The following is a 144,179-nucleotide window of genomic DNA, read 5'->3' on the forward strand; positions in this document are numbered from 1 at the left end:
CTGCAACAGGATCAAGGGTTATTTATGGCAAAAACAAGGTACCGTATATGAAAATCCTTGATAGTCCAAATTATTCCAGTAAGGTATGGATAGCACAAGTCATTCATTTTAATAACAAGGTGGTAAAGTCTTTTCAACCTTCTTATAGGCCCTACTACCATACAGAAAGACATCATCATTATAAATAACATATCATATGTAGGGGGAATCCAGTTATAGATTGGGGGCCAGCCACTTCAAGCTACTACTTGCAACATTCAAATATTAATTTCGTATTTAAATTGCAGAATGAATAACAATACTAATAAGTGTACAATGCAAATAAAATAGATTCTATTTATATACATCTATATGATATGTTATGTAACTGGTATGAATCTATGAGCATTGTCTGACCTATTAATAAATCTGCATGCATTTGAATTTCATTATCAGTAATACATTTGGCTGGCGGCCAAAAAGCTATCAATTACTGACATTTCATTTCCTTAATACAGGTGTTGCAGGATCTGCATATTACTCCTTCTATGTGCACTATTATAACTCAATAAGAAAAGATTGCATTGTAGGTCCTCCTAAAGCGAATTGGGAAAGCCATTCTTTAACACCTTGCAATATCATGATAGAACTGCCCAATTCAGGGTTCAGGGGTGGGATTCGGCCAGTTCTCCCTGGTTCGATGGAACCGCTTGTTAAAAAAGCAGCCGAACCGGGGAGATTCAAAGCCGTGATCCAATACCACACCTCCCATCCGTCCTGTATCCTGCGGAACAGTCCCGATTTTAAGAGTGCTCCACGGTCCCACACTGCAGAGCATCATTTGTGGCCATTATACAGTATGGAGCATCATGTGTGGCCATTATACAGTACGGAGCATCATGTGTGGCCATTATACAGTATTGAGCATCATATGTAGCCATTATACAGCATTGAGCATCATGTGTGGCCATTATACAGTATGGAGCATCATGTGTGGCCATTATACAGTATTGAGCAACATGTGGGGCCATTATACAGTATTGAGCATCATGTGGGGCCATTATACAGTATGGAGCATCATGTGTGGCCATTATACAGTATGGAGCATCATGTGTGGCCATTATACAGTACAGAGCATCATGTGTGGCCATTATACAGTATGGAGCATCATGTGTGGCCATTATACAGTATTGAGCATCATGTGTGGCCATTATACAGTATGGAGCATCATGTGTGGCCATTTTGTTTATAATTATTGTTTACTAGATGGTGGCCCAATTCTAATGCATTGGGTATTCTAGAATGCACAGCCACGTAGTATATAACACAGGCCACGTAGTATATAGCACAGCCACGTAGTATATAACACAGCCCAAGTAGTATATTGCACAGCCCACGTAGTATATTGCACAGCCCACGTAGTATATAGCACAGCCCACACAGTATATAACACAGTCCACGCAGTATACAGTATAACACAGCCCACGCAGAATATAACACAGCCATGTAGTATATAACACAGCCCACAAAGTATATAACACAGCCCATGTAGTATATAACACAGCCCACATAGTATATAACACAGCCCATGTAGTATATAACACAGCCCATGTAGTATGTAACACAGCCTACGTAGTATATAACACAGCCCATGTAGTATTTAACACAGCCCACGTAGTATATAACACAGCCCATGTAGTATATAACACAGCCCATGCAGTAAATAACACAGCCCACATAGTATATAGCACAGCCACGTAGTATATAACACAGCCCATGTAGTATATAGCACAGCTACGTAGTATATAGCACAGCCAGCGCAGTATATAACACAGTCCAGGCAGTATACAGTATAACACAGCCCACACAGAATATAACACAGCCCATGTAGTATATAACACAGCCCATGTAGTATATAACACAGACCATGTAGTATATAACACAACCCACACAGAATATAACACAGCCATGTAGTATATAACACAGCCCACGTAGTATATAACACAGCCCATGTAGTATATAACACAGCACACGTAGTATATAACACAGCCCATGTAGTATATAACACAGCCCACGCAGTATATAACACAGCCCATGTAGTATATAGCACAGCCACGTAGTATATTGCACAGCCCACATATTATATTGCACAGCCACGTAGTATATTGCACAGCCACATAGTATATAGCACAGCCCACGCAGTATATAACACAGTCCATGCAGTATACAGTATAACACAGCCCACGCAGAATATAACACAGCCACGTAGTATATAGCACAGTTCACGTAGTATATAGCACAGGCACATAGTATATAGCACAGCCCATGCAGTATATAACACAGCCACGTAGTATATTGCACAGGCATGTAGTACATAGCACAGCCAACGTAGTATATAACACAGCCCACGCAGTATATAACACAGCCCACGTAGTATCTAACACAGCCCACGTAGTATATAGCAATGTGGGCACCATGTCCCTGTTAAAAAACAACGCTCCGTTCCCAGTAATGCTTTGCGGCAATAACCCGTGATCATGTAGCGGTATCGTAAGACCGCCACATGATCTCAGTTCACTGCCACAATGCATTCTTGGGACCAGAGTTAGAGGAGCAGGAAAGGCTGGCGTGGACGGTGGCAGACTTCTGAAGGTGAGAATGTAATGTTTTGGGTTTTTTTAAATTATTTTTAACATTCTATGTTTTTACTATTGATGCTGCATAGGCAGCATCAATAGTAAAAAGTGAAGCGGTGTTTAAATTCCACCCCAATCTCGCTAATTGGTCGAAGCTGGCCAGCTGCGACCAATCAGCGACCCAGGATTTCCGTTACAAACAGACGGAAGTACCCCTTAGGCAATTATATAATTAGATGAAACAGTGTGATCAGCAGTGCTAAATGGGTGTGGTTGGGACGTGGATATGGGTGTGACTAGTTGTAAAATGGGTGTGGTCAGAGGTGTGGCCTAAAATGTTGCTGCTGCGCGCGTAGCACACTTTATCCCTCTTTCCCTTCTTCAAAAGTTGGGAGGTATGGTTTGACTGTGCCCCTACTTGTATATGTTTGAAGAAAAGGTGTGTGTAAATGGGTGTGGCTTACAAATGGGTGTGGTTTTCCTACACACAAACACAGAACCTGTTGTTAAAAATTTGAATCCCATCCCTGGTCCAATTGCAAACTCAGCTCTTCTGCCCAGTTCGGCTACATCTGTTATGTACTTAGCTAAAACTATTCTATCAGCAGCGTGAGAAATCATTGAGATTGTAGAGAATTATATTTACAGATCAAGATTGTGTTCATATGAGAAACATCTCAAGCACTGAATATTATTAATTATGAAGAGATTTTTAATAACAAGAGCATTTTGGCATAAAAAATGATGTTATTATTACCAAATGTCATATATGTATAAAAGCCTGTTCACACTGACAGAAAGAACCTGGCATTGCCCAGTAGGCAGCTCCATATTTATTGTACCAAAAGACCAATTCCCTATGAAGGGATTTACTGTAGTAGCCGATGTAGCCGCCATCATGGTGTATTCGGCGCGCTCGAAAAATATGTTTGAGTCCCTGCACCTGCATGTCTCTCAGCTGTTAGACAACCACAACACATGCAGGGATTGCCTAACAAACAGCAATCCCTGCTGTCGAACAGCCACGACGAGACATGCAGCTGCGGGGACTTGAACATATGTTTTGGGCACTTGGTTAGCCCCCGAGCATGCTCAGATACCCCTTATCTGAGCATGGACGCTCATCACTACACATAACAATAGTAGCCATGCTACTGCTACACTATTGACATGGCACACCAACGTTGGTATATATGTACACTGCCTCCACAATTCTGACTGGCACACGTGTTACCTATATTTTTTACATCCTTGAAATATTTTTTATTGCAAACCTATTTTAGCTTTTAGCTGATTTACTTTGTAATTTTTTGATAAGTTGTTTACGAAAAATAAAAATCCAGTTGCCAACTCTGGCCAGTATCAGATGAGTTTAGGATCTTTTGTTATTTTATGGTGTTCCCTCGTTTTGGGAAGTTTTTCTCTGAATTCCGGAAAAAACATTCAAAAGACATAAGGAAGAAAATTTTGCATAAAATAACACAAAATGAAGATGATGTTAACATAATATCAATGACATTACGCTTTTGTGTTCACTGTTTCCAATATGAGATTGCCTTAGGCTACGTTCACATTAGCGTCGCGTCGCTGTTGCGTCGGCGACGCAGCGGCGACGCAGCGGCGACGCGCCCCTATGTTTAACATAGGGGACGCGTGCATCTTTTTGCACGCGTTTTCCGACACGTGCGTCGTTTTAGACGCTAGCGTCGGACGCAAGAAAACGCTACAAGTTGCATTTTTCTTGCGTCCGATTTCCGCAAAAAACGACGCACGCGTCGCAAAACGCGCGCGTTTTTGCGCGCGTTTTTCCGTGCGTCGCCGCTGCGACCATTTACTAGTTATGGATTAATAATGGATAGGTGTCATAATTGACGCCTCTCCATTATTAATTTGGCTTAATGTCACCTTACAATAGCAAGGTGGCATTAACCCTTCATTACACCATATCCCATCGCTACACGGGAATGGGAAGAGAGTGGCCAAGTTCCAGAATAGGCGCATCTTCCAGATGTGCCTTTTCTGGGGTGGCTGGGGGCAGGCGTTTTTAGCCAGGGGGGGAGGCAATAACCGTGGACCCTCTCCAGGCTATTAATATCTGCCCTCAGTCACTGGCTTTACTACTCTGGCGGAGAAAATTGCGCGGGAGCCCACGCCAATTTTTTCCGCCATTTAACCCTTTAATTTAATAGCTAGAACGGCCAAATTTTGCTTATACACACTACTAACATTAGTAGTGTGGAATATGCAAAAAAAATGGGGATATGGGATGGTTTACTGTATGTAAACCATGTCTCATATCATGTCGGGTTTAGGAAGGAGATAGCAAAAGCCGGCAATTGAATTACCGGCTTTAAAGCTATCTAGCGCTGTATGAAATAATAATATATATACATATATGTGTCTCACTGACATATATATATATATATATATATATATATATATATACCTATTCTATGTGTACACATTTATTCTACCCATTCTATTGTAAGCTGTCAGTGTGATTTTACTGTACACCGCACTGAATTGCCGGCTTTTCTCTCTAACACCGCTGCATATTTCTCGCAAGTCACACTGCTGGTCCGTGTGTAATCCGTATTTTTGGGGCTTCCATAGACTTTCATTGGCGTTTTTTTTTGCGCAATTCGGTGACAAACGCAGCATGCTGCGATTTTCTACAGCCGTAGAAAGCCGTATAATACTGATCAGTAAAATACGGCAGATAGGGCATAGCAGGGGCATAGAGAATAATTGGGACGTTTGTTAGGCGAGTTTTACGGACGTATTTTATGCGCTCATACGTCCGTAAAACTCACTAGTGTGACGCCGGCCTTATTCATAGATCAAACGATTCTGAATGCAGCGATACCAAATATGTGTCTGTTTGATTTTTGTTTTTATTGTATTATTTTGAATGGGACAAAAGGGGGTGATTTGAACTTTTATATTTTTAAGGACATTTATTTCATTTTTGGCATGCTTCAATATTCTCCACGGGATACTAGAAGCTGCCATAACCCGATTGGCTGTGCTACATTCAGGCGATGATCAGATCACCTGTATGTAGCAGAATAGCTCACTTGCTATGAGCGCCAACCACCGGGCGGTGCTCATAGCATTCCAGCAGTGACAACCATAGAGTTCTGTAGGAGACCTCTGGTTGTCATGCCAACCCATCGGTGACCTGCAATCACGCGACAGGGGTCACCGATGGGCGAATTTCCAGCGCAATTTGCCGGAAGTGCATGTGAAATGCCGCTATCAACGTTTGACAATGGCATTTAACTGGTTAATAGCCACGGGTGGATCACAGTTCCACCCGTATCTGTTCCGGGCTCATGTCAGCTGTTAAAAACATTACATTAAACTATGTCTCCCTTTGTGCGGTGATTCACTTCCTTCAATTCATATTCCCTTGATGTCATAAGCGTCATTTCACTGTCGCTTAATATATTTCTATTGCATATGCTCTTCTCTTTTTGCACACCAGAGTTTATCTCCTTGTATGTGTTTTGTATTGTTATATATGCTATTATTGCCTTTTGGTTATATTGGTGCTATATTTATTTATAAATGCATATTTTATACGTTTATTATAGTGTACATGTTTTTTCCATGTGTCTTGTTTCATGTTAATGCTGCACTATGGTTACCGTTTTACTGTTTTGCCATTGCCCTATTTATGGGTTGTTGTTTGTATTCTGCATATTGCACTTTATTCACTCAGCGTATATACACCTGCTGTGTTGTAAATTTGCATCCCAATATTTGTCACTAATGTTTTTTCTTTTCAGCTTATATTCCACATATTGTACTTCACCTAATATGCACGTTTTTGGGGCTGTAAATGTACTTCTCTTTTTGCATCATTGTTGCGCTCTCTTCTTCAGTCTTACCTTTCCTCACATACTTACCGACAGTGGCGCCATCTGTTGGTTCTTTACCTGCCGTGCATTAGGTATGCACGCGCCGGCGTTGCTAGGTTACTGCTACGCTGCGGCGCCGGTTCGGCAACTTGACCTTGTTTCACGGCACTTGTTCACTTTGCGGCCGGTCACCCGGAAGTGCTCTGTGGAGCGGCCGCTGCACTTATCACAATACGGCTTTTTCGGCTCTCTGTGTTACGGTTTATGTGACTTCTTATGGTGCGGTGTGCCGCACGATATTATATTGAGGCTTTCTTTTTGGTTTTTTGTGGATGCATCCCTCTGGGCGTTTTGTTATCGCCATGGCAACGACACCTTCCGGTTTCCTAGCGCTAGCGTTGCGCAGCTGTTTACACTTCTGTGGCCATCTATCACATATAAAAAGGTACCTGTCCAACGTCTATCTACCCCTGGACGAAGCATTTCCTTGCGAAACGCGCGTCGGGTGTGGTGGACTCCTGGCTCTTCTATACCATTTGGGTAAATATTTGTTTATTAGGCATCTCAGCGGTTTATTGTTAGGCCATGGCGGTTTTTATATTGCTCACAGACTGGTGTATATGGCTCATTTAGCCTTGTTATTTATAGTTTGGTACACACCAGTCCTGTGTGCAATATCCAGGCCACTTTCTATGTTTAGTTATGTGTGTCTTTGCTCTTTATATATTGCATATCTATTAGAGTACTGACTTCTAATCATTCTTGTTATATGCCATCCTATTTGCCTTGCCGCTTGTTTTAGTATACCTATATCCCATATCTGTATTACATTGTCACACTAAGTGCTTATACTGTACATGCTTTGTTGTTACTTCCAGGTTTCTCTGTCCACCATTGTTTTGTGTCTGTTGTGTCTCACCCTTGCCTCTTAGGCAATTTTATGACCACTTTGTGGTCTTTTTGCTATTAATAAAGGACTTTTTATACGTTCATGTTGTGTGTGGTGCCTTTTTCTGTAGGTGTTTATTTCATGCTTGGCTAACCACGATAGGATACATTATTGGTGTTGTGTTCTATTTAAGGAAGGTAAGAAAGTGGATCCAGGCAACTACTCTCTGTTATGTCTGAAATTGGTGGTGTGCAACATTTTTAACGGCATTATAAAAGATGATCTTGAAAAATATATTGCAAAAAATAATATAAAAACTGACAACCAGCATGATTTCATGAAAGAGAAGTCATGTCTAACCAACATACTGGGTTTCTATGAGTAGAGAAGTGCAAACCTGGATTTGGTATTGTGGCTCATGTGATATATTTAGACTTTGCAAAGGCATGTGATACTGAACCACATAACAGCTTTAGGGTTCTTTCACACTTCAGGATTTTTGGTATGTGGGGTGACAGTTTTCACATGTACCAGAGACTCTAACACACCTAGACCCATTCAAGTGAATGGGACTTTGCACATGTCAGTGCGTTTCCACAGATTGTGTGTCTGTGTGCAAAACACGCTGACATGTCTGTTTTTTTAACAGCAGCACAGGCCGCAAAACATACTGCACACATGCACACTGATGACATCAGTGTGACATGTACCAGCGCCTGGGAATCAGTCGTAATGTTTGTGTGGCGCTCCAGGGTCCTAATCTTCACAGTAGCATTGCTTTCCTCACGGGGAGAGTGATGTTACGCTTGAAGGCAAGATGGGATAACTGTAACCAGGTACACAAACATGCAACACATTCACACTCCAGGCCACCATGGGGAGCTTTTGATCCTATTTACTAGGTGACTCCATATATATATATATATATATCTGGTAGTCTGTAGGGAAAGTCAGTCATTTCTTGCCAGGAGACAGACTGGAACAGTCTGAGGCAGAAGAGGGTTTACGGAGCCGAGTAGCCGCAGTGCAGCAGTTCCCAGAAAGAGACATTCAGAAAGCCGAATACATTACAGTGAATGTGCAGGAGAGCAAAGCACAGGAGAGGATATCGGGGGGAGGCCAGCCCCGAGCAGGCTGCCTCCTTCTGAGGCGCAGGGACCGGTAGCCAGTACACCGAGGTTGTAAGGACCTCTATGACTTACATCAGAGACTGTAAATGTAAAGTATTGGTCTGCACTCATCTGAAAACAAATTGGGGGTGCTGGTGTAGTGGACAGAAGTCCCAACTATAGCAATTTAGAAAATACACCGCACTCACTAGTGGAATATGATGCAGAAATTTTTTTACAATTTATTGTGTATACACGCACAAGATTCAGTAACGAATACATAAGGTGAGAAGCATGTACTTATGAAACGCTTCTCACCTTATGTATTCGTTACTGATTCTTGTGCGTGTATACACAATAAATTGTAAAAAAATTTCTGCATCATATTCCACTAGTGAGTGCGGTGTATTTTCTAAATTGCAATTGTTACATCAGAGACTGGCAGGACAGCTGAACTCCAAATTACCTGTCCGACCTAATATCCAGGAGACACGGTGACACCCTTAGAGGCTGGGGCATGCTAGAGTCCCTATAAACCACCTCAAGTCATCAGTCATACGGGCTATGTCCTATCCTAACCGGGGGACAGAGAGAGAGAAACATCTGTGAGGACCTTATGTGAAGCCATAGGCAGTAAGGGACTACACCACCATGGCGCTAGAGGAAGGTTTTGATTCCCACCTGGATAAGGGGACTCCTAACTTGACTCCAAGCCGGCCAGACCATACGTGCCCTGTGATCTGGTGCCCTGGACTGTGGCTGCCTGAAATCTTCCGTAAACAAGGTAAAGAGACTGCAAACCTGTGTCCTTGTTCCTTACTGCGCCATACACCATCTTCCATCTACACACTGGGAGCCCTGGGGATATACTTCACCTGTGGGAATGTACACCATCTAGCTGCCATAACATTACCCCAGAGGACCCCTTAAAGCAGCGTCGGTCCCCACTGGCCGAATACCACAGGTGGCTTCACGAACATAAAATTTATTCCCTTTAAAGACCTTTCCTTTTAACGTTACTGCCCAGGGCCACGGACCGGGTCGCAGCCACCGTGACATCCCCCTGTAAACGCAGGACCCGGTACTGAGTACCCCACGGCCCTGTGGGCGCGTCATTTGCGCTGTTCCCTAAAGCCAGGTGCTGAAGACAGCTCACAACACCATCCCCTGCTCGTGCTGCGATGAGCGCTAGCAGGGGACAATGTTGAGAGTTGTATTTAACTGTTAACAGTGAGAGCAGGTGGCAGCTGATGGGAGTATTCATCAGCCACCGCCTGTGCTATAAATAAACAAATTTTTAAAAAATGACGTTGGATTCTCCTGTATGTTTGATAACCAGCCAGGCAAAAACTGACAGCTGCAGCCTGCAGAATAGAGGGATCCCCATGGATACAAGTATTAAACACACGTACACATGGACATGCAGCCACAGATATCTCTGGTACTGTTTTTTCCAGTACTGGAAATATCAGGACATGTGAAAGAGCCCTTATACTGAGGTTTCAGAAGCAGAGACTAGGGAAAACTATATGCAGATGGGTGAAAAAAATGGTTAAGGGACACATGGCCAGTTTTAAACAATTTGTAGCCCTGCTCAAGACTTAAAGTGAGGCCCCAGATTTTGAAATACTGCACTTACAACAGTATTACAGTTAATTCAGTGCACTGATATGAGTTCTGAGTTAGTAATATCTTTAAGTGCCAAAAAGCCACTCAAAGCAGAAAAAGGCAAAATTGCTGCCCAATGAGTAGCACATATCACAAGGTTGTGTTCTTTGTTGACTACAACTTGTTAAGCCACTAACAACACAGTTCCTCAGGTATCCTGTAGTTGTAGCCTAAAAAGAATATGTAACATGTTTTAATTCAGTACATGAAAATATATAATATGTGGAAAATATAAATCAAACAATAAAATTGCAATGTTGAAATTTACATTCAAGGTTTATTGGTCATTATGCATAGTGATATCATGCAATAAAATAAAGCATCCTGACAGCATGATGCTGCCCCCACCATGTATGATGGTGGGGATGATGTTTTCATTTTGATTTGCAGTGTTAGTTTTCCGTCAAACATAGCGTTTTGCAGTTAGCCCAAAACGTTGTAAAAACTCATCTGACCATAGCACCTTCTTCCTAAAGCTAGCTGTGTCCCCTACATGGCATTTGGAATAAGGTGCTTTGGTTAGATAAGACCAGAGAAGAGCTTTTTGGGCCAAATGCAAAATGTTATATTTGACTGAAAACTAACATTCCACAAAACCCTAAAAACACTATCCCCATGTCAGACATGGTGGTGGCAGGATTATGCTGAGGGAATGATTTTCTTTAGCAGGGCAAGGAAGCTGATGAGAGTTCTGGAACAAAAATGCATTACAGGCTGAAAAGGACTTGAGACTAGGGTTGAGCGAAACGGGTCGAACATTTTCAAAAGTCGCCGACTTTCATGAAACCCGATCCGACCCCTGTGCGTTGTCGGCCATGCGGTACGCGACTCAATTACGCGAAAAGCGCCATTTCTCAGCCAATGAAGGTGAACGCAGAGTGTGGGCAGCGTGATGACATAGGTCCTGGTCCCCACCATCTTAGAGAAGGGCATTGCAGTGATTGGCTTGCTGTCTGCGGCATCACAGGGGCTATAAAGAGGCGTTCCCGCCGACCGCCATCTTACTGCTGCTGATCTGAGCTTAGGGAGAGGTTGCTGCCGCTTTGTCAGAAGCAGGGAAAGCGTTAGGCTGGGTCCATTAACCACCAAACCGCTTGTGCTGTAGCGATTTCCACTGCCCAACACCACCTTCGGTGTGCAGGGACAGTGGAAGCTACATTTTTTTTTTTTTCCTCAGCGCTATAGCTCATTGGGCTGCCCTAGAAGGCTCCCTGATAGCTGCATTGCTGTGTGTACGCCGCTGTGCAAACCAACTGCTTTTTTCAAAGCACAAATCCTCTTGTTCCTTCCTTTCTGCACAGCTATCTTTTTTGTTTGTGCACACTTATTATTTAATTTGTGCATCAGTCCACTCCTTATTGCTGCCTGCCATACCTGGCTGAGATTACTGCAGGGAGATAGTAATTGTAGGACAGTCCCTGTTTTTTTTTTTTTTTTTGTGGGAGATTAAGATTGGCATTTCTGCTAGAGTGCCATCCCTGTGTGTGCCATCTCTCAGTCAGTGGGCCATAGAAAGCCTATTTATTTTTTTGCTTGATTTGGGTTCTAAAATCTACCTGAAAAAATCACTACATTAATCAGTGGGAGAAAAATATTGGCCTCAGGGCTTGTGTGCCACTCCTGACTCCTGCGTGAGTCATCTCTCAGTCAGTGGGCCATAGAAAGCCTATTTATTTTTTTTGCTTGATTTGGGTTCTAAAATCTACCTGAAAAAATCACTACATCAATCAGTGGGAGAAAAATATTGGCCTCAGGGCTTGTGTGCCACTCCTGACTCCTGTGTGTGCCATCTCTCAGTCAGTGGGCCATAGAAAGCCTATTTATTTTTTTGCTTGATTTGGGTTATAAAATCTACCTGAAAAAATCACTACATCAATCAGTGGGAGAAAAATATTGGCCTCAGGGCTTGTGTGTCACTCCTGACTCCTGTGTGTGCCATCTCTCAGTCAGTGGGCCATAGAAAGCCTATTAATTTTTTTGCTTGATTTGGGTTCTAAAATCTACCTGAAAAAATCACTACATCAATCAGTGGGAGAAAAATATTGGCCTCAGGGCTTGTGTGCCACTCCTGACTCCTGTGTGTGCCATCTGTCACTCAGTGGGGCATAGAAAGCCTTTTTTTTTTTTTATTTGGTTTCTAAATTGTCATTGAAAAAATCATTTTATTTTCTTTGGTTTCTAAATTATTCCTGAAAAAATCATTTTACTTTATTTTGTTTATAAAGTCTCCCTGAAAAAAAAAAAAATAGGTGGGAGATTAATATTGCCCTTTCTGCTTGTGTGCCAGTCTTGACTCCTGGGTGTGCCATCTCTCTCTCTCTCTCAAATTGTGGGCCATAGAAAGCCTATTAATTTTATTGCTTGAATTGGGTTCTAAAATCTACCTGAAAAAATCACTACATCAATCAGTGGGAGAAAAATATTGGCCTCCGGGCTTGTGGGCCACTCCTAACTCCTGTGTGTGCCATCTGTCACTCAGTGGGGCATAGAAAGCCTTTTTTTTTTTTTTTGGTTTCTAAATTGTCATTGAAAAAATCATATTATTTTATTTGGTTTCTAAATTATTCCTGAAAAAATCATTTTATTTTATTTTGTTTATAAAGTCTCCCTGAAATAAAAAAAATAGGTGGGAGATTAATATTGCCCTTTCTGCTTGTGTGCCAGTCTTGACTCCTGGGTGTGCCATCTCTCTCTCTCTCTCTCAAATTGTGGGCCATAGAAAGCCTATTAATTTTTTTGCTTGATTTGGGTTCTAAAATCTACCTGAAAAAATCACTAGATCAATCAGTGGGAGAAAAATATTGGCCTCAGGGCTTGTGTGCCACTCCTGACTCCTGTGTGTGCCATCTCTCAGTCAGTGGGCCATAAAAAGCCTATTTATTTTTTTGCTTGATTTGGGTTATAAAATCTACCTGAAAAAATCACTACATCAATCAGTGGGAGAAAAATATTGGCCTCAGGGCTTGTTTGCCACTCCTGACTCCTGTGTGTGCCATCTCTCAGTCAGTGGGCAATAGAAAGCCTATTTATTTTTTTGCTTGATTTGGGTTCTAAAATCTACCTGAAAAAATCACTACATCACTCAGTGGGAGAAAAATATTGGCCTCAGGGCTTGTGTGCCACTCCTGACTCCTGTGTTTGCCATCTCTCAGTCAGTGGGCCATAGAAAGCCTATTTTTTTATTTGCTTGATTTGGGTTATAAAATCTACCTGAAAAAATCACTACATCAATCAGTGGGAGAAAAATATTGGCCTCAGGGCTTGTGTGCCACTCCTGACTCCTGTGTGTGCCATCTCTCAGTCAGTGGGCCATAGAAAGCCTATTAATTTTTTTGCTTGATTTGGGTTCTAAAATCTACCTGAAAAAATCACTACATCAATCAGTGGGAGAAAAATATTGGCCTCAGGGCTTGTGTGCCACTCCTGACTCCTGTCTGTGCCATCTCTCAGTCAGTGGGCCATAGAAAGCCTATTTATTTTTTTGATTGATTTGGGTTATAAAATCTACCTGAAAAAATCACTACATCAATCAGTGGGAGAAAAATATTGGCCTCAGGGCTTGTGTGCCACTCCTGACTCCTGTGTGTGCCATCTGTCACTCAGTGGGGCATAGAAAGCCGTTTTTTTTTTTTTATTTGGTTTCTAAATTGTCATTGAAAAAATCATTTTACTTGATTTGGTTTCTAAATTATTCCTGAAAAAATCATTTTATTTTATTTTGTTTATAAAGTCTCCCTGAAAAAAAAAAATAGGTGGGAGATTAATATTGCCCTTTCTGCTTGTGTGCCAGTCTTGACTCCTGGGTGTGCCATCTCTCTCTCTCTCTCTCAAATTGTGGGCCATAGAAAGCCTATTAATTTTTTTGCTTGAATTGGGTTCTAAAATCTACCTGAAAAAATCACTACATCAATCAGTGGGAGAAAAATATTGGCCTCCGGGCTTGTGGGCCACTCCTGACTCCTGTGTGTGCCATCTGTCACTCAGTGGGGCATAGAAAGCCTTTTTTTTTTTTATTTGGTTTCTAAATTGTCATTGAAAAAATCATTTTATTTTATTTGGTTTCTAAATTATTCCTGAAAAAATCATTTTATTTTATTTTGTTTATAAAGTCTCCCTGAAAAAAAAAAATAGGTGGGAGATTAATATTGCCCTTTCTGCTTGTGTGCCAGTCTTGACTCCTGGGTGTGCCATCTCTCTCTCTCTCTCTCTCAAATTGTGGGCCATAGAAAGCCTATTAATTTTTTTGCTTGATTTGGGTTCTAAAATCTAACTGAAAAAATCACTACATCAATCAGTGGGAGAAAAATATTGGCCTCCGGGCTTGTGTGCCACTCCTGACTCCTGTGTGTGCCATCTCTCAGTCAGTGGGCCATAGAAAGCCTTTTTTTTTTTTTTTTATTTGGTTTCTAAATTGGTATTGAAAAAATCATTTTATTTTATTTGGTTTCTAAATTATTCCTGAAAAAATCATTTTATTTTATTTTGTTTATAAAGTCTCCCTGAAAAAAAAAATAGGTGGGAGATTAATATTGCCCTTTCTGCTTGTTTGCCAGTCTTGACTCCTGGGTGTGCCATCTCTCTCTCTCTCTCTCAAATTGTGGGCCATAGAAAGCCTATTAATTTTTTTGCTTGAATTGGGTTCTAAAATCTACCTGAAAAAATCACTACATCAATCAGTGGGAGAAAAATATTGGCCTCCGGGCTTGTGGGCCACTTCTGACTCCAGTGTGTGCCATTTCTCAGTCAGTGGGCCATAGAAAGCCTTTTTTTTTATTTTGTTTCTAAATTGTCATTGAAAAAATCATTTTATTTTATTTGGTTTCTAAATTATTCCTGAAAAAATCATTTTATTTTATTTTGTTTATAAAGTCTCCCTGAAAAAAATAAAATAGGTGGGAGATTAATATTGCCCTTTCTGCTTGTGTGCCAGTCTTGACTCCTGGGTGTGCCATCTCTCTCTCTCTCTCAAATTGTGGGCCATAGAAAGCCTATTAATTTTTTTGCTTGATTTGGGTTCTAAAATCTACCTGAAAAAATCACTACATCAATCAGTGGGAGAAAAATATTGGCCTCAGGGCTTGTGTGCCACTCCTGACTCCTGTGTGTGCCATCTCTCAGTCAGTGGGCCATAGAAAGCCTTTTTTTTATTTTTTTTATTTGGTTTCTAAATTGTCATTGAAAAAATCATTTTATTTTATTTGGTTTCTAAATTATTCCTGAAAAAATCATTTTATTTTATTTTGTTTATAAAGTCTCCCTGGAAAAAAAAAAAATAGGTGGGAGATTAATATTGCCCTTTCTGCTTGTGTGCCAGTCTTGACTCCTGGGTGTGCCATCTCTCTCTCTCTCTCTCTCTCAAATTGTGGGCCATAGAAAGCCTATTAATTTTTTTGCTTGATTTGGGTTCTAAAATCTACCTGAAAAAATCACTACATCAATCAGTGGGAGAAAAATATTGGCCTCAGGGCTTGTGTGCCACTCCTGACTCCTGTGTGTGCCATCTGTCACTCAGTGGGGCATAGAAAGCCTTTTTTTTTTTTTATTTGGTTTCTAAATTGTCATTGAAAAAATCATTTTATTTTATTTGGTTTCTAAATTATTCCTGAGAAAATCATTTTATTTTATTTTGTTTATAAAGTCTCCCTGAAAAAAAAAAAATAGGTGGGAGATTAATATTGCCCTTTCTGCTTGTGTGCCAGTCTTGACTCCTGGGTGTGCCATCTCTCTCTCTCAAATTGTGGGCCATAGAAAGCCTATTAATTTTTTTGCTTGATTTTGGTTCTAAAATCTACCTGAAAAAATCACTACATCAATCAGTGGGAGAAAAATATTGCCCTCTGGGCTTGTGGGCCACTCCTGACTCCTGTGTGTGCCATCTGTCACTCAGTGGGGCATAGAAAGCCTTTTTTATTATTATTTTGTTTCTAAATTGTCATTGAAAAAATAATTTTATTTTATTTGGTTTCTAAATTATTCCTGAAAAAATCATTTTATTTTATTTTGTTTATAAAGTCTCCCTGAAAAAAAAAAACAAATTGGGAGATTTATATTGACATTTGTGCTTGAGTGACAGTCCTGCGTGTGTGGCATCTCTGTGATTTGGTGCCACAGAAAACAGAGTGTGTAACATTGTGCCTGATTTTCCTTGTGGTATCACCAACCTGTAAAGGGATATTGAAATCAAACAGAAGTTATAGCTCACCGTGTAAGTTGTTTGACAGCAACAAATAAAGTTACTTTGGTTAAGTTTATAAAACAATAAGGAAGTCTGGTGCAAGAGGTCGTGGCCGTGGGCGTTCATTGTCAGCTGGTAATGATGGTAGTGGTAGTGGAGGATCAGGTGGTCGTGGGAAAAAAAATATTCCACCTAAGTCTGGAGCTGTGGAGCCAGGTTCTTCGTCTGGCTACACAAGGCCTCGAACGCTCTCTTTTCTGGGAGTAGGAAAACCGCTTTTAAAGCCGGAGCAGCAACAGCAAGTTTTGGCTTACCTTGCAGACTCAGCCTCTAGCTCTTTTGCCTCCTCTTCTGAAACTGGTAAATGTAAAAGCAGCGCGTCGTTTGTGGATGTTCACGGTCAGGGACAAGTCGCTTCCTTGTCCTCTTCAGCAAAAACAGCAACAAGAGAGAAGGATGCAGCAGGCGACACAACGGGTTACTCCATGGAGCTCTTTACACATACCGTCCCTGGCTTAGAAAGTGAAACAGTTAACAGGCCATGCCCATTACAAGTAGATTCTGACATGGAGTGCACTGATGCACAGCCACAGCCAGACTACTATGCTGGTCCTTTGACTCAGACCACAACATTGCCCTCTCAGGGTACTGATCCACAATCAGACCCTGATGAGACTATGTTGCCCCATCACGAACGCTATACCACCGACCGACACGGTGACACAGACGAAGTTGCACACGAGGTAGAAGAGGAGGTAATAGATGACCCTGTTGTTGACCCCGATTGGCAGCCATTGGGGGAACAGGGTGCAGGCGGCAGTAGTTCTGAAGCGGAGGAGGAGGGGCCGCAGCAGGCATCAACATCGCAACAGGTTCCATCTGCCGGGCCCGTATCTGGCCCAAAACGCGTGGCAAAGCAAAAAACTGTTGGAGGACAGCGTGTCCATCCGGTTAAAGCTCAGTCTGCAATTCCTGAAAAGGGATCCGATGCTAGGAAGAGTGCAGTCTGGCATTTTTTTAAACAACATCCAATTGATCAGCGCAAAGTCATCTGTCAAAAATGTTCAACTAGCTTAAGCAGAGGTCAGAATCTGAAAAGTCTCAATACAAGTTGCATGCATAGACATTTAACCACCATGCATTTGCAAGCCTGGACTAACTACCAAACATCCCTTAAGGTTGTAGCACCCTCGGCCAATGAAGCTAGTCAGCAACGCAACATCCCTTCCGTCACTGAAACCACCATTTTCCGCACCACCGGCAGTATCTGTGCAGGTTTCTTTGCCAGGCCAAAGCAGTCAGGGTCAGGGAATCACCAGTTTTGTAGGAGGAAATACTGCATCTAGGGCACCGGCGGAAACAATACCGTCTCCAACAGTCTCTCAGTCTGCCATGGCCACCGGCACACCCGCTAGTTCCACGATCTCCAGCTCTCCAGTCCAGCTCACCCTACATGAGACTCTGGTTAGAAAAAGGAAGTACTTATCCTCGCATCCACGTACACAGGGTTTGAACGCCCACATAGCTAGACTAATCTCGTTAGAGATGATGCCCTACCGGTTAGTTGAAAGCGAAGCTTTCAAAGCCCTGATGGAGTACGCTGAACCACGCTACGAGCTACCCAGTCGACACTTTTTTTCCAGAAAAGCCATCCCAGCCCTGCACCAGCATGTTAAACAGCGCATCGTCCATGCACTCAGGCAATCTGTGAGTACAAAGGTGCACCTGACTACAGATGCATGGACCAGTAGGCATGGCCAGGGACGTTACGTGTCCATCACGGCACACTGGGTGAATGTGGTGGATGCAGGGTCCACAGGGGACAGCAGTATCGGGATAGTTGTGCCTAGCCCACGGTGTAGGAAACAGTTGGCTGTAGGCGTTCGCACCCCCTCCTCCTCCTCCTTGTCCTCCTGCAGAAGCGAGAGCTCTTCCACAGACCGCAGTCGCCAAACCACTCCATCGTCAGCTGTCATTGTTGCACACCAGTTGTCCCATTATGGGGCAGCTACTGGCAAGCGTCAGCAGGCTGTATTGGCTATGAAGTGTTTGGGCGACAACAGACACACCGCGGAAGTTCTGTCCGAGTTCTTGCAGGAAGAAACGCAGTCGTGGCTGGGCACAGTAGATCTTGAGGCAGGCAAGGTAGTGAGTGATAATGGAAGGAATTTCATGGCTGCCATCTCCCTTTCCCAACTGAAACACATTCCTTGCCTGGCTCACACCTTAAACCTGGTGGTGCAGTGCTTATTGAAAACTTATCCTGGTTTCTCCGACCTGCTCCTCAAAGTGCGTGGACTTTGCTCACATATCCGCCGTTCGCCTGCACACTCCAGCCGTATGCAGACCTATCAGCGGTCTTTGAACCTTCCCCAGCATCGCCTAATCATAGACGTTGCAACAAGGTGGAATTCAACACTGCACATGCTTCAGAGACTGTGCGAACAGAGGCGGGCTGTTATGTTTTTGTGGGAGGATACACATACACGGGCAGGCAGTAGGATGGCAGACATGGAGTTGTCGGGTGTGCAGTGGTCGAAGATACAAGACATGTGTCAAGTCCTTCAGTGTTTTGAGGAATGCACACGGCTGGTTAGTGCAGACAACGCCATAATAAGCATGAGCATCCCCCTAATGCGTCTGCTGATGCAAAGTTTGACGCACATAAAGGATCAGGCGTCTGCACCAGAGGAAGAGGAAAGCCTTGATGACAGTCAGCCATTGTCTGGTCAGGGCAGTGTACAGGACGAGGTAGCGGGCGAAGAGGAGGTGGAGGATGAGGAGGATGCTGGGGATGAGTATATTTTTAATGAGGAAGCTTTCCCGGGGGCACTGGAAATTGGTGGTGTGGCAAGGCCGGGTTCTGGTTTTTTGAGGGACACAAGTGACGTAGATTTGCCTGCAACTGCACCTCAACCAAGCACAACCGCAGATTTGACAACTGGAACTTTGGCCCACATGGCGGATTATGCCTTGCGTATCCTCAAAAGGGACACACGCATTACTAAAATGATGAACGATGACGATTACTGGTTGGCCTGCCTCCTTGATCCTCGCTATAAAGGCAAATTGCAAAATATTATGCCACATGAGAACTTGGAACTAATATTAGCAACAAAACAATCAACTCTTGTTGACCGTTTGCTTCAGGCATTCCCAGCATACAGCGCCCGTGATCATTCTCACACGAGCTCCAGGGGGCAGCAGACCAGGAGTGTTAGGGGTGCACACATCAGAAGTGGCGTTGGACAGAGGGGTTTTCTGACCAGGTTGTGGAGTGATTTTGCTATGACCGCAGACAGAACAGGTACTGCTGCATCAATTGAAAGTGACAGGAGACAACATTTGTCCAGTATGGTAACAAACTATTTTTCATCCCTTATCGATGTTCTCCCTCAACCGTCATTCCCATTTGATTACTGGGCATCAAAATTAGACACCTGGCCAGAATTGGCTGAATATGCATAGCAGGAGCTTGCTTGCCCGGCAGCTAGTGTCCTATCAGAAAGAGTATTCAGTGCTGCAGGTTCAATATTAACCGAAAAAAGGACTCGTCTGGCTACACAAAATGTTGATGGTCTAACATTCATTAAAATGAACCACAACTGGATTTCGAATTCTTTTGCCCCACCTTGCCCGGGCGACACCTAGCTTTCCTATGAAAAGCTCTTGCCTGTGGACTACTGTGAATGACTTTTCAAATGTCTTAATTTGCAGCAGCTGATTGTCCAGCATACGACATGTTTACACCTCCCTAAATGGCCAAACTCCCCACACGGGGCCGTGGTATCGCGACTTGGCGCAAGCACCCGTGAGAGTGCTGTTTGTCTGAAGAGGTGGGTGTGCCCGCTTTTGGTCGACAGCACTGCCACTGGGTCCCTCATAGTACACTAAACTGTCTCTGGCGGTGGTGGTGCGCACCCAACGTCAGACACACTGTTGTAACATGAGGGGCCCTGGGCCTCTACCGCCGTCCACAAGAGAGTTCACCCACCCCCAGGTCAAACATTGCTCTGCCACTTCCACAATTATCTCTCACACTTCCACCAATGTTTAGACTATGCGCTGACATCCTTCCATTCCTGCCACTGACAATACCATTGTGTTGACATGTATAATGGTACTTAACATAGTCAGGGGCAGTGTCCTCTATTTACCAAAGTAAAAACTTTGCGCCAAATTAGTAGGTCAGAAACAACGCAGAGGATCCCACCCCTGTACCTAAAGATTGCACCCTTTAGTGTTTTCGCTGGATTTTAATGTGAGACATTCACATTTATGTATTGTTTTGGACTACTAACTGGCAGACACTCATTACAATCATCCTCCGCTGACCAGGCCACTGCTGGCCGTGTTCACCTGGAACTAATTTAAAATTGCCTACAGCCATATGTTATTATGTTTGGCCTTTGATGCCTGTCTGCGGTCACTCCTTCCACTAGGCCTCCACTGACCACACCACTGCTGCCTGTGTACCCCTGGAACCAATTTAACATTGCCTACAGCCAGCCCAATTTTTTTATGTTAGGCCTTCGAAGCCTGTCTGCGGTCCGTTCTTTCTACTACTACTACACTGACCAGGCCACTGCTGCCCGTGTTCCCCTGGAACCAATTTAAAATTGCCTACAGCCATCTGTTATTATGTTAGGCCTTCAATGCCTGTCTGCGGTCACTCCTTCCACTAGGCCTCCACTGACCACACCACTGCTGCCCGTGTACCCCTGGAACCAATTTAAAATTGCCTACAGCCAGCCCAATTTTTTTATGTTAGGCCTTCGAAGCCTGTCTGCGGTCCGTTCTTTCTACTACTACTACACTGACCAGGCCACTGCTGCCCGTGTTCCCCTGGAACCAATTTAAAATTGCCTACAGCCATCTGTTATTATGTTAGGCCTTCGATGCCTGTCTGCGGTCACTCCTTCCACTAGGCCTCCACTGACCACACCACTGCTGCCTGTGTACCCCTGGAACCAATTTAAAATTGCCTACAGCCAGCCCAATTTTTTTATGTTAGGCCTTCGAAGCCTGTCTGCGGTCCGTTCTTTCTACTACTACTACACTGACCAGGCCACTGCTGCCCGTGTTCCCCTGGAACCAATTTAAAATTGCCTGCAGCCATCTGTTATCATGTTAGGCCTTCGATGCCTGTCTGCGGTCACTCCTTCCACTAGGCCTCCACTGACCACACCACTGCTGCCCGTGTACCCCTGGAACCAATTTAAAATTGCCTACAGCCAGCCCAATTTTTTTATGTTAGGCCTTCGAAGCCTGTCTGCGGTCCGTTCTTTCTACTACTACTACACTGACCAGGCCACTGCTGCCCGTGTTCCCCTGGAACCAATTTAAAATTGCCTACAGCCATCTGTTATTATGTTAGGCCTTCGATGCCTGTCTGCGGTCACTCCTTCCACTAGGCCTCCACTGACCACACCACTGCTGCCCGTGTACCCCTGGAACCAATTTAAAATTGCCCACAGCCAGCCCAATTTTTTTATGTTAGGCCTTCGAAGCCTGTCTGCGGTCCGTTCTTTCTACTACTACTACACTGACCAGGCCACTGCTGCCCGTGTTCCCCTGGAACCAATTTAAAATTGCCTACAGCCATCTGTTATTATGTTAGGCCTTCGATGCCTGTCTGCGGTCACTCCTTGCACTAGGCCTCCACTGACCACACCACTGCTGCCCGTGTACCCCTGGAACCAATTTAAAATTGCCTACAGCCAGCCCAATTTTTTTATGTTAGGCCTTCGAAGCCTGTCTGCGGTCCGTTCTTTCTACTACTACTACACTGACCAGGCCACTGCTGCCCGCGTTCCCCTGGAACCAATTTAAAATTGCCTACAGCCATCTGTTATTATGTTAGGCCTTCGATGCCTGTCTGCGGTCACTCCTTCCACTAGGCCTCCACTGACCACACCACTGCTGCCCGTGTACCCCTGGAACCAATTTAAAATTGCCTACAGCCAGCCCAATTTTTTATATTAGGCCTTCGAAGCCTGTCTGCGGTCCGTTCTTTCTACTACTACTACACTGACCAGGCCACTGCTGCCCGTGTTCCCCTGGAACCAATTTAAAATTGCCTACAGCCATCTGTTATTATTTTAGGCCTTCGATGCCTGTTTGCGGTCACTCCTTCCACTAGGCCTCCACTGACCACACCACTGCTGCCCGTGTACCCCTGGAACCAATTTAAAATTGCCTACAGCCAGCCCAATTTTTTTATGTTAAGCCTTTGAAGCCTGTCTGCGGTCCGTTCTTTCTACTACTACTACACTGACCAGGCCACTGCTGCCCGTGTTCCCCTGGAACCAATTTAAAATTGCCTACAGCCATCTGTTATTATGTTAGGCCTTCGATGCCTGTCTGCGGTCACTCCTTCCACTAGGCCTCCACTGACCACACCACTGCTGCCCGTGTACCCCTGGAACCAATTTAAAATTGCCTACAGCCAGCCCAATTTTTTTATGTTAAGCCTTTGAAGCCTGTCTGCGGTCCGTTCTTTCTACTACTACTACACTGACCAGGCCACTGCTGCCCGTGTTCCCCTGGAACCAATTTAAAATTGCCTACAGCCATCTGTTATTATGTTAGGCCTTCGATGCCTGTCTGCGGTCACTCCTTCCACTAGGCCTCCACTGACCACACCACTGCTGCCCGTGTACCCCTGGAACCAATTTAAAATTGCCTACAGCCAGCCCAATTTTTTTATGTTAGGCCTTCGAAGCCTGTCTGCGGTCCGTTCTTTCTACTACTACTACTACACTGACAAGGCCACTGCTGCCCGTGTTCCCCTGGAACCAATTTAAAATTGCCTACAGCCATCTGTTATTATGTTAGGCCTTCGATGCCTGTCTGCGGTCACTCCTTCCACTAGGCCTCCACTGACCACACCACTGCTGCCCGTGTACCCCTGGAACCAATTTAAAATTGCCTACAGCCAGCCCAATTTTTTTATGTTAGGCCTTCGAAGCCTGTCTGCGGTCCGTTCTTTCTACTACTACTACACTGACCAGGCCATTGCTGCCCGTGTTCCCCTGGAACCAATTTAAAATTGCCTACAGCCATCTGTTATTATGTTAGGCCTTCGATGCCTGTCTGCGGTCACTCCTTCCACTAGGCCTCCACTGACCACACCACTGCTGCCCGTGTACCCCTGTAACCAATTTAAAATTGCCTACAGCCAGCCCAATTTTTTTATGTTAGGCCTTCGAAGCCTGTCTGCGGTCCGTTCTTTCTACTACTACTACACTGACCAGGCCACTGCTGCCCGTGTTCCCCTGGAACCAATTTAAAATTGCCTACAGCGATCTGTTATTATGTTAGGCCTTCGAAGCCTGTCTGCGGTCCTTCCTTCCAATAGTTCTCCACTGACCAGACCAATGCTGGCCGTGTACCCCTGGAACCCAGCTGAAAGTGCATGGAGCCTCCTTTTTTTCTTTGTTTTATATTTAGAAAGCCCAGATGAACTACGCTGTACCACGGTTCAAGCTACCCAGTCGACATTTCTTTTGCGAGAAAAGCCATCCCAGCCCTCCAGCGGCATGAAAAAGTCTGCATTGTCATAGCACTCAGGCAATCAAACAGTAGAAAGGTGCACCTGACAAGAGACGCATGGACCAGTAGGCATGTCCACAAAAAGTTACGTGTCCATTACGGCGCACTGGGTAAATGTGTTGGATGCATGGTCCACAGGGGACAGCCTACAAAGTCTGTCTGCAGTCCCTAATTCAAATTTTCCTCCGCTGACCACACCACTGCTGCCCGTGTTCCCCTGGAACCAATTTAAAATTGCCTACAGCCATCTGTTATTATGTTAGGCCTTCGATGCCTGTCTGCGGTCACTCCTTCCACTAGGCCTCCACTGACCACACCACTGCTGCCCGTGTACCCCTGGAACCAATTTAAAATTGCCTACAGCCAGCCCAATTTTTTTATGTTAGGCCTTCGAAGCCTGTCTGCGGTCCGTTCTTTCTACTACTACTACACTGACCAGGCCATTGCTGCCCGTGTTCCCCTGGAACCAATTTAAAATTGCCTACAGCCATCTGTTATTATGTTAGGCCTTCGATGCCTGTCTGCGGTCACTCCTTCCACTAGGCCTCCACTGACCACACCACTGCTGCCCGTGTACCCCTGTAACCAATTTAAAATTGCCTACAGCCAGCCCAATTTTTTTATGTTAGGCCTTCGAAGCCTGTCTGCGGTCCGTTCTTTCTACTACTACTACACTGACCAGGCCACTGCTGCCCGTGTTCCCCTGGAACCAATTTAAAATTGCCTACAGCCATCTGTTATTATGTTAGGCCTTCGAAGCCTGTCTGCGGTCCTTCCTTCCAATAGTTCTCCACTGACCAGACCAATGCTGGCCGTGTACCCCTGGAACCCAGCTGAAAGTGCATGGAGCCTCCTTTTTTTCTTTGTTTTATATTTAGAAAGCCCAGATGAACTACGCTGTACCACGGTTCAAGCTACCCAGTCGACATTTCTTTTGCGAGAAAAGCCATCCCAGCCCTCCAGCGGCATGAAAAAGTCTGCATTGTCATAGCACTCAGGCAATCAAACAGTAGAAAGGTGCACCTGACAAGAGACGCATGGACCAGTAGGCATGTCCACAAAAAGTTACGTGTCCATTACGGCGCACTGGGTTAATGTGTTGGATGCATGGTCCACAGGGGACAGCCTACAAAGTCTGTCTGCAGTCCCTAATTCAAATTTTCCTCCGCTGACCACACCACTGCTGCCCGTGTACCCCTGGAACCAATTTTACAGTGTCTACAGCCTAATTTTATGTTAGGCCTACTACGCCTGTCTGCGGTCCCTCCTTCCAATACTCGTCCACTGACCAGACCACTGCTGCCCGTGGACCCCTGGAACCTATTTTTAATTGCATAGAGCATCCTTTTTTTAATAGTAGGCGTACAAAGTCTGTCTGCGGTCCACTATTGAAATTGTCCTCCACTGCCCAGAGCAATGCTGCCTGTGTACCCCTGTAACTTTTTTAAGCTGCAGTGAGCCACATTTTTGGTTTAAGTCCTACTACCTGTGTCTGTCTGCGCCACTCAATTCAGCTGTGTTCCTTTGAAAAAAGCTGAGCGTCAATAGTCTTGTTTTCAGCCTCTAGGAATTTTAAAACTGCATTAGGGGTACAACTTTGGTAGGGCCGACTAACGGTGTCTGCCTCCCCAAGGTGTGCCCCAGGTTTCGTCCACATTGCTTCGGTCTTCCGACTCTCGTTTAGTAGTTGTAGAAAACTACACTGCATTAGGCCTACAAATTGGGTATGGGGTGTAGAGAGATGGTGTGTTACACTCCAAGGTGTTCTCCAGGTTTCCTCTCCATTGCTTCGATCTTCATGCTCTCGTTTAGTAGTTGTTGGAAACTACACTGCATTAGGCCTACAAATTGGGTCTGGGGTGTAGAGAGATGGTGTGTTACACTCCAAGGTGTTCCCCAGGTTTCCTCTCCATTGCTTCGATCTTCATGCTCTCGTTTAGTAGCTGTTGGAAACTACGCTGCATTAGGCCTACAAATTGGGTATGGGGTGTAGAGAGATGGTGTGTTCCACTCCAAGGTGTTCCCCAGGTTTCATCGCCAATGCTTCGATCTTCATGCTCTCGTTTAGTAGTTGTTGGAAACTACACTGCATTAGGCCTACAAATTGGGTATGGGGTGTAGAGAGATGGTGTGTTCCACTCCAAGGTGTTCCCCAGGTTTCCTCGCCAATGCTTCGATCTTCATGCTCTCATTTAGTAGTTGTTGGAAACTACACTGCATTAGGCCTACAAATTGGGTATGGGGTGTAGAGAGATGGTGTGTTCCACTCCAAGGTGTTCCCCAGGTTTCCTCGCCAATGCTTCGATCTTCATGCTCTCGTTTAGTAGTTGTAGGAAACTACACTGCATTAGGCCTACAAATTGGGTATGGGGTGTAGAGAGATGGTGTGTTCCACTCCAAGGTGTTCCCCAGGTTTCCTCGCCAATGCTTCGATCTTCATGCTCTCGTTTAGTAGTTGTTGGAAACTACACTGCATTAGGCCTACAAATTGGGTATGGGGTGTAGAGAGATGGTGTGTTCCACTCCAAGGTGTTCCCCAGGTTTCCTCGCCAATGCTTCGATCTTCATGCTCTCGTTTAGTAGTTGTTGGAAACTACACTGCATTAGGCCTACAAAATGGGTATGGGGTGTGGAGAGATGGTGTGTTCCACTCCAAGGTGTTCCCCAGGTTTCCTCGCCATTGCTTCTATCTTCATGCTCTCGTTTAGTACTTGTTGGAAACTACGCTGCATTAGGCCTACAAATTGGGTATGGGGTGTAGAGAGATGGTGTGTTCCACTCCAAGGTGTTCCCCAGGTTTCCTCGCCATTGCTTCGATCTTCATGCTCTCGTTTAGAGGTTGTTGGATACTACACTGCATTAGGCCTACAAATTGGGTATGGGGTGTAGAGAGATGGTGTGTTACACTCCAAGGTGTTCTACAGGTTGCCTTTCCTGAGCTTCTATCTTCAGGCTCTTGTTAAATAGTGGTTGAATGGAACAACTGCATTTGGCGTACTAGTTGGTTTGGGGCCTACTAACAGTGTCTGCCGCTCCTTGCTGTTCTCCTCCACTGAACAAAGCTGTGCCGCCTGTTTACTACGTTTGCCAATTTTGAACTGCATTTCGACTACTTATTGATTTGGGCCTACTCTCTGTGTCAGCCTCTCATTCCAGTTGTCCTCCACTGCAATGCCCCCTGGTTAGTCCTGTGTTACCAATTTTGAACTGCATTTAGCCCACTTTATTCTTTGGGCCTATATCTGTGTTTCCTCCTCATCCTACCCATTGCCCAGCCAGTGATAGATGAGTCTGCTGGTACATTGACCCATAACGCAAAATTCCCTGTGCACGCTACACAGCAAGATTGTGACCCTGCTGAAAGTCACGTTCCTCTTCCCGCATACCATACCACCTTACACGGGGACAAAGAGGAAGGTGCAGATGAAAGTGCAGGTTCCTTCATCAGGTGGGGGGAGGAATACTAGTTGGCGACGTCACTGGCACAGGGCCTCTCATAGTACGCAAAAGTGTTGCTGCCGGTGGGAGGCGCCCCCGCCGTGCAAACACACCGCTGTACTTTGAGGGGCCCTGTGCCAGTGCCAATATCAACTAGTGGGCCCCCCCTGCTTGCTCAGGATCACAGCACTTGCAAAGTTGAAATACTTACCTCTCCCTGCTCCACTGCCGTGACGTGTTCCAGATTTCCTGGGCCCACTAATTACTTGAACCAGCCCTACCCCCCACAACTTTAGCCAAATGACCCCCAATTTCAAATGCCTTCAAATTATTATAAGCTAAATTACGATTGACAAGCTTCAGTAACAAGAATGGATGTTTTTGCCATTAAAATGGGCAGTGTAGATGTTTTCCTGGCCTCCACTCACTGCCGACTATGCTCCCCCATTGACTTGCATTGGGTTTCGTGTTTCGGGCGATACCCGACTTTTCGCGATAATCGGCCGATTCCACTCGACTCGACTTCTAAGATAGTCGGGTTTCGCGAAACACGGCTCGACTCCAAAAAGGTCAAGGTCGCTCAACCCTACTTGAGACTACTGCATAGGTTCACCTTCCAGAAGGTCAATGCCCCTAAATATACTGGCAGGGCTTCAATGGATGGTTTAGATATCAGCAAACAGTGGCATGTAAAAGTTTTGGCAAGGGATATTTTTTAAACTTGAAAATGCCTCTTTGACAGTGTTGCCTAGGCTAAATGTAATATTACACAGAGGCATGGATTCACTAAAAATAATAAAATCATTGATACCTATTGTCACTCATCAGTATCTTGTACAGGTCGCCTTGTGGTGTGCACTGGCATCGGGAGTGATGATATCACTACGCTCTCCAGCCAGAGGACAATTACATTCTGTAACAAGCTGCAGGAGTCAAGTAACTTGAGCAGAATGCCATCAGAAAAATATACATTGGTATATGGTACAAGTCACTTGACTGCTGAAGCTTATTACATGACTAGAAATAGGCCAGATGTTATCGCATCAGGAGTGCTGTGAAATTAACATCTGTGTATGCTTAGTGGTGCTGAGAGGAGCAGCGGATATGTCTCACACCCTTTGTGCTTTCCAACATACCGTTTTCTCAGATTATAAGACGCACCCCAAATTTTGAGGGGAAAAATAAGAAAAACTTTTTTTTTATAAAATGGTGGTGCGTCTTATAATCCTTGCATCTTATTGGTGGTGGCTGCGGTGAAGCGGAGTCCCAGGGTCATTTCTGTAGAAGGCAAGAGTGGGGTGATTCTGCAGGCCGCAAGCAGAGATGAGGGCTCCGATGTGCGACGCGCTGCTGCGGGAGTCTTGTGCTGCGGGGTCTTGTGCTGCAGCTGGTTGTCTCCAGTGTCCGCCAGTTGCTAGCCGGTGCTGCAGATGTCTCCAGTGCCCAGCAGTGCTGTGTAGGTGTCCGCTGCTGCCCGGGGCTCTGCCGACATTTTGCGACAGTCCAGAGCCCTGGCTCTTCCACGGTTCCATGTGCGGTGGTCTCCGGGAATATGGCCACCACCGGGGGCAGCGCATACGCAGATGGAGATCTCGGGACCAAGAATATGAGAAATGAGATTTCAGTGCTGAGATTTCATCTCTCAAGATCCTGGTCCTGAGATCACCATCTGTGAATGCGCCACCCCCAGCGGTGGCCATATTCCCGGAGATCACCGCACATGGAACCGTGGAAGTGTTGTGGCTCTGGCCTGTCGCAAAATGTCGGCAGAGCCCCGGGCAGCGCCGGACACCCATGTAGCACCGCTGGGCACGAGAGACACCTGCAGCACCAGCCAGCAACCAAACGACACCCTGTATATCACTTGCGCACGAACTGTGCCTGCGCAAGTGACACTGCCGCGGTGCTTTATGGGATTCGGGGACAGCGGCCAGAAGTCCCAAATGGCGATGTAATGGTCCTGTGGCATCATCATCACTTGTAATGCCCGCTTAACTCTTTCTACCTCTGCGATGGAGCTGTAAATAACAATGAGCAGAGCAGCACTGGGGAAGAGAATTGCAAGAGAACACAAGCAAAGATGTGCTGACCTCAACCTCTTATCCTGCTTAGCCAAGCACTGCTTATAGTTATTTGTATTATAGCTGCGTCAGAGGGCAGAAGTCGGATGTGTACTACAGACCTGCTCTTTGCAATTTTGAAAAAAAACAGACTAGAGGGGACAAGCATGGGACCCCTCTGTGTGTGGAGGATCAGGGCAGCTGCCCATTCTGCCTTCCAAAGAGTCCTAAATGGTACATTCTCTAAACGGGACAAAGTCAGCAGTGGGGGCCACAAGGATCTGTGATAGGACTGTTTCTTTTTAATCTCTTTATTAAAGACCTTGTGGATTGGATTGAAAGTAGCATGTTAGTCTTTCCTGATGACACAAAACTGTAGCAAAATCTATGATATGATGATATGGTCAGAATACTCCCTAATACTCGCTAATAATTGTGCATACAATGTATTTCTGTGGGGGGTTTTATGCATTTTCTCCATTTCTTATGGTCTTCTCTACATAATTAAAATAGACATATAAAAAATACACATAAAATATCTGAACAGTTAAATTAAAAAAAATATGGTCACAAAAAGCTTATATGTAGGAAGCTTAATTTTAAATACTGTAATTTTAATCAAATGTGAACACATAGTGTGATGAAAATATATATCATATAGATTATTATTTATTGTTATAGCACATTTATTCCATGGAGCTTTACATGTGAGGAGGGGTATACATAGTAAAAACAAGTACAATAATCTTAAGCAATACAAGTCATAACTGGTACAGTAGGAGTGAAGACCCTGCCCGCAAAGGCTCACAATCTACAAGGGATGGGTGAGAATACAGTAGGTGAGGATAGAGCTGGTCATGCAGCGGTTTGGTCGATCGGTGGTTACTGCAGGTTGTAGGCTTGTCTGAAGAGGTGGGTCTTCAGGTTCTTTTTGAAGGTTTTGATGGTAGGCGAGAGTCTGATGTGTTGTGGTAGAGGGTTCCAGAGTAAGGGTGATACGCGAGAGAAATCTTGTATACGATTGTGGGAAGAGGAGATAAGAGGGGAGTAGAGAAGGAGATCTTGTGAGGATCGGAGGTTGCGTGTAGGTAAGTACCGGGAGACGAGGTCACAGATGTATGGAGGAGACAGGTTGTGGATGGCTTTGTACGTCATGGTTAGAGTTTTGTACTGCAGTCTCTGGGCAATGGGGAGACAGTGAAGGGATTGACAGAGGGGAGAGGCCGGGGAATAGCGGGGGGACAGGTGGATTAGTCGGGCAGCAGAGTTTAGAAAAGATTGGAGGGGTGCGAGAGTGTTAGAGGGGAGGCCACAGAGCAGGAGGTTGCAGTAGTCAAGGCGAGAGATAATGAGGGCATGGACTAAGGTTTTTGCAGATTCTTGGTTGAGGAATGAACGGATTCATGAAATATTTTTGAGTTGAAGTCGGCAGGAAGTGGAAAGGGCTTGGATATGTGGTTTGAAGGAGAGATCAGCATCAAGGATTACCCTGAGGCAGTGAGCTTGTGGGACTGGGGAGAGTGGGCAGCCATTTACTGTAATGGATAGGTTCATTGGGGGGTCACGTGAGATGGGGGAAAGATGATGAATTCTGTTTTGTAAATGTTAAGTTTCAGAAATCTAGCGGAGAAGAAGGATGAAATAATGGACAGACATTGAGGGATTCTGGTTAGTAGGGAGGTGATATCTGGTCCAGAGATGTAGATCTGTGTGTCATCAGCATAGAGGTGATACTGAAAGCCATGAGATTCTATGAGCTGTCCCAGGCCAAAGGTGTAAATGGAGAAGAGCAGGGGCCCAAGGACTGAACCTTGTGGGACTCCAACAGATAGGGGGCGAGGTGAGGAGGTGGTGTGTGAGTGGGAGATGCTGAATGTCCGGTCTGTTAGGTATGATGAGATCCAGGATAGGGTCTGTGATGCCAAGGGATGAGAGGGTCTGTAATAATAGAGAATGGTCAACTGTGTCAAAGGCAGCTGACAGGTCGAGGAGGAGGAGGACAGAGTAGTGTCGCTTGCTCTTGGCGGTTAAGAGGTCATTGGTGACCTTAGTTAGGGCAGTTTCAGTGGAATGGTGTGACCAGAAGCCAGATTGTAAGCGGTCAAAGAGGGAACAAGAAGAGAGATGGGAGGACAGTTCAAGGTAAATGTGTTGTTCCAGTAGTTTGGAGGCATAGGGGAGAAGTGATATAGGGCGATAGCTAGATACAGAGGATGGGTCAAGAGAGGGCTTTTTGAGGATAGGTGTGATGGAGGCATGTTTAAAGCTTGAGGGGAAAACACCAGTTGTTAGTGATAGGTTGAAGAGATGGGTTATGGTTGGGATAAAGACTGTGGTGAGGTTTGGGATAAGGTGGGATGGGAGCGGGTCAAGTGAACAGGTGGTGAGATGCGATCTTGAGAGTAGAGTGGAGAGTTGATCTTCTGTAATGGTGGAGAAGTTGGTTTTGGAGGTGGAGGGCTGGGAAGTCGGGAGGAAGGGCTCTGGGGGTTGTTGACCAAAACTGTCTCTGATGCTATCAATCTTCTGCTTGAAAAATGAGGCAAAGTCTTCAGCTGAGATGAGTGGGGAGGGAGGAGGTGCTAGGGGACGGAGGAGAGAATTGAAGGTGTTGAATAACTGTTTAGGTTTATGAGACAGGGAGGATAAGAGAGATGAGAAGTATGTTTGTTTAGCTGTGGCGAGTGTGGTCTTGAAAGTAGTGAGGGACTGTTTGAATGCGATGAAGTGCTCGTTGGAGTGGATCTTTTCCATCTGCGCTCAGCAGCCCAGAAAGCTCACCTCAGTTCTTTCGTCAGGCTGGTGTGCCAGGGCTGTCTGTTTATTTTGCGAGCTTTAGTATGTGTAAGTGGGGCAGCAGATTCCAAAGCTACAGCTATTGTGGTGTTATACAGAGCGGCAGCGTCATCCGCATTGAGTATGGAACTTATGTCTGTGAGAGGGAGGAGGGATTCAGAGAATGAATGTAGGTCAAGATGTTTAAGATTTCTGCGAGGGTGTGAAAGTTTGTGGGGTGGGGATTGTAGACATGGAGTGGAGAGATGAGAATGTGAGAAGGTTGTGGTCAGAGAGTGGAAGAGGTGAGTTAGAGATGTTAGATGGGGAGCAGAGGCGGGTGAAGATGAGGTCCAGTGTGGGACCATCTTTGTGAGTGGCTGCAGAAGACCATTGAGTGAGGCCGAAGGAGGAAGTGAGAGATAGAAGTTTAGTGGCAGCTGAGAGGGAAGTGTCAATGGTGATGTTGAAGTCGCTCATGATGATAGTGGGGATGTCCTCAGAAAGGAAATGAAGTAGCCAGGTGGTGAAGTGGTCAAAGAAGGTGGTGGCTGGCCCTGGGGGGCGGTAAATGACAACCAGTTGGAGGTTGGAGGGGGAGTAGATGCGCACAGAGTGCACCTCAAAGGAAGGGAGGGTAACAGAGGGTGGCAGTGGGATTGGGGTGAAGGAGCAGTTATCTGACAGGAGAAAACCAACTCCTCCACCATGTTTGGTGCTGGGGCGGGGTGTGTGAGAAAGGTGGAAGCCACCGTAAGAGAGTGCAGCATGGGAGGCTGTGTCAGAAGGGGTGAGCCAGTTTTCGGTGATGGCGAGGAAGGAAAGTTTGGTAGTAACAAAAAGATCATGGATGTAGGAAAGCTTGTTGCAGACAGAGCGAGCGTTCCACAGAGCTCCTGTTAGTGGGGCTGGGGAAGCGGGGGCTGGGTGAATGGGTAGAAGGTTAGAGAGGTTACGGAAGTTTGTAATAGAGCGTGGATGGAAGGTAGAAATGACTGTGGGAATATGGTAAGGAGGACCAGGATTTGGAGAGATATCACCAGCAGTGAGAAGGAGCAGAGAAAGTGTTAGCAGGTGGGAGCAGGAGAGGGCATGAGGGGGCTGTCTGTTCTTTGAGACAGAGGATTGTATGTTAAGTAACAGTTCTGAGGAGGAGGTGAGATGTATGGGGAGGATTGAAGCAGAGATAAACAGTTCCTTGCTTGGTGTGGGGATTGGGGGAGGTAGCAGAAAGTGAAGGATTATAGGGGTGAAAGTGAAAACAAAGAGAAACATTGTTTACAGTGACTGGCCAGTTACCTTCAGTTCCCTTCTGGTTCAATTCAGGTTTTAATTCTACTGTAATCCACACTTTTAGGACACACTTATAGGAATCACACAGCAGACTAAAAAAATATTTAGAATTGAGAGTCCTCAGTGGTTGATACCTTTTAATGGCTAACTGAAAAGATGGTAACAAATTGCAAGCTTTCGAGTCTACATACGTCTCTTCATCAGGCAAAGACTAAAACAAATTCTGAAGAATCACATATTTATGCACAACATAGTATAGAAAAAAAAAAGAGGGGAAAAAACCATGGATAAGCCAAGTGACATGAAGCAGAATTACCATGGGTGATAAACAGTTACGTCCATAAATATTGGGCCAATTCTTAGATAAGGATTGTTTTATTGTCCTGTGATTAGGGTCTCTGTTGTGATGACCCCACATGGTCTGATGGGCAAGTTCCTTAGTTGATGTAAAAAGACATAAATCCGTGTGACACATTCATTCCTGCAGTTAGAGTGTCAAAGGTCGTCATCAGTTTATATTCCCAGACTCTCCTGTCTTTCTGCGATTTGAAGTTACCTTTTAGTACAAGTAATTTCATGTCCATAATGTTATGATTTGGGAGACAGAAATGTATTGCCACAGGTATATCCATTCTTTTTTCTCTTATTGTATGGCGGTGAGAGTTCATCCTTGTTCTCAGTTTCTTCCCTGTCTCCCCCACATACAGACCCCCAGTTGGACATTTAGTACAAATAATTAGGTACACCACATTTGAAGTGACGCAGCTGAAAGTACCTGGGATCTTGTAGTCCTGATGTGAGTTGGGAATAAGTCATTGCAGACTTGAGCTATGCAATATATGTAAAACTAAGTGCGTTCAGGTGTGAAGCAGAGAGGAGTGGTCTCTGCTCATCATGGTCAGAGAATTAAGAGTGGACCAGATGCATACAATCAAGCCTGAGTAAGTCATAAATAACACTGGGGTAAGCTGGGTTAGCTGAAAGGCATACCACGAGAATGCTAGAAGCAGAGGAAAGTCTGTGTGCAAAGCTGGGCATGGGCGGACATACCGCCGGTTCAACCGGTGCAGCTGCACCGGGGCCCGGAGGCTCTGGGGGGCCCCTGCAGGGCGGCCAGGGACGCTGCTACTATTAGGCGATTTGACTATCAGGCGGCAGAAGAGAGGGCGGCAGACTCTATAGTAAGTGAATTTGCGCTGCTAGTTTTTTTTTTTTCTAAAACTCCGGGGTCAAGTGCCCGCCCCCCCTCCTCTCTCCCTCCCTCCCTCCTTCCCTCCTTCCCGCCCCCCTCCCTGAAGACGTAATACTCACCTTCCTCCAGCGGTGGCTGCAACTGCGTCCCAGCGCCGGCAGCGCGTCCTGTCTTCAGCGGTCACATGGTACCGCTAATTTAAGGTCATGAATATGCGCATATTCATGACCTTAATTAGCGCTATCATGTGACCGCTGAAGACAGGAAGGAAGACGCTGCAGAAGAGATGCCAGGAAGGAAGTTCTGTTCTGTGCTGCGCGGTGAGAGGTAAGTATGACAGGGAAAAAGGATGTGGAGCCATGCACGCAGGGAAAAAGGATGTGGAGCCATGCACGCAGGGAAAAAGGATGTGGAGCCATGCACGCAGGGAAAAAGGATGGGGAGCCATGCACGCAGGGGAAAAGGATGTGGAGCCATGCACGCAGGGAAAAAGGATGGGGAGCCATGCACGCAGGGAAAAAGGATGTGGAGCCATGCACACAGGGAAAAAGGATGTGGAGCCATGCACGCAGGGAAAAAGGATGTGGAGCCATGCACGCAGGGAAAAAGGATGTGGAGCCATGCACACAGGGAAAAAGGATGTGGAGCCATGCACACAGGGGAGAAGAATGGGGGAGCCATGCACGCAGGGAAAAAGGATGTGGAGCCATGCACGCAGGGAAAAAGGATGTGGAGCCATGCATGCAGGGAAAAAGGATGTGGAGCCATGCACACAGGGAAAAAGGATGTGGAGCCATGCACGGAGCGAAAAAGGATGTGGAGCCATGCACGCCGCGAAAAAGGATGGGGAGCCATGCACGCAGGGAAAAAGGATGTGGAGCCATGCACGCAGGGAAAAAGGATGTGGAGCCATGCACACAGGGGAGAAGAATGGGGGAGCCATGCACGCAGGGTGGGAGGATAGGGGAGGCATGCACGCAGGGGAGAAGGATGGGAGAGCCGTGAACGCAGGGGAGAAGAATGGGGGAGCCGTGAACGCAGGGGAGAAGAATGGGGGAGCCGTGAACGCAGGGGAGAAGGATGGGGGAGCCGTGAACACAGGGGAGAAGGATGTGGAGCCATGCACGCAGGGAAAAAGGATGGGGAGCCATGCACGCAGGGGAAAAGGATGTGGAGCCATGCACACAGGGAAAAAGGATGTGGAGCCATGCACGCAGGGAAAAAGGATGTGGAGCCATGCACGCAGGGAAAAAGGATGTGGAGCCATGCACGCAGGGAAAAAGGATGTGGAGTCATGCACGCAGGGAAAAAGGATGTGGAGCCATGCACGCAGGGAAAAAGGATGTGGAGCCATGCACGCAGGGAAAAAGGATGTGGAGCCATGCACGCAGGGAAAAAGGATGTGGAGCCATGCACGCAGGGAAAAAGGATGTGGAGCCATGCACGCAGGGAAAAAGGATGTGGAGCCATGCACACAGGGGAGAAGAATGGGGGAGCCATGCACGCAGGGTGGGAGGATAGGGGAGGCATGCACGCAGGGGAGAAGGATGGGGGAGCCATGAACGCAGGGGGGAAGAATGGGGGAGCCGTGAACGCAGGGGAGAAGGATGGCGGAGCCATGAACGCAGGGGAGAAGGAATTACGGGAGCCGTGAACGCAGGGGAGAAGGATGGGGGAGCCATGCACACAGGGTGGGAGGATGGAGTATAAATATGGAGTATAAATACTAGGCCCTATAGTGGGGACACAGTGTGAGTGGACAGTGTGAAGAGGGGGCCGGTATAGAAAGGAGAGGTCAGTGTGAAGAGCATGTACCATAAGAGGGACAGTGTGGGGGTCATATTTTGTGCAGACAATATAGTGAGGGGCAATTTTTTATTCCGGAGCATTATAATGACACTTGTATCTTTAAGGGCATCTTGTGGAGACTTTCTGCAAAAGAGCGGAAAAGATGGAAGTCTGCAGAGACGGCTGTGGCTGAGAAAACTTATCATGGGATCTGGACAAGATGAAGAAAAGAAGAACAGCTCCAGAGACGACGTTATCTATAAGGTACCTGAATGTAAATGTTATTTGTGATACTAACTAATTCTCATGTTTTTATTTATGTTAGGAGCCATTTTTCCGTTCGCCTCAGGCAGCAGAGAGGCTAGGTTCACCCCTGAGGGCGGCTAACATAGAGGGCAATCTGGCCAGCCTATCCGGCCCCGAGGCTCCGGGGGCCCCCTGGCCAGATTGCCCTCATGTGCGGCAGGCATGGAGCAATCCCTGCAGCTCCGCTGCCTGCAAGAGAAAATGGCAACGGATCTGCAGGGAATGGGTGCTTCCTGCTTCCTTTCTCACAGACAGCAGCGGCTCAGCTGAATGACATCATCATTCCGCGCTGCGGCTGTGCGAGGCAGGAAGCTGCCACACACTGGCTTCTGCACACTCATGCCTGGAAGGAAGCTGCAGCTGTGCAGGACCTCAATCACCCCCTGAACAGGAGGTAAAGAACGGTCTGAATGTGACGGATTGTTTGCAGAGTAAAGAGAGGAGGCAGGGGCAGCAGTCAGAGACTAGAAGCAGTGATTTACTGACTGTGACCCCCGGAGCTTTGTGTTCTCTGGTCAGTGCAGGATTTTCATCCACACACAGCAGGGACCAGAGAGTTCAGAGCTCAGGAACACAGTCACTAAATCACTGGGTCTATTCTCTGATGGGACTACAGTCATCACTGCAGTATCAGATCCAGGCTGGGACTGACCCCTGAGCCCATCCCCCAGTGAAGACTTTTTCACATATACTGTATCTGTTGCATTAAACACACATATAAGGGTATGTTTCCACTGTCAGTAAACTCTGCGGATTGGACGCTGTGTACATCCGCAGCATCCAGTCCGCAGCTCCTGATGTTACAGCATAGTGCATGAGATTTCAAGGAATCCAATGTCCACTATGTATGCAGCGGCACCCGCAGCTTCCCTGCAGAGACGGACATGCGGCACATCTTTCTAGACTGTAGCATGTCTATTCATCTTGCGGAGACGCTCAGTCTCCACAAGATAAATATCACAGTCCAATGTATAGGATGCGGTGATTCCGCATGTGTTCAATGAACACATGCGGAAGCATCACTCGTACAAAAGCCGGCAGCGCTTTGGACCGAGCGGACATGTGCTGCATCCAAAGCGCTGCCGATTCCTGACCGTGGAACCATACCCTTATACATTAATGTATACTATGTCACATATGCAGTAGACACAGGTGTTTATTATACATGGGCATATTCTACAGTATATATATATATATATATATATATATATATATATATTAGCTTTGTCGCCTTTAAAGAAGGGGGGGCCCAAACACATTTCCTGCACAGGGGCCCCAAGCTGTCTGTGTCTGCCCCTGAAGCTGGGTGATGTACTATGTGCACTTCATAGACAGACAGCAGGAGAGCAGGAGAGCTGGGTGGATGAACATACCATGAGAATGCTAGAAGCAGAGGAAAGTCTGTGTGCAAAGCTCTCACTCTCATTAGATCTCACTTGCGTATATACTCCTATATAATTATATATACTCTTGTATACTCATATATCCACAGCTAATATATACACTATAATCAATTGCTTAAAATGTCTGACATAAACTGATATAAGCCAGACAGACTGTTTGGGGCTTTCCAGAGAAAAGCGAAACAGCACCAGATGCACTAAGTGATGATCAGATGTCTCAACTTTGTCCTAGATGCAAAAAACGGAGACAGCTACACTTTAGTAGCTTAATCAGCATTCATATGTGCATTAATCACAATATTCCATATATATTTAGATAACCAATAACAGAGGAGCTTGACAATATGGTAATTAACTAACCACCCCTAACCACCCCCTTTCTATAAGCAATTATAGAACCATGTATGTACAATAAACCATCAGTATTGTTGCAATGTTATTGTCACAATGGTGCACAGTGTCATTCTTGAGTGCTCAAAATACTCAGTCTAAGGGCAGTCTCACACGTCCAGATATTTCTGGTACCGGAAAAATCGGTACCGGAATTATCCGTGTCTGTGTGCCGGTGCGTTTCTGTGGCACATCAGTCTGGCACACGGGCGGCACACGTGTGCCGCCCGTGTGCCCACTGGGTACCACACGCACCATGCCGGAGACAGCGCTAAAGTTTAGCGCTGTCCCCGACATCGTGCTGAAGCCCCAGTCATATCTTCCCTGCAGCAGCGTTTGCTGTAGAGAAGATATGAATATTAGTGTGTAAAATCAATATCCAGGTCCCCAACCCCCTCCCACCCCCTGTGCGCCCCCCCCCCCCCCGCTGTGATTAAAATACTCACATAGCTTCCGGATCCCTCGCAGCGTCCTGTCCTGGCCGCACCTTGTACTGTATGAGCGGTCACGTGGGGCCGCTCATTTACAGTAATGAATATGCGGCTCCACCCCTTTGGGAGGTGGAGCTGCATATTCATGATTGTAATCGGCGGCCCCACGTGACCGCTCATACAGTACAAGGTGCGACCAGGACAGGACGCTGTGAGGGATCCGGAAGCTAGGTGAGTATTTTAATCACAGTGGGGTGGGGGGGTGTGAGGGGCACAGGGGGTGGGAGGGGGTTGGGGACCTGGATATTGATTTTACACACTAATATTCATATCTTCTCTACAGCAAACGCTGCTGCAGGGAAGATATGAATGGGGCTTCAGCACCAGTGGGGGGACAGCGCTTAATGTAGCGCTGTCTCCTGCACGGCACACGGACTGCACACGGACAACGTCCATGTGCGGTACGTGTTTTACACGGACCCATTGACTTTAATGGGTCCATGTAATCCGTGCGCTCCCACAAACACTGACATGTCTCCGTGTTTGGCACACGGAGACACGGTCCGCAAAAAATCAATGACATCTGAAAGGATGCATTGATTTTAATCTGTCTACGTGTGTCAGTGGCTCCGGTACGTGAGGAAACTGTCACCTCACGTACCGGAGCCACTGACGTGTGAAACCGGCCTAATTGGGAACGGCCACAGCACACACAGGGATAGAGTTATCCAAACCAAATTTCCATGACAATACTAATTAGCAATATTCTGATACTGATCACTTATTCATTATGTTCAGTGAATTCATAAACATTTTTACTTCCTAAAACATATTGTAACTGAGTTATTATAGAACGCCACAATATGTCATCATATTAAAATAAAACATGATTAAATAAGTAAATCATATAGGCCTTAACGTGTTGCAAATGCAGAAACCTTCTATCTTACATGACATGTTCTCATTGGAGAAGATGTAACCGAGCGGCACACTTTTTTTTATAAAATAATTAATATCCGTTTTATCACTTCTCACAGAAGGAACACAATGTGCATACTGTTGACTGAACGTATGCAGGCTTTCATTTTGCAAATAGATACTGCACATTGTCTTTAACTACATTTACATCACTAATAATAGTGAAAATATCAGAGCGCAATAGCTGGGTCGGGTGTGGTGACGTCACTTAAGGCACGGTACTCAGCTGATCCGCATGCTTAGTGCTAAAAGCTGTCAGTGCAGCAGAAAGTATTTAGCTCCCAGGCTTTAATCGTGATTCACTTTGTGTCCCATCCTATGCCTAGAGTGGAATGGTTTTACCTGCCAAGACTTAGTTACAGGGCTCCTTCACTGATAAAAGGATGCTCAGTGCAAATAAAGGGTTAAGGCAACGATGTAGCATGGAGGGGCCACAGAGATAGGTGCTCCAGGCACAAAAGCCTAGGGAAGCACAACATTTCACCCCCTCGTACTGCCCCTACTTTTAAATTAGTGTCACCTAGAAGTGCTCCTTCTTCTTGGCGTGGCACAATGAGTGCCTGTAATGGCACAGCTGATGAGATGAGTTTGTCACTGGCTGCGTACGCAGCTTCTGAAAGGATACAGCTATAATGAATGCAGCGCATGTGATACATTACCGTCTTTGTTTATTACTAGGAGCTGCTATTATGTTTTTACGCTTTTAGTCACTAGGGTTATTGAAAGCTAGGGATTGGTTTAGTGATAGGGATAGGGATAGAGTTAAAGCTTGGGATAGGGTTAGGAACAGGGCTAGAAAAATAAAAAAAATGTAAAACAAGTTAAAAAGTTTAAAAAAAAATAACAACATATGAGAATTGATTTCCAAAATGTTATGACGGATTTCAGAAAAACAGAAAAAATCTAGTATTTGAAAGTACAACTATAATTCCAGCAATATTTTCCTCAAATTATAAGACATGTGCTTAGGGAATAAGGGGTTAATACCATACTGGTAGAGGGTATCAGGGAGTGCTAACGATTCATGGTTGGGGGGATGTAAAATGCTTGCCTTGCTCAGGTGCTGGCAACCCATGATAAATCATTTGATTATGGATATATATGGATAAGCAATTTAAAGCAGTTTTTTTTGGCAAAGCCCGTGGAGAGTCTTAGAAGGAGGTAAAGTAAAAATAACTAATTTGCCCAATTTTTACTCCAGTTCTTTTAATTAAAACAGATGAATCCTTAACATTTTAAAATGAAATCATAATTAAGTAGCAGTACTCTGGGCAAACAATTTGCTTTAGTGTTGAGCATTCCGATACTGGAAATATCGGGTATCGGCCGATATTCGCTGTATCGGAATTCCGATACTGAGTTCCGATATTTTTGCGATATCAGATACCGGAATCAGAAGTTCCCATAGTGCAATGATGCACTATAATGGAGTGTGGGCAGTGCGTGGGCGGAGACTGCGTGTGTGTGTGCGGGCGGGGTCTGTGCGTGACCGTGGGGGCTCTGTGCGGCTTATGGGGGCTCTGCACGAGCTTGCAGGGGCTCTGTGCGGCTTGTGGGGGCTCTGAGCGGCTTGCAGGGGCTCTGTGTGGGCTTGCCGGGGCTCTGTGCGGCTTGCGGGGGCTCTGTGCGGGCTTGCCGGGGCTCTGTGTGGCTTGCCGGAGCTCTGTGCGGCTTGCAGGGGCTCTGTGTGGGCTTGCGGGGGCTCTGTGCGGGCTTGCCGGGGCTCTGTGCGGGCTTGCGGAGGCTCTGTGCGGGCTTGCCAGGGCACTGTGCGGCTTGCGGGGGCTCTGTGCGGGCTTGACAGGGCTCTGTGCGGGCTTGCCGGGGCTCTGTGCGGGCTTGCGGGGGCTCTGTGCGGGCTTGACAGGGCTCTGTGCGGGCTTGCCGGGGCTCTGTGCGGGCTTGCGGGGGCTCTGTGTGGGCTTGCGGGGGCTCTGTGCAGGCTTGCCAGGGCACTGTGCGGCTTGCGGGGGCTCTGTGCGGGCTTGACAGGGCTCTGTGCGGACTTGCCAGGGTTCTGTGCGGCTTGCAGGGGCTCTGTGCGGGCTTGCCGGGGCTCTCTGCGGGCTGCCGGGGGTCTGTGCAGGCATCATCTGATGGGACAGTGATTGACACATTAGCCAATGATGGGAGAGTAGTAGTCCCATCATCGAGCTAATGTGTTGAATGTAAAAAAAAAAAAAATACTACATACATACTACATACATACTACATACAATACATTCATACATTACATACAATACATACATACATACAGACATACAGTACATTAAACATAGAGTTCATACTCACCATTACTTGTCACTTTGTTCCCTGAAGCCAGTGTTATCTGTAAAAAAGATTAAAATAACAAACAACCAATTTACTCCCTGTCCGCAGAAATCCACGAGTGTCCCACGATGATCTCCCGTGGAGATCGGCAGCATCAGCTGTTGCAACCGCTCTCTAGGGGCTCCAGGAACACAATGACGGGAGGAAGGTATCTTTCCGCACTGTATTCCTCCGCCGCTGTAAAAAAATAGTCCCTAGTCTCACTTTTGGCATTGCTGTGTGAGAAATTTTCCCACGTAGCAATTGCCATAAAGTGAGACTTTGTCCTAAGGTAACCTCTCCTGTCTCCTGTCAGTGTGTCACTGAGGGTCCTATAGAGCAGTGACATCACCCGATGTCACTGTTCTATTGGGGAGATCATCATGGGACACTCGTTATTAATTGGACTACAGTGGACAGGTAGTATACGATTTATTATTTATGCAGTTTTCATGCAGTTTTTGGTGCGTTTTTTTATGTGGTTTTTGATGCAGTTTATGGTGCAGTTTTGATGCAGTTTTTGGTGTAGTTTTTGATGCAGGTTTTTGGTGTGGCTTTTGGTGCAGTTTCTGATGCAGGTTTTTGGCGTGTTTTTGAAGCGGTTTTTGATGCAGTTTTTGATGCAGGTTTTTGGTGTGGTTTTTGAGGCTATGTGCACACGTTGCAGATTTGCCTGTGGAGTTTCCTGTGCAGATTCTGAATTTCTTGGTAGAAAACGCAGGTCAGAATCTGGTCCTTTTTTGATGCTGTTTTTGGTGCAGTTTTTGATGCAGGTTTTTGGTGTGGTTTTTGATGCGGATTTTGATGCAGTTTTTGGTGCAGTTTTTGATGTAGGTTTATGGCGTGGTTTTTGATGCTTTTTTGATGCAGTTTTTGGTGCAGTTTTTGGTCCAGGTTTTGGTGCAGGTTTTTGGTGCGGTTTTTGATGCTTTTTTGATGCAGTTTTTGGTGTAGTTTTGATTCAGTTTTTGATGCAGGATTTCAAGCAGTTTTAGGTGCAGTTTTTGATGCAGGTTTTTGGTGTGGTTTTTGATACGTTTTTTGATGCTGTTTTTGGTGCAGGTTTTTGGTACAGTTTTTGGTGCAGTTTTTGATGTGGTTTTTTATGCTGTTTTTGGTGCAGTTTTTGATGCAGGCTTTTGGTGTGGATTTTGATGCATTTTTTATGCTGTTTTTGGTGCAGTTTTTGAAGCAGATTTTGAAGCGGTTTTTGATGCTGTTTTTGGTGCAGTTTTTGATGCAGGTTTTTGGTGTGATTTTGATGTGGTTTTGATGCAGTTTTTGGTGCAGTTTTTGATGAAGGTTTTTGGTGTGGTTTTTGATGATTTTTGATGCAATTTTTGATGCAGGTTTTTGGTGTTGTTTTTTGATGCTTTTTTAAAGCTGTTTTTGAAAAAACATCCAGCGGAAAAAAATGGATCTGGGGGAAAAAACGGATCTCGTGGAAAAAAACGGATGCGGTGGAAATAATGAATCCGGTGGAAGAAAACGGATCCGGCGGAAAAAAACAGATCCTGCAGAAAAAAATGGATCTGGAGGAAAAAAACGCATCTGGCAGAAAAAACGGATCCGGTGGAAAAAATCGGATCCTGCGGAAAAAAGCGGATCCCGTTGAAAAAAAATGGATCCAGTGGAAAAAACGGATACAGTGGAAAAAAACGGATGCGGCGGAAAAAAATAGATCCGTTTTTTTCAAAACTCGCCGGATTGTGCCTGATGACAAAAACCTGATGTGTGAAAGCAGCCATATATATGGATAGATACAGCGCTGGAGTCCTGGGTTCTAATCCCACCCTGGACAACATCTGCAAAAAGTTTGCATGTTCTCTGCGTGTATGCGTGGGTTTCCTCTGGGTACTCCGGTTTCCTCCCACATTCCAAAGACACTGATAGGGAATTTAGATTGTGAGCCCCATCGGGGACAGCAATGATAATGTGTGCAAACTGTAAAGCTTTGCGGAATATGTTAGCGCTATATAAAAATAAAGATTATTATTATTATTATCTATATATCTATAGATTTATCTATCTATAAATATATCTATAGATAGATATCTCCATAGATATATAATAGAAAGGCCGATGTTTCTAGGGCTACTTTCACACTTGCGTTTTTAGCAATCCGTCGCAATCTCTCATTTTGGGAAAAAAACAGATCCTGCAAATGTGCTCGCAGGATGCGTTTTTTACCCATAGACTTGTATTAGTGATGGATCGCGATGGATGGCCACACGTCGCGTCCGTCATGCAACGGATCCGTCGTGTTTAGACGGACCGTCGGCACTAAAAAACGTTCAAGTGAGCGTTTTTTTGTCTGTCGTGTCATTTTCTTCCACGTATGTGCCACAGAAACTCCGCCCCCTCCTCTCTGGACTTCAGAATGGGCAGCGAATGTGTTGAAAAACTGCATCCGCTGCCCACGTCGTGCACAAATTTCACAATGTGCGTAGGTACATCGGTCCAACGCATTGCGACGGACTCGTACCGATGCAAGTGTGAAAGTAGCCTTAATGAGCGTTGAATTTGAAAAAAACGGCGTGGGCTCCCGCGCAATTTTCTGCGCCAGAGGGGAAAAGCCGATGGCCGGGGGCCAATATTTGTAGCCTGCTATGAATATCAGTCCACAGCTGTCTGCGTAGCCTTTACTGGCTATTAAAATAGGGGGACCCCCCCAAAAAATGACGTGAGGTCCCCCTATATTTTATAGCCAGAAAGGCTGTGCAGACAGCTGCGGGCTGGTATTCATAGCCTAGAGAGGGGCCATGGATATTGCCCCCCCCGCCCCCCGGCTACAAATACCAGTCTGCAGCCACCCCAGAAATGGCGCCATTTCCGGCACTTAGCCCCTCTCTTCCCACTCTCGTGAAGCGGTGGGATATGGGGTACTAAGGGGTTAATGTCACCTTGTTATTGTAAGGTGACATTAAGCCGGGTTAAGAATGGAGAGGCGTCAATAAGACGCCTATCCATTATTAATCCAATAGTAATAAAGGGTTAATAAAACACACACACATTAGGAAAAAAGTATTTTAATATTCTTCATTTAACCATACTTACCATACTTCAGCGCCTGCAAAAACGTAAAATAATAAATCGTATACTACCTGTCCGCTGTAGTCCAATTAATAACGAGTCTCCCACGATGATCTCCCCTATAGAACAGTGACATCGGGTGATGTCACTGCTTTATAGGACCCTCAGTGACACACTGACCGGAGACAATGGCTACCTTAGGACAAAGTCTCACTTTATGGCAATTGCTGCATGGGAAAATTTCTCATACAGCAATGCCAAAAGTGAGACTAGGGACTATTTTTTTTACAGCGGCGGAGGAATACAGTGTGGAAGGATACCTTCCTCCAATCATTGTGTTCCTAGAGCCCTTAGAGAGCGGTCGCTACAGCTGATGCTGCCGTTCTCTATGGGAGATCGTCGTGGGCCACTCGTGGATTTCTGCGGACAGGGAGTATATTGGTTGTTTGTTATTTTAATCTTTTTTAGAGATGACACTGGCTTCGGGGAACAAAGTGACAAGTAATGGTGAGTATGAACTCTATGTTTAATGTACTGTATGTCTGTATGTATGTATTGTATGTAATGTATGAATGCATAGTATGTAGTATGTATGTAGAATGTATGTAGTATTTTTTTTCTTTTTTTACATTCAACACATTAGCTGGATGATGGGACTACTACTCTCCCATCATTGGCTAATGTGTCAATCACTGTCACTGTTGCAGACATCGTCCGATGGGACTTGAAGTCCCATCGAATGATGCCTGCACAGACCCCCGGCAGCCCGCAGAGATTCCCGGCAAGCCACACAGAGCCCCGGCAAGCCCACACAGAGCCCCGGCAAGCCCGCACAGAGCCCCCACAAGCCGCACAGAGCCCCGGCAAGCCCGCACAGAGCCCCCACAAGCCGCACAGAGCCCCAGCAAGCCCAAAGAGATCCCCGGCAAGCCCGCACAGAGCCCCGGCAAGCCTGCACAGAGCCCCCGCAAGCCGCACAGAGCCCCGGCAAGCCCGCACAGAGCCCCCGCAAGCCACACAGAGCCCTGGCAAGACCGCACAGAGCCCCAGCAAGCCTGCACTGAGCCCAGGCAGGCCGCACAGAGCCCCGAGACAACCGTACAGATCCCTGGCAGGCCCGCACAGACCCCGCCCGCACACGCAGACACGCACAGTGTCCACCCACACACCACCCACACTCTTCCCCCCCTCCGGAACAGGATGTAGAAGGACAGAAAGGGCTTATTTACATTCTGATATTTGTGTCCCATTGACTTGCATTGGTGTCGGGTATCGGTATCGGCGATATCCGATATTTTTTGGATATCGGCCCATCCAATCCGATACCGATACTTCTTGATATCAGAAGGTATCGCTCAACACTAATCTGCTTATTTTTTAGAATGGAAATTCACCTGGACATGTATTAAAGAATAATTACAAGAGGTAGGATTGCACTAAGATTAGGTTCAATCTTGTGCACAATTAAACAGGAAATTCCTGAAATCCGCATCTCTACATCGCATTGTTCTCTTTTGGCAGTGTTAGCTAGGTCACACACATTATACTGACTACACAACTTATTCATTAGTGAACAAAAATGGCTGCTGCAGGAAATGTTGTTGCAAAATCATTGTTGTTTTAAGCAGCAGAATATGTGACCATAAAAAAAATGATTGATTGATTGATTGATTTATTTGTGGGCTATGTATTGTTTGACCCAGTGACACTGACTGGATTAGAACTGGTAAATTATGTACATCTGTCTGAATCTAATTGCTCAGTAGTTAACATGAGTAGATCGATTTGTGGGACCACATCCATTGGTCAGATCAGTAGCCTATGAACGTGGTCTTGCACTTGAATCTCTTAATTTCCGGATGCTGACTTGGCTAATGTTCGGTCCAATATCATCTATAAATCATATCACAATGATGATGTCACGTCAGCCCTGTCTAATCAAAAGTCGCCCCGAGAATCCCGGAATGTAAGAGATCCACTCATTGTCCACAATCCCCACCCCACAAACTTGCACACCCTCGCAGAAATCTTAAAAACCTCAATCTACACTCACTGTCTGAATCCCTTCGCCCTCTTACAGGCATAAGTTCGCTACACAATGCGGATGCCGCTGCCGCTTTGTATAACACCACAATAGCGGTAGCTCTGGAATCGGTTGCCCCTCTCACACATACCAAAGCTTGCAAAATCAACAGACAGCCCTGGCACACCAGCCTGACCAAAGAACTGAGGCGAGCTTCCAGGGCTGCTGAGTGCAGATGGAAAAGATCCCACTCCAACGAGCACTTCATCGCATTCAAACAGTCCCTCATTACTTTCAAGACCACACTCGCAGCAGCAAAACAAACCTACTTCTCATCTCTCATATACTCCCTGTCTCACAACCCTAAATGGTTATTCAACACTTTCAATTCTCTCCTCTGTCCACCAGCACCCCCTCCCTCTCCACTGATCTCAGCTGAAGACTGTGCTTCATTTTTCAAGCAGAAGATTGATAACATCAGAGACAGTTTTGGTCAAGAACCCCCAGAGCCCTTTCTCTTAACTGCCCATCCCTCCTCCTCAAAAACCAACTTCTCCACCATTACAGAAGATTGACTCTCCACTCCTCTCTCAAAATCGCATCTCATCACCTGTGCACTTGACTCGATCCCATCCCACTTCATCCCAAACCTCACCACAGTCTTCATCCCAACCCTAACCCATTTCTTCAACCTATCACTAACAACTGGTGTCTTCCCCTCAAGCTTTAAACATGCCTCAATCACACCTATTCTCAAAAAGCCCTCTCTTGACCATCCTCTGTATCTAGCTACCGCCCTATATCACTTCTCCCCTATGCCTCAAAACTACTGGAACAACACGTCCATCTTGTACTGTCCTCCCACCTCTCTTCTTGCTTTCTCTTCGACTGCTTGCAATCTGGCTTCCTGTCACACCACTCCACTGAAACTGCCCTAACTAAGGTAACCAATGACCTATTAACCACCAAGGCCAAGTGACACTACTCTGTCCTCCTCCTCCTGGAGCTGTCCTCTGCCTTTGACACAGAGTACCTTTACCTATTATTTCAGACCCTCTCATCCCTTGGCATCACAGACTTGGCCCTATCCTGGATCTTGACATAGCTAACAGACCGGACATTCAGCAGCTCCCACTCATACACCACCTCTTCACCTCGTCCCCATATACATCCGAGTCCCACAAGGTTCAGTCCTAGGGCCCCTGCTCTTCTCCATTTACACCTTTGGCCTGGGACAGTTTATAGAATCTCACGGCTTTCAGTATCATCTCTATGCCGACGACACACAGATCTACATCTGTGGACAGATATCACCACCCTACTAACCAGAATCCCACAATGTCTGGCTGCTATTTCATCCTTCTTCTCCGCAAGATTTCTAAAACTTAATATGGATGAAACAGAACTCATCATCTTTCCCCCATCTCACTTGACTCCCCCAACAGACCTATCCAATAAAGTAAATGGCTGCCCACTCTCCCCAGTTCCACAAGCTCGCTGCCTCTGTGTACACCTTGACACTGATCTCTCATTCAAACCACATATCCAAGCCCTTTCCACTTCAACTCAAAAATATTTCCCAGATCCGTACATTCCTTAACCAAGGATCCATGCCCTCATCATCTCCCACCTTGACTACTGCAACCTCTTGCTCTGTTGCCTCCCCTCTAACACTCTTGCACCCCTCCAATCTATTCTAAACTCTACTGCTCGACTAATCCACCTGTCCCCCGCTATTCGCCAGCCTCTCCCCTCTGTCTATCCCTGCACTGGCTCCCCAGTTCAAAACCCTAACCATGGCATACAAAGCCATCCACAACGTGTCTCCTCCATATATCTGTGACCTCGTCTCCCTGTACATACCTGCACGCAACCTCAGATCCTCACAAGATCTTCTATATTCCACTCTTATCTCCTCTTCCCACAATCGCATACAAGATTTCTCCCGCGCATCCCCCATACTCTGGAACTCTCTACCACAACACATCAGACTCTCACCTACCATCGAAACCTTCAAAAAGAACCTGAAGACCTACCTCTTCCAACAAGCCTGCAACCTGCAGTAACCACCGATAGACCAAACCGCTGCACAACCAGCTCTACCCTCGCCTACTGTATTCTCACCCATCCCTTGTAGATTGAGCCCTCTCGGGCAGTGTCCTCTCTCCTGATGTACCATTTGTGACCTGTATTGAATAAGATTATTGTACTTTTTTATTATGTATACCCCTTCTCACATATAAAGCGCTATGGAATAAATGGCGCTATAATAAAAAATAATAATAATTCATGAGCCCACCTATGGACAAATCGAACAAGAGAGAGTCAGAGAGCAGCCTCAGTCCTGGTTTCCTGTTGATGTTCAATATGTCCAAAGGCAGGGACAGTGACTATAGTGCTGATTAAGGCACAGGACTCACATGTGATAAACACAGGACATCCCTGCAAACATGACTGCCGACACCGCTGATGAGCATAAGTGTTTTATTTTATCGGCACCAAACATTCAGATCGAGAAGGGGTTGTACAATCAGTGGATAACCCCTTTAAGTGAATGATCCCAATAGAAACATTTATTAAACTGCACTAATATGATACCTTTTTAAAAAAAAAAAGGTGAAAAGGTTATCCAACAGTTAGAGATAATTAAATTATGCTTCTAATAGCTCATGTATATCAGTCTGGTGAGAGTCCACAAACAACAGTTCCTACTTATGTAAGTAAACTATTGCTTAGCTGATGTATCAGAGAATAGCAACAACACAGTGTACAGAACTGCGCTGTGTTGGCTACATAGACTATTTACATAGGACCACCACCAAAGCTGATAGTGGGGTGTGCTGGGTTTTGGGCCCCAATGATCTGATATTGATGACCTGCCTTAAGGATCGGCCATCAGTGTTTACGTTGTGGACAATATTCAAGTAGTCAAAACTACATGACAAAGATTTTCAAGAGGGAGATAGAAATTATAAAAATACTGTATCTTGAATACAAATGTGGACAGAAGCCAGTAAACAAACAGATCTTCATGAGAAAATGTTGTCTTTCTATTTATGGCCATAGTCAGATGCATTGGGAAATACTAATAGCTTCCCAAATTCACTAATGGAAAAATGGGAAAGTATTTATAGGAAACAGTTCATTGAATGAGAGATGCAATTCTGAAATGTAAATTATGCACATGCTTAAAAAATACATTATAACACATACAAGGGACACTCTTTGAATACATATAGAAAAGGTGTTATTCTGGTTCAGATTATTTACGTTTGTCCACAGTATTCCTGAACACAAAATTCCCTGTATTTAAAAGTATTATTTTCATGAGATATAACCTCTATGCTGCGGAAGGTATTAACACCAATGGTAGATAGGTGGAGGTCATAAATGTTTAAGGTTAAGTGGCTCCAGCAATGGCAAAAACTAAACAAAATGTCATAAATAAATTCCTAAATAACTTAGGAATCTGAGAATCACATTTGTTTTGCCTGGAGATGTAATCACAGTAGTATAAGCAGGTTACAGGATGCAGCACAGACAAAGAGGCAGATCAAGGGTCAACAAGGGATTTATTTAACAAACAGTAACTCCTCACAGGGAAATATACACTGCTCAAATAAATAAAAGGAACACTAAAATCCCACATCCTAGATATCTCTGAATGAAATATTCCAGTTGCAAATTTTTATTCATTGCATAGTGAATGTGTTCTGAATAGGGTTGAGCGAAACGGGTCGGCCATTTTCTGAAGTCGCCGACTTTTGGCAAAGTCGGGTTTCATGAAACCCGACCCGACCCCTGTGTGGGGTCGGCCATGAGGTCGGCGATCTTCTGAATCTGGTATTGGAATTCCGATACCGAGTTCCGATATGTTTGCAATATCGGAAATCGGTATCGGAATCCATATTTAAGTGTAAAATAAAGTATTAAAATAAAAAATATTGCTATACTTACCCTCTGACGCGCCCTGGTACTAACCGGCAGCCTTCCTTCCTTAGATTCACCGCGTGAAGGACCTTTAGATGACGTCGCGGCTTGTGATTGGTCGCGCGACCGCCCATGTGACCGCTCACGTGACCAATCACAAGCCGCGACGTCACCGAAGGTCCTTCAAGCGCTGATTCTTAGGAAGGAAGGCTGCCGGAAAGAAGCAGGGCGCGTCCGAGGGTGAGTATATACCTAATAGGAACATACTCACCCTCGGACGTGCCCTGTTTCTTTCCGGCAGCCTTCCTTCCTAAGAATCAGCGCTTGAAGGACCTTCGGTGACGTCGCGGCTTGTGATTGGTCACGTGAGCGGTCACATGGGCGGTCGCGCGACCAATCACAAGCCGCGACGTCATCTAAAGGTCCTTCACGCGCTGATTATAAGGAAGGAATGCTGCCGGTTAGTACCAGGGCGCATCAGAGGGTAAGTATAGCAATATTTTTTATTTTAATTCTTTATTTTACACTTAAATATGGATCCCAGGGCCTGAAGGAGAGTTTCCTCTCCTTCAGACCCTGGGAACCATAGTATCCCATTGCACTGCATTGGGTTTCGTGTTTCGGCCGACCCCGACCCCGACTTTTCTATAGGATCGGCCGATTTCACTCGACCCGACTTTTGAGAAAGTCGGGTTTCGTGAAACCCGACCCGATCCGATAAAAGCAAAAGTCGCTCAACCCTAGTTCTGAACACTAAAACATAACAATTATCATTGTAAATCAAAATGAATATCCCATGGAGGTCTGCATGTGGAATGATACTCAAAATCAAAGTGGAAAATCAAATTACAGGCTCATCCAACTTCAGTGGAAATGCCTCATGACAATCAAAACATGCTCAGTATTGTGTGTGGCCTCCATGTGCCTGTGCTCAATTGGATTCAGGTCTGGGGAACGGGCAGGCCTGTCCATAGCTTCAATGCCCTCATCTTGCAGGAACTGCTGACACACTCCAGCCACATGAGGTCTGGCATTGTCCTGCATTAGGAGGAACACAGGGCCCACCGCACCAGTATATGGTCTCACAAAGGGTCTGAGGATCTCATCTCGGTACCTAATGGCAGTCAGGCTACCTCTGTGCGGCCCTCCAAAGAAATGCCACCCCACACCATTACTGACCCACTGCCAAACCGGTCATGCTGAAGGAAGTTGCAGGCAGCAGATTGCTCTCCACGGCATCTCCAGACTCTGTCACGTCAGTCACATGTGCTAAGTGTGAACCAACTTTCATCTGTGAAAAGCACAGGGCGCCAGTGGCGAATTTGCAAATCCTGAAGTTCTGCGGAAAATGTCAAGCGTCCTGCATGGTGTTGGGCTGTGAGCACAGCCCCCATCTGTGGACATCGGGCACTTAGACCATCCTCATGGAGTCGGTTTCTAACCATTTGTGCAGACACATGCACATTTGTGGCCTGCTGGAGGTCATTTCACAGGGCTCTGGTAGTGCTCCTCCTGTTCCTCCTTGCACAAAGGCGGAGGTAGCGGTCCTGCTGCTGGGTTGTTGCCCTCCTACGGCCCCTTCTATGTCTCCTGGTGTACTGACCTGTCTCCGGGTAGCGCCTCCAGCCTCTGGACACTACTCTGACAGACACAGCAAACCTTCTTGCCACAGCTTGCATTTATGTGCCATCCTGGATGAGCTGCACTACCTGAGCCACTTGTGTGGGTTGTAGAGTCCGTGTCATGCTACCACGAGTGTGAAAGCACAACCAACATTCAAAAGTGACCAAAACATCAGCCAGAAAGCATTTGTACTGAGATGTGGTCTGTGGTCCCCACCTGCAGAACCACTCTTTTATTGAGGGTGTCTTGATAATTGCCAATAATTTCCATCTGTTGTCTATTCCATTTGCACAACAGCATGTGAAATTGATTGTCAAACAGTGTTGCTTCCTAAGTGGACAGTTTGATTTCACAGAAGTTTGATTTACATGGAGTTAGATTCTGTTGCTTAAGTGTTCCGTTTATTTTTTTGAGCAGTGTATATAACCCTGGGTATGAAGTAATTTCCTAACACAGAATATACTAAAAGGGAAAAAAATGTAAACTTGGCACTTAACACTTTGGGCTCCTGTCACGGATGTGCTCCTGTCCGCAACTGAGACCGTTAGATTATGCTCAAAGGGATTTATCACAGTTCTGGAGAGAAAGGGAGAAAACGTCCCTGACATTGATAGTGTGCTCCAATGGTCCTGACGATGTCGGTGCTCTCTGGTGGGCCTGACGATGATGTTATCCTGTTTTGGTCCTGGTGATGGCGGTGTATTCCCCCTCTCTTGATGATGGCGCCGATAGTCTGGGGCTGGCTCCAGCACGGGTACTGTCCTCAATGGATGAAGGAAGGGGAATAATCTCTTCTTTCAGCGGTGAGAGCCCTTACACTAGCGGGGCCTATGAGACTGTCCTGACACTGTTTATAATGGCCAGCCCAGTCCGCTGCAATGTACTGTTCAGCGCCTGTTTCCCGCACACAGACCTTGCCTCTCACAGTCACCGGCCAGGATAGATTTGTTAGCGTAGTCGGCCACATCACCGGTCTCGTAAATGTCCATGATGTTAACGTGAACAGTGGTATCTCCAGTGTGTCAGTGGGACCCCATCTGTCGACTCCTGTTAGCACGTCCTCTTATCCCTGACTCTAGTCAGCACCTCCCCGTCGCCTCACAGCTGATCTTTTCTGACAGGACTCCCGTCTAAACTGTTTGAATTTCTGCACATGCATTAACTGTCTGCTTAGCCACGCCCCTTCTCTCGAGCACAGGGAACACTCTGACACTCCAATCTCTCCCCCCTGTATCCTAGGTGACAAACCCGACGGTTCTGGACCCGTTACGGATGAGGCAAACCTGGTTAGTTTCTCCCCCTTAAAGTAGTACATCAAAATGGCCACTGTCTTGTTACACTGATCTTTTCTAGAATGTAGAATAGATGCACATGAGCATATGCAGTAAAAGTTCTGCTGCTGTGACCTTACATGATGTAAATTACCACCAGGTCAAAGCAGCCACTCAACATCTAGAAGGACAAGATGGACAGCAGTGTGAGCAGCCTCTTACTACCTCAGCACTCCTTGTATCTGCTGTATTAAATCAGATAGAGAAGATGGACAGCAGTGTGAGCAGCCTCTTCTTACCTCAGCTTCCCAGTATCTCAAGTATTAGATCAGGACAGGATGGACAACAGTGTGAGTAGCCTATTCTTACCGTAGCACTTCTGGTATCTCCAGTAGAAGACCAGTTGGACAGGGTGGATGCAGTGTGAGTGGTTTCATCTTATCATCCCTGGTATCTCCAGTATTACTGTAGATCAGATAAACAGGATGGACAGCCATGTGAGAGGCCTATTCTTACCTCAGAACCCTTGATATCTCTAGTATGAGATCAGATAGAGTGGACAGCAGTGTGTTCAGCTTCTTCTTACCTTAGGACCCCTGGTACTTTCACTACCACATCAGAAAGACAGGGTGGGCATCAATGTGAGTAGTTTCTTCGTACCTCATCACCTCTGGTATCACCAGTATTAGAACAGATAGGCAGGTTGGAAAGCAGTGTGAGCAGCCTTTTCTGACAACAGCACCTCTAAAACAAAGACTAATCAATATCAGAAGGGAAGACAAACTCTAGTCAGGGAAATTGTCAAAGTCAAATAACATACCATCTGAATGGTCAGGTAAAGAACAGTCAGGCTGGCTGCAGATAGATTTATGAGTCATTATAGAACAAAAGAGGTCATAAGGCAGGTCATAATCAGTATCAGAGCATAAGGAGTAGCACCAGAAAAGTAGGAGAAAACCTAGCGATAATTGGCAACTCCCAGCAGGCTACTAGGAGTGGTGCTGCTACATAGGCCATAGCAAGGTAATTACTGCTGCTGACCCACTGGACAGCACACTCCTATTCAGCCTGACTGGGTGGCACAACAAGAATAGAAGAAAGACAGCGCCACAACGGTCAGTGATGAAGACCTTACATATTTAATCTGCCTCCTGTGGCGATGTTTCGGTACAATAACCTTTATCAAGCACTGTGCTTGATAAAGGTTATTGTACCGAAACGTCGCCGCAGGAGGCAGATTAAATACGTAAGGTCTTCATCACTGACCGTTGTGGCGCTGTCTTTCTTCTATTCTGGGATATGGACTTGTAGCCGGGTTGGACCCCTTGGCATTGACTTGTGCCAATATGCGTATAGAAGCTGTATGGACATAGGGTGCAGTTTTACTCTTCTTGGATTTCTGGGTGGCCACATGAGAATTACTCACTGGAAAGTGCCGCTAGTGGATAGCGACAATGATGCCTCTCCCATCATGACCTTCAGATTTAACACAGCAGTGACTTGTGATGAAGGCAGATGTCTCTGGCGCAGGTCCAGATATAAATCTGACAACTTGCTAGATCCACTGGCAATATAGAGTGATGTGTTTGTGATAATGTTTGTACATCGTTGTGGAACAGGTTAGCACAATATGAGCAACAAAAATAAATAAGGATGTCTTTATCATGTTAACTGAGAGAAGTACAACCCATCCAAATGCAAACTATAAATATACAGTATGTTTTAAGATCAGCTAAATTATTATTCCAGTTGCACACTGTATAAAGCTGCTACTATAAAGAGAAGTCAACCCGGTTACAATAAAAGATAAAATAACATCACAGGTCAGTGAATATGTTAATTGCAAGGATTGTTACATCAGAGCAACATATAGATTGAGGATGTACATTCTTGTAGTGTTTAATTAATTTTCTTCTGGGTTCAGTGCTGTAGGAAATTATGGTGTTCCACACATTCTGCATAACTATAAACTTTTCTTTAGAACATATGTTTTACATAATGGAGCACATTCTCTGGCATAAATACATTACAATATGTGGCATTCAGAACTAAAACCATATTATTAAGCCTCTATGTATCTTATTCCAAATGTGTCTGAAAAAAGTAGTTTTCAGAGTATGTAGATGGCAACGTATGTATGACAACTTTGCTTCACTTTTCAACTTAGAAAGTAGAATTTTCACTAGCAGTGATATCACACATGATAGTTGCCTAAGGATAGGTAATCTAGTTCTAAAACAAAGCTGCTGGAACACTATATTTCCATTAGGATCGTATTTATACTAGGTTCAGGGTGGCACTCGAATTGTACTCGGGGTATTTGAACAAACTCTAAGGCCTATCTTGTCACATAATAGGACAGTAGGTGGCAAATGGGGAGATCTGATAGTTGAAACTCAAAATCAGAATTCAAGTTTCACCCTTGAATTCCATGCTGAACTACAAAGAGAATACACCTAAAAAACAGTGTAGCAGCGGGCTGTACAGAATTGTATTATTTATACACGGCGAATAAGCCTCCTTACCTTGACAAGCCAGAGCTGGTATGTCACTCTCCATAAGGAGAAACGATACCCCTTATACCCCAGTCCAGAGCCTCTCACCTAGCCAAATTAGTTCTCATGCTTCGCACTGACGAGGGCCAACAGCCCGAAACACCGTATCTGCAAATTGAGATACTGATTTGGCTTTTATCCTAAGTCATATTGCACGACTCGTTAAAGGGTTGATTGTGACTTGTAGGATCGCTACTTCCAACAGGTGGCGCTATAGAGTTTAAGTCCTCTTTTTCTCAGAAGAGGCAATTTGCATATTATTTATACATGCAATGGTTCATATATATTTGCAAAAAAATAAAGGCCACGATTCATCATTTGCTTTTTTTAAGTCAGTTTTTTTTTTGTCTTGTGGTATTAGTTTCCGTGTTGGGTGTCAAATTCTTCAAACTGGCATGCGCAATTCACAAATTTAGTGCAGAGTCAAAAATGGTCTTTATTCTTGACTTCAACTGTTTTTGTGACCTTTTGGAGCCACAAGACTCAAAATGGTGAAAAAACTGTGCAAAATACAGGTGTACTACAAATACACTGGGAGTATAGGAGTGGAGTTGTGCTGAATGAATGAGGTGATGACATCTAGAATTGTTAATCTCCCCCCAAGTCACCCCCCACAAAGCGAAAAACAAACAAAAAAAACAACAACAGGCAAGCACATGTAGAAAAGAGAATAACAAGCAGTCTGCAAAGAAAAAAAGTCGGAAAATACTCAAAACCAGACAAAGAATAAGCGCAAAAACACTGATGAATCAGTTCAAAGGCTCTTAATTTGCACCTGTGAATAGATACTAATGTACCTACATTTTTAATCTTTTAACATCAGGGAGGTTTTAAGTTGAATCTACAGGAAAATCAGGTGAGACACTAAACTTACAGAACTTGCAGGGTTTATACAAACAAAAAATATCAGCTTGTGCACAAAATGCCTGGGACATAAGTCATGTCACCTTTTAAACCCAGCCGTGCAGGTGACTTATTGTGTTATTCCTCCTTGCTTGCTGAACATAGAAAACTTGTCTTTATTTAGAATTTCAAAAACGTTCTCTAATTCTAGAACAAATGGGTACGTGGAATAAGTTTGTATGAACCAATCTGTCTCCCCTTCTGTCAGAAAGGTCTTTTTTGAGCAAAGGGATTTATTAAACCAGCTGGAGCCTAGAGAATGAACAAGTAAAAATAGAACTATAGCTTTATTTTCCGTTTAGACTCATGCAGCATCATTTCAGAAAAATGGACTAGAGTTATTTTATAAAACCATTGTTTCTGGCCACAGGAAAGAATGTTCTGTATGTAAAGTCATAGTAATGCAAAAAATATATAAAAACTGTAATGTACTGGAGGGATGCTTTTTTTTGTATTCCGCGTTGTGAAATTCTTCTCCTACAAATATATTTATCTTCTCTTCAACTGTATACGTGCCTACACAAGCTAACACTAGATTGACCAGTTCCTTGAATTACTTTTTCCAAAGCTCACAATGCTATCAAATATCAAACTAAGTAATACTCTCCTTCCAAACCACCAAACAATCCAACCTGTCACCTTTTGACTTCCCCACCAGCTCACTGCTCTGTTGTGAATTCTGTGGCAGAGCTCCCTCCTGTGGTCACAAGTGGTACTTCGGCTGATTCTCTCTGTGAGCTTCCGTTGGTGGAGGAGAGTGGTACTGCGGCTTCTGAGTTTCCTTCCTCAGGTGATGTGGTGAAGTCGTTAGGTGCTGCTCTATTTAACTCCACCTAGTGCTTTGATCCTGGCCTCCAGTCAATGTTCTAGTATTGGACCTGTTTCCTCCTGGATCGTTCCTGTGGCCTGCTGCTCTGCATAGCTAAGTTCCACTTTGCTATTTTGTTTGCTGTTTTTTTCTGTCCAGCTTGTCTATTTGTTTTTTCTTGCTTGCTGGAAGCTCTGGGACGCAGAGGGTGTACCTCCGTGCCGTTAGTTCGGTACGGAGGGTCTTTTTGCCCCCTTTGCGTGGTTTTTGTAGGGTTTTGTGTCGACCGCAAAGTTACCTTTCCTATCCTCGCTCTGTTCAGAAAGTCGGGCCTCACTTTGCTAAATCTATTTCATCTCTACGTTTGTCTTTTCATCTTAACTCACAGTCATTATATGTGGGGGCTGCCTTTTCCTTTGGGGTATTTCTCTGAGGCAAGGTAGGCTTATTTTCTATCTTCAGGCTAGCTAGTTTCTCAGGCTGTGCCGAGTTGCATAGGGAGCGTTAGGCGGAATCCACGGCTGCCTCTAGTGTGGTTGGAGAGGATTAGGGATTGCGGTCAGCAGAGTTCCCACGTCTCAGAGCTCGTTCTATGTTTTTGGGTTATTGTCAGGTCACTGTATGTGCTCTGACCTCTATGTCCATTGTGGTTCTGAATTACCTTATCATAACACTGCTCACTGAACCCCATCAAAGACATGTAACCATTGTAACCAATCACTGGCTGCATCAAAACAGTGAGGTAACTACTGAAACCAGTGATTGTCTGCAGTGGTCATATGTCATCTCAACACATTATCACTGAAGCATAATGAGGACAAAACCTAAAAAACGTAAAAACATACATTGAAGTATCCACACAACACTGCCATATACTTTCTGCACAGTGATTACAGTCAATGCCCAAATAAAATAGACATTCAGTGGCAACATATCAGAAGTTCAAACGTAGACATTTTTTCATTTCTGTTGAAAAAAATTAACTCATTTAGAAAATGATGGCAATAAAACACCTATAAAAGTTAGGACAGTGCCATGACTACCACCGCGTTACATTCCCTCCCTTTCTACAACAGTCTATAGATGTCTGGTAAGCGAGAAGACCAGTTTCTGGAGTTCTGGGAGAGGAATATTGTCCCATTCTTGTCTGATGTTGGATTCTAGTTGCTCAATAGTCCTGGGATTTTTTGTTTTATAATGCAACAACTGTTTTCTGTTGATGAAAGATCTGAACTGCAGGTGGTCAGTTCATCACTCGAACTCTTCTTCTGTGAAGCCATGCTGTTATGATGAATCCAGTATGTGGTATCAAGGTCTTCCCTGAAATAGACATCTGGATAAGATCATTCATATGTTATTCTAAAATTTCTATATAATGCTTAGCATTGACAGTGCCTTTCAAGAATGTAAGTTGCCATGCCATAGGCAGTAATATAGCCCCATACCATCAGAGATGGAGGATTTTGAACTGTACGCTGATAAAAATATATATGGTCCCTGCCTTATTGAGTCTGCAGGACAAGGCGTCTGTGGTTTTCACAAAGAATTTCAAAGTTTGATTAACCCCTCTGTGACCTTAGACGCACTATCCCGTCGAGGTGCCCTGGGCTTATCTGACCCTGGACGGGATAGTACGTCATAGCCGATCGGCCGCGCTCACGGGGGGAGCGCGGCCGATCGCGGCCGGGTGTCAGCTGCTTATCGCAGCTGACATCCGGCACTATGTGCCAGGAGCGGTCACGGACCGCCCCCGGCACATTAACCCCTGGCACACCGCGATCAAAGATGATCGCGATGTGCCGGCGGTGCAGGGAAGCACCGCGCAGGGAGGGGGCTCCCTGCGGGCTTCCCTGAGCCCCCCGCAGCAACGCGATGTGATCGCGTTGCTGCGAGGGTCTCCTCACCTCCCTCCCTGCTCGAGCCCCGGATCCAAGATGGCCGCGGATCCGGGTCCTGCAGGGAGGGAGGTGGCTTCACAGAGCCTGCTCAGAGCAGGCACTGTGAAGCAGCCTGCACTCCTATCAGATCAGTGATCTGACAGAGTGCTGTGCAAACTGTCAGATCACTGATCTGTGATGTCCCCCCCTGGGACAAAGTAAAAAAGTAAAAAAAAAATTTTCCAAATGTGTAAAAAAAATAAAAAAAAAAATTCCAAAATAATGAAAAAAAAAAAAAAATATTATTCCCATAAATACATTTCTTCATCTAAATAAAAAAAAAAAACAATAAAAGTACACATATTTAGTATCGCCGCGTCCGTAACGACCCGACCTATAAAACTGTCCCACTAGTTAACCCCTTCAGTAAACACCGTAAGAAAAAAAAAAAAAAAAACGAGGCAAAAAACAACGCTTTATTATCATACCGCCGAACAAAAAGTGGAATAACACGCGATCAAAAGGACAGATATAAATAACCATGGTATCGCTGAAAGCGTCATATTGTCCCGCAAAAAAAGAGCCGCCATACAGCATCATCAGCAAAAAAATAAAAAAGTTATAGTCCTGAGAATAAAGCGATGCAAAAATAATTATTTTTTCTGTAAAATAGTTTTTATCGTATAAACGCACCAAACCATAAAAAAATGATATAAATGAGGTATCGCTGTAATCGTACTGACCCGAAGAATAAAACTGCTTTATCAATTTTACCAAACGCGGAACGGTATAAACGCCTCCCCCAATAGAAATTCATGAATAGCTGGCTTTTGGTCATTCTTCCTCACAAAAATCGGAATAAAAAGCGATAAAAAAAGTCACGTGCCCAAAAATGTTTTCAATAAAAACGTCAACTCGTCACGCAAAAAACAAGACCTCACATGACTCTGTGGACCAAAATATGGAAAAATTATAGCTCTCAAAATGTGGTATTGCAAAAAATATTTTTTGCAATAAAAAGGGTCTTTCAGTGTGTGACGGCTGCCAATCATAAAAATCCGCTAAAAAACTTGCTATAAAAGTAAATCAAACCCCCCTTCATCACCCCCTTAGTTAGGGAAAAATAAAAAAAAATGTATTTATTTCCATTTTCCCATTAGGGCTAGGGTTAGGGCTAGGGTTAGGGCTAGGGCTAGGGCTAGGGCTAGGGTTAGGGCTAGGGTTAGGGCTAGGGTTAGGGCTAGGGTTAGGGCTAGGGTTAGGGCTAGGGCTAGGGTTAGGGCTAGGGCTAGGGCTAGGGCTAGGGTTAGGGCTAGGGCTAGGGTTAGGGTTAGGGCTAGGGTTAGGGTTAGGGTTAGGGTTAGGGCTAGGGTTAGGGTTAGGGCTAGGGTTAGGGTTAGGGCTAGGGTTAGGGTTAGGGCTAAAGTTAGGGTTAGGGTTTAGATTACATTTACAGTTGGGAATAGGGTTGGGATTAGGGTTAGGGGTGTGTCAGGGTTAGAGGTGTGGTTAGGGTTACCGTTGGAATTAGGGTTAGGGGTGTGTTTAGATTAGGGTTTCAGTTATAATTGGGGGGTTTCCACTGTTTCGGCACATCAGGGGCTCTCCAAACACGACATGGCGTCCGATCTCAATTCCAGCCAATTCTGCGTTGAAAAAGTAAAACAGTGCTCCTTCCCTTCCGAGCTCTCCTGTGTGCCCAAACAGGGGTTTACCCCAACATATGGGGTATCAGCGTACTCAAGACAAATTGGACAACAACTTTTGTGGACCAATTTCTCCTGTTACCCTTGGGAAAATACAAAACTGGGGGCTAAAAAATAATTTTTGTGGGAAAACAAAAAGATTTTTTATTTTCACGGCTCTGCGTTATAAACTGTAGTGAAACACTTGGGGGTTCAAAGTTCTCACAACACATCTAGATAAGTTCATTGAGGGGTCTAGTTTCCAATATGGGGTCACTTGTGGGGGGTTTCTACTGTTTAGGTACATTAGGGGCTCTGCAAACGCAATGTGACGCCTGCAGACCAATCCATCTAAGTCTGCATTCCAAATGATGCTCCTTCCCTTCCGAGCCCTCCCATGCGCCCAAACGGTGGTTCCCCCCCACATATCGGGTATCAGCGTACTCAGGACAAATTGGACAACAACATTTAGGGTCCAATTTCTCCTGCTAACCTTGGAAAAATACAAAACTGGGGGCTAAAATATAATTTTTGTGGAAAAAAAATATTTTTTATTTGTTTGGCTCTGCGTTATAAACTGTAGTGAAACACTTGGGGGTTCAAAGCTCTCACAACACATCAAGATGAGTTCCTTAGGGGGTCTACTTTCCAAAATGGTGTCACTTGTGGGGGGTTTCTACTGTTTAGGTACATTAGGGGCTCTGCAAACGCAATGTGACGCCTGCAGACCATTCCATCTAAGTCTGCATTCCAAATGGCGCTCCTTCCCTTCCGAACCCTCCCATGCGCCCAAACGGTGGTTCCCCCCCACATATGGGGTATCAGCGTACTCAGGACAAATTGGACAACAACTTTTGGGGTCCAATTTCTCCTGTTACCCTAGGGAAAATACAAAACTGGGGGCTAAAAAATAATTTTTGTGGGAAAAAAATTTTGTTTTATTTTTATGGCTCTGCATTATAAACTTCTGTGAAGCCCTTGGTGGGTCAAAGTGCTCACCACACATCCAGATAAGTTCCTTAGGGGGTCTACTTTCCAAAATGGTGTCACTTGTGGGGGGTTTCAATGTTTAGGCACATCAGTGGCTCTCCAAACGCAACATGGCGTCCCATCTCAATTCCTGTCAATTTTGCATTGAAAAGTCAAACGGCGCTCCTTCCCTTCCGAGCTCTCCCATGCGCCCAAACAGTGGTTTACTGCCACATATGGGGTATCAGCGTACTCAGGACAAATTGGACAACAACTTTTGAGGTCCAATTTCTTCTCTTACCCTTGGAAAAATAAAAAATTGGGGGCAAAAATATAATTTTTGTGAAAAAATATGATTTTTTATTTTTACGGTTCTGCATTATAAACTTCTGTGAAGCACTTGGTGGGTCAAAGTGCTCACCACACATCCAGATAAGTTCCTTAGGGGGTCTACTTTCCAAAATGGTGTCACTTGTGGGGGGTTTCAATGTTTAGGCACATCAGTGGCTCTCCAAACGCAACATGGCGTCCCATCTCAATTCCTGTCAATTTTGCATTGAAAAGTCAAATAGCGCTCCTTCCCTTCCGAGCTCTCCCATGCGCCCAAACAGTGGTTTACTGCCACATATGGGGTATCAGCGTACTCAGGACAAATTGGACAACAACTTTTTGGGTCCAATTTCTCCTGTTACCCTTGGTAAAATAAAACAAATTGGAGCTGAAGTAAATTTTTTGTGTAAAAAAGTTAAATGTTCATTTTTATTTAAACATTCCAAAAATTCCTATTAAACACCTGAAGGGTTAATAAACTTCTTGAATTTGGTTTTGAGCACCTTGAGGGGTGCAGTTTTTAGAATGGTGTCACACTTGGGCATTTTCTATCATATAGACCCCTCAAAATGACTTCAAATGAGACGTGGTCCCTAAAAAAAAATGGTGTTGTAAAAATGAGAAATTGCTGGTCAACTTTTAACCCTTATGACTCCCTAACAAAAAAAAAAATTGGTTCCAAAATTATGCTGATGTAAAGGAGACATGTGGGAAATGTTACTTATTAAGTATTTTGTGTGACATATCTCTGTGATTTAATTGCATAAATATTCAAAGTTTGAAAATTGCGAAATTTTCAAAATTTTCGCCAAATTTCCGTTTTTTTCACAAATAAACGCAGGTACTATCAAAGAAATTTTACCACTATCATGAAGTACAATATGTCACGAGAAAACAATGTCAGAATCACCAGGATCCGTTGAAGCGTTTCGGAGTTATAACCTCATAAAGGGACAGTGGTCAGAATTGTAAAAATTGGCCTGGTCATTAACGTGCAAACCACCCTTGGGGGTAAAGGGGTTAATCTGACCACAGAACAATTTTTCATTTTCCCACAGTCCACTTCAATTGAGCTTTGGCCCAGAGAAAATGGCAGGGTTTCTGGATTGCATTGATATATGGCTTTGTTTTTGCATAATAAAGCTTTAACTTGCATTTGCAAATTGCACAGTTAAATATGATCATAGACAATGAATTGTGGAAGTATTCCTGAGCCTGTTTTTAATGCAATGTTGCCTGAGAGTCCCGAGATCACTAACATCCAATATTGACCATCGGCCTAGTCTCTTGTGCGCTTGGATTTCTCCAGATTCTCTGAATCATTTGACAATATTATGTATTGTAGATGATATGATGGCCAAGGTTTTTGAAATTTTATGTTGAGAAACATTTTTCTGAGATTGTTGCACAATTTTTAGATTGGTGAGCCTCTGGTCAGCTTTGTTTCTGAGCGACTCTGCCTCTCTAACTTGCTCTATTTATACACAATAATGTGACTTAGTAGAATATTGATACTACATCTATTTTCATTAGTACCACTTACGTTTCCAGGCTATACCAATTTTTTTAGATGTGATGTTGACAATTTCTAAATCAGTTAAATTTTTCGCCCCAGCATCAGTCATGAATGGCTTGAGCCTACTTCTCACATACAGATCCCAACGTGTCCCAGAAGGACTTATTTGCGGTCATTATACATAAACCTCCTGATACATACAGTATTATATAAGCATCCAGATGTGTAACTTGAAGCTCCTAGACCTCGATGCAAGAACAGTAACAAGTCTCTCCATCTACTATGTCATTCACAGTACTGGTGTCTTCCAGACAAGCTTTTACATCTCCCGAGGCACCAGCTGAAACTAACGGTGGAAAAAGCTCTGAAATCATTTTTTTTTTCATTATTTTTTTACATGACGAAAAACTGGCACTTTAACAGGGATGAGAAAATCAAAATAGGTCTGATCAAATAACAAAGATTTCATACTGGTTAAACTGTGTAGTCTACACCACATACTGTCTGATTCCAGCCTTGTGAACTCCGAAGGGTCAGTAACTATTGACATAAACAGCACAACAGACGTTCACAGGAAGTTTCTGAAGAATAGATATTTTAAAGTGTGAACACTAGTGCTGCTCAGACTATTTTGAACAGTGGGGTACACTGAAATTTGGGGAAAACACTGTGCTATTCCTAGTTAAGGTCCTGCATAGCTGGTGCATCACAAAGGGTTTCAGAGAGAACTGAACACTAAACTGAGAAGACCTTGTCCTGCCCCTCAAGCCATGCACTGGGTAGTGTATTAATTTTGCCTAGGATTTGCCTTTAAAGGGAACTTATGAGAAATTTTTACCCTCCCCCAAAACCAATAATATGACTGTAAAGCCCTACACCCTCGCCAAGTTAAGGAACACCGTGTATGGTTGAGAAGCTAGAAGTACATCGGCAGACTACCGTGCAGTTCAAGACACAACATCAAACTGCGACTTCTTGCTGCTGAAACAATGATTTGGGGTCATGCTTATCTTTTAGAGGACTGCACAATCATATTAATAGTTTAAAGAGGCAGTGGAGGGAAATTGTTTGACAGGTTCCCTTTAAATGAGTGCAATGAGAAATTACACTCATTACCACAATGTTTCCAAAACTGTGCTAACCACAATGCTTTTATAACAGCCTAGGCAGGGAATAGAGCTGGAGTGACAGAGCCGCAATAGCTTTTCCACCTTATTTTCATATCAATTCAAATATTGATTTCTCAGTAACGGAGAAATGGACTGGCCAAGTAAAGGTATTACTGGACTTGTGGTTGAAAGATCTATATGCACATATAAATAGTTTGAGATTTCTTGGTTTGCTACCATGATATCTTGGGCCTTTGCTACTACAGTTCATCCACACCCTTTATAGCAATATATATTGAGATCTCAGACCAGAGCCCTTATATTAATCATACCAGAGACAAGTCCCCAAAATCAATTTAGACCTTAAACGAGAAACCAAAATTAATAAGCACTTCAGTCCAAACATCCTAAATTTATCAGATCAGTGAAAAAAAATTAGTCCTGAATTAAATTAAATCTTTATACTTACCCTACTTGATAGTTTTAATAGTGATGAAGAACTGAAAACTATCAAAAGCCACCCAGTAGCTCTCATCATTTGATAAAGTCTACAATCTAGAGCAATAATGGCTTTCTCAATTTCTTTAAGCCATAGGAATATGATTACAACAGTTGAATGATTGTTCAATCACTACTTATTAAACTTGTTTTCCTCAATAACTTGAATATTTATGTTAGCTAAATGACTATGCTGTTTAATGGAGCAATGGGGAAACGTAGGTGGCTGACAGATATCTGTGCCACCGATCATCTTGAGAGTGAGAATTAGACAATATCTACTATATAATTGTCTAAGGGTCACTTCCATCTGTTTGTCTGTCTGTCTGTTTGTCTGTCTGTCACGGAAATCCAAAGTTGCTGATTGGTCCTGGCAAAATGGCCACGACCAATCAGCGACAGGCACAGTCCGTCGGCGAAATGGCCACTCCCTACTTCCCTGCCGTCAGTGCCCGCTCCATACTCCCCTCCAGGCAGCGCTCACACAGGGTTAATGGCCACGTTGCACCGCGTTATGCCGCGGTGTAACGCACTCCGTTAATGCTGCTATTAACCCTGTGTGACCAACTTTTTACTATTGATGCTGCCTATGCAGCATCAATAGTAAAAAGATCTAATGTTAAAAATTGTACAAAAAATAAAAAATCATTATATACTCACCCTCCGTCGGCCCCCCGGATCCAACCCAGGCCTTTCCCGCTCCTCGCGACGCTCCGGTGACCGGTCCAGGCATTGCGGTCTCGCGAGATGATGACGTAGCGGTCAACGAGACCGCTACGTCATCATCTCGCAAGACCGCAATGCACTATTGGGACCGGAGCGTCGCGAGGAGCATCAGCAAACGCCTGGGCTGGATCCGGGGGGCCGACAGAAGGTGAGTATATAACTATTTTTCATTTTAATTCTTTTTTTAACAGGGATATGGTGCCCACATTGCTATATACTACGTGGGCTGTGTTAGATACTGCGTGGGCAGTGGTACATATTACGTGGCTGTGGTATATATTATGTGGCTGTGGTATATATTACATCGCTGGGCAATATACTACATTGCTGTGCTCTATACTACGTGGCCTGTGTTATATACTGCATGGGCAGTGTTATATACTACATCTCTGGGCTATATACGCTGCGGAATATGTTGGCGCTATATAAATAAAATTATTATTATTATTATATACTTTGTGGCTGGGCAATATATTACGTGGCTGGGCAATATACTACGTGTCTGTGCTACATACTATGTGTCTGTGCTATATACTACATGGCTGGGCTATATACTATGTGGCTGTGCTTTATACTACGTGTCTGTGCTATATACTACGTGTCTGTGCTATATATATTACATGGCTGGGTAATATACTATGTGGCTGGGCAATATACTACGTGGCTGGGCAATATACAACGTTTCTGTGCTAGATACTACGTGGCTGGGCAATATACTATGTGGCTGGGCAATATACTATGTGGGCTGTGCTATATACTACGTGTCTGTGCTATATACTATGTGTCTGTGCTATATACTACGTGGCTGGGCAATATACTACGTGGCTGGGCAACATACTACGTGGCTGGGCAATATACAACGTGGCTGGGCAATATACTACGTGGGCTGTGCTATATACTACGTGGGCTGTGCTATATACTATGTGGCTGGGCAATATACTATGTGGCTCTGTTATTTGTAAAATCGTCCTTAAAACCCATCCGGCGTGATAATATAGGTGAATCTAATGAAAATGTAGAGTCCCTGTGGGTGGAGATAAGGGAAGGGGAAATAATAATAAATTACTGATACGGGTTTGTTATAAATCTCCAAAAATAATGGAAGCAATGGAGAATATCCTCGTAAAGCAAATAGATGAATCTGTGACTTAAGGAGAAGTCATTATTATGGGGGACTTCAACTACCCTGAAATAGATTGGGGAACAGAAACCTACAGTTCCAGCAAAGGTAATCGGTTTTTGACAACTATGAGAGACAATTACCTTTCACAACTGGTTCAGGACCCAACAAGAAAGGGGGCACTGCTAGACCTAATATTAACCAACAGGCCAGACCGCATAGCAAATATAAGGGTTGGAGGTCACTTGGGGAATAGTGATCACAAAATAATAAGTTTTCATGTATCCTTTAATAAGATGTGCAGTAGGGGGGTTACAAGGACACTAGACTTCAGGAGGGCAAATTTCCAACGGATGAGAGATGATCTTGGTGCAATTAACTGGGACGATATCCTGAGACATAAAAATACACAAAGAAAATGGGAAATGTTTATTAGCATCCTGGATAGAACCTGTGCACAGTATATACCGTATGGGAGTAAACATGCTAGAAATAGGAGGAAGCCAATATGGCTAAATAGAGCTGTAAAGGGCGCAATAAGTGACAAAAAGAAAGCATTTAGAGAATTAAAGGACGTAGGTAGTGATGAGGCATTAAATAAATACAAAAAATTAAATAAATTCTGTAAAAAGCAAATCAAAGCAGCATAGATTGATACAGAGAGACTCATTGCCAGAGGGAGTAAAAATAATCCCAAAATATTCTTTAACTACGTAAATAGTAAGAAACTAAAAAATGATAGTGTTGGCCCCCTTAAAAATAGTCTGGGTGAAATGGTGGATGAGGATGAGGAAAAAGCCAATATGCTAAATGACTTTTTTTCATCAGTATTTACACAAGAAAATCCCATGGCAGAAAAAATGACTAGTGATAAAAATTCCCCATTAAATGTCACCTGCTTAACTCAGCAGGAAGTACGGTATCGACCTAAAAATCACTAAAATTTACAAATCTCCGGGCCCGGATGGGATACACCCCCGAGTACTGCAGGAATTAAGTACAGTCGTTGATAGACCATTATTTTTAATCTTTAAAGACTCCATAATAACAGGGTCTGTACCACAGGACTGGCGTATAGCAAATGTGGTGCCAATATTCAAAAAGGGGACAAAAACTGAACTCGGAAATTATAGGCCAGTAAGCTTAACCTCTACTGTGGGTAAAATCCTGGATGGCATTCTAAGGGATGCTATACTGGAGTATCTGAAGAGGAATAACCTCATGACCCAGTATCAGAACGGGTATACAAGGGACCGTTCATGTCAGACTAATTTGATCAGTTTCTATGAAGAAGTAAGTTCCGGATTGGACCAAGGGAACCCAGTGGATGTAGTGTATATGGACTTTTCAAAAGCTTTTGATACGGTGCCACACAATAGGTTGATACATAAAATGAGAATAATGGGGATAGGGGAAAATATGTGTAAGTGGGTTGAGAGCTGGCTCAGGGATAGGAAACAAAGGGTGGTTATTAATGGAGCACACTCCGCCTGGGTCGCAGTTAGCAGTGGGGTACCACAGGGATCAGTATTGGGCCCTCTTCTTTTTAACATATTTATTAATGACCTTGTAGGGGGCATTCAGAGCAGAATTTCAATATTTGCAGATGACACTAAACTCTGCAGGGTAATCAATACAGAAGAGGACAATTTTATATTACAGGATGATTTATGTAAACTAGAAGCTTCGGCTGATAAATGGCAAATGAGCTTTAATGGGGATAAATGTAAGGTCATGCACTTGGGTAGAAGTAATAAGATGTATAACTATGTGCTTAATTCTTAAACTCTGGGCAAAACCGTCAATGAAAAAGACCTGGGTGTATGGGTGGATGACAAACTCATATTCAGTGGCCAGTGTCAGGCAGCTGCTACAAATGCAAATAAAATAATGGAATGCATTAAAAGAGGCATAGATGCTCATGAGGAGAACATAATTTTACCTCTATACAAGTCACTAGTTCGACCACACTTAGAATACTGTGCACAGTTCTGGTCTCCAGTGTATAAGAAAGACATAGCTGAACTAGAGCGGGTGCAGAGAAGAGCGACCAAGGTTATTAGAGGACTGGGGGGTCTGCAATACCAAGATAGGTTATTACACTTGGGGCTATTTAGTTTGGAAAATCAAAGACTAAGGGGTGATCTTATTTTAATGTATAAATATATGAGGGGACAGTACAAAGACCTTTCTGATGGTCTTATTAATCATAGACCTGAAACAGGAACAAGGGGGCATCCTCTACGTCTGGAGGAAAGAAGGTTTAGGCATAAAAACAGACGCAGATTTTTTACTGTAAGAGCAGTGAGACTATGGAACTCTCTGCCATATGATGTTGTAATGAGTGATTCGTTACTTAAATTTAAGAGGGGACTGCATGCCTTTCTGGAAAAGTATAATGTTACAGGGTATATATACTAGATTCCTTGATAGGGCGTTGATCCAGGGAACTAGTCTGATTGCCGTATGTGGAGTCGGGAAGGATTTTTTTTTTCCCAAAGTGGAGCTTACTATTTGCCACATGGGTTTTTTTTGCCTTCCTCTGGATCAACATGTTAGGGCATGTTAGGTTAGGCTATGGGTTGAACTAGATGGACTTAAAGTCTTCCTTCAACCTTAATAACTATGTTACTATGTTACTATATACTACGTGGGCTGTGTTATACACTACTTGGCTGTGCTCTATTTCTCTGCTGTATCTTTGCATCATGAAACGTGGTATGTGTTAAAGAGGGGGGTCCACTAAGACTCTTTCACCCGGGGCCCTCAAAAACCTGGGGCTGGCCCTGGCTTCACTGATTGGTCACGCCCGGCCGCGAACAATCAGCAACAGGCGCAGTCCGCCTGCGAATTGGCACAGAATTTAAACCACACTTTTCTAATTGGTCGCGCCCGGCTGGCCGAATCCTGTGTATAAATTGCATTATTCTGAAAACTTCATAAATAAACTACATACATATTCTAGAATACCCGATGCGTTAGAATCGGGCCACCATCTAGTAAAATAATAATGATAGTATCCTTGCTTCACATGCCAAACACTAACATTCTACTAACAAAACTTTTATAGACTTTGTGGACAATGTAACACATCAGGCTTGTCATAAAACAATGTATAACAAAATAAAAATAAATATAGTACATTGACACTAATACTTGATGTAAAATCTTGGGGCTAGACACAAATTTAATTTAAAAAATGTCAAAAAAGCCTTGCTCTAATATTGCACCCCACTTCTGACATCTGTAAGGATATTACAATAGAAATCTTTTGACTGAGAATAATTAAACTTTTGTATGTAGGTGTTATGCACGGAGATGCGCATGTGGTTTGTGGATGTTCTGTGCCACAGGGTCGGGTTTACCTAGGTTATCAAGATTTAGGCCTGGCCACGCTAGTACCAGGGAATTCGGATTCAGGATTGTGAGCCCCATCGGGGACAGAGATGATAATGTGTGCAAACTGTAAAGCGCTGCGGAATATGTTAGTGCTACATAAAAATTAAGATTATTATTTATGTGCTCCTACATTTCCATTATGTGCTGTGCAGTTGTATGCTTTTATTGATATCCAGAATGGTGGCAGGTCGGTGATGTTGCAAATAATCAACAGCAAGCCCAGCGTCGGAGGTTCCTTGGCAAGTCAAACACCATGAAGGACAGCAGTTGGCAGATGGGGAGAGCACCCAGATGGTTGGATTAGAAATGAGGAATATTTAAAAAATTACTATAATTGTACAATTGTCAAATTTTCTATTATATCCCATGCATTCTCTTGCTATTCGGGCAGAAGGTTATTTTTGTAGTGAATTTGCCTGTCGGCAAATGTTTTCTAACTAACAATCTTTAAATGAAAAGATAAGACATAATACTGTTTGGAAAAAATGTCCTGCAGCTGTACACGTGTAGGGGCAGAATAGTGTCTGCGTAATGCACCTCTGGCTGCAGAACATGACTCGTGTCCCACATGTAGCAGAATTTTATGGCACAGTCACTCACATTCTTCAGCTGTTGCAAAACTACAGCTTCCAGCATGTTCTAACAACCACATGTTATCAGGGAATGCTAGGAGTTGTGGTCATGCGACAGCTGGTGAGACATATGTCAGAAATCACCGATATCCCTTTCCTCTCGCTCAATGTTTACCATCTGTTAAGATTAAGGTGTTTAGCAGAACCAGTTGCACAGGCTTCCCTGCTTGTATTGTACGGCTCAACACAGTATTTGTATTAACATTAGTTGTATTGAACATAACATATAGTAGATTCTCTATGTACAGTACAGGATATACAAAGTCTTCACACCCCTGTCAAAATGCCAAGTTTCTGTGATTTAAAAAAAATAATACCAACATACAGTATCCTCTCTACTCACTCTCTATACACTTTTTTGGGGGAGCAACATAGTGATTTTGCCCCTGAAGGTTGTCAAAGTAGATTCAGTTCCCCTTCATTGGCTATGCGTGTGACTTAAAGGGGTTGTTCAACATGCGGACAACCCTTTCTAAATCCTTATGTTTCCCCCTTTGTAAAATCGAAATAAAAAAACAAAAAGAACCTTATGTCATAATGATATTGAAGATAAACCTTAATGTTTATTTAATCACTTTAAAAACATAAAACATGCAGACAACCGTGCTGAACTAATATATCCCTCACACTGTTGATCCTAATTGAAACTGCCTATCAGCGGAGGTTGGCACTCTACAATTATTACGAGATAGGCGCCCCCGCTCCTCTGCGGCTGTTTTCCCAAAAGTCCTGTGTGTCACCTGTGCACAGTGTGAATCAGATAATCCACCATTCGACCACAACAGGAAAAAGAAAATGGACAGTAATTGCCGATGGCTTCACTCCCCCTGATTTTTTCTTTGCAAATCACATACATCACCGACCTACCACCATTCTGGATATCAATAAAGGCTTATAACTGCACAGCACATATTATAAGTCTAGGAGCACATGATTAACATATTGATTAATAAAGATTTGATACCGAATGAGCTGACACAAAGGACGTCAATTTATTTATCAAAAGAATGAAGGATGGTAGATACAACAATAATGGCATGGTGTCACAGTCATGTGGTAGTAAAATAGTCGCATTAAAAACATAATAATTCAGATTTAAAGGCTTATTTTGTCAGGAGAAAAAGATTATTCATCCAACAACCGCTATATCAAAACAAAAAAAAATAAAGCTTCACACTCATTTAGAATTTTAGATTAACATTAAAAACTGGGAAAAAATAAAATCATGGCATTAGATGTCCAGAGATCTGGTCTGTGCGTCTCGAGCAAAATGCTTTCTATCATGGTCATGATTAAGAGCGTTTTGCTCAAAACGTGTAGACCAGACATCTAATGCCATGATTTTATTTTTTCCTAGTTTTTAATGTTAATCAAAATGAATGTGAAATTTCAGATTTTTTTTGCTTTGATATAGCGGCTGCAGGATGAGCACTTTTATCTCTGTACATTCAGCCCAGGAAACGGCCTGGAGTGATCCGTGCACCACACCCTATCTGGCATTCCTCCTTCACTGCAGAGCTGATGATTTTTCCTTTTTGTTGCTTTTATGCTTATCTTGTCACTTGAGTCACAGTAGCATTGGAAATACACTATATTCAAATGCCCCAAAATTGTTAAAACCCTGGAAACAACATAATTATTAAAAATGGTGGAACAGAATTTATCTTATATAGTACTCCTAATTATTCAATGAGATTAAAATTCTGCCACTGCAAATTCACTTTAGAAATCTTTATGACAGAACAGAAGAAGTCACCAACATGTGGTGGAAATAGCTGTGGAATAGATCATAGCTTTATTTAGGCACATCTGCTTCACAAGGGATTGGCAAATGTTCTACCACTGGATGAATGAAGTCTGCCAAATAAATCACTTAGCTCATCTTGTACAGGATTAGAAGGCTTTAGATACTCCATACTGACATGTGATTGTCCTAAGCAATCCTTTGCTGCTATAAGCTTTCTCTGTAGCATTTTTACCACCCACTAGTTGAATGGTGCAATTTCTCAAGTTACTCTTCTGAAAATGCAAAATTTGGCCCTAAAAATAATTTTTGTGGGAAAGATGTGATTTTTTTATTTTCACGGCTTAACGTTAAAAACTTCTGTGAAGCACCTGGGGTTTCAAGATGCTAACCACACATCTAGATAAGTTCCCTGTGGGGTCTAGTTTCCAAAATGGAATTACTGGTGTGGGGTTTTCACTGTTTAGGGCCATCAGGGGCTCTCCAAACGCAATATGGCATCTGCTAATTGTTTCAGCAAATTTTACGTTTAGAAAGTAAAATGGCGCTCCTTCCCATCCGAGCCCTGCCTTGCGCCCAAACAATGGATTTCCCCCACATATTGGGTATCGGCATTCTCAAAAGAAATTGCACAACAAATTGTATATGAAATTTCTCCAGTTACTCTTCTGAAAATGCAATGTTTGGTGCAAAATATCATTTTTGTGGGAAAGTTGTGATTTTTTTTTTAAATTTTCACGGCTCAACATTATAAATTTCTGTGAAGCACCTGGGGTTTCAAGGTGCTCAATGCACATCTTGATAAGTTCCCTGAGGGGTCTAGTTTCCAAAATGGTGTCACTCGTGGGGGGTTTCCACTGCTTAGACACATCAGGAGCTCTGCAAACGCGACATGGCAGCCGCTAATTATTCCAGCAAATTTTACATTCAGAAAGTAAAATGGTGCTCCATCCCAAACCCTGTCATGCGAGGAAACAGATGATTTCCCCCACATATGGGGTATCAGCATGCTCAGGAGAAATTGTGCAACAAATTGTATGCTGCAGTTTTTCCAGTTAACCTTATGAAAATTAAAAAATTGCACCTAAAGGAAAATGTTTGTGATAAAAAGTTATGTTTATTTTTTCCTTCAACATTCCGTAAACTCCTGTGAAGCACCTGAAGGGTTAATAAACTTCTTGAATGTGCTTTTGAGTACCCTGAGGGCTGCTGTTTTTAGAATGGTGTCACTTTTGGGTATTTTCTGTCATATAGGTCCTCCAAAGTCACTTCAAATGTGAGGTGGTCCCTAAAAAAATGGTATGGTAAATTTTGTTGTAAAAATGAGAAATCGCCGGTCAACTTTAAAACCCTTATAACTTCCTAATTTAAAAAAATTATGTTTCAAAAATTGTGTTGATGTAAATAAGACTTGTGGGAAATGTTATTTATTAACTATTTTGTGCGAAATAACTCTCTGATTTAAGGGTATAAAGGTTAAACGTTTGAAAATGTTCAACATTTTTGCTAAATTTCCAAAATTTTCACAAATAAACGTAAGTCATATCAAAGAAATTTTACTACTATTATGAAGTACAATATGTCACAAAAAAATCTCAGAATCAGTGGAAGCAATTGAAGTGTTCCAGAATTATGACCTCATAAAGTGAAAGTGGCCAGAATTGAAAAAATTGGCTTGGTCAGTTAGGTGAAAACAGCCTTCAGGTTGAAGGGGTTAAGTGATTTCTAACATATTGGGATATTTAATGCAAAGTAAGTACTAGCCTTTTATTGCGGACACTAATCACCTACCATGCACTTGCTCAGACTATGTAAGTAGAGCACTGTTTAAATGACCACATTGAAAAAGCTTATTATCTAGGTGTACCCATAGTGACAATTTAGAATTGTAAAATCTATTATTATTACAGTACTCATTTCATAAAGTACATACAAGAGAATGACTGGCAATAGCTCTATACAAATGTATTTTACTATTTTGATAAACTTGCACTATGATACATAATACTGTTTTATTTCACTTGCCTAAATCGTTTTGTCATTTTTAACTTTGCAGACACAAGCACCTATATGTTGTGCATGCATTCCTAATATTACCCGGAGCCGTATGAATGGAGGACACTAGTCATAACAAGTTTGAAGTCAGCAGATAAGGAGGAAGACACTGCTAGTGCTCTTTTTTTCTAAAAATGGTTTATGTTGAAGTATATCGCATGTAAAATCCACTTTTTTACACACTTCCGCTATATAATTCCTTCAGGTGTTCTGTAGTTTCCATTATAAACATAAGCCAAAATGCAGATATGAACAGAACATATTAGTTATATTACATATACCATGTTAGTAATATACTGTAGTCTGAGGTCAGTAATACTAGCCTAACAAAAATAAGTGGCATCACTAGTGTGACGCCCAAGAGACCGGGGTACCCAGCACCGGACCAATGGGGTCTGTCTCTTGAGGGGGGTGTCACGGGTGGCTTGACCCGGTGCTGTGGCCTCAGGCAATGCACAGTGTAAAGGGTATCGTGAGGGAACAGGCACTTACTTGATCAGCAGCAGGTTCTCCCAGCGGTGATGATCCCAATCCTGGATAGATGGCTATTGTCCAAATGAAAGACTGAGGCACTGAAACGTTTAACCAGTTTACTTTAACAAAAAAAAGGATTTACAACCAGTCCTGTCACCGGAGTCTGTATGGGAACTCTGAGTTACTTTGACCCTGCCGGGGTCTTCGCCTCTTATTGTACGCAATATCTGTGTGGCCCTGCTGCTGTATGTGAACTGGCTGCCGGCCCAATCTGTCCCCTCCGGGTCCTGGTTCGACGGGCAACCCGAGTCCTTTTATCGGCTTACCCCCTCCAGGAGTACCGCTGAACTCTGTGTCTGTTGCTGCGTCCGACCCTAGTGAAGCTGATATCACCTCACGTTTTTCCGGTTGCTGTATTATATGTAATGAATACAGCCACGGATCCGGTATCCGTCTTTGCACCTGTTCTGGGTAGTGATTAATGCTACCCGGTTCTCACAATGTCCTTTTTCTCTATCCCTCTTCTCCTCAGGCCGGTGATTTAGGCCTGGTAACAGTCGCAGGGCTGTTAGAGATTCAACTGTATGACCTCTCACTTTCAGCTCCTTAGCCCAACTGCCAGTTCTTCTCTCAGACCAGAATGGATCAAGGGGAGTCTCTGGAGCTCCCCCTTCTGGCCGGAGGTGGTAGTGCAGTCTTGCTATTTTAGTATTTGCATTTACTGTCAGTAACTATTTTTGTGGCAAATACCCCTAGGGGTGCCACATTAGCATCAAAGATCTGAAGGAGTTCCAGATTTCTTGACTTGTGCCTCAAGTCTCCTTCAATCGCCACTTCGATCAGTATTGGTGTCAATGTAAGGAGAAGACCCAGATCAGGCATACCTACTCCGTGACGGATCCAGAACTGTCAGGGCTGTCACCCAGGTGCACATGGGAAAGAATAAGGTCCCTGACCGACCTTTGCACTCAGGAGTAAGGGACGTGGCTAAGATAAAAGAGCTGCAGTGTGCGGGAAATCAGTCAGTCTTAGCTGGAACGTGCAACGTGCAGGAGGGCAGTGTCAGGGCTCCTTGTGTAGAGCATCCAGTCAGACCAGGCCCAAGCCAGAAGAGTCTGAAAATCACGGCCAGAGACTGCTGACAGAGATGCCTCCGGTCCTTGCTGACATCGCTGACCGTGAGTGACAAATGTCCCACAGTCAGGACATAGATGCGCCCACGCACTGACGAGGAAGCCGGGTCACCTGCCGTGAGTGGTTACTCGCTATACCTGCTTTCAATCATTTATTGTCTCTGGACTCTGACAAGGAAAAAGACTGTGTTCTTCCCTGCTCATCATTTCTTGACCCGCCGATCATCGACTGGACCACGAGCAATCACCGCCGCCGCATTCTGACGTTGTCGGACTGATAAGTTGCTATTCTTGAACTTTCTACCTTATTCACTACTCCTCTTTTCCCTGAGTTCCAAACCAATTGTTTAAATATACTGATTTCCCCATTTTCTCCCTGCCAGGAGTATAACTTTTAAAGTAAACCCCACATTAACCCTTTGTCTGCCTCCGACCCGTTACTGCATCTTGCAACCTGCTCACAACAGCATGACCCTGATACAGTATGATCCTACCACTCTTGGTCTTGTAGAGCTGCAGGCTGTTTTAGATTCTGGTTTCCCGGCATGGGTGGCTAAATGCAGTTATGCTAATGTGCCCTGTGCACCAGCACGCTTTTGAGTTCAGGACTCTAGGCATGGAGTGATCAGATTAGATGCATGTAAAGTTTATTTTTTGCCAAGGGGCTGGCAATCTAAAGGGACATTATTACTAAGAAGTGGAATTAATACTGGAGGAGGTACTCTGGGGCGTTATTTCTAAAGGGTGTATTATTACTGGAGGGGGTACTATGTGAGTGTTATTACTGTAGATTACACATTACTACTGAGGGAGGCATTTAAAAAGAGTTTTTTCAAAAAATTATAAATTTTAATTTTTCAGCCATTAAACACAATACCATGGATATGTGTAAATCATGGGAGATATCTTAGCTATTTGTCTGCATATTCTTTTTTATACTGTGGCTTACAGGACAGCTGTTAGTTTGCTAGAACTTCACACATTTACTCTTGCTTATTATGTGCCATTACCCGTTAATATGGTCTGACTTTGGTAGCAAATGTAGATGGAATTACGCATCAAAGAAGACATATTCTTACAGAACAGCTGGGAATTCAGAATTGGTCAATAAAATCAAGACCTAGAGATTCCTAGCATGCTTGAATCTTCCAAGAAGGGCTGCAGGATTTTGCCCCAGTAAGAAAACAAATGGCTGAAAAACTCTTGGTAATTCAAACTATCTTACAGAAAGTTATGCAAGACAGAGACTTAACAAAAAAAGACAAACTTATGTTATCTGATCTTCCACTAGTTGTACGATGGTGTTTTACATATGGATAAAGTTTCCAGCATACATTTACTCAGCTTGAAACCACAGTGAATTGTATCTGTTAATGCATGCAAACATTCTGACCAGTAAATGCTACCTCCCATTACCAAAATGTTATTTTTATCTGAAAAATTAATAATTTATGTTTTTCTACATGAATTAAAAATATGCTTTCTATGCTTTAAGATACAGATTATAGACAGCTCTAGGAGAGCAGGGGTGACTCAAGTAATGCTTTGATGTGTAGTTGTACATTTCTCAAGATAGTTCCAGGTGGTTGTAATTTATTCTCAAATGCAGCAATGCTCTGTATGTATTAGTCATATCTGGCCTTGAAAGAGTAAAAAGTGGGGGTTTGTTCATACAGAACACAATTCCATTATTGGCGCTAAAATGTGAGAAGTATTCCTGGCATAACTTATTCAACCCCATTGGTTTCTGCTAGCTACATATAATAAATGTAGGCGTTCTTTACACTCTTCGGGTTAAGCACTGCTAATCCACGGCTGGATTGGTTTTTGTTGACAGGCTGCAGTGGTAATGACAAGACTACATCGGAGGTGACTACTGCAACCAGTCATTGGGTTCAGAAATTCACATCATCTATATAGACAGATTAATGCCTAGGTTTATTATTGTAACCTAGCACCAGCCACTGGGATCAAAAACATATCCCCAGAGAGACCCTTTAAAAATAATTCTGACCACATTTTAATAATTCTGGCCACATTTCGACCAGACTGGGTCTGAGGCCGATCCCATGTAGTCAGCATGTGACAAATATATGCAAATCACATAGCTGCGGTCAGGCGCCTGCCTATCCTGACACCAGCACTGAAGAATCCTCACAGCGCTACGTGTGCCTCCCTCCCCTCTACAATAATACTCCATACATTTAATATTTAGTTCCTACATGGTCCTTTAACGTCTCTTGCTTTGGCCACTACACTCTTACTGATTCTTCGGTGACAGCAGCAATGACCTCATCACACCGTTGCACGTCGGGACAAAGGCTACGAGCGCCGCTCTGCGCCTGTCCAGGCACTCAAGTGTTCAAGTGTATTCTCATCTGAAAAATACAAATACATTTGAATGCAGGAAGATAGAAGCCAGACTCTCCCAGTTCTTTGCGGGACACAAGAAACTCTTCGGCAGCCTATATGTTGTGCAGGCCTAATTTATATTAATGTTTTGGTGGGATTGTGATACACAACAGTTGATCTGAACAAACAGAGCTTCAGTGTCAAATATGAGGAAGGGAGAGAACAGCAAGCTGAGCTACTGATAAGATAGGAGGCGTTTATCAGACTAATGATATCGCAACCTTTAATAGTATAGATGGTGGGCTATGCATTATACGTACCACATGCATTTTATAGTAATTTTCTGCATTATGCAAAAAGCATAGTCATGCCCAGCATGCTGTAGTGGTTAGCTTTCAATATCCGTACCTCAATTTTAGGATACTATAGCAAAAATAGCAATGCCTCCTTCTGATGCTGGTTGACACTGCCACCCAAAGAGACAGAAAGACTTGAAGATGTTTCCTTCCCATCTCTTCAACAATATCCATGGGTTGATTCAACACTATTTGGTAACATTGAAATGCTTCCATTGATGAATTCAGGTACCTACTACTATTAAAGGAAACCTGCTGTTTCCCCTGTACGCACATTTATGCCAATTTGAATTTCGGATGATTAATTTTAAAATTGAACAGTGGCAATGTTGTCAGTCAATCCAAAAGGTAAATAGATATTTAGATTTAAAAAAAGTAAAAGTAACATTTTGCCTTTCTTCAGAGAATATTTATGTGTCTATTTGGGAGAATAATCACCTACAGTGAGAATAATAACCAAAAATTTACAAAAAAATTAGTGACCAATACAGCCGGCTTAATCTGTTGATGATCAACTCTTTGTGCATTGCTGATCACAGCCTCCCAAAGAGGTGTACTGTTTCCCTGCACTGTAAATCTCCCATTTAAGAAGGGCCCACAAGGTATTATAGAACTTAGGTCAGATGAGGTACTGGACCATGTCATTATTCTTTCACATTTAAACGGGTGGTCCAAAGTCAAATTAAATTTAATTCTAAATCCCTAGCTACTCAGTGCCATATTCTAAGCTATATTCTAATACACTTGTATTAAGTTTAGATTATGGCACTAAATATTTAGCAAGAAATTTAGTTTGACTTTGGAACACCCCAGTCTTTACTGGCAACTGAGCAGTGGAGTACCTTAATGCATGCAATGGAGAATCGCCTCCATATCTACAATGGTTTTCTTGAAAGATGTAGACTTTCTCCTGTACTACTGCTTGAAGAAAGTCTTGTCTAAAATAGGGCAGCAGGTTTTGGAGTTGATTTTGAGTCCATCTTCAACCTGAAAAAGTCAATTTAGTTCATCTGTAACAACTCTAGCCCATAGCACTCTCCGACCTCCACCTTTCAAGAGTGCTGCATCCCTCTGTAAGACTTGTAACAATTTTTGACTTTTCAGATTCAGTTAAATATGTTCTTGGGCACATTTTGCCTGAGGAAAACAAGCTGGGTAATAATTAAGCAAACCTTGATAATTAGTGTTGATATCCTTTGGCCACATCCTCCCTCATTACACAAATACACATCACCTGATCTGCTTCAGCCAATAAGCATTCAAGTTTATACAGCTGTAAGTTGGAAAATTTGCATAAAAATGATTAGAGTTAAAATATTCTCTTGCATAATAATGTGTACAGTGTACAGTTCTAGTAAACTGAATGGGATATATAGAAATCTAAAGCCCACAGTGCTTTTTTCTACGCTGTCTAAAACGCACCCGCAGTACATTTTTTACATTTATGTGTAAATTTTCCCCATAAAATTAGATTACATAATGATGAGCAAAAAGGTAACAATATTTTGAACTTTTGACTTTCAAGCTCCATGTCTCACCATTGTCTACCGCCTCAAACGTCATTTTATAGACAATCATCTTTACTATCTCATACATAAATTTGATTTGCAACTATTTATTTATTTATTTATTTATGCATATGATTAGTTATGCAGATTCTTGTCATGTCACTGCATTGTTAATGTTTTGCTCCAAAGGGCTCAAACCCATTTGCGAGAAAAAAACGGTCCAATTTCTGGACCGAAAAAACGGACGAGTGCTATGCAAGTGTCATGCGAGTGTAATGCGATGTCCATGCATTTTTTTTTTCCATGGAACATCCATGACATGCGTATGCAATCCGTATGCAATGCGATTTTAACATGAGGTTTTACATACAGCAGTTCTCTGTATGTAAAAGCTCATGTTAAAATCACATTGTAAAATACAACTGTACACATCATTTTAAAACCAAATAATCTTCAAAACATATGTACGGTGTATATATATATATATATATATATATATATATATATATATATACTGTATATACTCGAGTATAAGCCGACCCCCTTAATTTTGCAACAAAAAACTGGGAAAACTTATAGACTTGAATATAAGCCTAGGGTGGAAAATGCAGCAGCTACCGGTAAATGCCAAAAATAAAAATAGATACCAATAAGAGTAAAATTATTTGAGACATCAGTAGGTTAAGTGTTTTTGAATATCCATATTGAATCAGGAGCCCCATATAATGCTCCATACAGTGCATGATGGGCCCCATATAATGCTCCATGCAGTTCTTTATGGCCCCATAGATGCCCCATGTAATGCTCCATGCAGTTCTTTATGGCCCCTGCCATAGTGCTGCTGCACTAAAAAAAAATGACATACTCACCTCTCATCGCTGCTCCTCAGCGTCCCGTCTCTCCGCAGTGACTAAGGCAGAGGGCGGCGCGCACACTAATACGTCATCGCGCCCTCTGACCTGAACAGTCAGTGCAGAGGACGCGGAAGACGGAGCGTCAGTGGAACGCGGAAAGGTGAATATGAAATACTCACCTGCTCCAGGCGCTCCTGACGCGGTCCCTGCATGTCCCACGGTCTCCGGGAGCGGCTGCTTCTTCCTGTAGTGAGCAGTCACATGGTGCCCCTATGGGAGTGGAGTCCATATTCATTACTTTAATGAGCGGTACCAGTGACCGCTGAACAAGGGAAGCTGCCACGCCCAAAGACCGTGGGACATGCAGGGACAGCGTCATGAGTGCCAGGAGCAGGTGAGTATTTGACAGTCGTCGCTCCACCTCAGCCGCCAACAATGACTCAAGTATAAGCCAAGAGGGGCACTTTCAGCCCATTTGGGGCTGAAAATCTCAGTATATATTAGATAGATGAAAAGTTGGCAGATTCCGCTTACAGTATAGAATAGAATAGGTTAGAATAGAATAGATAGAATAGATATAATTAAACACATAGCGTAGGTATATATATATATATATATATATATATATATATATATATATACATACCGTATATACTCGAGTATAAGCCGAGATTTTCAGTCCACTTTATTGGGCTGAAAGTCCCCCTCTCAGCTTATACTCGAGTCATACCCAGGGGTCGGCAGGTGAGGGGCAGTGGGGGCTGTCTATATATACTTACCTGCTCCTGGCGCGGTCCCTGCAGGTCCCTGGCTTCCCAGCGCTGGCAGCTTCCTCCTGTACTTTGATGTATGTGATTTTTTTTATCACAGCAAATGGGGCAAGCGTCTGTATGGAGCATCTATGGGGCCAAAATGTTTGTGCAGCACTATAAGGGGCCATAATGTTTGTGCAGCACTATAAGGGGCCATTACGTTTGTGCAGCATTATGTAGGGCCATAATGTTTGTGCAGCACTATAAGGAGCCATAACCTTTGTGCAGCACTATAAGGGGCCATAACGTTTGTGCAGCACTATATGGGGCCATAACGTTTGTGCAGCACTATATGGGGCCATAATGTTTGTGCAGCACTATAAGGGGCCATAACGTTTGGCAGCACTATAAGGGGCCATACGTTTGTGCAGCACTATATGGGGCCATAATGTTTGTGCAGCACTATAAGGGGCCATAACGTTTGTGCAGCATTATATGGGGCCATAATGTTTGTGCAGCACCATAAGGGGCCATAACGTTTGTGCAGCATTATATGGGGCCATAATGTTTGTGCAGCACTATAAGGGGCCATAATGTTTGTGCAGCACTATAAGGGGCCATTACGTTTGTGCAGCATTATATAGGGCCATAATATTTGTGCAGCACTATAAGGAGCCATAACCTTTGTGCAGCACTATAAGGGGCCATAACGTTTGTGCAACACTATATGGGGCCATACTGTTTGTGCAGCACTATAAGGGGCCATAACGTTTGTGCAGCACTATATGGGGCCATAATGTTTGTGCAGCACTATAAGGGGCCATAACGTTTGGCAGCACTATATGGGGCCATAATGTTTGTGCAGCACTATAAGTGGCCATAACGTTTGTGCAGCATTATATGGGGCCATAATGTTTGTGCAGCACTATAAGGGGCCATAACGTTTGTGCAGCATTATATGGGGCCATAACGTTTGTGCAGCATTATATGGGGCCATAATATTTGTGCAGCACTATAAGGGGCCATAACGTTTGTGCAGCACTATAAGGGGCCATAACGTTTGTGCAGCACTATAAGGGGCCATAACGTTTGTGCAGCACTATAAGGGGCCATAACATTTGTGCAGCACTATATGGGGCCATAACATTTGTGCAGTATTATATGGGGCCATAACGTTTGTGCAGCACTATAAGGGGCCATAAATTTTGTGCAGCACTATATGGGGCAAATATCTTTATGGAGCATCTTATGGGGCCATAATCAGCCTTTGCGCAGCATTATATTGGGCAAATATGTCTATGGAGCATCTTATAGGGCCATTATTAACCTTTATGCAGGATTATATGGGGCATATTTTAATATGGAGCATCTCATGGGGCCATAATGAACTTTATGGAGCATTATATGGGGCTCCTGATTCAATATGGATATTCAAAAACACTTAACCTACTGATGTCTCAATTAATTTTACTTTTATTGGTATCTATTTTTACTTTTGACATTTACCGGTAGGTGCTGCATTTCCCACCCATGGCTTATAATCGAGTCATTAAGTTTTCCCAGTTTTCAGTGGCAAAATTGGGGGGGGGTCGGCTTATTCTCGGGTCCGCTTATACTCGAGTATATACGGTATATACATACATATATATATATATATATATATATATATATATATATATATATATATATATATGTCAGTGACACACACACAGCCAATAATTCATTTATCTGCTTCTGCAAAATCATTGCAGAAGCCAACAGGATAGAAGACATGGCATACATACAGTAAACCATCGCAGAACCGTTAGATTTAACTAATACTGTTAGTAGTATGTGTGTGTAAAATTTGGGACTTGTATGTATTGTGATGTAGCGATGTCCTTGCTGTGCATTGAATAGGCAGTGACCCATATAAAGTTCAAACAAAGTCTTGTTTATTACACAGCATACTCACAAACCGGAAAAGAAAGCAAACAAGTCCTTCGGTATGCAGCCGGGAAAAAATAACAACAGTCCATAGTCCGCTGCTGTGAGTGTATTACACCCCCGTGTACGCTGGGGTGTCTGGCTTTTCAGGCTCTGCCTGGCCCGTGTTTCTCCACACGGAAGGAGCTTTGCACAAGCCTCCTGCAAGGTCTGACTCCCAGACCAGACTGACACACCCAAACTCTCTTGCTGGGGTTTTTTTTTTCTATCCTCCAGATTCTATGGCCATGGGCCACTATAAGATCTGGGCTGGAGGAAACGGACCGGCCCCACTACCATCCTGCAGTCCGTTTCAAAATAAAAGCCCATACCAGGTTTTCCTGAATAAATTCTGGGACAAATAACTTGACCCAGTTCACACTTACTTTTATTCTTCCCTGTGTCTCACAAGCAACCTGCTGTGAGCACAGGGCACTCCAGCGGATCTAATATGCTTCTAAGCACATCCTGGGGGACACATAACGACCCTCGCATATGACACCGGTCACTGCCTCACATACCCCCCTCTGTTCAGACTTGTGGGGTTGAACATTTGTCAGCATACATGGTGCCCGTGACAGGGCATCTGCATTTCCCTGTGATTTCCCAGCCCGATGTTCCACAGAGAAGCTGAAATTTTGTAGGGACAAGAACCATCTGGTGACTCGGGCATTCCTTTCCTTTGCATTTCTCATCCAGACAAGGGGTGAATGGTCTGTTACCAACCGAAACTGACGCCCGAGCAAATAGTAGCGTAGGGACTCCAAGGCCCATTTGATCGCCAAGCACTCCTTCTCCACTACGCTATAATTTTTCTCTGCCGGGGTCAGTTTCCTGCTTAAATAGGTGACTGGATGCTCATCCCCGTTCACCTCTTGCGACAGCACCGCTCCTAATCCTACCTCTGAGGCATCGGTTTGCACAATAAAGGTTTTCTTGAAGTCGGGGCTGATGAGGACCGGCTGTCCACACAACGCCGACTTCAGAGACTGGAACGCTTCCTCTGCTTGAGGATTCCACTTGACCATCACCGTTTTCTTCCCTTTTAACAGGTCCGTTAGGGAAGCTGATTTACCAGCAAAATTTGGTATAAACCGTCGGTAATAACCAATGATGCTAAGGAATGCCCTCACTTGTTTGGAACTTAAGGGCTTGGGCCAGTTTTGAATGGCCTCAATTTTGTTCACTTGAGGTTTGATAACCCCACGGCCGATCACGTATCCCAAGTACCGGGCTTCCGTGAGACCTATCGCACATTTCTTTGGGTTTGCTGTTAACCCTGCGGCTCTAAGAGACTCTAGCACTGCTTGTACCTGGGACAGATGGGTATCCCAGTCGGTACTAAAGATGACTATGTCATCCAAATAGGCTGACGCATAGTCTCTATGTGGCGCTAACACAATGTCCATCAGCCTCTGAAATGTGGCCGGAGCTCCATGTAACCCAAAAGGTAAGACAACGTATTGAAAGAGACCCTCTGGGGTTATAAAAGCGGTCTTTTCCTTCGCTGACTCTGTTAAGGGAACCTGCCAGTAACCTTTCGTGAGATCCAGTGTGGTGAAGTACTGGGCCTTCCCCAGTCTCTCAATTAACTTGTCCACCCGTGGCATGGGATGCAGGTCAAATTTTGATACTTCATTTAACTTCCTAAAGTCATTACAGAAGCGTAATGACCCATCAGGTTTTGGTATTAGTACAATGGGGCTAGCCCACTCACTTCGGGACTCCTCAATGACTCCCAACTGAAGCATTTGCTTTACCTCGGCCGCAATGGCTTGCCTTCGGGCTTCTGGCACTCGGTACGGTTTCATCCGCACCTTTACCCGGGGCTCAGTGACAATGTCATGCTGAATCACTGAGGTTCGCCCCGGCAGCTCTGAGAATACATCCATATTCTGCTGTACCAAAGCTCGAGCCTCCCGCCGCTGCTGTTTTGTGAGGGCGTAATTGACCTTTACCTCACACCTGGCTGTGTCCTTGGCCAGGGCCAGAGGGACCTCCGATTGTATGACCGTAGTTGCATCTGTGACCAAACATTCTCGGTCCTTCCAGGCCTTTAGCAGGTTTACATGGTACAACTGCTCTGGTTTTCTTTTCCCGGGTTGGTACACTTTGTAATTCGCTTCCCCCACCTTTCCCCGTATCTCATATGGCCCTTGCCACTTGGCCATGAGTTTACTCTCTGGGGTGGGCACTAGTACCAACACCCGGTCTCCTTCTTTAAAGGACCTGACCGTGGCCCTTTTATTATATGTACGGCTCTGAGCGGCCTGGGCATCCAACAGATGCTCCTTTACGATGGGTTGCATGACTGCAATCCGATTCTGCATACTTGCCACATATTCGATAACACTCTTATGTGGAGTGGGCTCCTGTTCCCACGTCTCTTTGGCTACATCCAGCAGCCCCCTCGGGTGCCTGCCGTACAATAGCTCAAATAGGGAGAACCCCGTGGACGCCTGCGGTACCTCGCGTATGGCGAACATTAAATATGGCAATAACATATCCCAATCCTTCCCATCCTTGGCGACCACCTTTTTGAGCATGGCCTTGAGGGTCTTATTAAACCTCTCGACCAACCCATCGGTTTGTGGATGGTACACTGACGTACGCAACTGTTTAATTTGGAGCAATTTACATAGCTCCCTAGTCACTTTAGACATAAAAGGGGTTCCCTGATCTGTAAGGATCTCCTTGGGAAGCCCAAGACGAGAAAACATGGCAAACAGTTCACGGGCTATTAGTTTAGCCGAAGTGTGTCGAAGCGGTACCGCCTCTGGATACCGGGTGGCGTAGTCTACGACTACTAATATGTGCTGATGGCCCCGGGCGGATTTTACTATTGGTCCCACCAGATCCATCGCTATCCGCTCAAAGGGTACTTCTATGATGGGGAGAGGTACTAACGGACTCCGGTAATTCGTGGTGGGTGAGGTTAGTTGACACTCAGGACATGTGTCACAGTACTTTGTAACCTCAGCGTAGACACCAGGCCAAAAGAACCTCTGTAATATGCGCTATAACGTCTTTTTGGCCCCAAGTGCCCCCCCAACATGTGAGTGTGAGCCATGTCGAGCACCGCCTGACCATAGGGTTGGGGCACTACCAGTTGTTCTACCACCTCATCCCGGATTTTATCAACCCTGTACAGTAACTCCTGGATGACCGCCATCCGGGGAAACTCCTTTTCTGCACCAGGTTGTTGTGCCACCCCATTTACCTCGATTACTCTTTCCCTTGCCCGGGTCAGAGTGGGATCCTGGAGCTGGGCAATCCCAAACTTACCAGGTGACACCTCGAGCTCTTGAATTGGTGGCTTCTCTTCCACTTCCCCTGCCAATACCTCTAGGGGAAACCTATCGGGATTACACACTGTCCCTATCGTGGCGACCCCTACGGCAGGTATCCCTGACTCAGGATCTTCGGGTTCTGCACCCGGAATGCTTTTTACCCTGAGAGGGTTAACTCTGGTCTCCCAGAGGGACCAGAACAACGGTAAGTCTCTACCCATCACAGTCCCATACGGAAGAGTTTTTACCACTCCCACCACATGTTTTATCTCTCCACATGGGGTGGAGAACGTGACCTCCGCAGTCGGGTACTCTCGGAGGTCCCCATGTATGCACACTACCCCCACTTTCCGTCCAATAGGACTGTCCCCAGCAACCAAGAACCCGTGTACCAGGGTCACCAAGCTCCCTGAGTCCAAGAGAGCATCCGTCTGGTACCCATTAACGAGCACTCTGCACAGCTGAGGTTCGGTACCGGCAGGGTCGGTAGTGGCAATGCAGACTGGCTGGGCATACATAGACACGCGGCGGGTATACCCGCAGTCCATGGGTTCTGTTGTTAGGGGACAATTAGCAACCACATGTCCAGGTTCTTGGCACCGCCAACACGTAACGACTGTGGCATGAGGTAACCTTGGAGCCAGTTTAGGGGACACAGGTCTGTGGTCACTCTCTTTCCGAGACAACCCCTCAGCACGGACTCGGTCCGGTCTTGTCCCAGTGGAGGGCCGTGGACTTTTCTCAGACTCCTGAGCTGGCGGAGCCTTATGTGACAGCCGAAGCGGAGCAGTGTCCCGTATAAAGTCCTGGGTGGCCTTATATCGCTCTATCAGGCCTACAACCTGGTCTAGGGTACCCGGGTCCCCTTGACCCACCCAACGCTGAATGGCCGCTGGCAGAGCCCTCACCAGTCGGTCGACCACCACCCTCTCCACTATCTGACTTGTGGATAAAGTCTCAGGTTGGAGCCACCGTTTCACAAGCTGCAATAAGTCAAAAATCTGAGACCGGGCAGGCTGGGCTTCCACAAAAGTCCAAGAAAACATCCGTTGAGCTCTCACATAAGTATTAACCCCCAGTCGGGCAAGGATCTCACCTTTTAACTTGGAATAGTCCTGGGCATACTCCCGACTGAGGTCAAAGTAGGCCTTTAGCGCATCACCCCTCAAGAACGGAGCCACAACTTCAGCCCACTGTGCTGCTGGCAGATTCTCCCGTTCTGCCGTGCGCTCATAGACGGTGAGGAAAGCTTCCACGTCATCTTCCGGACTCAATTTCCTCAAAGCAGAGCGGACCTTGTCACGGGCATCGCGACGTTCCGGGGTCGGTGCTGGAGGTGCCTCACGCATGTAATTTGCTGCAGCAACAGATTATTAGTTTGTTGCTGTTGTTGCTGAGTGAGGACTAGCTGCCTCAGAATCTCCTCCATTTTGTCTGTAGGCCTGAGTTGCAATGTAGCAGGCTTAATAACAGACATGCAAATGGCGTTGGGGTATGCCTTAATTCACACTGCCCGCATTCTCCACCAAATGTGATGTAGCGATGTCCTTGCTGTGCAGTGAATAGGCAGTGACCCATATAAAGTTCAAACAAAGTCTTGTTTATTACACAGCATACTCACAAACCGGAAAAGAAAGCAAACAAGTCCTTCTGTATGCAGCCGGGAAAAAATAACAACAGTCCATAGTCCGCTGCTGTGAGTGTATTACACCCCCGTGTACGCTGGGGTGTCTGGCTTTTCAGGCTCTGCCTGGCCCGTGTTTCTCCACACGGAAGGAGCTTTGCACAAGCCTCCTGCAAGGTCTGACTCCCAGACCAGACTGACACACCCAAACTCTCATGCTGGGGTTTTTTTTTTCTATCCTCCAGATTCTGTGGCCATGGGCCACTATAAGATCTGGGCTGGAGGAAACGGACCGGCCCCACTACCATCCTGCAGTCCGTTTCAAAATAAAAGCCCATACCAGGTTTTCCTGAATAAATTCTGGGACAAATAACTTGACCCAGTTCACACTTACTTTTATTCTTCCCTGTGTCTCACAGGCAACCTGCTGTGAGCACAGGGCACTCCAGCAGATCGAATATGCTTCTAAGCACATCCTGAGGGACACATAGCGACCCTCGCATATGACACTGGTCACTGCCTCACAGTATTTAATAAAAGAATGTTCTCATGGAAAAAACAGGCGTGTGCTCCCGCGCAATTTTCTGTGCCAGAGAGGGAAAGCCAGTGACTGAGGGCAGATATTAACAGCGTAGAAAGGTACCATGGTTATTGGCCCCCAGCCACCCCAGAAAAGACACATCTATAAGATGGGCCAATTCTGGCACTTAGCCTCTCTCTTCCCACTGCCCTGTGGCAGTGGCATATCATGGGGTTAATGTCACCTTTGTATTGTAAGGTGACATTAAGCCTGCTTAGTAATGCAGAGGTGTCAATAAAACACCTATCCATTACTAATCCTACAGTTTGTAAAGGGTTAAATAAACACACACACATGCAGAATAAAGTATTTTAATGAAGTAAAACATTAAACACTGTTTGACCATTTTATTTTTACTGGTAATCCATGTGACGCCCTCGATCTCCTGTAAAAGATGCAAAAATAACAAAACCAACAATATACCCATTCCTGTCCAGCGTAAAGTCAGTCCCACGCCGTAATCCATATCTGGGGTATATAAAGTTAACAACTGGGATCAGTGCTAATGCAACCAGCCTGGTTGTAAACAACTGGGGAATGAATGAAATTCTGGAAGCGGAGCTTCAGTGGCTAGCAGTGACGTCACCAAAGCTGCGCTCCCTCACAGCATGAACTTAGATGAACTCTTGAGCGTGGGAAAATGCCAGCTGTCTATGAACGCGTAATGACCTTGAGAATCATAATGGCAGAACAGCTTTAGCATTTAGTGAACCTAGTAAAAAAGCCAAATCAAAACTAAAAGAGCCAAATCAAATGTGGGATTGCACTTTTTTTGCAATTTTATCGCACTTGGATTTTTTTTCCCATTTTCTATTACACGACATGTTAAAACCAATGGTGTCGTTCAAAAGAACAACTAATCCTTGCAAAAAACAAGCCCTCACATGACCATTTTGATAAAAAAAATTAAAAAAAATGATGGCTCTGGGAAGAAGGGGAGCAAAACATGAAACTTCAAAACCAAAAATACCCCTGTCATGAAGGAGTTAAAGAGGAATGAATGAATGAATTAAGCCTGTTATGTGAGATGCAGCCAATGTAATTCTCTATAGTATGTCATGGCATAGTGTTATAATCTATAGTAAGTTAGTAACATCTCTTCATCAAACTGAACAACAGTTACATTCCAGTTAACAAATGTTCATTATAGCCAACTGTTATAATCTAGCCAATTAATAATGTTCATGAATTTCTTGACATGAGGATGTATTCTAAAAATGATTTCCAGTCTGATTCTGGAATAGTTTATCTTTTTTTTTCCTGTTCCCCATTGTTCCAAAGCTATACCCTCTGGTAATAACTAATGTCCAATAGGCAAAATTTCCCTTCAACCAACTGTTTATGTTGTATATTACAGAACTCTGTGGACGTTCATTTTCTAGAACAATTTCAATCTATGGTGCCTTGCGAAAGTATTCTTCTCCCTGGAACTTTTCAACCTTTTCCCACATATCATGCTTCAAACATAAAGATCCCAAATGTAAATTTTTGGTGAAGAATCAACAACAAGTTGAACACAATTGTGAAGTTGAATGAAATTTATTGGTTATTTTAAATTTTTGTGGAAATTCAAAAACTGAAAAATGGGGCGTGCAATATTATTCTGCCCCTTTAACTTAATACTTTGTTGCGCCATCTTTTGCGGCAATTACAGCTGCAAGTCGCTTGGGGTATGTCTCTATCAGTTTTGTACATCGAGAGACTGAAATTCTTGCCCATTCTTCCTTGACAAACAGCTCGAGCTCAGTAATGGTCGATGGAGATCGTTTGTGAACGGCAGTTTTCAGCTCTTTCCACAGATTCTCGATTGGATTGAGGCCTGGACTTTGACTTGGGCATTCTAATGCCTGGATACAATTATTTGTGAACCATTCAATTGAACATTTTGCTTTATGTTTGGGATCATTGTCTTGTTGGAAGACAAATCTCCGTCCCAGTCTTAGATCTTTTGCAGACTCCAACAGGTTTTCTTCAAGAATGGTCCTGTATTTGGCTCCATCCATCTTCCCATTAATTTTAACCATCTTCCCTGTCCCTGCTGAAGAAAAGCAAGCCCAAACCATGATGCTGCCACCACCATGTTTGACAGTGGGAATGGTGTGTTCAGGGTGATGAGCTGTGTTGCCTTTACACCAAACATATCGCTTGGCATTGTTGCCACAAAGTTCGATTTTGGTTTCATCTAACCAGAGCACTTTCTTCCACATGTTTCGTGTGTGCCTCCCACAGTGGCGTATCCAGGGGGGGGCAGCCGGGGCATGTGCCCCGGGCGCAGCCGACAGGGGGGCGCCAGCGGGCCGCCTAATGATGCGGCGGTCCAAGGAGGCTCCCGTCGGCGGTATTCTGCTGCCCCCACAGTCTGAGATAATCCCGTTCTCTGTGCCGGCTGTCAAATTGACAGCCGGCTCAGAGAAAGTGCTGGGCGCCGTAGTCAAATCCCAAGGTGTACAGCGACGCCGCGGCTGTGCCGCCGCTGTCGCTAGTGCCCTTGGCTTGCCTGGCTGTTGTAAATGTGTGATGATGATCCCTAGTTCTGACGACTGCTGAGGTGCCACTGACCGCTGCTGGCACTTCCGCATCAGTGAAGCGCCAGCAGCGGTGACGTCACTCTTCACAGACACACAGAGCAGGCGAAGCACAGGCTGCGGCGTTGCAGTGTTGTTGGACGGTGGTAAGTGTGCTCCAGCTCCAGACCGCGGGGACCGGCTGGGTAATGGAGCTGAAGACACCTACCGAACTTAGATTAGAGTCTGATGTTTGATATTTAAGGGGGCTGGTTGGGTTGGGGGGTTGGGAGGTCGGTCGGCTATATGGAGCCTGCAGCCAGGATAGGGAGGGGCCAGGGGCAATAGTCGGTAGTAAATTGTGTGTGTATATATAGAGGTGAGAGGTGCTGTGTGTTGTGTGTGTATATAAGTGAGAGGTGCTGTGTGTGTGTGTTGTGTGTGTATATAAGTGAGAGGTGCTGTGTGTGTGTTGTGCGTGTGTGTATATAGGTGAGAGGTGCTGTGTGTGTGTGTTGTGCGTGTGTGTATATAAGTGAGAGGTGCTGTGTGTGTGTTGTGTGTGTATATAAGTGAGAGGTGCTGTGTGTGTGTTGTGTGTGTATATAAGTGAGAGGTGCTGTGTGTGTGTTGTGTGTGTATATAAGTGAGAGGTGCTGTGTGTGTGTTGTGTGTGTATATAAGTGAGAGGTGCTGTGTGTGTGTTGTGTGTGTATATAAGTGAGAGGTGCTGTGTGTGTGTTGTGTGTGTATATAAGTGAGAGGTGCTGTATGTGTGTTGTGCGTGTGTGTATATAGGTGAGAGGTGCTGTGTGTGTGTTGTGTGTGCGTGCATGCGTAGCGCTGCGGGTGAATGTGCAGAGATCTAAATGGTTTTGTGTGTGCGTACGGGGAGGAGAGGTGAGGGCAATGATGGGGCTGATGGGGAGAGGGCAATAATTGGGATTGAGGGGGAGGAGGAGATGATGGATGTGGTGGAATGGGCAATGATGGAGGTGGAATGGGCAATGATGGGGTGGGGGGAGGAAATGATGGAGGTGGTGGAATGGGCAATGATGGGGAGAGGCAATGATGGAGGGGGAAATTGGTATGGGCAAAGATGGTGGTGGGGGAGGAGGAAATCATGGAGGTGGTGGAAAGGGCAATAATGAGGGGGGAAGAAATGATGGAGGTGGTAGAATGGACAATGATGGTGGTGGTGGAAAGCACACTGATGATATTGGAGGGGGAGAAAATTATGGAGGTGGTCGAATGGGCAAGTATGGTGATGTGGTGATGGCGGCGGAAAGGACAATGATGATGGTGGTGGAAAGGGCCAAGATGGGGATGGTGGGGGAAGAGAAAATGATGGGTATGGTGGAAAAGGCAAAGGAGGAAATGATGGAGGTGGTGGAATGGGCAATGATAGGAGTGCTGGGGAAGGAGGAAATGATGGAGGTTGTGGAATGGGAGGTTGTGGAATGAGAAGGGGGAATAGTGTGATGAGACAGTATGGGGGGAGAAAAATAAGTGGGCACAGAATAGAAACTGAGCAGTGGGGGCATAGCATGGGGGGACAGTGTAAGGGCACAGCCAGGAGCAGACAGTGTACCAAGGAGGGGGAGTGTGATGAGAGAGTACAGTATAAATACTGAGCCCTATAGGGGGACACAGTGTGAGAGGACAGTGTGAAGAGAGGGCCGGTATGGAAAGGAGAGGTCATTGTGAAGAGCATGTACCATAAGAGGGACAGTGTGGGGGTCATATTTTGTGCAGACAATATAGTGAGGGGCAATGTTTTATACAGGAGCATTATAATGACACTTGTATCTTTAACCCCTTCGCGACATGCGCCGTACTAGTACTGCGCTGCCGGCACTGCATTAGTGCCAGCAGCAGTACTAGTACGGCGCACCGATCACCGCGGTCTCGCGCTGAGCGCCGCGGTGATCGGGTGCGGGGGTCAGCTGTATATGACAGCTGACACCCCGCAGCAATGCCCACGATCGGCGCTATCGCCGATCGCGGGCATTTAACCCCTCTGATGCCGCTGTCAGTAGTGACAGCGGCACAGAGGGGGATCGCGCAGGGACGGGGGCTCCCTGCGCTCTCCCACCGGAGCAACGCAATGAGATCGCGTTGCTCCGGTGACCCGGAAGGAGTCCCCGGATCCAAGATGGCCGCCGGACTCCTTCCGGGTCATGAAGTGACCTGGCTAGCCGGCGCCTGCTGAGAGCAGGCGCTGGAAAGCCAGCTAAACTGCATGTCAGATCGTTGATCTGACAGTGTGCTATGCACAGTGTCAGATCAACGATCTGATCTAATACAGAGATGTCCCACCCTGGGACAATGTTAGAAAGTTAAAAAAAAAAAAAATAGAATGTGTAAAAAAAAATAAAAAAAAATCCCCCCCAAAAAAAAAAAAAACATTTCCCAATAAATCCATTTATTTATGTAAAAAAAAAAAAAAAACAATAAATGTACACATATTTGGTATCGCCGCGTCCGTAACGACCCGCTCTATAAAACTGTCCCACTAGTTAACCCCTTCAGTGAACACCGCAAAAAAAAAAAAAACAAGGCAAAAAACAACGCTTTATTATCATACAGGCGAACAAAAAGTGGAATAACACGCGATCAAAACGACGGATATAAATAACCATGGTACCGCTGAAAACGTCATCTTGTCCCGCAAAAAAAAAGCCGCCATACAGCATCATCAGAAAATAAATAAATAAAAAAGTTATAGCTCTCAGAATAATGCGATGCAAAAACAATTATTTTTTTATATAAAATAGTTTTTATTGTGTAAAAGCGCCAAAACATAAAAGAAATTACATAAATGAGGTATCGCTGTAATCGTACTGACCGGAAGAATAAAACTGCTTTATCCATTTTACCACACGTGGAACGGTATAAACGCCCCCCCTAAAAGAAATTCAGGAATTGCTGGTTTTTGTTCATTCCGCCTCCCAAAAATCGGAATAAAAAGCGATCAAAAAATGTTATCTGCCCGAAAATGTTACCAATAAAAACGTCAACTCGTCCCGCAAAAAAACAAGACCTCATATGACTCTGTGGGCCAAAATATGGATAAATTATAGCTCTCAAAATGTGGTGATGCAAAAACTATTTTTTGCAATAAAAAGCGTCTTTTAGTGTGTGACAGCTGCCAATCATAAAAATCCGCCAAAAAAACGCTATAAAAGTAAATCAAACCCCCCCTTCATCACCCCCTTAGTTAGGGAAAAATAATAAAATGTAAAAAAATGTATTTATTTCCATTTTCCCATTAGTGCTAGGGTTAGGGCTAGGGTTAGGGCTAGGGCTAGGGTTAGGGCTAGGGTTAGGGCTAGGGTTAGGGCTAGGGCTAGGGTTAGGGTTAGGGCTAGGGTTAGGGTTGGGGTTAGGGTTTCAGTTATAATTGGGGGTTTCCACTGTTTAGGCACATCAGGGGCTCTCCAAACGCGACATGGCGTCCGATCTCAATTCCAGCCAATTCTGCTTTGAAAAAGTAAAACAGGGCTCCTTCCCTTCCGAGTTCTCCTGTGTGCCCAAACAGTGGTTCCCCCCAACATATGGGGTATCAGCGTTCTCAGGACAAGTTGGACAAAAACTTTTGGGGTCCAATTTGTCCTGTTACCCTTGGGAAAATAAAAACATAGGGGATAAAATATCATTTTCGTGGAAAAAAAGATATTTTTTATTTTCACGGCTCTGCGTTATAAACTGTAGTGAAACACTTGTTGGTTCAAAGCTCTCACAACACATCTAGATAAGTTCCTTGGGGGGTCTAGTTTCCAATGTGGGGTCACTTGTGGGGGGTTTCTACTGTTTAGGTACATCAGGGGCTCTGCAAATGCAACATGACGCCTACAGACCAATCCATCTAAGTCTGCATTTCAAATGGCGCTCCTTCCCTTCCGAGCTCTGCCGTGCACCCAAACAGTGGTTCCTCCCAACATATGGGGTATCAGCGTTCTCAGGACAAGTTGGACAAAAACTTTTGGGGTCCAATTTGTCCTGTTACCCTTGGGAAAATAAAAACATAGGGGATAAAATATCATTTTCGTGGAAAAAAAGATATTTTTTATTTTCACGGCTCTGCGTTATAAACTGTAGTGAAACACTTGTTGGTTCAAAGCTCTCACAACACATCTAGATAAGTTCCTTGGGGGGTCTAGTTTCCAATATGGGGTCACTTGTGGTGGGTTTCTACTGTTTAGGTACATCAGGGGCTCTGCAAATGCAACATGACACCTGCAGTCCATTCCATCTAAGTCTGCATTTCAAACGGTGCTCCTTCCCTTCCGAGCTCTGCCATGCACTCAAACGGTGGTTCCCCCCCACATGTGGGGTATCAGCGTACTCAGGACAAATTGGACAATAACATTTGTGGTCCAATTTCTCCTGTTACCCTTGGGAAAAAAAAATTGCGGGCTAAAACATCATTTTGTGGAAAGAAATAATGATTTTTTAATTTTCACAATGCTACATTCTAAACTTTAGTGAAACAATTGGGGGTTAAAAGTGCTCACCACACATCTAGATAAGTTCCTTAGGGGGTCTTCTTTCCAAAATGGGGTCACTTGTGGGCGGTTTCCACTGTTAAGGCACGTCAGGGGCTCTCCAAATGCGACATGGCATCCGATCTCAATTCCAGCCAATTTTGCATTGAAAAGTCAAATGGCACTCCTTCCCTTCCGAGCTCTGCCATGCGCTCAAACAGTGGTTTATCCCCATATATGAAGTATCGACGTACTCAGGACAAATTGCACAACAACGTTTGGGGTCCAATTTATCCTTTTACCCTTGGGAAAATAAAACATTTGGGGCAAAAAGATCATTTTTTGTGAAAATTAATAAAAAAATTTTTTTTACGGCTCTACATTATAAACTTCTGTGAAGCACTTGGAGGTTCAAAGTGCTCACCACACATCTAGATTAGTTCCTTAGGGGGTCTACTTTCCAAAATGGTGTCACTTGTGGGGGTTTCCACTGTTTAGGCACATCAGGGGCTCTCCAATCGTGACATGGGCTCCGATCTCAATTCCAGCAAATCTTGCATTGAAAAGTCAAATGGCGCTCCTTCCCTTCTGAGCTCTGCCATGTGCCCAAACAGTGGTTTACCCCCACATATGGGGTATCGGCGTACTCAGGACAAATTGTACAACGAATTTTGTGGTCCAATTTCTCCTGTTACCCTTGGTAAAATGAAACAAATTGGACCTGAAGTAAAAATTTTGTGAAAAAAAAGTTAAATGTTCAATTTTTTTAAACATTCAAAAAATTCCTGTGAAGCACCTGAAGGGTTAATAAACTTTTTGAATGTGGTTTTGAGTACCTTGAGGGGTGCAGTTTTTAGAATGGTGTCACTTTTGGGCATTTTCTGTCATATAGACCCCTCAAAGTCACTTCAAGTGTGAGGTGGTCCGTAAAAAAATGGTTTTGCAAATTTTGTTGCAAAAATGAGAAATCGCTGGTCAACTTTTAACCCTTATAACGTCCTAACAAAAAAAGTTATGTTTCCAAAATTGTGCTGATGTAAAGCAGACATGTGGGAAATGTTGTTTATTAACTATATTATGTGATATAACTCTCTAATTTAAGGGCATAAAAACTAAGAGTTTGAAAATTGCTAAATTTTCATAATTTCCGACAAATTTTTGTTTTTTTCACAAATAAATGCAAGTCATATCGAAGAAGTTTTACCACTATCATGAAGTACAATATGTCACGAGAAAACAGTGTCAGAATCACCAGGATCCGTTGAAGCGTTTCAGAGTTATGACCTCATAAAGTGACAGTGGTCAGAATTGTAAAAATTGGCCCTGTCACTTAGGTGAAAACAGGCTTTGGGGTGAAGGGGTTAAGGGCATCATGTGGAGATTTTCTGCAAAAGAGCCGAGAAGATGGAAGTCTGCAGAGATGGCTGTGGATGAGAAAATTCATCATGGGGTCTGGACAAGATGAAGAAAAGAAGGAGAACGGCTCCAGAGACGACATCATCTATAAGGTACCTGGATGTAAATGTTATTTGTGATATATATCATGTTTTTATTTATGTTAGGAGCATTAAAGGGGATGTCCAGGTTTATGATGAGTCTGCAGTCATTCTTTGTGACTACAGACTTCTAAGTTCTCACAGTGCGCACTGCACGCTGTCAGGATTCTCGCGTGCTGGCGATTTACATACATGCGGTCACATGCTGACTAGACATGTGTGGCTTCACTCAATGAAAACGAACTGAGCGAGGCCGGGCACGTCTAGTCGGAATGTGGTCAGAAGTATACAGATCACATGCTTGTACTGACATGACTGTCCACCGGCAAGGAAGAACCCTAAAAGTGTGCAGTGCATTAGTTGTGAGAATTCAGAAGCTGCAATGTCAGGATTCAGCTCTGCAGGTTCCAGTAGTCGTCACATGGACACTTCACTCATATGTGACTTTCACACTTATGGTCCTGTGACATCGAGCTTCTCTTCTGCTTCTCTGTTTTTCACTGAACATTGAGAGCATTAGGGAGAGCGGCTCGTCGGTACATGACTAAGTGTGCAAATCGCATATGTCCTGGGGGGGGCGCCAAAATTAATTCTTGCCCCGGGTGCCAGAAACCCTAGATACGCCTCTGGCCTCCCAGATAATTTGTTGCACACTTTAAACCACACTTTTTATGGATATCTTGGAGAAATGGCTTTCTTTTTGCCACTCTTCCATAAAGGCCAGATTTGTGCAGCGCACGACTGATTGTTGTCCTATGGACAGACTGTCCTACCTCAGCTGTAGGTCTCTACAGTTCATTCAGAGTGATCATGGGCCTCTTGGCTGCATCTCTGATCAGTCTTCTCCTTGTTTGAGATGAAAGTTTAGAGGAACGACTGGGTCTTGGTAGATTTGCAGTGGTATGATACTCCTTCCATTTCAATATGATCTCTCGCACAGTGCTCGTTGGGATGTTTAAAGTTTTGGAAATAATTTTGTATCCAAATCTGGCTTTAAACTTCTCCACCACAGTATCACGGACCTGCCTGTTGTGTTCCTTGGTCTTCATGATGCTCACTGTGCTTCAAACAGAACCCTGAGACTATCACAGAGCAGGTGCATTTATACAGAGACTTGACTACACACAGGTGGATTATATTTCTCAACATTAGGCATTTAGGACAACATTGGATCATTCAGAGATCCACAATGAACTTCTGGAGTAAGTTTGCTGCACTTAAAGTAAAGGGGCCGAATAATATTGCACGCCCGACTTTTCAGCTTTTGAATTTCCACAAAAATTTAAAATAACCAATAAATTTTGTTCAACTTTTCAATTGTGTTCCACTAGTTGTTGATTCTTCACAAAAAAATTACATTTGGTATCTTTATGTTTGAAGCATGATATGTGGGAAAGGGTTGAAAAGTTCCAGGGAGCCGAATATTTTTGCAAGGCACTGTATACACATACATAATAGCTGAAGAGCCTGGCATTGCCTAGGCATAATAACTAATTGTGGTTAGTTATAACAAATTATAATGATTATCCTCCATCCCATCGTCCCGTGCCCATATACCCATCATACATAAACTTCATCCCATAGTCCTGTGCCCATATATACATCCTCCATCCCATAGTCCCATGCTCATATACCCATTATACACATCCTCCATCTCATAGTCCCGTGCCCATATACCCATCATACATCTCCTCCATCCCATAGACCCGTGCCCATATACCCATCATACATATCCTCCATCCCATAGTTCCATGCCCATATACTCATTATGACATCATCTTCGCCATGGCAACCATTCCGACATCATTGTCACCATGACAACTTATTATGACATCATCACCATGGCAATCATCATGACATAACCATCACCATTGCAATCTATTATAACATCATCATCGCCATGGCAACCATTATGACATAACCGTCACCATTGCAACCTATTATGACATCATTGTCACCATGGGAACTATTATGACATCATCTTTTATGACATAGCCATCATTATTGCAACCTATTATGACATTATCGTCGCCATGGCAACCATTATGACATAACCATCATCATTGCAACCTATTATGACATCATCATCACCATGGCAACCATTATGACATCATCTTTGCCATGGCAACCTTTATGACATTATTGTTGCCATGGCAACCATTATGACATCATCGTCGATAGACACAGACATACACACATACACTCATTTTCATATTATAAAGTCTAGATAGCGGCCAAATGCTATCGCATCGAGAGGGCGGTAATGTCACAATGGGGGCAGGCTTTGCAGCATTGAGAATCTTTCCCCCCATGTGCTCACCCACCTATCCACTCTCTCTTTCCTCGTGTGCTGACTTCTCCCGTCTGTGCTCTCTTCTTTGACCTGTCTACCCCTTGTGCTATATGCATTGTTTTTGTCCCAGCGATGCTGTTGCTCTTCAAGAGTCTCATTTGCCCGTTGTAGTCTTCAACGTTGTGCCTTTGCTGCTTTCCTTTCATTGTCATTGTCGTACTTTTTAGGAGGAGCCATGTTGGCATTGATATTTGCTTTTTAAAGGGGTTTTCTCAAGAACAAAAGTTAATTTTAAAAATTATCTGTGTCGGGCCATGTATAGAACATACCACAGCTCCTGGGCAGGGGAGGAAGCAAAAGGCAATACTGACATTACAGCAAGAGAAAGAAAAGGATACATTTTGTGAGGTAAAATGTTTAAAAACAGTCGGTGAAATATTTTACCTGACAAAATGAATCCTCTGTTATCCCCTGCTGTAATGTCAGTATTGACTTTTGCGGTCTCCCCTGCCAAGGAGATGTGGTATGCCCATACACGGTCAGACACAGACAATTTTTAAAATGAACTTTCGTTCATGGGAAAACCCCTTTAATTTGACCGGCTTCCTCTGCCTGTAGACACGTCGCGCATGTGCCACCGGGATCAGCTGAATGATTCACTGCGCCTGCGCGGAATTTGTGCAGGTGCAGTAAATCAGACCACTGCCGCCATCTTTGTGCAGACAGATAGCAGCGGTCACATTTACCCCTTTCCGACATCAGACATATTATTCTGTTGAGGTGACCTGGACCCATATGACTATTGACGGGATAGTACGTCATGCGCGATCAGCCGTGCTCACAGGGGGAACGTGGCCGGGTGTCAGCTGATTATCACAGCTGACATCCGGTACTATGTGCCAGGAGCGGTCACAGACCGCTTCCAGCACTTTAACCCCTGGAACACTGCAATCAAACAAGATCGCAGCGTTCCAATGTCGTAGGAAAGCAGTGTGCAGGGAGGGGCTCCCTGCGTGCTTCCCTGAGACCCTCAGAACAACGCAATGTGATCACATTGTTCCGAGGGCCTCCTCCATGCAGGCCCGAGGATCCAAGATGGTCATGGGGTCCTTCTGGGTCCTGCAGGGAGGTGGCTTGTCAGTACCTGCTGAGAAAAGACGCCGGCAAGCCTCCTGCACTGCCTGTCAGATCGCTAATCTGACACAGTGCTGTGCAAAGTATCAGATTAGTGATCTGACAATATATAGTGATGTACAAGTGCAAAAACATTTTTTTTAATTCCTAAATTAAGAAAAAAATATACCGTATTTTTCCAAAAAATGCATTTCTTTATGTAAATAAAAAAAAACAACAATATAAGTACACATTTTTAGTATCGCTGAATCCGCAGTGACCCAACCTATAAAACTGTTTCACTGGTCAACCCCTTCAATGAACACCGTAAAAAAAATAAATAAACGAGGCAAAAAACAATGCTTTATCATCATACCACCGAACAAAAAGTGGAATAACACGAGATCAAAAAGACTGGTATAAATAACCATGGTACCACTGAAAACGTCATCTTGTCCTGCAAAAAACGAGATGCCAAATTGCAATCAGCAATAAAATAAAAAAGTTATAGCTCTCAGAATAAAGCGATGCAAAAACAATTATTTTTTATATAAAATAGTTTTTATTGTATAAAAGCGCCAAAACATAAAAAATGATATAAAAAAGGTATCGCTGTAGTTTTACTGACCCGAAGAATTAAACTGCCTTATCAATTTCATGAATTGATGGTTTTTGTTCATTCTGCCTCCAAAAAATCGTAATAAAAAGCGATCAAAAAATGTCATGTGCCCGAAAATGGTACCAATAAAGACGTCAACTTGTCCCGCAAAAAACAAGACTTCACATGACTCTGTGGGCCAAATTATGGAAAACTTAGCTCTCAAAATGTGGTGATGCAAAAACTATTTTTTGCAATAAAAAGCGTCTTTTAGCGTGTGACTGCTGCAAAACATAAAAGCTCGATATAAAAACCAGCTATAAATAGTAAATCAAACCCCCATTTATCACCCCTTTAGTTAGGAAAAAATAATAAAATAACAAATGTACTTATTTCCATTTTCCCATTAGGGTTAGGGTTACGGCTAACGTTAGGGTGAGGGTTGGGGCTAAAGTTAGGGTTAGGGTTGGGGCTAAAGCTAGGGTTAGAGTTAAAGTTAGGGTTTGGGCTAGAGTTGGAGTTAGGGTTTGGATTGCATTTACGGTTGAAATTAGGGTTAGGGTTTGGATTAGGGTTAGGGGTCTGTCAGGGTTAGGGGTGTGGTAAGGGTTATGGTTATGGTTCGGATTAGGGTTAGGGGTGTGTTGGGGTTAGGGGTGCGTTGGGGTTAGGGTTGGGATTAAGATTAGGGTTTGTTGGGGTTAGAGGTGTGGTTAGGGTTGGAATTAGGGTTAGGGGTGTGTTGGGGTTAGGTTTGGAGTTAGAATTGGAGGGTTTCCACTGATTACACACATCAGGGGCTCTCCAAACGTGACATGGCATCCGATCTCAATTCCAGCCAATTCTGCATTGAAAAAGTAAAACGGTGCTCCATCCCTTCCGAGCTCTGTCGTGCGCCCAAACAGTGGTTTACCCCGACATATGGGGTATCAGCGCACTCAATACAAATTGGACAACAACTTTTGGGGTCCAATTTCTCCTGTTACCCTTGTGAAAATAAAAATTTTGCAGCTAAAAAAATATTTTTTTGTGGGAACAAAATGATTTTAGATTTTCACGGCTCATCGTTATAAACTTTAGTGAAACACTTGGGGGTTGAAAGTGCTCACCACACACCTAGATAAGTTCCTTGGGGGTCTAGTTTCTGAAATGGGGTCACTTGTAGGGGTTTCTATTCTTTAGGCACAGCAGTGGCTCTGCAAACGCAACGTGACGCCCGCAGACCATTCCTTCAAATTCTGCATTTCAAAACATCACTACTTCCCTTCCAAGCCCCGACGTGTGCCCAAACAGTAGTTTTCTCCCACATATGGGGTATCAGCATACTCAGGACAAATTGGACAACAACTTTTGGGGTCAAGTGTCTCCTGTTACCCTTGTGAAAATAAAAAAATTCTGGGCTAAAAAAAATCATTTTTTTTGGAAAAAAATGATTTTTTATCTTTACTGCTCTACATTATAAACTTCTGTGAAGCACTTGGAGGATCAAAGTGCACACCACACATCCAGATAAGTTCCTTACGGGGTCTACTTTCCAAAATGGTGTCACTTGTTGGGGGTTTCCACTGTTTAGGCACATCAGGGGCTCTCCATGGCCTCAGATCTCAATTCCAGCCAATTTTGCATTGAAAAGTCAAACGGCGCTCCATCCCTTCTGAGCTCTGCCATGAGCCCAAAACAGTGGTTTACCTCCACATATGGGGTACTCAGGACAAATTGCCCAACAACATTTTGGGCCCAATTTATCCTGTTACCCTTGGAAAATAAAAAATTGAGGGCAAAAACATTATTTTTGTGTAAAAAATATGATTTTTTATTTTTACAGCTCTAGATTTTAAACTTCTGTGAAGCACTTGTGGTTCAAAGTGCTCTGAGGAAAAGAAATATAAACCAGCTCACCCGTGATGCATAACCTGAACGTCAGGAACACGGACCCGCTGTGTCCAAGTGTATAGGATCCAAAATAAGAAAAATGTCCAGCTTCACCGATACAAACTTCAGCACAAACCATATGGGTGTGAATTTCAACGCGTTTCTGAGACTAAGCTCTCTTAATCATGATTGTCACGAATATTTGAGCCCATGAATCCATTATATGTCCATTTTGCAAACCGGTGAGAAAATATCGCCATACGGATGCCATACGGATGACACACACATACTTTTTGAGAAAAAATGACATCCTTGCATTTTTTGCATTGCACACGGATGACATACGAATCACTGTTCGGGAACATTTCTGCGTATCTCGGCCGTAAAAAACAGACCGTATTTTTATACGTTATGTGTGACGCTGGCCATAGGGGGATTTAGGCAGAACCCTCAGATGCACTGGAGAAATATGGCAAACACAAATGCCAGTGAAAATGCTGTAAAGACGCATATAAAATCACATAAAGAACATGTGTGCTGTGAGCAGAATTTTTCCTGGCAACACTTTAATTTTTGATATAGAACAATCTGTAGCAAAAATGGTGCATGTGAACACACTCTAAAAAGTTTTTTTGGGGGAATATAAAAAATAATTAGCATGAAATGATAACTCTCCATGTGGCTCCAGCCCAGACTCTATGGTGGTCTCTGCCAGTCCTAGCTCTTCAAAAAAAGGAGCCAAATATGGTTTATCTGTGCTGCTGGTAGGCAATGAAAATCCAAATTAAAGTATAATAGTAAAGGATTTTTTATTGCAGATTTATCAGTCAATGTGTTGAAATATGGTTTGTGTCCTAAGAAAGAAGTCTGGAATGACTTTAAAATGAGTTGACTAAAAAATTTGAAATAAAAAATCCTTTATTATACTTCCATCTGGATCTTCATTGCCTACCAGCAGTGCAGATAAACCACATTTGGCTCCTTTTTTTCCCTCTTTACTAGTTGGAAGACTCGTGGATCTGCAGCAGCTGTTTTCTGACACAACCTTATCAGGAGAGCAGCAGAAGTGCCAGACCCGACTGTGTTACAGGCTCTCCTGTGCTCCGGCACTCCAGTAACAAGAAGGCACATGGAGGATGTGGGGTTCTCAGCATGGTCATTTGAGACAAATCTTGTCTCGGGAGAACACACTGAGGGAGAAAGCAGCTGTGACTTTCTTTGTGGGCATTTGCTTTTTCCCCTCTATGATGCAACTGTGTTTTGATTGGCCTTATAGAAAAGATAAAGCAAATGCCCACTGTTCTAAGGTATACACCCAGTTGGTTGGAGAGAAAATATGCGTATTGGGTGTTCATGATTACCAGGATACATAACTTTGGAATGGAGCAGCAGAGAAAAAAGAAAAACTGTTCTATGATCAGAGGAATAGCACCAATTGGAGGAGGTTTAAAGCCTAACTCTGTTATATGGCAGATAGATACCAAGCAATGCCAATGCTATTGCTATAGCTGAGTAATAGTAAATGTTTTAAGTCAGAATGTCCTTTTAAAAAGTAGAATAGTATAAATTCATTCATACATTTCCACAAGGAATAACAGAGGAATAGCACAATGCAGAATATGCACTAAAACAGACAAGTCTGGGCCACTTTAATTCATATTCCCATCAAACTTGCATCCTACAACACCACAGTAATACAGTATGTAGTGTTTTGCTGTCTAATCTTGACATAACGTAGGAGAAAAGATTCATGCCTTGCACACAATCTGTACAGAAGCTCATTTTTTCTAAAACATTTAACAAAAGACTGGTAAATCATTTTTATGCTTTCTTGACAATGTCTCAGTGTTTGAATCATGGATGTTTTGTAATGTTACATGGTACTGTATGTCTCCAACTCCGATGACTAATTCTACAAACAATCGTTCTGTACTTTGCCTCATTATTAGAGTTTAATATTTACTATGGTATCTAACCTAGTTTCTAGTTGAGGTGGTAGCTTTTACATTTAGATTGACCTTTTAATGTCAATAATGATCAATAGGATTGAAAGCAATAGGGTTACTATAACTTCATGAACTTAACTTGCTATTGAAGTAGCAATAATTCCCTTTATAATCATTTTATTAAATGGATTCTCCACTTTGAATACATCCTGCCTGATAAGAGGGTAGCTTGAAAGCCTGCAGATTACAGTGTCCATCTGCTTGGACCTCATGCGATTGTGTGAGAAAACATGGTGTTAATTTAAATACTATCTTTCTGTGGATTTTAATTTTTTTAAACTGATTAACTCCTCCAATTGTTTTTTTCTCTGCCCCTCTTTCCCAAAGTTCTGCACTCGGTAATAAAGAATGCTCAATATAGAAATGTTGAATCTTTCTGTGGGCGTTTCCTTTCTCTCCTCTGTTGTTGGCAAATCAAAACACAGCCACACCATAGAGGGGAAAAAGGAAATGCTCACAGAGTAGGTTCAAGCGCCAAAACCAAGCTCAAAGTTTTCTGTACAGACTAAATTATTCTAACGTGACTATGCTGAGAATTAGACCATGTCTCTTCCTGCTATTGATGCACTGGAGCACATGAGAGCAGCAGTGCTGGGGAACCGAGGCACCAGACTATGCTAGAGGAGATGCACTGTGCAGGTTTTCCTCTGTACTCCAATAGCAGGAAGGGGTGCAGCAACTATGCAGTGCTCGGTGTGGTCATGTGAGACAAATCTTGTCTCAGCAGAACCTGCTGAGCCAGGTTGCAGCTTTGACCTTCTCTGTGAGTGTTTGCTTTTTCCCTACTATTACGTGGAAGAGAGAAATCAAACTCCCACATAGAAGTTCTGTAGTGTATGCCCAGTTTATTGAAGGGAAAATTTGCATCTTGTGTGCTCTTTATTACACTGAGGCATTCGATTGGAGCAGAGGGGCAAAGAAAAAAAAAACTGTTCGAGAATAAGTGGTACAGCACAAATTGTTGGATATTTTTAAAAAATCCAGTGAACCCCACTAAGCATTTCAGGTAACATAACAATTAGACAGTGCTCATTTAACCCCCTCAAGCCGCCACATATTTACAGAAGAGCGACAATGTAGCCTGAGTAGCTGATTCTGGACCACAAGCAGTGGATATTAGCTGTAACATGAAGGGAGGGGAGTACTTCTGTCCCTCACTCCCATCCAAGTCCTGTACTTGTTTTTCACGGATCTATAGACTCATATTGGCCCTTTTTTCAATGTTGCTGGAAAAAAGCGGACATATGAATAGCGCCATAAATTATAATGGGTACATGTTGTATCTGGGAAAAAAACAGATACAACACGTTTGTGCAACATGGACAGATAAATAATTGTATGGGGATAAACAATTATTAATATGATTATTCTGTCCCTATACAGCAAAAATATTGTTGGCAGAACATTGCCTGTTTTCACAGGGAGATATGCTGCTGACAACCATAATGTAAGGCCCCAATTTAATGACGCAATTAGCAGCCAAAGAAGCTGTTTGTTGGCAAGTAGTTTACATATGTTAATTATTGTTAACAATGCATGCTCATTTACCCATCAGACAAGAAATATTTTAATTAATCCTTAATGACATAGGAATATTCCATTCCTACTGGAGCTGGCTCTACTCTACCTCTCATTTAACCTTTTACCATATTCAGAGAATATGAATGATAACACCAAAACTTTTTCTCCACTCATGGTTAGTGGTTGGGACAACGACATTAATCACTTCAAACAGAGAATCACAGAGGTTATTCACTCTGTTACACCAGACGTCCTTACCCGTGTGTGGAAAGAACTTCACTATCGTTTGGATGTGTGTAGGGCAACAAATGGAGCCCACTTCAAACTGTACTGAATAGGTATGAAACTGGGAGAGTTTTTCTTTTATTTGGAGCAGATTTTACATGTTTTGGGTTGTCATTATGATTTAAAAAGAGAAAACACAGTAGTTTGACAATAAATGGCTTCACACAACCACTTACCATGAGTGGAGAATAAGTTTTTGAGCTATCATTCATATTTTCTGAGAAAAGGCCAAGAAAGCAAAAATTCTGCCAGGGTATGTACACTTTTGAGCACAACTTTATAGAATATTCGTATATACACAGTGTGTCCGTAAAGTCATGGTGCACTTTTGACCAGTCACTAGAAAGCAACAAAAAATGATAGAAATGTAAAATCTGCTCCAAATGAAAGAAAAACTCTCCCTTTTTCATACCTATTCAGTGCAGTTTGAAGTGGGCTCCATTTGTTGCCTTACACACATCCAAACGATAGTGAAGTTCTTTCTCCACCAAACTGCCGGTTTCCTTCAACTGCTTATCCCTATTCCTATGTGGTGGCGCTTCGTTATAAACGCGCCTATATTCACGTAGCACTTTTGTCTCGGATTCCAATTTAGAGAGCCACAGAACACACTGGACTTTCTTCTGTGCCATCCACATCTCGACTGGCATGGAAAACCACACAGCTGGCATAAGCTTGTGGTTGCATGATGTCACATACCTGGCAGTGTATTAATCAAAGTTCAGTTTTTCAGGGGTTAATCTGACTGGGGGTTCAGCAACAGCTTAAATGAGTTTGTGTTGTTTGATTGGTTCTTGTTATCTCTCCTCATGAACAGGTTTGATATCATTGGGCCAGAGAAAGGGTACCAAAATGTAAACTATAAATAGATTCTGTGACTGGTCAAAAGTGCACCATGACTATATGGACACAGTGTATTATAAGATGGCAGCCGGACAAGTCCTTGAGGGAAGATAGGTGTCATTGCGGCTATTAGCTGTGGTGATGTGAGCTCAGAAGTATGCTCCAGCATGTACAATGCGGAGAGCTTTGTTTGGGCCACTCCAGGGCTGGATTTTACGAGCAATGATAAGAGATAGGTGGGAATGACCGCTCATAAAATGGAGGCCAATTGCCTCATTCGGTGTCTGTGGCTAGAGGTGTGGAGACCCTCATGTGTGTGTTGCTGAAGACACTAACCTGAGCAGTGCTTTATGGACTGTTTATTTTCATGTTCTGCCAGAAAAGGCTGTTCATTTGTTTTTCTATCTAGAGCGGTTTATGCAGTTTAATAAACTTGCTTGGACATTCCAATAATACCGCTTCCCGTGCCTGCCTCAACTGCAGCCGAGTGAGTACAGATCCCTACAATATATGTATATATATATATATATATATATATATATATAATTATTTTTTTTTGCTTGTTTTATACAATAGCCTAAGCAAGTATAATGGACTTAACTGCAAAATATTTATTTGGAATTAGATATCAAACAATTGAAGCTTGTAAAATTCAATCAAGCCTGTCTCCAGGTGACTGCTTGTTATTAAAAAGGTGAAGATGACTTGTTGACTCAACATTACCTCATTATTTTGGAAGAATGCCGATGGTAAAGCAGCCATGAATATAATTCTTACAGACGCATATTCATCAAGTACTGCAAACACAGTAACAATACACAAGTAGTCCACGTGAAGTTTAGGGATGTGGGTGCTTTTATTTATTTAGTCAGTCAGTAACTACTAAGTTAATACTTAACAGAAGGCACCATGGTCCTTCAAATATAATGTTGGTAAATAAATACGTTTAGTAATAAAATATTTTATAATATTTAAAAAAAAATTACAAAAAAAGTTACATCTTTACATTAGATCATTTGAGTGGGATCTAAGTATCTTTAGGCAGTGATTCACAACACATTTGAACTAAAGTATGAACATTTTAGCAATAATATATGAAGACAGTGCAAGTTCCTTAGATACATGTTAATACATACCAACATTTAGAATGTAATATTCTGAATATATAAGCCTCGCCTCCAGAAATGGCCAGCAACCGCCCAAAGTAGGTATTTTTTGGGAATGGCCTTGGTAAGCCATGAACCTTTGTGGTCTAGTCCCTTTGATTGTCCCATCGAAATCTTCATTTTTGGTAATTATGTGTGACCTATAGCTTTTGCTATACACATGCACAGGTAAACCTTTGAATAATGAGCCTTAATTGAGGAATGGGTAGACATGGTTTGATTTGACACAACAAGATGTTAGGTTAAAGGAGCCACATTCAGCTTTGGAAGAGATCGTTCTTAAGACATCTACCAAACTGGGATTAATCCATCAGACACTGAAATATGATTCGTCACTGGAGACAAAACTCCATTCAGCTGCATTGTGCTTTGTCACTGGGCATGATAACATTAGGCTTATATCTAGCTGCTTGATCAGGGAAATCCATTTTATAAAGCTCTTGATGTCACTTCCAGAGACAACTTTAACACCATTGTCACTCATATTTTTGTTTCTAGTCAGACCATAGTGGGTTAGCACATTCAGGAGAGCACTTGTGTTTGTATCTGGGGAGTGCAGCCTCCGGTTCTAGAGCCAAACAGGTGCATTGACCTTTACATGGTGACAACATCTAGAGAGCTTCACCTAATGTGTAATTACCATTCCAGTGCCCAAATAGAGTAATGGTGCAGAACCTCTGCAATGCAGTACGTACACTGGGGAGGGAGGGAGAAGGAGCCAGGCAATGTGTGCCATAGAGCATACCGTATAGTGCCATAGAGCTTGTTAGGGAAGGACAGAGGTTTTATGAATCCAGAAAGAGTAGAACTATAGCTAGAGCAAACTTGATGCTTCTCTTAGTGGGTCATTCCCACAATTGAAAATTACCCCCTGTCCATAAGATAGGAGATAACTTACCGATCACGGTGGAAGAAGAAGGGGGGAATCTGATAACTGAGACCCCAAATGATCTCAAGAATTGGATGCTAAATTCCGAGAACAAGACTTAGCAGAATCCCCTCTGAATTGAGCAGAGGTGTGCATACATATTAGTGCAACCTGACCACTCACACAGCGGCACAAAAGGTAAGGGGACCCACTTCTACTTCTAAAACAATAAGCAACTGTTGTCAGACACAAAGAAAGGCTCATATACTGTTCATGCACAGGGTCCCCCCTTCTGTCTGTGGTCGCCCCGGCATCTATTGTCTGTTGGACTGCTGAAGAATGCCAAAAAGAAGGCTATTTCCATATACAATAACTCAAGCGAAGGTCAAGCATGTGTTCCTCTGCTCCATTCAGAGAGCCCCATTCTCAGGTTCCAGACCACTGTTCTGGGAATTACTTGGGGTCCTGGCAGTTAAACACCCAGCAATAAATAAATTATTCCTTATGTAAAATATGTATATTTTGCAGAAGAATTAGTTAGAAAATATTCTTTAAGTCTGCAGCTGATTCTTCCAATTGCAGTACAGTGTGGAAAAAAAAAGTATTTAGTCAGCCACCAATTGTGCAAGTTCTCCCACTTAAAAAGATGAGAGAGACCTGTAATTAACATCACAGGTAGACCACAACTTTGAGAGTCAAAATGAGAAAACAAATCCAGAAAATCACCTTGTCTGATTTTGCAAGATTTATTTTTGCAAATTATGGTGAAAATAAGTATTTAGTCATTAACAAAAGTTCATCTCAATATTTTGTTATATATCCTTTGTTGGCAATTACAGTGGTCAAACATTTTCTGTAAGTCTTCACAAGGTTGGCACACACTGTTGGTGGTATGTTGGCCCATTCCTTAATGCAGATCACTGCATCACTGCTCTAGAGGAGTTCTGCATGGAGGAATGGGCCAACATACCACAGTGTGTGCCAACCTTGTGAAGACTCACAGAAATTGTTTGACCTCTGTCATTGCTATGTATTCCATATTTTAGTCTGTTTCTAGAAAGGTTCAAAGGATCAAGAATGTGCTTCTCACATCAAACACAAGACTAAATTCCAAATTACATTTCCCTGTTTCTCATCTGAAAAGGAAGTGTAATATTCAACATCCACATTTTGCTCATTAACTGCACTTTGTGGAAGGAACATAGTAACATAGTTAGTAAGGCCGAAAAAAGACATTTGTCCATCCAGTTCAGCCTATATTCCATCATAATAAATACCCAGATCTACGTCCTTCTACAGAACCTAATAATTGTATGATACAATATTGTTCTGCTCCAGGAAGACATCCAGGCCTCTCTTGAACCCCTCGACTGAGTTCGCCATCACCACCTCCTCAGGCAAGCAATTCCAGATTCTCACTGCCCTAACAGTAAAGAATCCTCTTCTATGTTGGTGGAAAAACCTTCTCTCCTCCAGACGCAAAGAATGCCCCCTTGTGCCCGTCACCTTCCTTGGTATAAACAGATCCTCAGCGAGATATTTGTATTGTCCCCTTATATACTTATACATGGTTATTAGATCGCCCCTCAGTCGTCTTTTTTCTAGACTAAATAATCCTAATTTCGCTAATCTATCTGGGTATTGTAGTTCTCCCATCCCCTTTATTAATTTTGTTGCCCTCCTTTGTACTCTCTCTAGTTCCATTATATCCTTCTGTGTCCAGCCTGTGTCAATGAGGAAGATCTCATTGACACAGGCTGCCTTTTTAGAGTTATGTTTTAACATTTGTCATGTGGAGGAACTGTATATTTTTTACCCTTTCCCCTGCACCCTTCAAAAGGAATGAAATATGGGTGCATAGCTCTGTATATGCAAAATACAGAATTATGAAAGTCATTTACTGGGTATATTAATCATACTGAAGGTGCAGTTGACACCCACTAAAGTAATTCCCTATTCTGCTCTTCATCCCAAAAGTGTGACTGTTGTTTTGCAAAGTGCCGCTGCTTTCTACAATGCCACTCTCACATCAGCTATTGACACGGTCGCCCCTTTCGTTCATGGCAGAGTGCGACATATCAATAGACAACTGTTACATGTTACGGAACCACTCAGCACCCAGAATATGTTGTGCAGTTATATGTATGTATAATAGGCTCCATGTAAGATGCATGTCCCTAATGCATCAGCCCACAGTCTGCGCCCCTGGGCAGAGGGGACATGAAATTCCCCTTTTGTCCGCCCCCGACCTTTGTAATTCCCACAGTAAATATCGAAAGGCTCCGGCCACCTGTATCTATTGTAATTGTAATGTATGTCTGGCCTGCCGCTTTTGTATTGGCCTGCCCTCTGTATCTGTGTGCTATATTCTGTGTCCTGTGAGTAAAGTGTTGTCAGACTGGAAATACGTGGAGAAGCAGTGATCTTTTATATGCGCCCATGTAACCAAGCAATTCCAGCCAGCGTCCTTTATTCAGACTCCAGCCAAAGCAGAGTGGACCTCCTTAAACACGGGGTGGTACTGAAAGAGGTACCCCAGCTTGGTAGACCCCATTACAACAACCCTGGCATAATACCATCATTAAATAGCTCTGACAAGTGTCCAGGGTTGCAGAGCGGTGTTGGAGGAAAACAAATTAGCAAGATTATTTTACTGCATTCAAACAGGCAACACTCACTTTTAAATCTGCCTTCACATCTGCTAAACAGGCCTACTTCACAACCCTTGTATCTTCCCTATCCACCAACCCGAAACAGTTATTCAAAACTTTTAACTAATCTCTGCTGAGGACTTTGCCAAACACTTCAAAAATAAGATCGACCAAACAAGGTAAGACTTTATTGTTCAACCATCACAACCCCTTTGTATACTAGACCAATGCCCAAACCCCATAACCTTTGTATCTCCCCCACCTCATTGTAGATTGTAAGCTCTCACGAGCAGGGTCGTCTTATTTTGCTTTAATTATTGTATTGTTAACGTTGTTACTTATGACTTTTGTGTTTGAAACTGTTAAACTGTAAAGCGCTGCGGAATATGTTGGCGCTATATAAATAAAGACTATTATTATTATTATTATAACCTCCCTGTCCAACATCACTGAAGGAGAGCTTAATTGTCAACTCTCCAAATCACACCTCACCACTTGTGCACTAGATCCCATCCCATCCCACCTTCTCCCCAACCTCTCCACTAGGGTTGAGCGACCTTGACCTTTTTAGAGTCGAGTCGTGCTTCGCGAAACCCGACTATCTTAGAAGTCGAGTCGAGTGGAATCGGCCGATTATGGCGAAAAGTCGGGTATCGCCCGAAACACGAAACCCAATGCAAGTCAATGGGGGAGCATAGTCGGCAGTGAGTGGAGGCCAGGAAAACACCTACACTGCCCATTTTAATGGCAAAAACATCCATTCTTGTTACAGAAGCTTGTCAATCGTAATTTAGCTTATAATAATTGGAAGGCATTTGAAATTGGGGGTCATTTGGCTAAAGTTGTGGGGGGTAGGGCTGGTTCAAGTAATTAGTGGGCCCAGTAAATCTGGACCACGTCACGGCAGTGGAGCAGGGAGAGGTAAGTATTTCAACTTTGCAAGTGCTGTGATCCTGAGCAAGCAGGGGAGGCCCACTCGTTGGCATTGGCACTGGCACAGGGCCCCTCAAAGTACAGCGGTGTTTGCACGGCGGGGGCGCCTCCCACCGGCAGCAACACTTTTGCGTACTATGAGAGGCCCTGTGCCAGTGACGTCGCCAACTAGTATTCCTCCCCCCACCTGATGAAGGAACCTGCACTTTCATCTGCACCTTCCTCTTTGTCCCCGTGTAAGGTGGTATGGTATGCGGGAAGAGGAACCTGACTTTCAGCAGGGTCACAATCTTGGTGTGTAGCGTGCACGGGGAATTTTGCGTTATGGGTCAATGTACCAGCAGACTCATCTATCACTGGCTGGGCAATGGGCAGGATGAGGAGGAAACACAGATATAGGCCCAAAGAATAAAGTTGGCTAAATGCAGTTCAAAATTGGTAACACAGGACTAACCAGGGGGCATTGCAGTGGAGGACAACTGGAATGAGAGGCTGACACAGAGAGTAGGCCCAAATCAGTAAGTAGTCAAAATGCAGTTCAAAATTGGCAACTGTAGTAAACAGGCGGCACAGCTTTGTTCAGTGGAGGAGAACAGCAAGGAGTGGCAGACACCGATAGTAGGCCCCAACCCAACTAGTAGGCCAAATGCAGTCTAACATTAACAACTACTTAACGAGAGCCTGAAAATGGAATTTCAGGACAGAAAACCAGGAGAACAGCAAGGAGTGGCAGACACCGATAGTAGGCCCCAAACCAACTAGTACGCCAAATGCAGTTGTTCCATTTAACCACAATTTAATGAGAGCCTGAAGATAGAAGTTCAGGAAAGGCAACCTGGAGAACACCTTGGAGTGTAACACACCATCTCTCTACACCCCATACCCAATTTGTAGACCTAATGCAGTGTAGTTTTCAACAACTACTAAACGAGAGTCGGAAGATCGAAGCAATGTGGACGAAACCTGGGGAACACCTTGGAGTGTAACACACCGTCTCTCTACACCCCATACCCAATTTGTAGGCCTAATGCAGTGTAGTTTTCTACAACTACTAAACGAGAGTCGGAAGACCGAAGCAATGTGGACGAAACCTGGGGAACACCTTGGAGTGGAACACACCATCTCTCTACACCCCATACCCAATTTGTAGGCCTAATGCAGTGTAGTTTCCAACAACTACTAAACGAGAGCATGAAGATCGAAGCAATGGAGAGGAAACCTGGGGAACACCTTGGAGTGTAACACACCATCTCTCTACACCCCATACCCAATTTGTAGGCCTAATGCAGTGTAGTTTCCAACAACTACTAAACGAGAGCCGGAAGATCGAAGCTCAGGAAAGGCAACCTGGAGAACACCTTGGAGTGGAACACACCATCTCTCTACACCCCATACCCAATTTGTAGGCCTAATGCAGCGTAGTTTCCAACAACTACTAAACGAGAGCATGAAGATCGAAGCAATGGAGAGGAAACCTGGGGAACACCTTGGAGTGTAACACACCATCTTTTTACACCCCATACCCAATTTGTAGGCCTAATGCAGTGTAGTTTCCAACAACTACTAAACGAGAGCATGAAGATCGAAGCATTGGCGAGGAAACCTGGGGAACACCTTGGAGTGGAACACACCATCTCTCTACACCCCATACCCAATTTGTAGGCCTAATGCAGTGTAGTTTCCAACAACTAGTAAACGAGAGCATGAAGATCGAAGCAATGGAGAGGAAACCTGGGGAACACCTTGGAGTGTAACACACCATCTCTCTACACCCCATACCCAATTTGTAGGCCTAATGCAGTGTAGTTTCCAACAACTACTAAACGAGAGCATGAAGATCGAAGCAATGGAGAGGAAACCTGGGGAACACCTTGGAGTGGAACACACCATCTCTCTACACCCCATACCCAATTTGTAGGCCTAATGCAGTGTAGTTTCCAACAACTACTAAATGAGAGCATTAAGATCGAAGCAATGGCGAGGAAACCTGGGGCACACCTTGGGGAGGCAGACACCGTTAGTAGGCCCTACCAAAGTTGTACCCCCAATGCAGTTTTAAAATTCCTAGAGGCTGAAAACAAGACTATTGACGCTCAGCTTTTTTCAAAGGAACACAGCTGAATTGAGTGGCGCAGACAGACACAGGTAGTAGGACTTAAACCAAAAATGTGGCTCACTGCAGCTTAAAAAAGTTATACAGGTACACAAGCAGCAGTGCTCTGGGCAGTGGAGGACAATTTCAATAGTGGACCGCAGACAGACTTTGTACGCCTACTATTAAAAAAAGGATGCTCTATGCAATTAAAAATAGGTTCCAGGGGTCCATGGGCAGCAGTGGTGTGGTCAGTGGATGAGTATTGGAAGGAGGGACCGCAGACAGGCATAGTAGGCCTAACATAACAAAATTAGGCTGTAGACACTGTAAAATTGGTTCCAGGGGTACACGGGCAGCAGTGGTGTGGTCAGCGGAGGAAAATTGGAATTAGGGACTGCAGACAGACTTTGTAGGCTGTCCCCTGTGGACCATGCATCCAACACATTAACCCAGTGCGCCGTAATGGACACGTAACTTTTTGTGGACATGCCTACTGGTCCATGCGTCTCTTGTCAGGTGCACCTTTCTACTGTTTGATTGCCTGAGTGCTATGACAATGCAGACTTTTTCATGCCGCTGGAGGGCTGGGATGGCTTTTCTCGCAAAAGAAATGTCGACTGGGTAGCTTGAACCGTTGCACAGCGTAGTTCATCTGGGCTTTCTAAATATAAAACAAAGAAAAAAAGGAGGCTACATGCACTTTCAGCTGGGTTCCAGGGGTACACGGCCAGCATTGGTCTGGTCAGTGGAGAACTATTGGAAGGAAGGACCGCAGACAGGCTTCGAAGGCCTAACATAATAACAGATGGCTGTAGGCAATTTTAAATTGGTTCCAGGGGTACACGGGCAGCAGTGGTGTGGTCAGTGGAGGCCTAGTGGAAGGAGTGACCGCAGACAGGCATCGAAGGCCTAACATAATAACAGATGGCTGTAGGCAATTTTAAATTGGTTCCAGGGGTACACGGGCAGCAGTGGTGTGGTCAGTGGAGGCCTAGTGGAAGGAGTGACCGCAGACAGGCATCGAAGGCCTAACATAATACCAGATGGCTGTAGGCAATTTTAAATTGGTTCCATGGGTACACGGGCAGCAGTGGTGTGGTCAGTGGAGGCCTAGTGGAAGGAGTGACCGCAAACAGGCATCGAAGGCCTAACATAATAACAGATGGCTGTAGGCAATTTTAAATTGGTTCCAGGGGAACACGGGCAGCAGTGGCCTGGTCAGTGTAGTAGTAGTAGAAAGAACGGACCGCAGACAGGCTTCGAAGGCCTAACATAATAAAATTGGGCTGGCTGTAGGCAATTTTAAATTGGTTCCAGGGGTACACGGGCAGCAGTGGTGTGGTCAGTGGAGGCCTAGTGGAAGGAGTGACCGCAGACAGGCATCGAAGGCCTAACATAATAACACATGGCTGTAGGCAATTTTAAATTGGTTCCAGGGGAACACAGGCAGCAGTGGCCTGGTCAGTGTAGTAGTAGTAGAAAGAACGGACCGCAGACAGGCTTCGAAGGCCTAACATAATAAAATTGGGCTGGCTGTATTCAATTTTAAATTGGTTCCAGGGGTACACGGGCAGCAGTGGTGTGGTCAGTGGAGGCCTAGTGGAAGGAGTGACCGCAGACAGGCATCGAAGGCCTAACATAATAACACATGGCTGTAGGCAATTTTAAATTGGTTCCAGGGGAACACGGGCAGCAGTGGCCTGGTCAGTGTAGTAGTAGTAGAAAGAACGGACCGCAGACAGGCATCGAAGGCCTAAAATAAAAAAATTGGGCTGGCTGTAGGCAATTTTAAATTGGTTCCAGGGGAACACGGGCAGCAGTGGCCTGGTCAGTGTAGTAGTAGTAGAAAGAACGGACCGCAGACAGGCTTCGAAGGCCTAACATAATAAAATTGGTCTGGCTGTCGGCAATTTTAAATTGGTTCCAGGGGTACACGGGCAGCAGTGGTGTGGTCAGTGGAGGCCTAGTGGAAGGAGGGACCGCAGACAGGCATCGAAGGCCTAACATAATACCAGATGGCTGTAGGCAATTTTAAATTGGTTCCATGGGTACACGGGCAGCAGTGGTGTGGTCAGTGGAGGCCTAGTGGAAGGAGTGACCGCAAACAGGCATCGAAGGCCTAACATAATAACAGATGGCTGTAGGCAATTTTAAATTGGTTCCAGGGGAACACGGGCAGCAGTGGCCTGGTCAGTGTAGTAGTAGTAGAAAGAACGGACCGCAGACAGGCTTCGAAGGCCTAACATAAAAAAATTGGGCTGGCTGTAGGCAATTTTAAATTGGTTCCAGGGGTACACGGGCAGCAGTGGTGTGGTCAGTGGAGGCCTAGTGGAAGGAGTGACCGCAGACAGGCATCGAAGGCCTAACATAATAACACATGGCTGTAGGCAATTTTAAATTGGTTCCAGGGGAACACAGGCAGCAGTGGCCTGGTCAGTGTAGTAGTAGTAGAAAGAACGGACCGCAGACAGGCTTCGAAGGCCTAACATAATAAAATTGGGCTGGCTGTAGGCAATTTTAAATTGGTTCCAGGGGTACACGGGCAGCAGTGGTGTGGTCAGTGGAGGCCTAGTGGAAGGAGTGACCGCAGACAGGCATCGAAGGCCTAACATAATAACACATGGCTGTAGGCAATTTTAAATTGGTTCCAGGGGAACACGGGCAGCAGTGGCCTGGTCAGTGTAGTAGTAGTAGAAAGAACGGACCGCAGACAGGCATCGAAGGCCTAAAATAAAAAAATTGGGCTGGCTGTAGGCAATTTTAAATTGGTTCCAGGGGTACACGGGCAGCAGTGGTGTGGACAGTGGAGGCCTAGTGGAAGGAGTGACCGCAAACAGGCATCGAAGGCCTAACATAATAACAGATGGCTGTAGGCAATTTTAAATTGGTTCCAGGGGAACACGGGCAGCAGTGGCCTGGTCAGTGTAGTAGTAGTAGAAAGAACGGACCGCAGACAGGCTTCGAAGGCCTAACATAATAAAATTGGGCTGGCTGTCGGCAATTTTAAATTGGTTCCAGGGGTACACGGGCAGCAGTGGTGTGGTCAGTGGAGGCCTAGTGGAAGGAGGGACCGCAGACAGGCATCGAAGGCCTAACATAATACCAGATGGCTGTAGGCAATTTTAAATTGGTTCCATGGGTACACGGGCAGCAGTGGTGTGGTCAGTGGAGGCCTAGTGGAAGGAGTGACCGCAAACAGGCATCGAAGGCCTAACATAATAACAGATGGCTGTAGGCAATTTTAAATTGGTTCCAGGGGAACACGGGCAGCAGTGGCCTGGTCAGTGTAGTAGTAGTAGAAAGAACGGACCGCAGACAGGCTTCGAAGGCCTAACATAAAAAAATTGGGCTGGCTGTAGGCAATTTTAAATTGGTTCCAGGGGTACACGGGCAGCAGTGGTGTGGTCAGTGGAGGCCTAGTGGAAGGAGTGACCGCAGACAGGCATCGAAGGCCTAACATAATAACACATGGCTGTAGGCAATTTTAAATTGGTTCCAGGGGAACACAGGCAGCAGTGGCCTGGTCTTTGTAGTAGTAGAAAGAACGGACCGCAGACAGGCTTCGAAGGCCTAACATAATAAAATTGGGCTGGCTGTAGGCAATTTTAAATTGGTTCCAGGGGTACACGGGCAGCAGTAGTGTGGTCAGTGGAGGCCTAGTGGAAGGAGTGACCGCAGACAGGCATCGAAGGCCTAACATAATAACACATGGCTGTAGGCAATTTTAAATTGGTTCCAGGGGAACACGGGCAGCAGTGGCCTGGTCAGTGTAGTAGTAGTAGAAAGAACGGACCGCAGACAGGCATCGAAGGCCTAAAATAAAAAAATTGGGCTGGCTGTAGGCAATTTTAAATTGGTTCCAGGGGTACACGGGCAGCAGTGGTGTGGACAGTGGAGGACTAGTGGAAGGAGTGACCGCAAACAGGCATCGAAGGCCTAACATAATAACAGATGGCTGTAGGCAATTTTAAATTGGTTCCAGGGGAACACGGGCAGCACTGGATTGCATACATTAGTTAGGACTGCTCTGATAAGGGTATACCGTGAAGATTGGTAGAGCAGCTTAGTATACATTTTTTGCAAAAAACGTATCAACCAAATACCCTGTTTTTTACATCTTTTACTAGCACTTGCGGATTACTGCAACATTTTTTCAAACTGAGTGTTTTTGGTTTTACTATTCTCTTTTGTGTCTTCAGGTTTCTTGGTGGTGTGTGAACATGATCATACAGACTTGTTCACTGTGCAAGTAGCCCATGTGTTCCTGTTTCCATAATTGTTCTCTTGTGTCTACAAGACTGGGGAGTTCCACCACTCCTCTTGGGCTATCTGCACAATAGCTGTTCTACCCTGTATGCACACATGGATTTTTCCTCTCTGAACCCTGTTCACACAGGTTATATACAGATGATCAGGTTTTTAAATACATCAGATAGGGATTGCATACATTAGTTAGGACTGCTCTGATAAGGGTATACCGTGAAGATTGGTAGAGCAGCTTAGTATACATTTTTTGCAAAAAACGTATCAACCAAATACCCTGTTTTTTACATCTTTTACTAGCACTTGCGGATTACTGCAACATTTTTTCAAACTGAGTGTTTTTGGTTTTACTATTCTCTTTTGTGTCTTCAGGTTTCTTGGTGGTGTGTGAACATGATCATACAGACTTGTTCACTGTGCAAGTAGCCCATGTGTTCCTGTTTCCATAATTGTTCTCTTGTGTCTACAAGACTGGGGAGTTCCACCACTCCTCTTGGGCTATCTGCACAATAGCTGTTCTACCCTGTATGCACACATGGATTTTTCCTCTCTGAACCCTGTTCACACAGGTTATATACAGATGATCAGGTTTTTAAATACATCAGATAGGGATTGCATACATTAGTTAGGACTGCTCTGATAAGGGTATACCGTGAAGATTGGTAGAGCAGCTTAGTATACATTTTTTGCAAAAAACGTATCAACCAAATACCCTGTTTTTTACATCTTTTACTAGCACTTGCGGATTACTGCAACATTTTTTCAAACTGAGTGTTTTTGGTTTTACTATTCTCTTTTGTGTCTTCAGGTTTCTTGGTGGTGTGTGAACATGATCATACAGACTTGTTCACTGTGCAAGTAGCCCATGTGTTCCTGTTTCCATAATTGTTCTCTTGTGTCTACAAGACTGGGGAGTTCCACCACTCCTCTTGGGCTATCTGCACAATAGCTGTTCTACCCTGTATGCACACATGGATTTTTCCTCTCTGAACCCTGTTCACACAGGTTATATACAGATGATCAGGTTTTTAAATACATCAGATAGGGATTGCATACATTAGTTAGGACTGCTCTGATAAGGGTATACCGTGAAGATTGGTAGAGCAGCTTAGTATACATTTTTTGCAAAAAACGTATCAACCAAATACCCTGTTTTTTACATCTTTTACTAGCACTTGCGGATTACTGCAACATTTTTTCAAACTGAGTGTTTTTGGTTTTACTATTCTCTTTTGTGTCTTCAGGTTTCTTGGTGGTGTGTGAACATGATCATACAGACTTGTTCACTGTGCAAGTAGCCCATGTGTTCCTGTTTCCATAATTGTTCTCTTGTGTCTACAAGACTGGGGAGTTCCACCACTCCTCTTGGGCTATCTGCACAATAGCTGTTCTACCCTGTATGCACACATGGATTTTTCCTCTCTGAACCCTGTTCACACAGGTTATATACAGATGATCAGGTTTTTAAATACATCAGATAGGGATTGCATACATTAGTTAGGACTGCTCTGATAAGGGTATACCGTGAAGATTGGTAGAGCAGCTTAGTATACATTTTTTGCAAAAAACGTATCAACCAAATACCCTGTTTTTTACATCTTTTACTAGCACTTGCGGATTACTGCAACATTTTTTCAAACTGAGTGTTTTTGGTTTTACTATTCTCTTTTGTGTCTTCAGGTTTCTTGGTGGTGTGTGAACATGATCATACAGACTTGTTCACTGTGCAAGTAGCCCATGTGTTCCTGTTTCCATAATTGTTCTCTTGTGTCTACAAGACTGGGGAGTTCCACCACTCCTCTTGGGCTATCTGCACAATAGCTGTTCTACCCTGTATGCACACATGGATTTTTCCTCTCTGAACCCTGTTCACACAGGTTATATACAGATGATCAGGTTTTTAAATACATCAGATAGGGATTGCATACATTAGTTAGGACTGCTCTGATAAGGGTATACCGTGAAGATTGGTAGAGCAGCTTAGTATACATTTTTTGCAAAAAACGTATCAACCAAATACCCTGTTTTTTACATCTTTTACTAGCACTTGCGGATTACTGCAACATTTTTTCAAACTGAGTGTTTTTGGTTTTACTATTCTCTTTTGTGTCTTCAGGTTTCTTGGTGGTGTGTGAACATGATCATACAGACTTGTTCACTGTGCAAGTAGCCCATGTGTTCCTGTTTCCATAATTGTTCTCTTGTGTCTACAAGACTGGGGAGTTCCACCACTCCTCTTGGGCTATCTGCACAATAGCTGTTCTACCCTGTATGCACACATGGATTTTTCCTCTCTGAACCCTGTTCACACAGGTTATATACAGATGATCAGGTTTTTAAATACATCAGATAGGGATTGCATACATTAGTTAGGACTGCTCTGATAAGGGTATACCGTGAAGATTGGTAGAGCAGCTTAGTATACATTTTTTGCAAAAAACGTATCAACCAAATACCCTGTTTTTTACATCTTTTACTAGCACTTGCGGATTACTGCAACATTTTTTCAAACTGAGTGTTTTTGGTTTTACTATTCTCTTTTGTGTCTTCAGGTTTCTTGGTGGTGTGTGAACATGATCATACAGACTTGTTCACTGTGCAAGTAGCCCATGTGTTCCTGTTTCCATAATTGTTCTCTTGTGTCTACAAGACTGGGGAGTTCCACCACTCCTCTTGGGCTATCTGCACAATAGCTGTTCTACCCTGTATGCACACATGGATTTTTCCTCTCTGAACCCTGTTCACACAGGTTATATACAGATGATCAGGTTTTTAAATACATCAGATAGGGATTGCATACATTAGTTAGGACTGCTCTGATAAGGGTATACCGTGAAGATTGGTAGAGCAGCTTAGTATACATTTTTTGCAAAAAACGTATCAACCAAATACCCTGTTTTTTACATCTTTTACTAGCACTTGCGGATTACTGCAACATTTTTTCAAACTGAGTGTTTTTGGTTTTACTATTCTCTTTTGTGTCTTCAGGTTTCTTGGTGGTGTGTGAACATGATCATACAGACTTGTTCACTGTGCAAGTAGCCCATGTGTTCCTGTTTCCATAATTGTTCTCTTGTGTCTACAAGACTGGGGAGTTCCACCACTCCTCTTGGGCTATCTGCACAATAGCTGTTCTACCCTGTATGCACACATGGATTTTTCCTCTCTGAACCCTGTTCACACAGGTTATATACAGATGATCAGGTTTTTAAATACATCAGATAGGGATTGCATACATTAGTTAGGACTGCTCTGATAAGGGTATACCGTGAAGATTGGTAGAGCAGCTTAGTATACATTTTTTGCAAAAAACGTATCAACCAAATACCCTGTTTTTTACATCTTTTACTAGCACTTGCGGATTACTGCAACATTTTTTCAAACTGAGTGTTTTTGGTTTTACTATTCTCTTTTGTGTCTTCAGGTTTCTTGGTGGTGTGTGAACATGATCATACAGACTTGTTCACTGTGCAAGTAGCCCATGTGTTCCTGTTTCCATAATTGTTCTCTTGTGTCTACAAGACTGGGGAGTTCCACCACTCCTCTTGGGCTATCTGCACAATAGCTGTTCTACCCTGTATGCACACATGGATTTTTCCTCTCTGAACCCTGTTCACACAGGTTATATACAGATGATCAGGTTTTTAAATACATCAGATAGGGATTGCATACATTAGTTAGGACTGCTCTGATAAGGGTATACCGTGAAGATTGGTAGAGCAGCTTAGTATACATTTTTTGCAAAAAACGTATCAACCAAATACCCTGTTTTTTACATCTTTTACTAGCACTTGCGGATTACTGCAACATTTTTTCAAACTGAGTGTTTTTGGTTTTACTATTCTCTTTTGTGTCTTCAGGTTTCTTGGTGGTGTGTGAACATGATCATACAGACTTGTTCACTGTGCAAGTAGCCCATGTGTTCCTGTTTCCATAATTGTTCTCTTGTGTCTACAAGACTGGGGAGTTCCACCACTCCTCTTGGGCTATCTGCACAATAGCTGTTCTACCCTGTATGCACACATGGATTTTTCCTCTCTGAACCCTGTTCACACAGGTTATATACAGATGATCAGGTTTTTAAATACATCAGATAGGGATTGCATACATTAGTTAGGACTGCTCTGATAAGGGTATACCGTGAAGATTGGTAGAGCAGCTTAGTATACATTTTTTGCAAAAAACGTATCAACCAAATACCCTGTTTTTTACATCTTTTACTAGCACTTGCGGATTACTGCAACATTTTTTCAAACTGAGTGTTTTTGGTTTTACTATTCTCTTTTGTGTCTTCAGGTTTCTTGGTGGTGTGTGAACATGATCATACAGACTTGTTCACTGTGCAAGTAGCCCATGTGTTCCTGTTTCCATAATTGTTCTCTTGTGTCTACAAGACTGGGGAGTTCCACCACTCCTCTTGGGCTATCTGCACAATAGCTGTTCTACCCTGTATGCACACATGGATTTTTCCTCTCTGAACCCTGTTCACACAGGTTATATACAGATGATCAGGTTTTTAAATACATCAGATAGGGATTGCATACATTAGTTAGGACTGCTCTGATAAGGGTATACCGTGAAGATTGGTAGAGCAGCTTAGTATACATTTTTTGCAAAAAACGTATCAACCAAATACCCTGTTTTTTACATCTTTTACTAGCACTTGCGGATTACTGCAACATTTTTTCAAACTGAGTGTTTTTGGTTTTACTATTCTCTTTTGTGTCTTCAGTGTAGTAGTAGTAGAAAGAACGGACCGCAGACAGGCTTCGAAGGCCTAACATAATAAAATTGGGCTGGCTGTCGGCAATTTTAAATTGGTTCCAGGGGTACACGGGCAGCAGTGGTGTGGTCAGTGGAGGCCTAGTGGAAGGAGGGACCGCAGACAGGCTTCGAAGGCCTAACATAAAAAAATAGGGCTGTTGGCAATTTAAAATTGGTTCCAGTGGTACAAGGGCAGCAGTACAATGGTCAGTGGAGGCCTAGTGGAAGGAGGGACCGCAGACAGGCTTCGAAGGCCTAACATAAAAAAATTGGGCTGTTGGCAATTTAAAATTGGTTCCAGGGGTACACGGGCAGCAGTACAATGGTCAGTGGAGGCCTAGTGGAAGGAGGGACCGCAGACAGGCTTCGAAGGCCTAACATAAAAAAATAGGGCTGTTGGCAATTTAAAATTGGTTCCAGTGGTACAAGGGCAGCAGTACAATGGTCAGTGGAGGCCTAGTGGAAGGAGGGACCGCAGATAGGCTTCGAAGGCCTAACATAAAAAAATAGGGCTGTTGGCAATTTAAAATTGGTTCCAGTGGTACAAGGGCAGCAGTACAATGGTCAGTGGAGGCCTAGTGGAAGGAGGGACCGCAGACAGGCTTCGAAGGCCTAACATAAAAAAATAGGGCTGTTGGCAATTTAAAATTGGTTCCAGGGGTACACGGGCAGCAGTACAATGGTCAGTGGAGGCCTAGTGGAAGGAGGGACCGCAGACAGGCTTCGAAGGCCTAACATAACAAAAATGTCAATACAATGGTATTGTCAGTGCCAGGCATTGAAGGATGTCAGCGCATAGACTAAACATTGGTGGAGCTGTGAGAGATAATTTTGCAAGTGGTAGAGCACTGTTTGAGCTGGGGGGGGAACTGTCTTGTGGCCGGCGGTACAGGCCCAGGGCCCCTCATATTACAACGGTGTGTCTGACGTTGGGTGCGCACCACCACCGCCAGAGACACTTTATTGTACTATGAGGGACCCAGTGGCAGTGCCGTCGACCAAAAGCGGGCACACCCACCTCTTCAGACAAACAGCACTCTCACGGGTGCTGGCGCCAAGTGGCGATACCACGGCCCCGTGTGGGGAGTTTGGCCATTTAGTGAGGTGTAAACATGTCGTATGCTGGACAATCAGGTGCAGAAAATTACGAGATTGGAAAAGTCATTCAGAATAGTCCACAGGCAAGACCTTTTCATAGGAAAGCTAGGTGTCAGCCGGGCAAGGTGGGGCAAAAGATTTCGAAATCCAGTTGTGGTTCATTTTAATGAAGGTTAGATCATCTACATTTTGGGTAGCCAGACGAGTCCTTTTTTCTGTTAGTATTGAACCTGCAGCACTGAATACTCTTTCTGATAGGACACTAGCTGCCGGGCAAGCAAGCTCCTGCAATGCATATTCTGCCAATTCTGGCCAGGTGTCTAATTTGGATGCCCAGTAATCAAATGGGAATGACGGTTGAGGGAGAACGTCGATAAGGGATGAAAAATAGTTTGTAACCATACTGGACAAATGTTGTCTCCTGTCACTTTGAATTGATGCTGCAGTACCTGTCCTGTCTGCGGTCATAGCAAAATCACTCCACAACCTGGTCAGAAAACCCCTCTGGCCAACGCCACTTCTGATTTCTGCCCCTCTAACACCTCTGGTCTGCTGGCCCCTGCAGCTCGTGTGAGAACGATCACGGGCGCTGTGTGCAGGGAATGCCAGAAGCAAACGGTCAACAAGAGTTGATTGTTTGGTTGCTAATATTATTTCCAAGTTGTCATGTGGCATTATATTTTGCAATTTGCCTTTATAGCGAGGATCAAGGAGGCAGGCCAACCAGTAATCGTCATCGTTCATCATTTTAGTAATGCGTGTGTCCCTTTTGAGGATACGTAAGGCATAATCCGCCATGTGGGCCAAAGTTCCAGTTCTCAAATCTGCGGTTGTGCTTGGTTGAGGGGCAGTTTCAGGCAAATCCACGTCACTTGTGTCCCTCCAAAAACCAGAACCCGGCCTTGCCGCGCCAACAATTTCCAGTGGCCCCGGAAAAGCTTCCTCATTAAAAATATAATCATCCCCATCATCCTCCTCGTCCTCCTCCTCCTCTTCGCCCGCTACCTCGTCCTGTACACTGCCCTGGCCAGACAATGGCTGACTGTCATCAAGGCTTTCCTCTTCCTCAGCTGCAGACGCCTGATCCTTTATGTGCGTCAAACTTTGCATCAGCAGACGCATTAGGGGGATGCTCATGCTTATTATGGCGTTGTCTGCACTAACCAGCCGTTTGCATTCCTCAAAACACTGAAGGACTTGACACATGTCTTGAATCTTTGACCACTGCACACCTGACAACTCCATGTCTGCCATCCTACTGCCTGCCCGTGTATGTGTATCCTCCCACAAAAACATAACAACCCGCCTCTGTTCGCACAGTCTCTGAAGCATGTGCAGTGTTGAGTTCCACCTTGTTGCAACGTCTATGATTAGGCGATGCTGGGGAAGGTTCAAAGAACGCTGATAGGTCTGCATACTGCTGGAGTGTACGGGCGAACGGCGGATATGTGAGCAAAGTCCACGCACTTTGAGGAGCAGGTCGGATAACCCCGGATAACTTTTCAGGAAGCACTGCACCACCAGGTTTAAGGTGTGAGCCAGGCAAGGAATGTGTTTCAGTTGGGAAAGGGAGATGGCAGCCATGAAATTCCTTCCGTTATCACTCACTACCTTGCCTGCCTCAAGATCTACAGTGCCCAGCCACGACTGCGTTTCTTTCTGCAAGAACTCGGACAGAACTTCCGCGGTGTGTCTGTTGTCGCCCAAACACTTCATAGCCAATACAGCCTGCTGACGTTTGCCAGTAGCTGCCCCATAATGGGAGACCTGGTGTGCAACAGTGGCAGCTGCGGATGGAGTGGTTGTGCGACTGCGGTCTGTGGACGAGCTCTCGCTTCTGCAGGAGGACGAGGAGGAGGAGGAGGGGGTGCGAACAGCTACAGCCAACTGTTTCCTAGACCGTTGGCTAGGCAGAACTGTCCCAAACTTGCTGTCCCCTGTGGACCCTGCATCCACAACATTCACCCAGTGTGCCGTGATGGACACGTAACGTCCCTGGCCATGCCTACTGGTCCATGCATCTGTTGTCAGGTGCACCTTTGTGCTCACAGATTGCCTGAGTGCATGGACGATGCGCTCTTTAACATGCTGGTGGAGGGCTGGGATGGCTTTTCTGGAAAAAAAAGTGTCAACTGGGTAGCTCGTAGCGTGGTACAGCGTAGTCCATCAGGGCTTTGAAAGCTTCGCTTTCAACTAACCGGTAGGGCATCATCTCTAACGAGATTAGTCTAGCTATGTGGGCGTTCAAACCCTGTGTACGCGGATGCGAGGCTAAGTACTTCCTTTTTCTAACCATAGTCTCATGTAGGGTGAGCTGGACTGGAGAGCTGGAGATCGTGGAACTAGCGGGGGTGCCGGTGGACATGGCAGACTGAGAGACGGTGGGAGATGGGATTGTTGCCGCCAGTGCCCTAGATGCAGTGTTTCCTACTACGAAACTGGTGATTCCCTGACCCTGACTGCTTTGGCCTGGCAAAGAAACCTGCACAGATACTGCAGGTGGTGCGGAAAATGGTGGCCCTACACTGCCGGAAGGGATGTTGCGTTGATGACTAGCTTCATTGGCCGAGGGTGCTACAACCTTAAGGGACGTTTGGTAGTTAGTCCAAGCTTGCAAATGCATGGTGGTTAAATGTCTATGCATGCAACTTGTATTGAGACTTTTCAGATTCTGCCCTCTGCTTAAGGTAGTTGAACATTTTTAACAGATGACTTTGCGCTGATCAATTGGATGTTGTTTAAAAAAATGCCAGACTGCACTCTTTCTAGCATCGGATACCTTTTCAGGCATTGCAGACTGAGCTTTAACCGGATGGCCACGCTGCCCTCCAACAGGTTTTGGCTTTGCCACGCGTTTTGGGCAAGATACGGGCTCGGCAGATGGAACCTGTTGCGATGTTGATGCCTGCTGCGGCCCCTCCTCCTCCGCTTCAGAACTGCTGCCGCCTGCACCCTGTTCCCCCAATGGCTGCCAATCGGGGTCAAGAACTGGGTCATCTATTACCTCTTCTTGTAGCTCGTGTGCAACTTCGTCTGTGTCACCGTGTCGGTCATTGGTATAGCGTTCGTGATGGGGCAACATAGTCTCATCAGGGTCTGATTCTTGATCATTACCCTGCGAGGGCAATGTTGTGGTCTGAGTCAAAGGACCAGCATAGTAGTCTGGCTGTGGCTGTGCATCAGTGCACTCCATGTCAGATTCAACTTGTAATGGGCATGGACTGTTAACTGCTTCACTTTCTAAGCCAGGGATGGTATGTGTAAAGAGCTCCATGGAGTAACCCGTTGTGTCGCCTGCTGCATTCTTCTCTGTTGTTGTTTTTGCTGAAGAGGACAAGGAAGCGACTTGTCCCTGACCGTGAACATCCACTAACGACGCGCTGCTTTGACATTTACCAGTTTCACGAGAGGAGGCAAAAGAGCTAGAGGCTGAGTCAGCAAGATAAGCCAAAACTTGCTCTTGCTGCTCCGGCTTTAAAAGCGGTTTTCCTACTCCCAGAAAAGGGAGCGTTCGAGGCCTTGTGTAGCCAGACGACGAACCTGGCTCCACAGCTCCAGACTTAGGTGCAATATTTTTTTTCCCACGACCACCTGATGCTCCACCACTACCACTACCCTCATTACCAGCTGACAATGAACGCCCCCGACCACGACCTCTTCTGTTATGGCTGGCAATCAGGCAACACAGCGTGCAGTAATCAGCACACACACAGAGATCTGGCAATACCCCAAAACAATAGGACGAGCTCTGAGACGTGGAATCTCTGTAGACCGCAATACCTGATCTATCCTCACAACAACTATAAGCAGCAGTGGATTGCGCCTATCACTACCTATGCAACTCGGCACTGCCTGAGGAGCTGACTAGCCTGAAGATAGAAATACAAGCCTGACTTACCTCAGAGAAATACCCCAAAGGAATAGGCAGCCCCCCACATATAAAGACTGTTAGCAAGATGAAAAGACAAACGTAGGAATGAAATAGATTCAGCAAAGTGAGGCCCGATATTCTAGACAGAGCGAGGATAGCAAAGAGAACTATGCAGTCTACAAAAAACCCTAAACGAAAACCACGCAAAGGGGCAAAAAGACCCACCGTGCCGAACTAACAGCACGGCGGTGCACCCCTTTGCTTCTCAGAGCTTCCAGCAAAAGTTAATAGCAAGCTGGACAGAAAAAACAGAAAACAAACTAGAAGCACTTATCTAGCAGAGCAGCAGGCCCAAGGAAAGATGCAGTAGCTCAGATCCAACACTGGAACATTGACAAGGAGCAAGGAAGACAGACTCAGGTGGAGCTAAATAGCAAGGCAGCCAACGAGCTCACCAAAACACCTGAGGGAGGAAGCCCAGAGACTGCAATACCACTTGTGACCACAGAAGTGAACTCAGCCACAGAATTCACAACAGTACCCCCCCCTTGAAGAGGGGTCACCGAACCCTCACCAGAACCCCCAGGCCGACCAGGATGAGCCACATGAAAGGCACAAACAAGATCTGGGGCATGGACATCAGAGGCAAAAACCCAGGAATTATCTTCCTGAGCATAACCCTTCCATTTGACCAGATACTGGAGTTTCCGTCTAGAGACACGAGAATCCAAAATCTTCTCCACAATATACTCCAATTCCCCCTCCACCAAAACAGGGGCAGGAGGCTCCACAGATGGAACCATAGGTGCCACGTATCTCCTCAACAACGACCTATGGAATACATTATGTATGGAAAAGGAGTCTGGGAGGGTCAGACGAAAAGACACCGGATTGAGAATCTCAGAAATCCTATACGGACCAATAAAACGAGGTTTAAATTTAGGAGAGGAAACCTTCATAGGTATATGACGAGAAGATAACCAAACCAGATCCCCAACACGAAGTCGGGGTCCCACACGGCGTCTGCGATTATCGAAAAGCTGAGCCTTCTCCTGGGACAAGGTCAAATTGTCCACTACCTGAGTCCAGATCTGCTGCAACCTGTCCACCACATAATCCACACCAGGACAGTCCGAAGACTCAACCTGTCCTGAAGAGAAACGAGGATGGAACCCAGAATTGCAGAAAAATGGAGAGACCAAGGTAGCCGAGCTGGCCCGATTATTAAGGGCGAACTCAGCCAACGGCAAAAATGACACCCAATCATCCTGGTCAGCGGAAACAAAACATCTCAGATATGTTTCCAAGGTCTGATTGGTTCGTTCGGTCTGGCCATTAGTCTGAGGATGGAAGGCCGAGGAAAAAGATAGGTCAATGCCCATCCTACCACAAAAGGCTCGCCAGAACCTCGAGACAAACTGGGAACCTCTGTCAGAAACAATATTCTCAGGAATGCCATGTAAACGAACCACATGCTGGAAGAACAAAGGCACCAAATCAGAGGAGGAAGGCAATTTAACCAAGGGCACCAGATGGACCATTTTAGAAAAGCGATCACAGACCACCCAAATGACAGACATTTTTTGAGAAACGGGAAGGTCAGAAATGAAATCCATCGAAATATGTGTCCAAGGCCTCTTCGGGACCGGCAAGGGCAAAAGCAACCCACTGGCACGTGAACAGCAGGGCTTAGCCCTAGCACAAATTCCACAGGACTGCACAAAAGCACGCACATCCCGTGACAGAGATGGCCACCAGAAGGATCTAGCAACCAACTCCCTGGTACCAAAGATTCCTGGATGACCGGCCAGCACCGAACAATGAAGTTCAGAGATAACTTTACTAGTCCACCTATCAGGGACGAACAGTTTCTCGGCCGGACAACGATCAGGTTTATTAGCCTGAAATTTCTGCAACACTCTCCGCAAATCAGGGGAGATGGCAGACACAATGACTCCTTCCTTGAGGATACTCGCCGGCTCAGATAACCCCGGAGAGTCGGGCACAAAACTCCTAGACAGAGCATCCGCCTTCACATTTTTAGAGCCCGGAAGGTATGAAATCACAAAATCAAAACGAGCAAAAAATAACGACCAACGGGCCTGTCTAGGATTCAAGCGCTTGGCAGACTCAAGATAAGTAAGGTTCTTATGATCAGTCAAAACCACCACGCGATGCTTAGCACCCTCAAGCCAATGACGCCACTCCTCGAATGCCCACTTCATGGCCAGCAACTCTCGGTTGCCCACATCATAATTACGCTCAGCAGCAGAAAATTTCCTGGAAAAGAAAGCACATGGTTTGAACACTGAGCAACCAGAACCTCTCTGTGACAAAACCGCCCCTGCACCAATCTCAGAAGCATCAACCTCGACCTGGAACGGAAGAGAAACATCAGGTTGACACAACACAGGGGCACAGCAAAAACGACGCTTCAACTCCTGAAAAGCTTCCACGGCAGCAGAAGACCAATTAACCAAATCAGCACCCTTCTTGGTCAAATCGGTCAATGGTCTGGCAATGCTAGAAAAATTACAGATGAAGCGACGATAAAAATTAGCAAAGCCCAGAAATTTCTGCAAACTTTTTAGAGATGTCGGCTGAGTCCAATCCTGGATGGCCTGAACCTTAACCGGATCCATCTCGATAGTAGAAGGGGAAAAGATGAACCCCAAAAATGAAACTTTCTGCACACCGAAGAGACACTTTGATCCCTTCACGAACAAGGAATTAGCACGCAGTACCTGGAAAACCATTCTGACTTGCTTCACATGAGACTCCCAATCATCTGAGAAGATCAAAATGTCATCCAAGTAAACAATCAAGAATTTATCCAGATACTCACGGAAAATGTCATGCATAAAAGACTGAAAAACAGATGGAGCATTGGCAAGTCCGAACGGCATCACCAGATACTCAAAATGACCCTCGGGCGTATTAAATGCCGTTTTCCATTCATCTCCCTGCCTGATTCTCACCAGATTATACGCACCACGAAGATCAATCTTAGTAAACCAACTAGCCCCCTTAATCCGAGCAAACAAGTCAGAAATCAATGGCAAGGGATACTGAAACTTAACAGTGATCTTATTAAGAAGGCGGTAATCAATACACGGTCTTAGCGAACCATCCTTCTTGGCTACAAAAAAGAACCCTGCTCCCAATGGTGACGACGATGGGCGAATATGTCCCTTCTCCAGGGACTCCTTCACATAACTGCGCATAGCGGTATGTTCAGGTACGGACAAATTAAATAAACGACCCTTAGGGAATTTACTACCAGGAATCAAATCGATAGCACAATCACAATTCCTATGCGGAGGTAGGGCATCAGACTTGGACTCTTCAAATACATCCTGATAATCAGACAAGAACTCTGGGATGTCAGAAGGAATGGATGACGAAATAGACAAAAATGGAACATCACCATGTACTCCCTGACAACCCCAGCTGGTTACCGACATAGAGTTCCAATCCAACACTGGATTATGGGTTTGTAGCCATGGCAACCCCAACACGACCACATCATGCAAATTATGCAGTACCAAAAAGCGAATAACTTCCTGATGTGCAGGAGCCATGCACATGGTCAGCTGGGCCCAGTACTGAGGCTTATTCTTGGCCAAAGGTGTAGCATCAATTCCTCTCAACGGAATAGGACACCGCAAAGGCTCCAAGAAAAATCCACAACGTTTAGCATAATCCAAATCCATCAGATTCAGGGCAGCGCCTGAATCCACAAACGCCATGACAGAATATGATGACAAAGAGCACATTAAGGTAATGGACAAAAGGAATTTGGACTGTACAGTACCAATAACGGCAGAGCTATCGAACCGCCTAGTGCGTTTAGGACAATTAGAAATAGCATGAGTAGAATCACCACAATAGAAACACAGTCTGTTCAGACGTCTGTGTTCGTGCCGTTCTACTTTAGTCATAGTCCTGTCGCACTGCATAGGCTCAGGTTTACTCTCAGACAATACCGCCAGATGGTGCACAGATTTACGCTCGCGCAAGCGACGACCGATCTGAATGGCCAAGGACATAGACTCATTCAAACCAGCAGGCATAGGAAATCCCACCATTACATCCTTAAGAGCTTCAGAGAGACCCTTTCTGAACAAAGCCGCTAGTGCAGATTCATTCCACAGAGTGAGTACTGACCATTTTCTAAATTTCTGACAATATACTTCTACATCATCCTGACCCTGGCATAAAGCCAGCAGATTTTTCTCAGCTTGATCCACTGAATTAGGCTCATCGTAAAGCAATCCCAGCGCCTGGAAAAATGCATCAACATTACTCAATGCAGAATCTCCTGGTGCAAGAGAAAACGCCCAGTCCTGTGGGTCGCCGCGCAAAAAAGAAATAATAATCAAAACCTGTTGAATAGGATTACCAGAAGAATGAGGTTTCAAGGCCAAAAATAGCTTACAATTATTTCTGAAGCTCAGGAACTTAGTTCTGTCACCAAAAAACAAATCAGGAATCGGAATTCTTGGTTCTAGCATCGATTTCTGATCAATAGTATCTTGAATCTTTTGTACATTTACAACGAGATTATCCATTGAGGAGCACAGAGCCTGAATATCCATGTCCACAGCTGTGTCCTGAAGCACTCTAATGTCTAGGGGAAAAAAAAGACTGAAGACAGAGCTAAGAAAAAAAAATGATGTCAGGATTTCTTTTTTCCCTCTATTGGAAATCATTGAAGGGCTCCTTGTACTGTTTTGGCTGGCAATCAGGCAACACAGCGTGCAGTAATCAGCACACACACAGAGATCTGGCAATACCCCAAAACAATAGGACGAGCTCTGAGACGTGGAATCTCTGTAGACCGCAATACCTGATCTATCCTCACAACAACTATAAGCAGCAGTGGATTGCGCCTATCACTACCTATGCAACTCGGCACTGCCTGAGGAGCTGACTAGCCTGAAGATAGAAATACAAGCCTGACTTACCTCAGAGAAATACCCCAAAGGAATAGGCAGCCCCCCACATATAAAGACTGTTAGCAAGATGAAAAGACAAACGTAGGAATGAAATAGATTCAGCAAAGTGAGGCCCGATATTCTAGACAGAGCGAGGATAGCAAAGAGAACTATGCAGTCTACAAAAAACCCTAAACGAAAACCACGCAAAGGGGCAAAAAGACCCACCGTGCCGAACTAACAGCACGGCGGTGCACCCCTTTGCTTCTCAGAGCTTCCAGCAAAAGTTAATAGCAAGCTGGACAGAAAAAACAGAAAACAAACTAGAAGCACTTATCTAGCAGAGCAGCAGGCCCAAGGAAAGATGCAGTAGCTCAGATCCAACACTGGAACATTGACAAGGAGCAAGGAAGACAGACTCAGGTGGAGCTAAATAGCAAGGCAGCCAACGAGCTCACCAAAACACCTGAGGGAGGAAGCCCAGAGACTGCAATACCACTTGTGACCACAGAAGTGAACTCAGCCACAGAATTCACAACACTCTTCCACCAGACTTCCTCATTGTTTTAAAAACGTAACCAAACTAACGGTATTTGTTGCTGTCACACAACTTACACGGTGAGCTATAACTTCAGTATGATTTAGCTACCCCTTTACAGGTGGGTGAGACCACAACGAAAATCAGGCACAATGTTACACACTCTGTTTTTGGTGGCACCAAATGAGAGAGATGCCACACACGCAGGACTGTCACTGAAGCACAAATGTTAATATTAATCTCCCACTGTTTTTTTTTTTTTTCAGGGAGACTTTAGAAACAAAATAAAATAAAATGATTTTTTCAGGAAGAATTTAGAAACCAAATAACATAAAATGATTTTTCCAATGACAATTTAGAAACCAAAAAAAAAAAAAAAAAAAAAAAAAAAGGCTTTCTATGCCCCACTGAGTGAGAGATGCCACACACAGGCGTCAGGAGTGGCACACAAGCCCAGAGGCCAATATTGTTCTCCCAATGATTGATGTAGTGATTTTTTCTGGTAGATTTTGGAACCCAAATCAAGCTAAAAAAATAATAGGCTTTCTATGGCCCACAATTGGAGAGAGAGAGAGAGAGAGGGCACACCCAGGAGTCAAGACTGGCATACAAGCAGAAAGGGCAATATTAATCTCCCACTGATTTTTTTTTTTTTTCAGGGAGACTTTAGAAAAAAAAATAATAGAATAAAATGATTTTTTCAGGAAGAATTTAGAAACCAAATAAAATAAAATGATTTTTTCAGGGAGAATTTAGAAAACAAATAAAACAAAAAATAGGCTTTCTATGGCCCACTGAGTGAGAGATGACGCACACAGGAGTCAGGAGTGGCACACAAGCCCAGAGGCCAATATTGTTCTCCCAATGATTGATGTAGTGATTTTTTCAGGTAGATTTTGGAACCCAAATCAAGCTAAAAAAAAATAGGCTTTCTATGGCCCACAATTGGAGAGAGAGAGAGATGGCACACCCAGGAGTCAAGACTGGCACACAAGCAGAAAGGGCAATATTAATCTCCCACTGATTTGTTTTTGTTTTTTTTCAGGGAGACTTTAGAAAAAAAAAATAATAAAAGAAATGATTTTTTCAGGAAGAATTTAGAAACCAAATAAAATAAAATGATTTTTTCAGGGAGAATTTAGAAAACAAATAAAACAAAAAATAGGCTTTCTATGGCCCACTGAGTGAGAGATGACGCACACAGGAGTCAGGAGTGGCACACAAGCCCAGAGGCCAATATTGTTCTCCCAATGATTGATGTAGTGATTTTTTCAGGTAGATTTTGGAACCCAAATCAAGCTAAAAAAATAATAGGCTTTCTATGGCCCACAATTGGAGAGAGAGAGAGAGATGGCACACCCAGGAGTCAAGACTGGCACACAAGCAGAAAGGGCAATATTAATCTCCCACTGATTTGATTTTTTTTTTTTTTCAGGGAGACTTTAGAAAAAAAAAATAATTAAAAAAAATGATTTTTTCAGGAAGAATTTAGAAACCAAACAAAATAAAATGATTTTTTCAGGAAGAATTTAGAAAACAAATAAAACAAAAAATAGGCTTTCTATGGCCCACTGACTGAGAGATGGCACACACAGGAGTCAGGAGTGGCACACAAGCCCAGAGGCCAATATTAATCTCCCACTTTTTTTTTTTTCAGGGAAAATTTATAAACCCAATAAAAAAAATTATAAATAGGCTTTCTATGGCCCACTATCTGAGAGAGAGAGATGGCACGCTTAGGACTGGCACACAAGCCCAAAGGCCAATATTAATCTCCCTTTTTTTTTCAGGGAGAATTTATAAAACCAAAAAAAATAAATAAATAGGCTTTCTATGGCCCACTATTTGTGAGAGAGATGGCACGCTCAGGACTGGCACACAAGCCCAGAGGCCAATATTAATCTCCCACTTTTTTTTTTTTTTCAGGGAAAATTTATAAACCCAATAAAAAAAATAATAAATAGGCTTTCTATGGCCCACTATCTGAGAGAGAGAGATGGCACGCTTAGGACTGGCACACAAGCCCAAAGGCCAATATTAATCTCCTTTTTTTTTCAGGGAGAATTTATAAAACCAAAAAAAAAAAAATAAATAGGCTTTCTATGGCCCACTATTTGTGAGAGAGATGGCACGCTTAGGACTGGCACACAAGCCCAAAGGCCAATACTAATCTCCCACTGATTGATTTATTGATTTTTTCAGGTAGAATTTAGAACCCAAATAAAGCAAAAAAAAAAAAAATAGGCTTTCTATGGCCCACTGAGTGAGTGATGATGCACACAGGAGTCAGGAGTGGCACACAAGCCCTGAGGCCAATATTTTTCTCCCACTGATTGATGTAGTGATTTTTTCAGGTAGATTTTGGAACCCAAATCAAGCAAAAAAATAAATAAGCTTTTTATGGCCCACTGACTGAGAGATGGCACACACAGGAGTCAGGAGTGGCACACAAGCCCTGAGGCCAATATTTTTCTCCCACTGATTGATGTAGTGATTTTTTCAGGTAGATATTAGAACCCAAATCAAGCAAAAAAATAAATAGGCTTTCTATGGCCCACTGAGTGAGAGATGGCACAGACAGGGATGGCACTCTAGCAGAAATGCCAATCTTAATCTCCCACAAAAAAAAAAAAAAGGAACTGTCCTTCAATTACTATCTCCCTGCAGTAATCTCAGCCAGGTATGGCAGGCAGCAATAAGGAGTGGACTGATGCACAAATTAAAGGGAACCTGTCACCTGAATTTGGCGGGACCAGTTTTGGGTCATATGGGCGGAGTTTTCAGGTGTTTGATTCACCCTTTCCTTACCCGCTGGCTGCATGCTGGCCGCAATATTGGATTGAAGTTCATTCTCTGTCCTCCGTAGTACACACCTGCGAAAGGTAATCTTGCCTTGCGCAGGCGTGTAAAACGGAGGACAGAGAATGAACTTCAATCCAATATTTCGGCCAGCATGCAGCCAGCGGGTAAGGAAAGGGTGAATCAAACACCTGAAAACTCCGCCCATATGACCCAAAACTGGTCCCGCCAAATTCAGGTGACAGGTTCCCTTTAAATAAAAAGTGTGGACAAACAAACAAGATAGCTGTGCAGAAAGGAAGGAACAAGAGGATTTGTGCTTTGAAAAAAGCAGTTGGTTTGCACAGCGGCGTACACACAGCAATGCAGCTATCAGGGAGCCTTCTAGGGCAGCCCAATGAGCTACAGCGCTGAGGAAAAAAAAAATGTAGCTTCCACTGTCCCTGCACACCGAAGGTGGTGTTGGACAGTGCAAATCGCTACAGCACAAGCGGTTTGGTGGTTAATGGACCCTGCCTAACGCTATCCCTGCTTCTGACGAAGCGGCAGCAACCTCTCCCTAAGCTCAGATCAGCAGCAGTAACATGGCGGTCGGCGGGAACGCCCCTTTATAGCCCCTGTGACGCCGCAGACAGCAAGCCAATCACTGCAATGCCCTTCTCTAAGATGGTGGGGACCAGGACCTATGTCATCACGCTGCCCACACTCTGCGTTTACCTTCATTGGCTGAGAAATGGCGCTTTTCGCGTCATTGAAACGCGACTTTGGCGCGAAAGTCGCGTACCGCATGGCCGACCCCGCACAGGGGTCGGATCGGGTTTCATGAAACCCGACTTTGCCAAAAGTCGGCGACTTTTGAAAATGAACGACCCGTTTCACTCAACCCTACTCTCCACCACACTTATCCCATCCCTAACCCATCTCATCAACCTATCACTAACTTCTGATACCTTCCCTTCTGCTTTCAAACATGCCAAAATTGCGCCTATTCTTAAAAATCCAACCCTAGCCTCAGCCGCTATGTCTAGCTATCGCCCAATATCGCTGTTCCCTTTCACTTCCAAACTCCTGGAGCAGCGCGTCCACGCTGAACTTTCCTCCCACCTCTCATCTAACTTGCTCTCTGACAATTTAAAATCTGGTTTCCATCCCCATCATTCCACTGAGACTGCCCTGACCAAAACTACTAACGACCTACATACAGCCAAAGCTAATGGACAATACTCTATTCTCCTCCTTCTAGACCTGTCCTCTGCTTTGGACATGGTTTACCACTGCCTCTTACTACAGATCCTCTCCTCCTTTGGCATCAAAGACCTTGGCCTATCCTTGATCTCCTCATACCTTTCCAACCACACATTCAGCATCTCCCACTCCCACACTACCTCCTCATCCCAGCCTCTCTCTGCTGGAGTCCCCAAGGCTCTGTTCTAGGACGCTTACTCTTCTCAATCTATACACTTTGACTGGGACAACTCATAAAGTCCCATGGATTCCAGTACCACCAGTATGTTGATGACACTCAGATCTACCTCTCTGGCCCAGACGTCACCTCTCTACAGTCCAGAATCCTGGAGTGTCTATCAGCCATATCCTCTTTCTTCTCCTCTCGCTTCCTCAAACTCACTGTGGATAAATCTGAACTCATCATCTTTCCTCCACCACACATATCTTCCTTACCTGATCTATCTTTCACCATTAATGACATCACGCTTTCCCCCGTACCAGAAGTCCGCTGCCTCGGAGTAACCCTTGACTCTTACCTGTCCTTCAAATCGCACATTCAAGCTCTATCCACCTCCTGTCGCCTCCAGCTCAAAAATATCTCCAGATTTGGCCTTTCCTCAATCCTCAATCTAATAAAATGCTTGTGAATGCCCTCATCATCTCCCGCCTCAGCTATTGCAACATTCATTTCTGTGGCCTCCCTGCTTACACTCTCACACTCTCAGTCCATCCTTAACTCTGCTGCCCAACTAATTTATCTCTCTCCTCGCTACTCCACCACTTCTCTCCTCTGCAAATCTCTTCACTGGCTCCCATTCCCTCAGCGTATCCAGTTCAATTTACTAATAATGACCTAAAAAGCCAAAATAACCTGTCTCCTCCATATACCTTTGACCTAATCTCCTGATATCTTCCCTCACGTAATTTCCAGTCTTCTCAAGACCTCCTTCTCTCATCCACACTTATTTGCTCCTCACCTTATCGCCTCCAAGACTATGCCCCAACACGTCCGACTATCAACCACATTCGGATCCTTCAGACGGAATCTGAAAACTCACCTCTTCAAGAAAGCCTACAGCCTGCAATGACCCTGCTGCCTACTCACCACTACCGGAGTTACCCCCTCACCAACACCAGAGCTGCCGCAACCCCCAACCTATTGTCTCCTTCCCGACCATCCTGTAGAATGTAAGCCCGCAAGGGCAGGGTCCTCACCCCTCTGTATCAGTCTGTCAACATTAGTTTGCTGACAGTAAGTGATGTCTGTAATTTATATGTAACCCCATCTCATGTACAGCACCATGGAATCAATGGTGCTATATAAATAAATAATAAGAATAACAACTTACCTTGTTACTGAACAATCATTTGACATGAATATATGCAGAAGATTTACAAATTTTACTTTTCTTGGAGATGTATAACAATAATAGCAAATATGCAAATTGCCTCATCAGAGAAAAAGAGGACTTGAACTCTATAGTGCCACCTTTTTGGAAGTAGCGATCCTACAAGTCACAATCAACCCTTTAACGAGTCTTGCAATATGACTTAGGATAAAATGCCAAATCAGCATCTCAATTCGCAGACATGGTGTTTCGGGCTGTCGGCACCCATCAGTGCGAAGCATGAGAACTGGTTTGGCTAGGTGAGAGGCTCTGGACTGAGGTCTAAGGGGTAAGGGGGTAAGTCATATTGCAAGTCTCGTTAAAGAGTTGATTGTGACTTGTAGGATCGCTTGGGTACATCGTAGGATGTACTTCTGACAGGTGACGCTATAGACTTCAAATCCTCTTTTTCGCTGAAGAGTCAATTTGCATTTTAAATTTCCAAGAGGACCATTGCACGGTGAATAAGCCTCCTTACCTTGACAAGCCAGAGCTGGTTTGGCACTCTCCACAAGGAGAAACCTTACCCTTAGATAATAACAAAATAATTATAGAGGACAAAGATAAGGCTGAGATAATAAACAGGCACTTTTCATCCATGTTCACCAATGAACTGTCTGTTCCAGCGATAATTTAACATGACAAAAATCAAAGTTCACCACCTGATATAGCTAATTTAACATAAAAAAAAGTAGGACTGCGTCTATGCAAATTTAACATTGACAAATCCCCTAGCCAAGATGGCATTTATCCATGGATTTTGAGGGAACTGAGCTCAGTAATTGACAGGCTGCTATATATCATATTCTTAGACTTTCTTGTAACAGGGGTCATGCCACAGAATTGGAGGATGGCTGATGTGGTACCGATATATGAGAAAGGTAAGAAAGTGCATCCAGGCAACTAACGTTCAGTAAGTCTGATGTCTGTAGTGTGCAAAGTTTTTGAGGGCATTATTAGAGATGTACTGCAGAAATATATTGCAGAGAGTAATATAATATATGACAACCAGTATGGATTCATGAAGCATAAGCCATGTCTAACTAATATGTTGGATTTCTATGAGGGGGTATGTGCAAATCTAGATATGACTTATCTGGACTTTACAAAGGCATTAAATACTGTACCACATAACAGCCTTAGGCTGCCGTCACACTAGCAGCATTTGGTCAGTACTTTACATCAGTATTTGTAAGTCAAAATCAGGAGTGGAACAATTTGAAGAAAAGTATAATAGAAACATATGCACCACTTCGGCATTTATCACCCACTCCTGGTTTTGGCTTGCAAATACTGATGTAAAATACTGACCAAATACTGCTAGTGTGACGGCAGAAGTAGGGGAAGCTACAAGTATATGCTGATGGGTAAGCAATTGGCTACATTCTCTAAGTGGGATATAGTCAGCAGTATGGAAATCAGGGATCTGTACTAGAACCGATTATTTGTAACCTCTTTATTAATGACCTAGTGGATAGGATTAGGAGTAAAGTGTCGATGTTTACTGATGACACTAAACTATGTAGGATACTAAAATCCTATTACAGTGATGAATATGCGGCTCCACCTCCCATAGGGGTGGAGCAGCATATTCATCACTGTAATGAGCGACACCACGTGACCGCTCATACA

The sequence above is a fragment of the Ranitomeya imitator genome, chromosome 3 (assembly GCF_032444005.1).
Source record: "Ranitomeya imitator isolate aRanImi1 chromosome 3, aRanImi1.pri, whole genome shotgun sequence".
NCBI classification, from domain to species: Eukaryota; Metazoa; Chordata; class Amphibia; order Anura; family Dendrobatidae; genus Ranitomeya; species Ranitomeya imitator.